A 144,179-nucleotide genomic window follows, 5' to 3' on the forward strand; every position below is an offset into this window, starting at 1 on the left:
GGCCTAATGGTTACTCCAGGAGACAGGGAGTCTGCTGGCCTGGCTCACTGGGTGACCTTGGGTGACTGACTTGCTCTAGAACCCTTACTGGAACAACTTCTCCAAAGTTCATACAGCCCCCAGCTAACTAAAGGGGTCTGATGGAGACAAATTTGTTAAAAAAATTGTTTTAGAGCAGGGCTCATAAACTGCAGCTCCTCCAGACACTCTTGCTGGTAGGTTTTTAAAAACTGAATTTTAATACCTTTAGGTAGGACTTGTACTTTCTAATTCATACAGTATCTACTATCTTGAGTTTTCACATTTCGCCTCTTGGTTTTAATGCATCCTTGGCTCCTAGTATTACAAACCGGATGCGAACTGCTTCATTTATAACTTAATTCTATCTCTTCATCAGTTGTATCAAATGTGTACTTCTAAGATTCGCCAAAGATGATTTTGCTGGCCTAACTGTAATTTGCTCTATGAAAACATTTTCTTTTTCCCTAGAAAATATGGTAAAGATTAAAGTTTGACCACCTCCTTGGGCTAATCCAAATTGTAAAGCTTTAACATTATTTGAAAACATCATTCAGGACCAAGCATTCTTTACCTTATAAACTACTTTGCTCAGAAAATTTAATGTAGGCATGGATCGTTTCACTTTGAGGAGAAAACGTCTCTTTAAATAACTATGAATTTTCAATCTGTCCTTCTGCAACTCCCAGAGACCTCCTAAGTCACTCCAGAGAAGTCAGGGCGAAGAAGCATCCCATCTCTCATAACCAAACCACCATCATGTGCGGCATAATCATGGTTAAGAGTGCAGATCCCCGTGAATATTTACACCTAGCATGGTCCTTTGTGCAAAACTCTGAGAGACAAATGGTATTTCCAGGAATAGTTTATTGATTTCCAAATGCACAGGGGCACCAAGTCCAAACATCCTGGGATAGTGGTAAATCTCTCTTACAAAATAATTTACAGCAAGAAAATGATATACTGCAACATTAACTCAAACGTGTAATTCCCTTGAAAGATTGAGTGTTCCCTTGTTTAATGTAAAGGGTGAAAGGGGAAGATGACGGAGGAGGGAATGTGACAGTGTGCAGGTAAACAGGCAGAGGACGATGGATTCGTTGGTTCTCCCCATCCATGTAGTCACTGTAGAAAGACTGGTTGCTAATACTCCCATGGAGTATAAATCTGCTGTCCCCTCAAGGTCATACCAAGCCCAGCATGGTATGACCTGGCCCTGTGGCATTTCTGTACCAGTATACCACAAGTGTTGTAATTAATTTATTTTTATTTTCCTGCTCCGGCACCTGTTCTGCTGTTTCTGGTGTGTTCTCGGGCCTTATAGCTCTTGGCATGAGATGGAGTGGGACTTGGAATGAGCTGGAGTGGGACTTCCAACACACTGTTGGGAAAGGCAGTATTAATGAGATCTAAAGTCTCCTCTGTAGGCCCTTTTTTGGTTTGTTTTTCTCAGGGCTAGGCTGAGTCCACTCATAATGAGATCGATTTGTTTTTTAAACAAGAGATTTTAGATGTGCTAGGCACATAGTAAACATGCAACTGATTTTCTTATGGAAAAGCATGTGTCGAACAGCTATTATGTGAGTGTGCCAATTTCAGGTATGGGCAAGAGAATATTGTCTAGGTGGAGGAAAGAGCTCCCTAAGCCCTACCACTCTCACCAGTTATGAATTCTTCAGCCATGCCCTCAGGCCTGACTGGAGGGTTCAGACTCTCAGGTCACCGAAATGGCTGGGTATCCAAATTTCCCATATCATTAGACATCCTGGAGTAGGGCTGGAGTGTAAATTCCTTCAGGGCTGTCACCTTGGCTCAGCTTTAGGAGCTGACAACCTTTGCTGAGGCACTGCCCTTCCTATAAGCATCTCTTGAGCAAGCACCACAGCTCCATTACATGGTGGCGCTTGTGATCAGAGCCGGCAGCAACCTCTGCGTGGTATGTAAGATAATGAGGGGACTGCTCTGCAGTTCCCTTGGTTGTTAAACTGAGAGTGCGTGTATGTGGACATATACACATCAGGTATTTGCAGGGACGTCTATATTCACTGGACTTTGAATTGCCACATCCTCACAGGGCACAGACTAGCTAGGCTTACTAGAATGTGAAGATTTCCTTTGCAGCAGCAGGCATTTTCAAATAGAGAGCAGAACACTGCTCACTTTCACTATTTCTGAGAAGTTCCACACTCCTAATGGCCTAGAAACACTTTATTTATGGGCTGCGTGCATGCTCAGCAGTGTCTGACTCTTTGAGCCTGGTCTGTAGCCTGCCAGACTCTTCTGTCCATGGGATTCTCCAGGCAAGAATACTAGAGTGGGTTGCCATTTCCTTCTCCACATCTTTTCCTCCCAGGGATCGAAGCTGCGTCTCTTGTATCTACTGCATTGGCAGGCAGGTGTTTTACCAGTTGAGCCATTGGGGGAAGCCCAGTGACTGGCCTAGATGGCTTCAACTCCCCCTTATTTATGAGGGATGGCACCAAAAAGGAAAGGCCTCCTCCCATTCCTGGGGGCAGGCTCAAGTTAGCCACATGTACTTAATGTATCTGCTAAACTGGAAGAATAAGGCTACCCTGATGCCATTTCTGGGCCCAAACTACTACCATGAAATGTCACTGTGAAAAAGAATCCTTAGAGTGGAATGGTCAGACTGTAGCAGGGGAACCCACAGCTTTTTCTGTGTTTTAGGGATACATATAAGTTAAGAAGGGAGAAGGAAATGGCAACCCACTCCAGTGTTCTTGCCTGGAGAATCCCAGGGACAGCAGAGCCTGGTGGGCTGCCGTCTATGGGGTCACCCAGAGTCGGACATGGCTGAAGCGACTTAGCAGCAGCAGCAGAGTTAGGAAGAGCCGGGTACAAAAATCTGGCTCCCGTACTTCCTAGCTGTGTAACTCAAGACAAATACCTCTTACCTACAAATCTGTATTATCATCTGAGAAAAGGGGCCTTGGTGCAGGGTCCTCAATATTTAAAATCATTTCCCTTTTTGGGGTGTCAGAGCAGAGACTCCAGGCACTTTTTGGAATTGCCCTGGATTTAATGACACCAAATCAAAGATCAGACCTCCTCTTAGCCTCGGATACCCAACCTTTTTGGAAGGCATCCAGGGATTGCTGTGAGGACCCAATTCATTCTGAAGACAGTCATTACCTGTCTCCCTTGCTGACTTCTCCATAGGGATGTCTGCAAACCCTGCAGCCAGGCAGGACACAATTTGGAGCAACTCTACTGACCTGGTAGGAGGGAGGCCTCCTCGTGCTGGGGCTTAAGGCCAAGCAGCCTGCTCCAGCTTTGGGGAAGCTGGTACCACTGCAGGAAGCATCCTAGCTCTTGTGTTGATAGATGCTGCCGGCAGGAACTCAGGAGCCTGGGCAGAAGCTGCTGTGCCATGTTTAATGCGTCCCTGGTTAAAGTTTTATCAGGTACTGAAGACAGCGGGAGCCCATAAAGCAGATCTGAAATCCTTTCTAGGTAAAAGCCAAAGTGCTTTCCTCGAGGATTATAGAGATATAATAATTTATTGAGACAGGCTGGTATGTATTTTTATATTTCCATTCATATCCATTGCATAAATGCCTGGGTTTCCCAAATACTGATTTAAAGTAACAGCTTATGATCAGTTATGGAGGAGCCAATAAGCTGTCCATTGCTAAGATAAGGCTGCCTCTTGGAGATTAAACAATGATTACTGGGAAAGACAACACAAGCTTCCAAATCCTAGAGTCTTCTTAATCTTCTGATTTTTTAAACTCTTTTTGAGAATGGCCACTGGTCTTCCTTTAAAGGTAGTTGCATTGGATGTGGCTGGGGGATGTAATTAGTGGTATGCCAAAACCTCCAGTTTTTTGTGGGCAGAAAGGTAAAGCACCGAACATGTCTCAGCCATTTGTTGGCCACCAGTTTAAGAGAAAAAATTAAAAAAAAAAAACAAAAAAAAAAACAGCCCAAACCACTCTCAGCCCCCAGTGTCCCTCATGATTTAGTGAGCTGGGGTACTCTTAACTGAGAAGCGTATATGCCTGGTAGCTTCCTGGAGTCAAAGAAACAGTCATTTCATAGCATGCACAGGATTGAACAGTGATATAAACAGGATTCCGACAGTAAGCACTATTTCTACCTCATAACCACTCTGCACACACACATCAGTTGGCCCTAAAGCTTTGTTGACAGGTGTACAGGTCACAGGCAGGCAGGCAGGAAAAGAGGAAGATCCCCCGATGCAGGCTCCTTTGGTTCTGCCTCAGAAGCACTAGGAGTCTGGGTCCTGAGTCAGCAGAAGCCCCAAGGCTCTTGGATGTATGCAGTTCCAATTGTACTTCTCAGAAGTGAACACCCAAATACCACTAACGGCAGAGGAGGGGGAACACACGGCCCACTTGCAAATAAAAGTCCTCTGCGAAGTCTCCCGTTTTATCTTTAGAGTTTATGTATATGAACGTTCTATTTCATAATGTAACTGTGTTTGTTTTATCCGAAAATAACATCATTCCCTGACTCCAAAACATTTGTTAAGTCAAAACTGCTGCTGCAGAAGATGCATGCTCTTCAGTTTACAGTTCTGTGTTCCCTAGTACATCACTGCTTACTTGGGAGTAAAAAGCTTGGCTGTAAGGAAATGTGATTCAGGAGTGGGGAGAGGCCAGAGTCCAACCACGGTGAGTCTCCGCTCACAGCGTGTAAGAGGGGAGAGGCAGGGGGTGGGAGATGATCTAGAGGTGGGGAGTGCCGGGCCGGAGGGGTCCTCCCCTGGACTGAAAGGAAGGTCTGTCTGCCAGCGGGTGGAGCTCAATTCACACACCACAGAGGGCCAAGTATCCTCCCCACTCTGCACTGAAGCCAAATCAGGCTCAGCTAGGGGAAGAGGAGCAAAACCTACAGTGCAAATTCCCATTTGTGACACACATTCCAGACTTTCATGATGTGGCGAGACCCCTAAAACCTCAGAATCCACTCAAATAATTCAGGTTCCATCAGATCCTTTACTGACTATTTTGGAAACCTAGGCAATTTGAGTTCAGAAATATTTATTTCGATTTCAACTTTTAATCAGATCTTTTTGGTCTCCCCTCTTTTTTTTTTTTTTTTTTAGAAAAAGTCATTTCCTTTCTACCTCTTCAATCTTTTTTTTTTTTCATTTGCACAGGATTGAATTATGAATCTGAAGTCCAGGATAACCTCACGTACTAAAAATATCTTTATATATTTCTAACTTTTAACTCTGTCGGTTTTCAAGCCATCCGTCTTATTTCATGAAACCACATTTTCACAGATGTATAATTGGACTTGTAGAGACTAATTACATGGGTTGATTCAGCCCTACTTTCCCCCTCATTTATTCCATGCTTCGATATGAATAAAGTGGGGGGGGCGGCATTAGCACAGAGGGAAACAAATCCTGACTGCCCTTCAAGATGATTTCAGCTCCTTCTTAACGAAGTGATACTGTCTGGGTATACACCGTTACAGGGACTGGCTTTCCTGAGGAAGTTCAAAGCAGCTGTTGAGGGAATGACCTGAGGACCCTGTAATTGCTCCTGGTGGAGCACGGGGGCACTTTTCCTTTTCCTACCACGACAAGAGAATGGGAAGCACGGTCAGTAACAGTAAAGCTGGCCATTCCTTGGAGAGCTCTGTGCCTGCTGCAGGTCTGGGAACGCATCTGGCGGAAGCATGTTGCTTGCCGGGCAGCCTCCACCGGGGTCAGAAGCCGCTGCTCACACGCCGTCACATACACGCAAGGGGAAGGGGGTGTTCCACCGGGGAGGGCGGGCCTTCATGTGCCCTAGTCTTCATCGGTGCCACTACAAAGGAAAGGAGAACCAGTGAGTTGAGACGTCACAAGACGGGAGGCCCGCCTGGCTACTGACAGCAGGCACAGGCTCTGCTGTCAGAGCCCCCTGGATGCCAGCGCTACCACTTCGGGCACTGTGGCCAGCGGCATGCTTTTGCACCTCTCCCTGTTCTGATTTCTTTATTTGACAGCAGAGATAATGATGATAATGAAATCTACTTTCTCAGGTTACTGGAGGAATAAATAAGATAATACAGGTAAAATCCCTGTGCCTAGTACACAATAGGTGAATAGCTATTTAAAGGAACAAGTGATTTGTCATAGTATTGTTTTTAGCTTGACAAAATAAATAGCTGGTAAAAATTGGGAGTCTGACTTCCCCTCAGCCTTAAAGCCAGGGCTTCCTAGGTGGCTCAGTGATAAAGAATCTGCCTGCCAATATAGGCAACCCAGGAGACGTGGGTTCAATCCCTTGGCTGGGAAGATCCCCTGGAGGAGGAAATGGGAACCCACTCCTGTGTTCTTGGTTGGATAATCCCATGGACAGAGGAGCCTGGCCGGCTACAGTCATAGGATCACAAAGAGTCAGATGCGACTGAGCACACACACAAACCTTAAAGCCACCTATTGTTAGAAGAGAAAAGCAAAGAGAAGCTATCACTCTGTACACCCAGTGGCACTTCTCACTTGGAATAAAACCAAGGTTTCAATTCATGCCACAGGCACAGTCACTGGATTCAGGTGTCACCACCTCAGAGAAGGTCCTCTATCTCAGTCAGCTCCTTGGTCACTGTCCATCTCCATCTTATTTCTTTCATAGCCCTTATCACGTCCTATAGATCATTTGTTTGCTATTTACGCTTCCCTCTACCCCCGCTAGAGCATAAAAAGAGGAGCAGTGCTGTCTATTTTATCGATGACTGTTTATCTGGCACTAGTACTGTGCTACGCATACAGAAGTGTTCAATAAATAGCTGTTTCTAAAAGGGAGTGAGAAATAAAAATGGGAAGGGAGGGAAGGAAGGTGCTGAAAGGAACAGTCATTCAAAGCTGCCTTGATCAGGGCATCTTGGGTGTTGGTGGTATGTCAGGGGCCAAAAAATGAGTTGTGAGTCTTAGAAGCACAGCTAGAAGCTTAGCTGCTCAGGGTTAGAGCCTTGCTGGCTTGGTCCTTGGAGAGAACACTGTTGATACAGATACTAGCACAAGAAAAAGGCAGGGTCAGTAAAAAGTAGCAAACTTGCCTGGTTTATCCTCCTCCACCACTTCTAGGGGTCACTATCCTGAAAATAAAGAAGGCTGAGCACCGACGAATTGATGTGTTTGAACTGGGGTGCTGGAGAAGACTCTTGAGAGTCCCTTGGATAGCAGGAGATCAAACTAGTCAATCCTAAAGGAAAGCAACCCTGAATACTGGGAGAAGTGGAAGAACTGATGCTGAAGCTGAAGCTTTAATACTGTGGCCACTGGATGTGAAGAGCTGACCCACTGGAAAAGATCCTGATGCTGGGAAAGATTGAGGGCAAGAGGAGAAGGGGGCGACAGAGTATGAAAGGGTTGGATGGCATCGTTGTCTCAATGGACATGACTCTGAGCAAACTCCGGGAAATAGTGAAAGACAGGGAAGCCTGGTGTGCAGCAGTTCATGGGGTCACGAGAGTCAGACACGACTCAGTGACTGACAACAGCAACATCCTGAAAATAATAAGAGTCAGCTTGATCAAGTGTGCTGGGGCACCAAGCTAAGTGCTCCTTGCCCATTCTTACTATTACTCCTCACAACAATCCTAGGATGCAGGGACTACTATTAATATCATTATGTTCCCCATTTGGCAAATGAGGAAAGCAAAGCTCTGAGAGATGTAAAATCCTCAGCCACAGATAAGATCTGTGTCCTTGAAACTTAGGGATTAGTTTTGGCTGGAGAAAGTCTCACAGAATCAGGCTAGGATACTTGGAAGGGAGGGAAAATCTCCTTCCTCTGGTCAAGACAGGAGTTAGGAAGAAGAAAGGCCTGGGGTGCCTTAGCTCCCAGCTATGACCTAGAAATTTGTTTTTTTAACCTCACGACGGATTATCTATGTCTATATAAAATTAGGGCTGTTTTGCATCCACTTGGGAAAGACTGTAAGGGAAAAATACTCTTGACAACAGACCTGTAGAACTGCTGCTAAGGGTGAAAGCATTTTAAGACACGGAACCTGAAATTAAGGCAAGTGTACTCTAGGAGCCAAAAGAGCCAACCCAGCAGCCTTCACTATCCAAACTCTGCCCTATTCCACTGGCCTATTGTATTCCCTCTTTCTGCCTGTTGTCCAGTCTTGGGAGGAAGGGTGCACGCTTGGAGGGGCTGGTCAGTGAACTGTCATTAAGGAGCAGTGTTTGGTGGCATCCGTCCCAAAGGGAACAAAAGGTCTTTCATGAGAGTGCCTTGGCAGAATCAAGGCACAGTTGGAACTGGCGCCATAGTCTCCCCTCTGGTATTATATCCAAAGCAAGCTCAATGTTCTTTTGTCCATTTTCCTTCAAATCTGAGAGGTCTAGCATCAGCATGTGCCCTTCTCTTAAACTGCGGCTCACTTTTTAGCATTCTTAACTTGAGATACATAGTTTAGAGGGTTCATGAACCTACTGAAATTGTATACAAGATTTTGTCTGTGTGTTCCTTGTCGGACAGAGGCCATAATCTTCATTATACTCAAAAAGGGGTCAACAACCTCCCAAAGCTAAAGTATAATGAAATTATAAATAAGTTTAAGTTCCTTTCAAGTGGCCAGGTCCCTTACTATAAGACATGCGGAGTTGACTTGGGGAAAAGATCAGAAGCCCTGACAGATAAAATCTTTTCTCATTATCCTGAAAGAAATCTGTTATGGGGCCTGAATGGTCACACTCACATCACAGTTTAAAAGCATAAGACCTTGGGATTCTGGCACCAACTCTTTTGTGACCCCATGGACTGTAGCCTTTCAGCCTCCTCTTTCCATGGGATCTCCCAGGCAAGAATTCTGGAGTGGGTTGCCATGCCCTTTTCCAGAGGATTTTCCTGATCCAGGGATTGAACCCACGTCTCCTGAATTGGCGGGCAGATTTTTTACCACTGAGCCACCAGGGAAGTCCACGTGACTGGTTAATTTCACTGTACACTCTGTATTAGTCATGGCACTAGGCACAAGAGTGAGTAAGATGAAATCACAGGATGGCCCTCATGGACTTTACAGTCCAGTAGGTGAGGGAGGGTATGGGGTGGGGCGGGATGAGGGGAAAGAGAGAGAAAAAGAGAGAGAGAGATGGGGGGTAGAAGGAGAGAAATATTTTTGTCCAGAATAGCATCTTCACATAAAGCTTCACATAATTTTCACAATTAATATCCTGGCTTTTATACGACAACAAAGAAGAAAAAAATATAACTGAATCTATAGCACAGAGCTCTGTTCACCTTGTGTGTGATCTCTCCTGGAGGGTCACACAGTATAACTGGCATGAGATATCATTTGAATGCTCCTTCTTTACTCTGCATATGAGCTGATCTGTGTTCACAGGATTTTATCTTAGTCTGTAGGAGCCTTTACTTTCTCCAAGGGAAGAAACATTGTCTTCCATCTTAGCCACTTATCATCCTCTACCCCTCACACTGGATTTATAATTAGAGGGATACTCAGAAATCTTTAAAGTGTTTGTTTAGTTACTGCTGTTTTGAGAATAAACTAAGGGTATTAGATAGCCCGTTCTGTAGTAGATACTAACCACGAGAGAAGCAGTGCTATATAATGGCTTTGAAGTCACCAAACTAAACTAGATTCAAAATCCCACTCACTCTGGCACTAACGGGCTGTGGGACTTGGGGTGAGCTGATCAACCTCTCTGGGTCTCAGTTTCCTCGAGGTAATGCTGTGTATCTTTTGGGGTTACTGTGAGAGTTCTGTATTTTATGCAGTATAAACACAATGCCGGCTTCCTTCTTCACCCTGCCTTTCTGCTCCGGAAGCAGCACCTGCCTAACTTTCCTTCCACACTGCTCTTCTAGCGTCTGAGATGCTACGCTGCAGAGCATGTGTGCTCCTGTCCCCACATGTCCTTAAAAAATCCTTAAAGTTCTGGAGTGCAACAGTCTAACCAGAGACAGACCTATGGATACTGAATAGAAAGAAGGGCTGAGCTCCCTGCTTCCGACCCTTCTGCTTGACTCGGTCATGTCTGACTCTTTGTGACCCCATGGACTATAGTCCGCCAGGCTCCTCTGTCCACGGGGCAGAGTCCGTCTCCAGGCAAGACGGGAGTGGGTTGCCAGGCCCTCCTCCAGGTTCTATTTGACAGATCTCTAGAAAAGTCAGTCCCTGAAAAACACTGGTGAGGACAGACACTGTGAATCCAGTTCACTGGCCTCAGTCGCAGACTGACCCAGTTAGAGTGTGCTGGTGTATCCAAAAGCGGAGGTTCTGAGACTAGGGCACACACGCCTCTGTGGTACCCAGTGATCTCCCAGGAGGTTATCTGCTCATGGCTAATTCAAAGGAAATCAATGTCCAGATCTGTACCTTCCATATATACTCTTTCTTAAAACCGACCTCTCCCAGAACATGCTTGTGATCTACAGGTTCTGTCTTCAGTCACTCTCACTTTTTACAATCACCGTACCTCCACCTCAGAAAAGAAATGCATATCCCTCATCCTACTGAATCTCACCATTGGACAATTTTAGAAAGCCTTGCTTCTATGAGAGCAGGGTAAGAAATAGTGAAGGATATAATCCCTTATTTTATCTGGGTAGTAAACTCCTGGCAAAGCTGTGTACCTTTATCTGTCTATCCACGGATCTAAGAATTCATATTCAGAAGTCAGACGCTTGTCATGAAATGTGTACTAATATGTTCATTTTAATTGAAAAAAAAAAGAAACCAGACTTGGATCTGACAGAAAGCAAAACTGATTTGGCTGGATGGTTTGACCATACAAATCATCTTTGCCCATGAGATTATACAGAGGATCTTGCCTATAAATTTAAAAAGCTGTATCTGTAGTGTCAAAGTTTTGACAAAAATGTATATAAAGCAACACACTATGTCAGAAACCACATCCTTTTCAACCATCTAAACTTGATGTATAATTTTAGGAGTTAAAATGGGCAAGAAGACACATGATTTTTTTCTAAATTATTTTTGGGGGTGTAAGAACAAAAAGAATAGCTAAAGGAACGGAGAATTTCTACATCGTGACTGGGTGAGTGATTTGACATTGAACACCTGCTGGGGGTAGGGGTCCAGGTGACAGAGGGCGACTAAGCAGCCCCGCCAGCAGACCGTTGTGTCTGCTCTGCCAGCGGGGTGCACCTCCCCGAGAACAGTCCCTTCGGTCTTGTTGTGCCTGTGAAGCTGAAGGCATTGTTAGAAGCAGGCCACAAGCGCCTGTCCTATTGAGCCCCTCAACACCCGCTGATAAAGTGATTATGATGGAAGAGTGTTTCCCTGCCTGACAAGCTTTTAGATAGTCCATATAGAAAGGCAGCTCAGGTTTCCAGCTTCCGTCCCCAGAGATGGACGCTTATACGAGGAAGTTAATAAATGAGGTGGATAAGTACTCTGATCTCGCAAGTTACTTTCTTTTCCTGAGAATATAATACAACTTAATTCGATTTGGCATCACTTACACTGCTGAGTCCTTGGCTATTTATTATTATTGCTGTGAAAGGATTTTTCACTCATGAAGATGGAGAAATTAAGAGGTATCAACAAGAGAGGAAAGCTAGACTCAGCTGGGATTCCAAACGATAGATGTGGGGTTCTTCACAAATGAAGCCACACAGGTACTGTATGAGGAACTAATGGGAAGTCTCCATTCACCATCTAAGGCTGCAGTGGCTCACTTCCAGTGAGTGCCTGTTCAGCTCAGCTGGGGGATGGGCCAAACACCCAGATCAGAAACACTCCTCCACAAGCCAGAGGAGAGATGCCACGCCTGTCTCCCAACACACCAGTCCCAACAGCCTGGGATGCAGGTGAGGGGGTTACTGTGCTAGAAGGAATCAGAACTCATAATTAGCTGCAGCTGTGGTTTTTCCAGTAGTCATGTATGGATGTGAGAGTTGGACTATAAAGAAAGCTGAGTGCTGAAGAATTGATGCTTTTGAACTGTGGTGTTGAAGAAGACTCTTCAGAGTCCCTTGGACTGCAGGGAGATCCAACCAGTCCATCCTAAAGGAAATCAGTCCTGAATATTCACTGGAAGGACTGATGCTGAAGCTGAAACTCCAATACTTTGGCCACCTGATGCAAAGAGCTGACTCATTGGAAAAGACCCTGATGCTGGGAAAGATTGAAGGCAGGAGGAGAAGGGGACGACAGGGGATCAGATGGTTGGATGGCATCACCGATTCAATGGACATGAGTTTGAGTAAGCTCTGGGAGTTGGTGATGGACAGGGAGGCCTGGTGTGCTGCGGTCCATGGGGTTGCAAAGAGCCAGACATGACTGAGTGACTGAACTGACTGACTGACTGTAGGACTAATACAAATTAGTTTTAAGAGATATAAATATAAATTTAAAAGAGATACAAATATAAAGCAAAATGTCCTCAGTTTATCCTGGGATGACTGAGAAATACATGAGAGGACCCCATAGTTCTAGTCCTGGCTTTGCTGTGTCACCTCATTTCCTCATCTGGTGAATTTCACCTTAATGAAATTTACAAAATTTCAAACCAGACAAAAGTGAAGCTCCTTCCTGGCTTACACACTCGCTGGGCTAATTAGCTCTCACTTGTACGTTTTTTCTCTTCCTTCCTGTGCACTACCCTCTTGCTTCATGCTTCTCCAACTCAAGCTGAAGGCTGACCTCAAGTGTTCAAGTTCTTTCACCTCTTTTTCTGGCTGGGCCCAAATGCCAGGTTGATGAACGGTAGCGCTTGCTCAAGACCTAGGGCAGACCCTAGTTCAGTAACCTCTGGTAATCTAATTCATCGTGGTTCTTGAAGTCTAAAGTGGCACCAGCCTTGTTGCATCTTTCTTCGCAAATTACAGGAAACAGGGAGAAGGGCACTTTTCTCTCTAGATCCCTTTACACTTTATCCCATTAATCTTCTCTCCTTCAATAATAACCACTGTTCGCAGATGGGTGACTTCATGTTCTAGGCACTGAGCTAAGCAATTTATATATACAATCTCACTAAACCCTGATAGTGACTTTTTCCATCCTACAGATGAAAACACTGAGGCTAAGAGCAGCTACGTGACTTGCTTGAAGTACACAGCTTGCAAATGGTAGATCTAGCCTATGAAGATTCTAGGACCCTCAGATATGAAACTGCACTAGTGTAAAAGGAGAGACATAAACCTGATCCTCTGACCCTTGGTAACCCAGATGGTAAGAGATAGCCATTTAAGAGCTCTAGGTTCCATTTTTACCTGAAAAATGAGATAGTAATTATCTACCTCTAAGGGTTGTTGTTGGAGAAGGCGATGGCACCCCACTCCAGTACTCTTGCCTGGAAAATCCCGTGGACGGAGGAGCCCAGTAAGCTGCAGTCCATGGGGTTGCTCAGAGTCAGACAGGACTGAGCTACTTCACTTTCACTTTTCACCTTCATGCATTGGAGAAGGAAATGGCAACCCACTCCAGTATTCTTGCCTGGAGAATCCCAGGGACAGGGGAGCCTGGTGGGCTGCTGTCTATGGGGTCGCACAGAGTCGGACACGACTGAAGCGACTTAGCAGCAGCAGCAGCAAGGGTTGTTGTAATGAATTGGAAGGTACATGCAAGTTCTTTTTTAAGATGAAAAATTTCTAGTTAAGGGTAGGATGACTATGGAAGGAGAAGGAAATAGACACTGGGTTTGTCTCTCAGCCCTCCCAGCTGCCTCTGCCCCTACAGACTGGGGTAGGCACCTCTGAGAGAGGCTTGGGGTTCCAGTGGCCACAGATTCACACACTGACCACAGTGCTAAGTTTGATCTCTATGTACCGTGCAACCTGTTTATCGTTTGACAGGTGGCTGCCTTTCTCACACTCCACAGAGGCTGTGTGGGTGGCGGCCCTTTTCTATGGAGGACGGACAGGCACCAGCAGGCCTGTTCAGGCAGTGCCCTTTGATAAGGAAATCCCTGAACAGAAGTACCGGGCAGGCTTCTTAGCCTGCCAGTGTTCCATCTGTTCCCAGAACTCCCTTCTGTAGGACTGAGACTTCTGCTACTGCTGCTGCTGGATTTATAATGGAATTAACCCCAACCATTTTTCTTTTAATTAAAAAGTAACTTTTTGTTTTTTGTTGATCTGTAGTTTCTGGAGCAAACAAGTACTGCTTTCGTAAAAAGGAAAAAAAAAAAAAAAAAAACCCATGGTGTTATTCACTGATGATTAACACATAGAAATATATTCATTTATACCCTTCCTGTGCATGTTAAATTGCTTCAGTCATGTCCTACTCTTTGCGGACCCCCTGGACTTTAGCCCGCCAGGCTCCTCTGTGCATGGGGTTCTCCAGGCAAGAATATGGGAATGGGTTGCCATGCCCTCCTCCAGGGCATCTTCCCGACCCAGGGATCCAACCCATATCTCTTCTGTCTCCTGCATTGGCAGGTGGGTTCTTTACCACTAGCACCGTCTGGGAAGCCCCTATACACCTCCTATGCATATGTAAAATTATATATTTCAATAGGTTCTTTCATAGTCTACTTTTCTGTTTCAACTATCAATCACGAATACTGTTCCTTATCAAGAAATATAGTTCTATAAGGTTATGATTCATGATTAAGTTGTACAGGTTTATCATACCTAATATTGGACACCAATTATTTCTACCTTTTCACTATTACCTACATACTCTGTGATCCATATTCATATTGGTGAATCTTTAGGTTCACCCTTAATTATTTCCAAAGGAAAAACTGCCTGAAGGGAAACTCCTGGGTCAAAGGGAAAATTACAAGGATGGTACAGAGGGTTCCAAAATCTAGTTTCCTTTAATATTATTATCTTACATTAGTGCATTTGTTAGAATGAATCAACAAATTTGGTATACTAGTATTAATAATTATATAAACTAGTATTAATACTTCTATAAGTATTATATAATACTTATTATATAAATATATATACTTTTATAATATTTAATATAATATTAAAGTATTGATATAAGTATTAATACTTATATAAACATATATCATGTCTATAGTTGATTCAGATCCCCTTAGCTTTTTCCCTAATGTCCTTTTTCCTGTTCCGAATTCCACTCGAGATACTACATTATATTTAGTCCTCAGGTCTCCTAAGTCTTGTTTTGGCTTTGACAGTTTCTTAGACTTTCTTGTTTTTGATGACCTTGACAGTGTTGAGAAGTGCTGAAGTGCTGGTCAGATATTTGGGAGAATGTCTCTCGTTTGGGATTTGTCTCAAGTTCTTCTCATGGTTATGGGTCTTAAGAAGGAAAATCACAGAAGTGCAGTGCTGTTCTGATCCCATCGTATCAAGGGCACGTGCTATTGATACCACATGCTGTTGATGTTGACCTTGATCACCTGGCTGAGCTAGTACTTGTTAAAGGTTTTCCACTGGAAAGTTACTCTTTTTCCCCCTTCATCTACTGTACTCTTTGGAAAGAAGTCATGATGAGCAACTACACCTAAGGAGTGAGGACTTATGCTCCCCTTGGATGAAGGCAGAGTACTGAAAATCATTTGAAGTTTTCTGAACATGAGATCTGTCTATTCTTCATTTATTTATTTATGGATTATTTGTTTACATCAGTATGGACTCACAGATACTTATTTGTACATTTGGGTTATAATCCAATGCTACTTTATTTTGTTACTCAAATTGTTCAGCTTTGGCCTTTGGGAGCTCTTGTATTAGTAATAGTCCAATCTGGTCACCTCTGACACACCCTCATGAATGTGAGGTTTGCTTTGAGGTTTTGCGGAAACACTTCCTTACTTTCCGACACTACAAACACTACAGCCTCATTCTCTAGATTTCCTGTCCCAGTCCAAGAATCAGGTATTACTCAACAAGCAAAGGATATGCGTTTGTAAAAGTATTGATCTACTATTGTCAAAATGCACTCCAGAAATCATTCTGTACTGATTTACAATCATTACTCAAATAGGAATGAGAATGCCCATCTTCCCCCCACCCTTGCCAACGTGGGGCAGTTCCAGTGTCTGTGGGAATGAGATGGTGTGTGTTTCTTCTCTCTGCAATAACTTCTAGGCTACTATTTGGTTTTCTGTTGAACTTCAAGAGGGAAATGCCATGCAGGCTGCAAGCTCTCCTTTTTCTCTGTCAATCTGTTGGTCTTCCCCAACCTCCCCTCCCTTCCACTACTGCTGGATTTCACATAACCGATGACCTCCTGTCGTGAAGGCTGAAAGGAACTCTTCCCAGAGCCTCCATTAGGCCCTGGGCAACTCCAGGGGGTGGGGTTTAGAAGCAGAAAATAGCTCAAGGGTTTACCTTCCCTGCTTCCTGCACCTTCAGGAAATCCACCTGACCCAGTTTCCTCATCTTTTCTTGGCAAGTGCATAACAGAAACCAAATCTCTCTCAAGCAGTTTCCTTCCACAGAAATCTTAAACATAAGATTTAATAAAATGCTGGACTTCAAATTTCCTGTTGCCTCAGCTGCTGTATCTTACAAGTTACCAAAGGGAGAGGAGAAAGGATCAATAAATAAATACACTCTTGACATAAATCTCTAATCTCTGTATGAATAGTAGGCTTTTTCTCCCAAATGTCCCATATTAGTTCTCAGTAGTTTTGAGTCCCAAGATGACCTTAAATTGAGGTCCGGAAGTTGTAGAAAGTTGGAAATTGGAAGCACACCAACTCTCAGAATCTACTTCTCATGTCACAGAGGGTTATGAATGTGGATTTAAGAGTTAGGAACACCTAGGTTTGAGTCACAGCTTTGCCATTTACTAGTTGTTGGATTTTGAGTTTAGTGTTCCTACCTGGAAATGGAAGACAACTTAGTACCTACCTAGAAGAGTTACTGGAAGGATCAGCTGAGGATTAATGTAGAGAGAGACTGCTGGACCTATGTAGAGAGAGCTGGGCATGGAACCTGGCATCTGGAAAGTGCCCAGGACATTGTATAGTTATAGATGAAGAAATCAAAGCTAAGAGAGGCCACAAGTTAAATAAGGCCTCTATTGAATATGAGATGAATTGAACATGAGTTTCTGGTTCCTGAACATATCATCATATTTGCAAGCCTCATTTTCTCTAAGAATGCCATTTATTAACAAGAGAGAAGAGCCAACGCCGCTCTCACACATGCATGACAGGCATCATTCTGCCACTTGAATGGGTTCAAGATTGCTTCCCAAGCTTGTTCTCTTGGTGTTTGATAATAGGCTCTTGGCTAATAACAACAGTCAACAACTATAACTTATTGAGCGCTTTATGTGCACCAGCCACTGTGCTCAAAATCTCCCTATCCCACTGAGTCCACCAGCGAGTTCTGTCCTCTCCCACTGCACTTCTATCCTGTGGTTGTCCATTCCTCTTCTCCGACGCCACCACCATCTCCTGCTTGAACTGCTGCAGTTGACTTTGGACTGGTTTTCCTATTTCTATTCTTACTTCACTACTGTTTGGTTTTCAAACTGCACTCAGAGTAATAGTTTGTAAATGCACAACAGGTCATGCCAGTGCCCACTAAAATCCATCAGCGGCTTCCTAGAGCCTGAGAATAAAGGCCCTGGTCTACATGGTTTGGCCCCTGACTACCTCTCTGACCTATTTCATGCCACTTGCCAGCCACACTAGCTCTCTCTTTGCCTCCTCAGATAAGCAGAGCTTGGTCCTGTCTAAGGCTGTGCATTTGCTGTTAGGTCTCAAAAGCTTTTCCTCTCACAGCTTGGAATGACTGGATCCTTAACACTTAGGCCTCAGCTCCAATGTCACCTGTTCTGAGACTTTCCCTGACCAAGCAATCTAGAGTAGCAACCCCACCCCTGTGCTATTACATTAGATTCTTGTGTTGTCTTCACAGCACTGATCACTACCTAAAATTGTTTTGAGATGTAAAGGTCCTTAACTATTTTGTTCCCTGCTATGTCACTGGTACCTGATAATGTGCCTGGCACCAGTGGAACTTCAACACAGTTATTCTGAGCGAATGATCAAAACAACCCCATAAAGAATTACTGTTCTAGAAACATTCCAAGTCTGCCCAGGCAAGGTGTGGGCAACTTGCTGGTCCTAGAGATACTGCCCAGGAATCTCATGGACAGCTTACTCACAGGTGAGCCCGGGATCCATTTCTTTCCTAACTCTCACTGTGATCACCAGGCACAGATAACCACCGGGGGCACCAGGTGTGGACTAAAATGCTGTGTCATAAGTGATGATTACGTTTACAAATGGCTAAGTCTTACTGGTAAAAAATGGGCATGTCTGATGGACAAGGAATGCTGTGTCACTGAGGATAAAGCAGAAGCAAGTTCATGTTCAGTCCTTCCCAAGCAAAGGTTTCTGTTCAGTTCAGTTCAGTTGCTCAGTCGTGTCCGACTCATTGTGACCCCATGAACTGCAGCACACCAGGCCTCCCTGTCCATCACCAACTCCTGGAGTCCACCCAAACCCATGTCCATTGAGTCAGTGATACCATCCAACCATCTAATCCTCTGTTGTCCCCTTCTCCTCCTGCCCTCAATCTTTCCCAGCATCAGAGTCTTTTCAAATGAGTCAGCTCTTCGCATCAGGTGGCCAAAGTATTGGAGTTTCAGCTTCAGCATCAGTCCTTCCAACGAACACCCAGGACTGATCTCCTTTAGGATGGACTGGTTGGATCCCCTTGCAGTCCAAGGGACTCTCAAGAGTCTTCTCCAGCACCACAGTTCAAAAGCACCAATTCTTCGGCTCTCAGCTTTCTTTATAGTCCAACTCTCACATCCATACATGACCACTGGAAAAACCATAGCCTTGACTAGACGAACCTTTGTTGGCGAAGTGATGTCTCTGCTTTTTAATAGGCTGTCTAGGTTGGTCATAACTTTCCTTCCAAGGAGTAAGCGTCTTTTAATTTCATGGCTGCAGTCACCATCTGCAGTGATTTTGGAGCCCAGAAAAATAAAGTCTGACACTGTTTCCACTGTTTCCCCATCTATTTCCCATGAAGTGATGGGGCCGGATACCATGATTTTAGTTTTCTGAATGTTGAGCTTTAAGCCAACTTTTTCACTCTCCTTTTTCACTTTCATCAAGAGGTTCTTTAGTTCTTCTTCACTTTCTGACATAAGGGTGGTGTCATCTGCATATCTGAGGTTATTGATATTTCTCATCTTCCTTATAAAATAGCTGCATGTTTGGCAACTTCCAGCCCTCTACAATCCAGCTGTGAGCTGACTCAAGGCAGGTCAGGATTCTAAGACTTCAACTGTTTGCCCCTCACCCTAATGGTCTATGGAGGGAGAGTCGTCCAGGCCGAGATGGAAGTAAAGGCGAGTTTATTCACTGCCCTTCTCCTTCCTGTGGATGAAATGCCAGCTGAGGTGTAGATCCAGGAGTGGGAAAGCTGGATGGTTACTGTGGTCGTAGTAACAGTATAAAAGCACACAACTAAGAATCAGAGACACGGCTTCAAACCTCATTCCAGTACGCATCAAAAGTATGACCTTGAGCAGTGGGGGAGAATGCATACATGTATATGTATGGCTCAGTCCCTTTGCTGTCCACCTGAAACTATCACAATATTGTTAACTGGCCATATCCCAAAATAAAAAGTTTAATAAAAAAATTCAATTAAGCCCTGTGATATGCCATGAAATCAGATGCAAACTTCATACTGAAATCATTTACTAATTCAATTATACTAAAATTATCAGAATTATTACATGTTTTGCTACTTTTAATAGTTTTCTTCCTATCTACATTTCAAAATTTACATAGAACATTTTAAAGACTTTTATAAACTCTGATATCAACATTTGAAAATTTTTTGTTTTAAATTTTTATTATATATTAAAAATGTTCTTGATGCTTGAAACAAATTATTTTATTAAAATATCATTTCTGAAGGAAAAGTCTTTTGAATTGTGAAAAAAAAAAGAAAAGCAGTATGACCCCGAGTGAAAGGCCTCTTTAAAGTTTCTTTGTTTGTAAAATGAGGATAATGATACCTGTAAGTACTCACTAAATGGATGCTACCATTATTTACTAATGGGCTTCTCTGGTGGCTCAGATAGTAAAGAATCCACCTGCAGTGCAGGAGACCTGGGTTCAATCCCTGGGTTAGGAAGATGCCTTGGAGAAGAGAATGGCTATCCACTTCAGTATTCTTGCCTGGGGAATTCCATGGACAGAGGAGACCGGAGGGCTACAGTCTATGGGGTCACAAAGAGTGGGATATGACTGAGTGACTAACACTTTCACTTTTCACATTATTTACTAATACCCTAACCCTAACTGTAACCCTCTGTAACAACACCACCACTCCATTTTACAGATGAAAAAAGTGAGAAGTAGAGAAATGAATGACATCCCAAGGGCAGAGCTGGAATATAACCAGGGTCTGGCCCTTGCTTTCAACCATGGACAGGGGACTCAGTGCTGAGTGAAGGCAGCTATGAGTGGGCATGTGAAGTCAGCTTGGCCACATGTATTCAGCCAGGTTACTGGTAATGCCTCAATACCAGCAGCATAGGTGGTAACCTTTGCTGACTGCTAAAGATTTTGCCAAGGCTTTGGCAGACTCAAATCCAAACCAGGTACTAGAAAACCACCCCCTGCCTCAAGGATCCCAAGAGTCTCTTTTTTAAAAAAGAAACAGCTAGACGTTTTCAGTTTTTTCAACCACTGCCAGTCTGTGACTTCCCTGTAGCAAGCCAGCTGCAAGTCAGCCATTTCCCTCTGATTCTCACCTTGGTTCTTGTGAGCTTCAGCAAACAGTCATACAAAAGGGCCCGCCCCTAAGATACCATCTCCTGGACAGAGTCTCTCTGGGTCAGACATCAGTTTCAATTTCAATTCCACTTGTCTTGAGGTGACAGGCACCCAGGTCCTATTTAATTAGGCTGCATAGAAAATATCCTTCAAGGCTTCAGCTGATTTTCACTCCACCCCACTACAGAAGAAAATCAGTGTTAAGTCGAGATAATGCCCCACTGTCTGCCTTCAGGGAACTGGTGATAAAGGTAGTCTGAGGGATGTCTGCTCGGCCTGTGCAGCCTGCAGGGGTTCAGGGATCCAGCATGCCTTTACGTGGCTGTATTGTAAATGTCAGTCTTTGTTACTTGGATTCCTTGGAGGCCGGATCTGTTTCTCATTCACTGTTTACCCCGAGCGTTCACCAACATGCCTGGCACTTACGACGAATCTGGTGATGGGTACATAGTCTCTCTCACAACCTGCCTCGGCCGAGGAGAAGGGAGTCAGCTGGTGAAGGGAGCGGTGGGGAAGGTTGACCTTCAAGCAGAAGCTAGGTGCAGCAGGAAAGCAGATTTTCCTCCTAGGATTGCTAAGATCCACCTGCTAGGAGAACGCCTACAGGAGGTGGTGTGACATGTTAGGATCGCCCACTCTGGAGGAAGACCAGAATTTCCACCCAAGCCCTTCTGAGCTGTGCAACTCTGGCAAAACAACCTCTAAGTCTTCATCTCCTTATCTGCAAAATAGGGAGCCATTCATCCATTCACTCTCTCAGGGAACAAATGTTTACTGAGTATTCACAATATATTAGGTTCTGTAACACATGATATCATGATAGTAGTGAGCGAGACTGACAAAGTCTGGTTTTCATGAAGCTTAACTTCTAGTAAAGAAAGGCAAGTAATAAGGGAGTTACACAAATTAATACTTTCGGATGGTGCAAAGTACTATGAGGACAACAGAGCAGGATTCTAAGATAGCGAATGATGGGTGCATGTGTGTTGAGGGGGCAAAAGTATCGGGGTCTACTGCTCGGAGTCGATGAGTATTAAGTGAGATAACAGATGTAAACAATCTAGCATCCTCACTAACAAGAAATGAGCACTCAACTGAAAGTCAACTGTTTTATGTTACTTTATCCTGAGGTCAGCTGCTTTTCTCTCAGCTCACAGAGGCTGAGCCCCTGATATAGGCAGGTGATGGGAAGGCAGGGTGGAATCAGATATGAGCTCAGAGTCGGGAAAAGAATGTAGCCTGTGTGTTATGAGAGAAGGAAAAAGTGGTAAATTCCACCTATAGAGTCAGCAAAGGCTATCATGTAATGTTGACAGATGGACTGGTATGATCCAGGAAGACTATGGGGCCAGAAGAAGGGCATGCCAGGTGTAGAGAACAGCTGGAAAAAACTCTTGAAGATGCAACACAGCTTGGCATGTTCAGGGAGCTGTGAGAAACTCAGAATGGCTAGAGATCAAGTGCATGAGGGCACGCCGAGAGGAGAAGCATCTCATCAGCAGCTCCTAATGCTTATCTTCATGGGTCTGAAGTCTCTCCTAAGGAGATGTGGCGGGGGCTGTGGACGGGAAAAAACAGGGGATGAGAAGTGTGGCAGAGCTCCATATGGCGTCTACCACACTGCTGGCACTCCACTCCAAAACGTGAATAAGGGCTATGTTGAAAATGTGCAGCCTGGGTTCTGTGTGACGCTCCCTCTGGCAGCACAAACAGATGTTTCGAGGAAGGGAAAACCAAACACCCAGTGGTAACTCAATATAAATCCCGTGTCGGTGGAAGGCAGGCATCGGGCTGCTCAAATAGGACTGTATCATCAGTGCAAGCCTGAGACTCAGCCTAGATGAGGAATGCAGGTGCCAGTGCATGATGCTGGGGGTCTGGAGTGAATGGACTCTTGTTCCCAAGAAGAACCAAGGACTCCCTCTTTGCCAAAGCCAGATTCACTTGTCCAAGGGTCTAAGGCCCATGGCGGGGGGCGGTGGGGGGGTACTTTCTTTAAGAGGGCTGTGTAACAGGGAAACAGGAAACTACAAGGAGGTTGTTTGTGCCAAGTTAGTAACTCAGGCACCTCTGCCAGCACGTCTTCTCTGAGATGAGCGCAGAGGAGATGTTTGTGTAAGGGCACCATTCAGACAGAGGCCTGGTTCCCTGGCTGTTTATTACTGCGTCCTATCCCTGCCCCTGCAATACACACTCTTTAGTCAGGAGTCTCCCCAGGAAATGGAGAAGAAATTAAGAACATCTCACCTCCATTCCCAATATTCCAAAAGTTTATGATACAGTCAACAGGTCTGGCCTGTAGGAATCTGCCCTTACTGGGAGGAAGGCTGCTCGAAGCTGACAGCCAAGGAAGGAGATGAACATCACGTCCAATATGCATTCAGCATCTTACCTGAGGCTCTCCCCGGACTCCAGGTCAGTGCTGTCAGAGACAGAGCATTAGTCTGGCCAGAAGAGAGGGAGGTGACCCCACACACGTGAACACACCAAGCAGGAGAGCCGAAGCACAGTGAGAAAAGAGGAACTGAACACTACACGCCTATCATCCTTTTGCCTGCCACTGCCCAGAAGGTGATGGCACCCCACTCCAGTCTTCTTGCCTGGAAAATCCCAGGGACAGAGGAGCCTGGTGGGTTGCCGTCTATGGGGTTGCACAGAGTCGGACACGACTGAAGCGACTTAGCAGCAGCAGCCCAGTCATAAGACTGAACAAAGACCACTGCTCTGACTCAAAGGGCTGCCCTAGGCATTGGAGAAATGAATAGATACCCAACATGACATTATGCAGAAAGCAGCCATTGCCTTTGTTACATGCAAAAGATCTCCACATAAGCCATTAAATCTAAAGACCTTATCAAAGTCATTTACCTTAAATCTAAGGTACTCACTCAAACTGAGCTCCCAGAGTTAAAAATCAGTAGATATTACAAGACAAGAGTAGGCCACAGGATTACCATAAGCACTTGAGCACAGATAAGTTTTTGGGTGAGTCAGCCAGAAGCTGATGGGTTGAGATGGATGGTTAAGTTTCACTGGGGAAAAAGAAGTAATACTCCTTAAAGGGCCAGGACTAGGGTATAAGTACAGGATGCTGAAGGAAGCAGATAAAGATTTTCAAATACATGTTCTGTCTTCCTCCCAGGTTTTCCTGAAGCCAGCTCTGCTGTGACACTCAAATGACATAACCCTACCACTTCAGACCTGGTTCATCCATTTTCAGAAGAACCTGTCTATGGCTCAGTCTCAACATATATCAGGTATTTTGAGACTGATTGCTGATACCTAGAAGGCAACTGTCCTCCACTGGCCCAGTCACAGCACTCAGCTAGCCAGAGCAGACAACACTCTGACCACCTGATGCAGAGAGCCAACTCACTGGAAAAGACCGTGATGCTGGGAAAGACTGAGGGCATGAGGAGAAGGGGGCGAGAGAAGATGAGATGGTTGGACGGCATCACCAATACAATGAACATGAGTTTGAGCAAACTCCAAGAGATGGTGAAGGGCAATGAAGCCTGGTGTGCTGCAGTCCATGAAGTGAAAGCCACTCAGTCAGGTCCAACTCTTTGCGACCCCACGGACTATACAGTTCATGCAATTCTCCAGGCCAGAATACTGGAGTAGATAGCCTTTCTCCTGCATTGTGGGCGGATTCTTTACCGAGTCACAAGGGAAGTCCATGAATACTGGAGTGGGTGGCCTATCCCTTCTCCAGCGGATCTTCCCAACCCAGAAATTGAACCGGGGTCTCCTGCATTGTAGGTGGATTCTTTACCAACTGAGGTACCAGGGAAGCCCAGTCCACGGGGTCTCCACTTACCACCTGGTTCCCCGGGCTCAGTTTCCTCACCTGTACAACAAGTCTGTACAACAGGCTCACATGTTCTTCATGAATCTAAGGAGCATATGGCACATGGCAAATGCTCATTAAGCAGCTGTTCTTGTCAGGAAATGGTGTGCAAGACAGTACCTGCAACTTTCCCCACTCAGCTCTGCTCCCTCCTCCTGCCTGGATCAGATGCTCTCTCAGACTCCACATTCGGAGTCCCAGTCGGAATTAAAGTTTACACAGGACAGTAAGCATATCGGTAAGCATGAGAAACTAACAAAAGTACACAGATCTCCTGCTTTCCCTACCCGCTCACCCACTCACTACTTAGAACATGCCACACAGTCCTCACCCAGCCCTGCCCAGACGGGTCGGAGGGCCAACAAAATAAATATTTCAGCTCATCACTTTGGGGAAAAGATGAGAGAATCCCTTTAGGGGTGGTTTCTAAATTAAAAATAAATTTTGCTGTGAGACAATAAGGCCACTCTTCCCTAAAAACTATTTTTATGGCTCTGGGCTAAAATATATACAAAAAAGAAAGAAAAGAATAAAAAGATGAGAATTCTGTATATAAGAGTTTAAGAAAAGTCTATGGAACTACTTGATCTATGAAAAGAGAAAGCTCTATTCCTTCTCACATGGCTTCTCCCACCTCTCTGAAGTCTGATTTCATTTCACCAGCTTTCCTGATCTCTATTACAGACATCAGGGACACAAGCTATTGTGTCATTTAAGGTATACAATGTGACGATTTGATACATGTGTATCTTGTGGAATGTTTCCCATAGTAAGGTTAGGTAACACATCCTTTGCCTCGCATAATTAGACTTTGCTATTGTTGTTATGATCTAAGTCTGATTTCTGACAGTGCTCGGAGCCCGGTGGGACAAAGGACTCTGGTGGCTACTCAGATGCCTCCTCTGGCCCATGGAGGAGGATGCGAAGACCAGTCTCTGGAAATGGCACTAGATTAACTGCAGGAACCCAGCAACAAAGGCCGGAACCACTGGTCTACAAGGAGGACAACATGATCACCCACTTAGCTCTGATTTATTTTAAATGGCATGAATAGTCGCAGGGTAACTGTAAAGGGCACTCTTGCTAGGAGTCAAAATGAGACTCTCTGATGAGCCTCTAGCACAGGAATGTGAAACACGTCTAGAGGAGGAGAGTAGAATGACTCCACGAATCTGACATAACTCCATACTAGAGGCTTTATTTTCTCGCTTTCATTCCAACTCTCCCTTCCCTCCCCTCTGGTAAAGAACAGTAATAGCATTGAAATCCACAGATAATCCTTAAATCTCTGTGGCAGCTCCAGTTCTAAACTCCTCCTTCACACTGACGGTTTTAACAGCTGTTAACGAGTCATAACAAGGCCTTCTCTTGCTCCAGCCTGGAGTATCGATATCCTTTCTCTTGCCCTACTCAAATCATACCAGCTTTCAAGTCCACGTGTTTCACGAGGCTGTGCTGACCCTCCAGCCTACATGTGTGTGTGCTCATCATATCCAGCTTTTTGCGACCCCATGGACTGCAGCCTGCCAGACTCCTGTGTCCATGGGATTGTCCAAGCAAGTATACTGGAGCAGGTTGCCATTTCCCCCTCTGGGGGATCTTCCTGACCCAGGCATCAAACACACATCTTGAGCGGCTCCCACACTGCAGGTGGATTCTTTACCACAGCGCTACCTGGGAAGCCCTACAGAGACTCCAGCCTACAGAGACTACTCATCATTCCCCCTCAGACTCTCAGGGTCTGGGTCCTGTCTGTAGGGCCCTGGGGACCTTAGCAGTTCCACAGCTCATGGTGGAGTGGTAGAAATACAGGATCCTGAGGGTGGGTAGATAAGACCAGGCAAGCTAGAAGCAGCCTAGTTAAGAGAATATGCATGAAAATTGCCATGGAGGCAAGGCACTGAAGGGGCAGAGTGGCAGCTGGAGCAGTGAACCATGTCTATAAACAGGATCATTCATTATAAAGCCCAAACTTCAGAAGGCCCACGAGGGCTAGGAAGTAGAGTACAAGGTGAAGTGTTCAGGAGGGGGCTGTGAACACGGCGGGCACTGGAAGCCTCTTTAGGCCATCTAGGCTGTGTGATTTGGGGCAAAGTGCCTGAAAAGTTCAAGAGTCACAAAGATGGGGATGAAGTACTTAATGTGAAATCCACTTCCCTGGCATTGACCCCCTCCACTACAGGTATCTCTTGTGGTGCTATTAACCTGGTAGGATGCTAGCCTGTTCCTCCTCTGGACAGCTTGCAGCCTCTCAAAGGCATATATTGTGACTTATCAGAAATCTGATGAGCAGTTTTGTGTCTAAGAGTTGTGAAATGGAGGTAAGGGCTTTGCATTTTCCCCCCATTTCCTATACCTCAATCACCTTTCCCTTGGTGAAGAGAATGGGAATTAGAAGATTAAGAAAAGTAGGAGGCAGTCTAGACCCCCAGCCAGGCGTGGGGGGAAGACCATGGGATGATGGCTGGTGGGCTCTAGTGATGGCAGGAGGCTCCTAAGGGCGCTGCACGCCTCTCACAGGGGTAACACGCACACTGCGGAAACGTGCTTCCAGCCGCACTGTGCTCCGTATCTCTGATTTCATTTTGTTTGGGGTTGGTGTTGTTTAAGAACAATGGGACCTCACCCATCCCACAATTCTCTCCTGATTATACCTCCAGACACACTGGACAGGGGGAGCCAAGGTGGGAAGGCATGAGGAGCCATGCCTCCCGCTGCCTCCCAGGTGCTCTGGGACTCATCGTCTTGCTTTGGCGGAGCAGAGTCTGGCTGCCTCCTCCAGTCCCCACTGCTTTCTCAGAGGTCAACCACAAGGTCACGTCAGCAACAAGCAGCGATTACAGGTTGCATGCCTGCTGAGAATATCCTTCCAGTGTCAAGCGACTGTTAAAAGCACTTAAGGAAATCACAAGTGGGAGGTGAGAGAATACTTTGGGGAGGGATGGGATAAGGAGGGCAGAAAGGAAAGCAGCAGCCCACCTCCTGTCTTGGAGGGAAAAACAGGCCAGAAAAAGCAAAACTGGTTCTAAAGAAGGGGCCCTCCTTTGGGAAACGCAGAACACTGCATTTTTCAACCATTTAACTGCTAAGGCCAAAACATTTCAGGGTGTCTGGGAAACCTTTTGATGATAGAATAAAATGAAATTTTAAGCAACTTTGTATTTCTTAAAAATTACTCAACGGCATGTATTATAATAGGTATTTATATAGTCTCTCATCCAATTTAGACTGCATCTTTGTGAAGAAGACATTTTGATTCCCCATTTTACAGATGTGTAAACTGACATTCAGAGAAGTCAGTGACTCGATCATGTTTGGAGTTCAAGTTTGTCTGACTGCAAAGCCAATGTTCTTCCTACCAAAAAAAAAAAAAAAAGAAATGTGAGCTGTGACTCCTTGCCAGGGCTGCCTCATTCTGACCTACCTGCTCTGAGTTACTCCTGGGTTAATCAGCTATCAGCGTGTGGTGTGGGGTCTGTAGAGCACAGTGGCCCTTCCTGGGATCCATTTAAAAGAAAAGGAAACCTATCTATCGTAAGTGGGCTAACTGAGTGTCTGATAGAAGCTTTCTTCCATCTTCTAGGTGTCAATAACCACCTAGAAGAGAAGGACTGGGTTCTGAGACAAGCAGACAATGTAACCCAGGTCACTTTCCTCTTTGAGTTTAGTATCCTCATCTGTAAAACAGGTTCAATAAAACCTTTATAATTGAGTAGCTGTGAAATCTAAATAAGACACCTTATTAGAATCCTTAATATAATATCTGGCACAAGGTAAATATTTAATGACAGCTATTATTGCAATTTGTTTTTATTTTAGATAGTTTGGGAAAAATACATAGGTTTAGCTTCAACTAGTTCCCATTCAGTAGATACTATTTATTATTGAAAAATTTTTTTTAAATCTTGAGTTTGTTTCATACCCAAGAACTATTACAAAAGAATGGCAGTGGAAGCACAGACAATTTGAGTTCAGGAAACAGAGTCATATTCTCTTGGGTGCTGGTCTTCTCCCTATCTGTTCAGTTATCTTTGTTGTTCAGTCGCTAAGTCCTGTCCGACTCTTCTGCGACCCCATGGACAGTAGTCTGCCAGTCTCCTCTATCTGTGGGATTTTTCAGGCAAGAATACTGGAGTGGGTTGTCATTTCCTTCTCCAGGGGATCTTCCAGTCCCAGGGCTCCAACCTGCACCTCCTGCACTGGCAGGTGGGTTCTTTACCACTAAGCCACCAGGGAAGCCCATCAATCATCTTAGAGCAGACTGTAAGTACAGGTACTTAGAGACTAGAAACTTATGCTATATATATACGTATACATACATATATATATATGTATGGCAGGAGCCTTGAGCACTTTAGGAGGCAAAAGAATGAATTAATGCAAATGGCTCTGCTTTTAGTTATACAGTCCCCTGAAGGCACATTTACCTGAGGAACTCTCGTAAGATGGGCAGCTCCTCGGGAGGGCAGTTTAGGCTGCTTCCCTGGCTTGCCAGCCAGCTTAGTCGAGCAGGGAGCAGTGAACTGAAGGAGAATCGGGCTGATACTGTGTCCTAGCTCCTGCTCCTCACTCTGACCCCAACAGGGGCACAAAGACCTAGATTTCTCTGTGGGTTTTACTCTCTGGTACTTCTGACTCAAGCTGGTGGTAAACTGCATCTTGCTCGAAGTCCATGGAAACCTGAAGCCACTGGTGCAGGACGCAGCTTCTATCTGCATCCTCATTCCTGCACCCCTTTCAGAAAGGCTTTCTAGGTTGACGCAAGACTAAACCCTGCCGCAGGGCAAAAGTAAACTGTGCTTTATATCACTGTCCCTGAGGAAATGGTGAACAATCTTTCTCTTACTGTTCGACTCCTTTTCTTTTCGAGGATACAGCAAGCCTTTCCAGTATTTGAATTTGCAAGAATGGAGACTTTGAGACGCAAGAGATTCAGCTCAGAGCTAGATTCATTTGTGTTTTAACTAAACCCCCAAACAGTATATTTGGTTCTACAGAACTTCCTGTAAAATAGACTTTTCAGTGTAGGACAAGTTCAAGTAGCTTTGTGGCATGAAGGGAAGAGCAATAACTTCTTTGAGTACTGCACTGGTCTTAACTGAGTTTATACTTGTAGGTAGATTTGAGGAAACCAGTTCTCTCAAGTTTGTCTTTCAGGTATTGACAGAAGAGTCAGGTGACTAATTGTATAAAAATTAAGGCTCCAGAGACTCAGAGGGAAAAGTACACCCTATGAAACAGAAAAGGATAGATATTGAAATTCCACAGCCTCATTTTTTGATAGATTTTCAGCAATAAAAATCTAGTGAGATTTCAGATTACTTAGAGACTAGAAAGAAATTTTGCCCCCCAAGCCAAATTTTAGAGTCATGCTTGCCCCTTTTTTATTAAAGGCAAAACCAAACATTTCCAGACCCCTCCCAATATTTGCATTTTGCATATGTGTATACAAACACGCACGCCCAAACCCATTACCCATTCTAAATTCAGTTTGCAACCTCTATTTCTTCTTTAATTTGCCTTGCAATCACTGAGTGGCCAATTTTTATTAACAGGCAAGTCCCGAATATCTAAAAGATTTCGCTGAAATAGGTGCGGTATAAAAACATAGGATTTTATAGAAATGTAGGATACTCGTACATTCTGTAAACCACCACATCACCTCCTTTAAAATTCCTAGAACCTCTGAATGGGGATTCACAATATTGGGCCTGACAGGTTATCTTCCAGGTACCCTTTAACTGCTGAGATCCCAAGCCTTGGAAAGGATATGTTTGGTATCAGTTCAGTTCAGTTCAGTCACTCAGTTGTGTCCGACTCTTTGCAACCCCATGAATCGCAGCACACCAGGCCTCCCTGTTCATCACCAACTCCCGGAGTTCACTCAGACTCACGTCCATCGAGTCAGTGATGCCATCCAGCCATCTCATCCTCTGTCGTCCCTTTCTCCTCCTGCCCCCACTCCCTCTCAGCATCAGAGTCTTTTCCAATGAGTCAACTCTTCGCATGAGGTGTCCAAAGTATTGGAGTTTCAGCTTTAGCATCATTCAGATATACCTAAAAACATCACCCTAAGAACCCCCTGCAGACAGCAGGCTAAATGTCTAGCACTTCTTGGTCCACAAATTGTTTCAAATATAGGGGAGGCCTGCCCCAGCCTCTCTCCATAAAGGCAACGTTCTACTACTATTGGGCATTTCAGACTCTGTGACTATTATCATCCCTCTATTTCATAGACAGACTCTCACCATAAAGATCAGGTCACATAATTAATTCCAAACTGAGCACATTCTGGTCCTTGGTGGGCCTGTCTCACTATTTACCCTCAATGTCAAAAGTCTGTGATGGTGTGTGCTGACTGATGAGATTGGCTGGTACCAAGCACATCAACCTTGCTGGCTATACACACAAGGTCAAGAAGATCTTGGGGGTACCCCCAAACTTGGACCCCTCAATCAGCGAGGCTCTCTCTCTGCCTTTCTAACAATGTCTGACTATAATTTATGCTCCCTGGGTAGGCCCTTCTATCCCTTAGGAAACCTGCCTGCATAGGTTTGCTGATGTTCACAGCACATTACTTCCAATGTGCCCTTCCAGGAAAGAGCCAGACTCCTACTTCAGGTACACAATTCATTCTGACCCAAACATCCTATCTGCTGCATGAATGCAAAAACATATGCACACACACAGGGCAGCCCTCATTTGCTCTGGAGTAATGGGAGCCTGGGCAATACTTTAAGTATTCATTTCCCAACATAAATTAGAACAGAGCATTGAAAACACCAGTGACATCTGCATGGATCCAGAATGTATTCATTATGGTTGGTGCTATTACAATGAAAGGAAATGCATTCATAACGGCAGGACATTTGACATAATGTGTTGCTGGATTCCATGTCCATAAAGCAATAATGAAGAAACAGGAGTGGGTCAAATAAATTAGGAGTAAGAGGGGCTTGGGATGAGGTGGCTTCAAGGGCTCTGGGCAATGTCAGTGAGCTGGCACATTCACTGGGTTCATAGGGAGAAAGTTATGAGAGTTTCAAGGTAGCAGAGGCAAGAAGGGCATCAGGCTGACACTCTGTAGAACTGAGGTCTGAATCCTGGCTCTGTTGTATGCTAGCTTTGTGATCCTGGGCAAGTCACGTCAATATGCCCTTCGTTATGTCCATACCTGGACTACTCATTTCTAACAAGAGGAGACAGACCTCAAGGACTGCATGAGGAGGAAAGGAGAGACCATATGTTAAGTGCTCAGCTAGAGTCTGGTGTGTAATAAGCATATGTCAACATTAGCTCTCCGTTTTCTTTTTTGTTATCACTAAATAAATGTTCAACTCTGTGATTTCAGGCACCATCTAGCTCTCCAAATCTCAGTTTCTTCTGCAAAGTGGAGCTAATAACACTGGCTCTTCCTACTGTGTGAGCTTATTACAAAGAGCAAGTGAAATGGAAAGTTTGGCAAGATACTATTGATTGGCTGAATTTAGTCATTCTCAACTCGCTCTCCCTGATGCTTTCTACTCTGGGGTGAGGAAGGGTTAAATATCTGCATACCAAGCCTGTACTGCAGTGGGGGATGGGGACACGGAGCCCAGTTCAAGCCTCTGACATAGAAGGATAAGTCGGGGGGGCTGTTTGCTGGAAAAAAGCGTTCACTTTTCTGATTAATGCAGACATGGCCCTTCTTCATGCTTGAACATGGATATGACACCCAGAGCTGCTGCCCTTTTTCAATCTTAAGGCAATGAGCATGAAGGAAAAGCCCAGGGAGTTTCAGAGGAACATGGCAGAATGGTCATCATTAGCCACTGAACCAAAGCCAGCACTCACCTCCCTCCAGACTTATTATGTGAAACAAATAAACCTCTGTTTGCTTAAGCTACTGATACCAGAGTTTTCTCTTACTCAAAGCTGAACACAATTCTGATACAATGCATTAAGTACTCTGGAGAATTAAAAGCCCTATATATAAGTACATGATCCTTCCTCTGCCAAGAACTTCATTCCCTTGGACCCATCTGGCTAATTTATCTATGTCCTTTAAACTTAGGTTTAGTAATGTCTCCTCTAGGAAGCTCTCCAAGGCCTTATGGCTTGCCTTTCTCCTGCCCTCTGGGCTTCTCAAAGCACTCCATAGCACCCGGACCAGCACACGTTCCGCTGCTTTGTAATGAGCCATCTCCTCGTCTCTTTGCTCCACCAGATGCTTTAAATGTCTCAACAACAAGGATCCCTATTTTACCCACTTAAAAAATTTCGTAGCATTTGTCATTAATACTTGGCACACAGAAATAACTCATTAAGGATTTACTGAAATACTGAACAAACCAACGAAAGAATGACCTGAAAGGACATGAGAAGTAAATGACAGCCTGTGTAGTCTCACTGTCCATCCAGATTTTTGAGATACTGCAAATAGCTTTCTAATTCCTGTTATTACTTTTGGGGTATCTGGGTTGGGACAGCCTATGTTAGGTCTAGGCAGTGATTTATTGCTTTAAGTCACTCCACTTGATCCTAGTTTGAGTTCATGACAGTCCCCTATTCCTATCTCCTAAACTATTTTTTGCTGTGTATTGACTGAGTCCATACTTACCTACAAAAAGAATTTTATTTCCTTCCTTGTGGTAACCAGGCTATCCTGGTTATCTTGTGATAACCAAAGGTATCCTGGGAATAATGCTATATAGCACCAAAATAAATGTTCACCACCACCCCACCCCCCACCCCCCCCACCCCCCACCCCCCCCACGCCCCCGCCCCGCCACCGACTAGCAGCTCGCTTCCTAGGTATCTGAGTTCTCCCTGTGTGTGACTGGGTTTCTGGGAACACCTGTCTGACTCTGCCATACCTGGGTCCTTGCCATCCTCGAACATACAACGTGAGGTCCTCAGGCTCAGTCTGCGGTATGTGGTTCTCTAGAAGGAAATACATGTAAACTCACATGTCCTCTCTTTGTGGATAAAGCCAGCTTGTCTCCATGACTTGTAGAGATCATAGCCTTCTTGAAGCCACATTACTAACCCATTGCAGAATACCAAGAAAAAGAGTAATGCCGAATAACGTAATATTATGATTCAGATTATAAATCAGAAACATGTTCCATTATGAGGCATGTTATATTTTCAAAAAGTCTAAAAGGTGAAGTGGCCTGCTGTGACGGTCACCAGCGGCCAGCCTCGAGTCTGAACTCCCGATCCCTTTGCCTCTAATGCTCACATGCCCATTTTTGCTTGGCTGGCCCCTTTGTTCAGTCAGGTTTCAGCTCAAAAGTGACCTCCTTAGCCCCTCTTTGAACACCTTATCTTTAGCAGCTTCGTCTCCCCAACCCCCTTCTATCAAGTCACCCTTTTTCATTTCCTTTCTAACACTGCTATCTGAAATTATTTTCTTCATTTAATGGTTTACTAGTTTTTTTTTGTCTATCTCTTCTCACCAGAATTATATTCCAACAGGGAAGGGATCGCACCTGTCTTGTTCATCATGTATCTTTAGTCATAAGAGCTGTGCCTGGCATAATAGAGGTGTTTAATAAACATGCGTTGAAAATGAGTAAGGAGAGAGTGGGCGTGTATTTACCCAGGAAATCCACTTTGGTGCCCTTTACTTGAGTTTCCCTTTGGGAGTGAGGATGAGGATGGGGTTGAGGGCCAAGAGGAATCCTTAGGAGGGAGAGGTCGGCTGTGGGACGCTCTGTGGAGATATGGAAAGAGCCAGAGTTCTGGTTCTGCTACTGCCCTAATTGGAACATGTCCCTTGATCTCGCTGAGCTTCAGTTTTGTCATCTGAATGGTAAACCGTTTCAGTGGATCAGTGTAACAATTAAATGAGACAGCAGTGGCAGGCAGTGAGTAAGTCTGTTCCCCTCTGCCTGGCCTTTGAGGCTGAAAAAGGAGGAAGCAGTCCAGGAGCCCTGGGAAAATTGGGAAAGTCGGCTAATGCATTCCCCCTTCTAGCAGTCACCTTAGCAACCGCAACAATCCTTCAAGGAGATAATGTCACCTTGCTGCATCACAGAGGCCAGCCCACGGGGCAGCTGTGAAGTCCTGAGGATGTTCTGAAAACACTGAGCATGAGTCTACTTCACAAGTTTATTAGAAATGCATTCCTCTCTTCTCAGCCTTACATCAACCTGCGTTAAACAGAGGCTGATGTTATTCCACAGAGGTAAGCTTATCCATCTGCTTAAAGAGCTATGGGTGCTGACTCTGCCACAGCATGTGCTTACTGTAGTCTCATCAAAATCAGACATTCAAAGCCATGAAAAATTTGTGGTCTCCAGGCCTGCTAGACACACTTCTGGTGACCTCTTCTTTGATAGATATTTACTGGCTTAAACACATTTAAATCCTTACACTCAATTTTTTCTACCTGTTCATTTGTTAATTCAACAAGCATTAACTTAGTGCCAATTGCATGTTTAACCCTAAGAGTTACCATATTCTCACAGTTATTAAATGGTAAGCACTATGCCTAACCTTTATGAGCATCAGATCATTCGATCTTCATTTCACCCCACAGGCATTAAAATTATACCCATTTTACGGACAAGAGAGTTGAAATCCAGGAGTTTACGTAAATTGCTTACATGGACAATTAATAGTGACAAGAACTTTAACCTAGGTCTTTCTGACACCAACACCAACCCCATTCTGTTTCACAATACTCTAGCAAGTAGGTCTTGAAAAGGCACTTGGTACTTCTCAGGGTCCTAGCTACTTTCATGAATTAAAAAGAAACAATGCTAGACTACTTGACCTTTCTCAGGAACTCTGTCTTACTCTTCTTTGCATTCCCAACCCCTTAAACAATAATGAGAATGTGACTACTGTTCTCAAAGATACAGTACAGCCAAATAGACAAGTGTGCATGAAACACCTTAAGAAGCAGCCCAAGACACAAACTCTATAGGGTACAAAATGTGTGTGTGACTACCACTAGGGGATGGGTTTAACTTTATAACTAAGCAACAAAATAAGGAGACTGGATGAGCCTGGGCATCAGAGATTCCAGTGCTTATAGGGGCCCCATCAATTCAGTTCAGTCGCTCAGTCATGTCCAACTCTCTGCGACCGCATGAATCGCAGCATGCCAGGCCTCCCTGTCCACCACCAACTCCCGGAGTTCACTCAGACTCACGTCCATCGAGTCGGTGATGCCATCCAGCCATTTCATCCTCTGTCGTCCCCTTCTCCTCCTGCCCCCAATTGCTCCCAGCATCAGAGTCTTTCCCAATGAGTCAACTCCCCATAGGTAACATGAATGAATGAGGCAAACAAACTGGGCCAGGCGGAGTCTGGTAAACTGCAAAGTACATACCCCTTCTAAGGAGCCAGCTGGTCAATGTCATGGGTAAATACAGACTCAGTACTGCTAAAAATTCTGGATTTTCAAAAGAAGCTGGAAAAAAACCTGCTTTTTGATGTGAAATCTTTCAACTTTTAAATGCTGGTCAGTTGGAAAAAATACTTTATGAGGCAAACAGAACGCCTTTGGGCTAGATTTGGCTGGCTGATGACCCATGAGTTTGCAGTTTGGGGATTAGGCTGCATTTCATAATCTTTTCACCATCAAGGGCCCCCATGTACCTTCCAAAGGCTTCAGAATTTGAAACTCTTTGTCTAACATACAACATTTTTGAATATTTAATTAGTTTTCTTGTGTGAATAACTGACAAATTAGGTCACCATGGGGTGAAAAAAGTTAACATAATTCTGCTCTGTTGCAGTTAAATGTAAGATTTCTCACTACAATTTTTGAAATACTGAAAATAGTTCATAGACTTTTATTTCTATCTTCATAGATCCTTTTGGGGTCTGAAGAGCCCAGGTAGAAATTAAACATGTAGACTCTTAAGATCTGGAGGCAGTAAGGCATAGTGGGGAAAATGTGGGAACTAGAGTCAAACAGAACTGGGCTGAATCCTAGCTCTTCAACTTACTAGCTGAGTGAACTTCAATAAATAATTCAGCATCTTTTACATATTTGCAAAAGGGAATAATTTGTGATCCTTGTTTTTCTCTTACCATCATCTAATTAAAAGAAGCACCCAGATAACAGCCCACTTAATACCATTACGATGATTAAAATAGTTCCAGCTCACAAATGAGCAAAGCAGAAGGCTCCCTGTCGTGAACAGGAGTCACGATGACGTGCACGCTGATGGAGGAGCAGTGCACCTGTGAGCTTCCATTATCCCTTTCATCCGAGGAACTCCAAGTGTGCGACAACAGCCCAGAGAGGTGGAAAAGCAGAAACCTGGTGTGTTTACAAGTCCTGCCGAAAACCACGCATGCCCTGCCTTAGATGAGCAGATGCCAGAGGGTCTAATCCCTCAGTAACTCATGCTGAATATCAACCAAAAAAACTATCTTTGTTGCCCCCACAAACATAATCGATTAATAACTGAACTCATCAGTATAGTGTTTTACTATTCACAAAATCATTCAACACGCGTTTATCATATGTTTCTCACAAGTGTCTAGAGTGGCTGGGGAGGTTCAAGTCAGCCTCATTTTGTGAATCAGAAAACAGATTCTAAGAGGTTGGAACTACTTTATGGCCACTAAATTAGCAAGAAATGGAAGTAACTCCATGTGACTTAAAATTCATGGTTTTTCTCATACACCCTGACCTTTAAGAGGCAACAGCAAATGAGAAACAGGGGTGCTGTTAGGAGTCACATGTTGGTTGAGTGTGCACCTTCTGTCTATCTGTGAAATGCTAAGTGTATAAGAAATGAAATTGTTCTGCAATAGATACTAGGTACAGGCACTTAAGGGCACTCTGCTGTCTAACTATAAAAAAAACTGTTAAGAAAAATTAAATTGTCATCTTTGATTACACACCAGTTTGCTTCTCTAGGGGCGCACAGCAGAATATTGTTCAATTTTTGCTTACCTTTTTCAATTCACCCTTCTGTCCTGTCCCTACCTGGGGGAAGAAAAGCCCTACAAGCCACATGACTCCTCACCCCCCAACCCTCACCCGCCTTCTACAGTAACTGACGAGACAGGCAGGACCACCTAACTCAAGGGTAGCTAATTAATAGACATGAACTGGCTAGACTTTCTCTCAAGACTGTGGTGAAGCAATGTTGAATTCTGCATCAGAAAGCTGCTATATAGCAGGGACCAGAGTGCTGCCAGGACAAGCTGAGATTATAGGGAAAGAGGAGAGACAAAGCAGACAGAAAGTCTGCTCTGTGGGGTGGAGGGTGAAGCAGGAAGGAAGAAGAAAGAGAGAAAGAAAGAGCAGAGACTGCGAGAGCAACTTTTGGTCTTAACTGTTTTCCATGCTTACGCCCACCAGGTACAGAAACACTTCCTTTGATTGGGTCCTGTGAGAAATGTACCATATCTTTTCCATATCCCACTGTGTTATCTGAACTAGTTGGGGTAGATTTCTGTTCCTTACAATCAAAGAGTCTCTGGTTAATACAATGAGAAACAGGAGCCATAGTTATAACAGAGAACAATTTTAAAAAATTGGAAACAGTTAAAAAGAAATTAAATCTCTTTCTTTTAGATGGCAGAGAAAGAGAAGAAGAGAATGAACTATTGAAACTTCAAAACTCTAAATCATGGCTCCTCAAAATATGCCAAGTTTATTTCCATATGCCTATGCTCTTTCTAAAACCAGAAGGATAAATGTTGGCAAAGCTCTCTTCTTATGAAATAGAGCACGGTGCTGACAAAGGACTTAAATAGTGATATAGTACATACTTTCCCCTCGTGCGCCACAGTTCAAAATTCCTTGTCACTACCAGCACATGAACGCACAATTACGATGCCCGTTCTCTAGTCTCTGTCAATCAACCTACTGTTGAATAGCTCAGTTCAGGCCACTGGTTCAAATGGGTCAACACCTGGGAAATCTTCCCTGATTCCCCAGGAAGAATTAGCCACCTTTTATTCCGCTTCCCACAGCACTTAGCACATCTCGCTATGTGGGTTCTTGTACCAGCGTATTATAATTCTTTGCCCATGAGCTTCATTTCTCAGTCGAACTACACGTGCTTTAAGAGTAGTGCCCGTGGCTCATTCTCTAACCCTGTTGCGCCTCACACAGTGTCTGACATACACACTGATGGAGTAATTCAAGGCTCATTAGCTTTGCCTCCTGGGAGACTTCCTAGAAACAATAATTAAGATTTTAAAAATTTTGTAAAGAATCAAGTGGGGTTACAACTATGCACGCAAATTGCGTTTAACCATTTCAACTTAATTGGCCTGTAATTTTAGTTTTTAAAAAGGTACCAAAATCATGCCAGAATTTAAACACCTGCTTGTTAAAAAGTTGTATTTCAAAACACTGGCTGTAGCGGAAGATAGGAAGGAGGTTAAAAACCTCAAACAATTAAGTACAACTCTCATCTTTGGGAACTTAGACTGCACCATTAATTTAATACTGACATTTCAAAGTAGTCATTTAACTAAAATGACCATATGAAAAGAGCACTGAATCCAGCATTTTGGGTGAAGTGGCTAAAAATATCAGGATATAAGAGGGAACCCAGTTTCCTGGAAACAAAGTTTATAGGGCAGGCAGACACTGGTTGATGGCAAGTCAGCTTTGATGCAATTCTTACGATGCACAGTAAGCCAGCACCCTCTTTCACAGCTGCATTTTCCTATGTGCAAAGCTGAGGGAGGGGACAAGAAGCCGCTACCAAGTGTGAGGTGATGCTGAAAGGGTTCTGCTGAAGACCACGCTGTCACGTGTTCACGGTATTCTCCACTTTCAAACAAGGAGAGCAGAGGCTTCAGGAGCTAAACTGTGATCAAGGTATTAGTTTTGTTAGTGGAGACCCAATTAATACAGTGCCGAGATTTCTAAAGCTACAGTAGGTGCCTCCTGCCACCTCTCCCACTAAATTAGTGAAAGTGAAAGTCGCTCAGTCATGTCCAACTCTTTGCAACCCCATGGACTATACAGTCCATGGAATTCTCTAGGCCAGAATACTGGAGTGGGTAGCCTATCCCTTCTCCAGGGGATCTTCCCAATTCAGGGATCGAACCCAGGTCTCCCACTTTACAGGCAGATTCTTTACCAACTGAGCTACCAGGGAAGACACCCCCCACCCCCCCCTGCCCCACTAAATTATTAAAGACATCTGAATTCCAGGGAAGGAGTGACTTAATTTACTTAATTAGTCATTGATGTGGAAGTTGGAACAAAGACCTATCTGCATCCAGAAGAGACAATTTCCTCCTAGTCTGCTTATTTCAATGGAGAGCAAAGAGCAAGGAAGGTCCATCCTGCCTGAACCCAGTGATTGAAGAAAGCAAAAGAGAAGAGAGAAAGACATGGCCATGCTGTCTTCTCAGGGCAGTGATTGTTAACACATTAACCCTGTGCAACTGAGAGGAGAGGTCAAATAACTGCCAGACTCTCACCAATCAGACAAGTTACTCCTCTTCCCAAGGGAGAGAGTGAGTACAGGATAAGAGAGGCTGAAGCATGCCCTTGAGAAGGAGAAGAGTGGCAGAAATGTCTGATTCTGTGGCTGTGTGGTATGTGACAGGCTGGGGCAGGGGGGATAAGGATCCTCTCAAACAGACTCCCAGGCTGACCCTGTGAAGGTGCTATCATAACATGAAATATGCTGAAGGACAGAAAGAAGCCAGGATACCAAAAGATGCTGGAGCAACACTGTCCATAAGGCTACATTAGTCCCATGGCCTCAAGGTGCTATGTGTTTCCAAGGACCCCGCTTTGGAGATGAAAAAGAAATTCTATTTCCTTTTTGGATTCAAAATGAAGCCAAGAAGAAAGAGGGCTCTAAGCAAAATCAAAGAGGAAAGGCACACAACCCAGTGGGCTGAGACAGATGCAAACTGGAGTCACTATAACACCTTCTAAGCCAACCTTCCTTCCCATGAGCACCACTCCCAGTGGTCTGTGATCTCCTAAGACAGAGACTTCAGAGTCTTAGAGCCAGAAAGGGACAGAGCTAGAGGGAACCTCAGGGGCCACATCAAACTCAGGCCTTTCATTTTATAAATGTTGAACTCAAAGCCCAGAATGGTTCAATGACCTGCCTGAGTTTACATAACTGGGTAGCGGCAGAGCAAACCTTGGAAGCCAGTGCTCCCGACTGAGCTCCGTCTTCCTCCTTTATTCTCAAATGCGGCCACTCACTAAGTTCTCGCCAGTCCCCATCCCATGTTTCCCCCACCTATTCGTTTCTCTGCATGGCCACTCTTCTAATCCAAGCCTAGAACTTCAAGCTCTTTCATCTGAATCACCGCAAAAACATTCTCATCTTGCAAGCCTTCCGGACTCTTCTCTCCCTCTGTCGCTTGACTCAAAAGTGAGCCCCTGCTTTCCTGGGGTGAGCTGCACCATTTTGCCACCGCTCTTTCCCCTTTGCCAGCCAGCCTGTCCTACACGGGGTCTGCTCTTTAGCCTTGGTCTTGGAATGAAGGAGAAGTGGGCAGAGAGCTAAAGTTGATCCACAGGGGACATGCAGTATGTCAGAGAAGTAAAGGCTTGTTGTTGCCACTGAGACTTCAGGGGCCTTTTCCATATCCCATGCACTCAGAACAGTGCCTAGCTCAGATTTGGCACTCAAAAGATTTTTTTTTTTAACTGAATGATCTCACTGATCCTCTCATTAATCTTAACTTTAGATACTGTTATCATCTCTATTTGGCAGATGAGAAAACCAAGGCCTAAGGAATGAAATAGTGGGGCTAAGGTTATATAGCTAGTAGTGATGAGGTTGGAATTCTGACCAGAACCTCTGACCCCAAAGCCTGTATTCTTTACCCAGTGCATCACATTGATTCTTTGAGCTCTTAAAGTGATAGAGTATAAAACACGCACTCAGTTTTTAATGAATGTTTTATCTTAAAGCTGTCTGATTATTTCATATATTACATCATTCCTCCGTATCCACAGGGGAATTGATTCCAGGATCTCCCTCAGATACCAAAGTCCACGATGTGCAAGTCCCTTATTTATATATAATAGTGGAGTACACACATATATCCTCCTCTGCCATTTCCGCTTAGTTGCCGGCAGAGTCCGTCCTAAAGATGTCTTTACTGACTGATGCTGGTTGATTCAGGACAAGAGTTCACTCTTTACTTCCAGTTCTCATGGAGTCAGAAGGCTGACTTGAGTACTCCTCACCTTGACTCAAGAGCTCCACAGGCAAAGACTGAATTTTAAACAACTTTCAGGCTGATGGAGATGTAACTTGTAAAGAAGTAGATCACTTCTCCTTTTTCCCAGATGTCAGCCCTGTCACTCAAAGGCAGGTAGGAAGGGAAACGCCTTCTAGAAAGATTGTTTTAAGAGAAGAAAGAGGAAACAGCCAGGCTTCAGCTGGAAAAGCAAGAGTCAGCACAAAACCCCCCTATTTAGGGAACTATCTCACAATGATACATGTGAGTTCACACCCTGCTTTTCCAGACAGCAGCCTGTGCTACTGCTGGCTCAGACAGCCACTGTTCTCCAACTTCACCATCACAAGGCACACAAGTCCGCAGCTCAAAGGGCAGCCACGGACATGAAGGCACCTCTGCAGCCCATCACTCGCCAAGGACAGGCAAAGAGCACCACCCGAGTCTCTCCACGGTCCTGACAGCACAGTTCACTCCATGCAAAGCTCTCACTGCTGCATCCCTACCCTTCTCAGAAGGCTCACACAGAGCGGACGGGGCACACGTGCAGCTTTAAATGAAAAGAGCCAAGAAACTAGCCTTGAATACTTAGATTAGAAGCCTTCTTTAGCGCAGATGCACCCAGCTGAACTTTTTTTTAAATATTTATTTACTAAATAATCTATTTATCTATCTATCTATCTTGCTGTAAGCCTACGCTGAGGATTTGCAAAGGCAGAAGAAAGAGCTGGTTAAGAATACAGACTCCACAGCCAGATGGCTTTGGTTCAAACCCTGGCTCTGAATCATTCACTGGCTATCTGACCTTGGGCAAACTATGTACTCTTTCTGTGCTTAATTGTCCTCATCTGGAAAATGGGGCCAGGAGCAGCCTCTACCCCTGTGGGGCTATCAAAAGGATTAAATGAAATCATGACACGTAACACTCTTAGAACAGCGCCTGGCCCGTGGTAAGGCCTTATATCAGTGTTTGCTATTATGGCCATGATCATTATCATCTAAGGAATAGCCAAGGGTTCACGAGTCCAAGTCAGTCATTTTCCAAGCCTGGAACGTGGCTAAGTATTGCTCGTGTATACAGTTAGCGAATAGTGTAACAGACCTGCTATGGCTTCTACTGAGATGAAGAAAAACCAAGTTCAGCTGCCACTGTTCAGAAACTCACAGGCTGTTGGAGGATAACAAAAGCAGATTTGCAAACCACGGCTGAAGGTAAATGACCTGCACGAGGTGACAGACTGACAGTATAAGCCAGTGCATCTAAGGTTTTCCTATTCCAAACCAGAGTTCTCTCCACAACTTCGAAAACAGGTTTTGCATAGCTATTTATTCAGATTAATTGTGTGCCTATCACTTTCCAGACACTGAGAGAACAGTGGTGAAAAAGACAAAGCTTTTGCCCTCATGACATTTACTTCCAGTGGGGGGAAAAATAAGTTACATATATATAATCCATTTTAACATAGTGACAAGGATAGCAGAAAGCCAAAGCAGGGAAGGAAGGTCCGAAGAGACAACATTTCATCAGAGGCTTAGAGAACGAGAGGGAATGAGCCGTGTGAAGATCTGAGGAGGAACACCCAGGCAGAAGGGAACCCAAGCATGAAGGCCCTGAAGTGAAGGACCGTCCCCTCCGTCTGAAGGACAGTGAGAGAGCTGTGTGGCTGCAGTGAGCACGGGGGGGAACAGCAGGCGTGAGGATGGTAGAACCCCCTCCTGTGTGACTTTATAGGTCCTCTTCCTCCAGGGGATTCTGAAGCAAACTCCAGACATGATATATTTCATCTTGGGGCATTCTAAATAATTAGATGACCTCCTTTGTATCCTAAGAGAACATTTCAGTATCTATGTGCAGAATGGATTGGGCGGGAGCGGGTGGGGGTGGTTACAGTGAGGGGAAAGATGAGTAAGAGTAGCCATAAGGGAATGCCAGTAGAATGCCTGCAGAGAAATTATGTGGCCTGGACCAGTATGGAGAGTGGGTGGTGGAGAGAAGTTCTTGGATGTGATGTATAGAGGAGGGTAAATCTGACAAAATTTACTGATTACTTGGATGTGGAATGTGAAGAAAAGAGAGATACTGAGTATTACTCTTAGGTTACTGGCTTGAGACATGATGATGCCATTTACTGAGAAGGAGAAGTCAAGGGTAGAACACGCTGCAGAGGGAGGAGAAAAGCAAGAGCGATGTTTTGAACAAAAGCAGCTGTGAGGGCAAAGGCACAGGACAGAGAACAAGAAGACCTCACTGCAAGTTCTGACTCCAGGCGCCTCTAGTTCTAGCTGGGCGACCCTGAGCAGATCACTTACTGTCACTGAACTTTCTCATCTGTGTAACATGGGGGTAAGCAAAACTACATCTCAGGTTTGTTTGAATAAGGAAATAAGATGTCTATGTTGTTGTTTAGTCACCAAGTCGAGTCCAACTCTTTTGTGACCCTGTGGACTGTATCCCACAAGGCTCCTTGTCTATGGAGTTTTCTGGGGCAAGAGTACTGGAGTGGGTTGCCATTTCCTTCTGCAGGGGATCTTCCCAAGCCAGGAAGCAAACCCACGTCTCCTGTTCAGCAGGCAGATTCTTTATTGCTGAGCCACCTGTGTATATCATGTAAATTGTAAAGGTGCTGAATCAAAGGTAACCTACCTGTTTCTTTTGTTACTTCTGATAAATGTCTGTTTAAATAATTCAGATATGAACCTCAGGTTATGTCTTAAATAGTATTATGAAAAGGCTTATCCTTATATCCTTTTGCTTGTTTCATGCTTATACTTCGAAGGGCATGGAGCTTCATTGACATTTCTTATTTGCATTTATTATATACTATTATTCACATATGTTGTCTCAATCATTAATACAGACAGAATGGGTGCTCTATGGCCCCTAAACGACTGATGACAAAATGAAGGACAGAGAAGTTCTATCAAAGACCTGACATCCTAGTCTCACGGCCTTCCTCTCTTTAAGTCAGGATACTGCAATCCTGGTATATAATCCACTTGGCACTAGGGCCGGGTCATACTGGGGCAATTTCTAACACACAGAATACTGAGCACCTCCATGATCACTGGTTAAAAAAAAAACAAAACACCAAACAGGACAACTCCTTAGACCTAGCATGTAACAGCTTGAAAGATACTTCTATACATATAAATTTTCTTGGTTCCCTCAACTTGTGATTAAGCCTGGCACTATCATATGACAAAGGGATGCACTCACTTTATACACTGACCTAAAACTGGAAAATGGCACTTTTCCGTATTGCACTGTATTTAGTAACGTTCCGTGTCACTGTCTGTTTCAGTCATTCGCTCAACCAGTATGTGAGAGTCTGCTCTGTACTACATGATATGCTGGGTGCTTGGGATATGTAGGAATTACAACTTTTTTATTGCTAAGAGTGAAATGAATTATGTTATTAAGACCAGAAGAACAAAAAACTGATTTATGATAGATAAGTTATTTTTGAAAGGAATCACGGACATCCAAGTCTCATTTTCATGTCAATTAAAAAAATTCCCAGTGGCCCTCTTCAGACTTTCTTTTCCCAGGAAGGTGTATCTGTTTCCATTATTTGAACCTCTGATAGCCACACTCCCATTTGTATTGGACATAAATTAATAATAGTAGAGAAATGGTTCAGAAGACCTAGTTTTTTAAAAATACAACAAGATTTCAACCTAAGAGATGTGGATTCCTACTACAACTGTCTTTCGTCTCTTATACTCTCTTTCGAGATGGCGATTCATCAGCAACAGTTCTTAACATCTAGTGGACGATGAGCCACATTCCTCCAGCTGAGGAACACTGGTGCTAAAGGGTATTTATGTGATAGGGGATAAAAGATCCTTATGGTCAAGAAGTTTGGGAATGCTGGGTGAAACAAAGTCAGTCAGTCTTACTATTCATAGGAGTGCTCAAAGCCTTTACTATGCCATGGTACTTGGGGAACTTCAAGAGCTGGGTAAACAAGTGGCATTTGCCAGACTTACTGGACCCTAGAACCCTAGTTTAAAAGACTAAGTCAACAACTCAGACAATCAGTGTTCAGTCTAATATACTTGGAAGCCCAGGATTGGGGGATTTCCATTTATAACTGCACGTGACAAGCATCTTTTTAGTAAGGTGCTGATTCTTTAAGACTGGGGAGAGTTGAACAGAGAACAGATGTATGGCTCTGAAATGGGGAGGAGAGACCAACTACTATAAGGTAAGCACCAAGCAAAAAGGGACTGTTTTGGCTTTTGATTTCCATGACAGTTTCAACATCTAGCACTGCCTGGCACATAACAGACATAGGATATAATTTATTTTAATAAATGGTAAGTGGAATGAAACCTACAGAAATAAAAAAAAGGTTATATAAATTTCAGAATGAGTGACTATGTTGTTTTTCTGTCTTCAGTGATTTCCATTTCTATATCTAGACTCCTAGACAGTGCTTAATTTATTTTCTTAGAACAAAAGACTGAGAATTATTCCAACTGCCTTTTGCATCATGACCCTGCAATAATCTAATAAGAAAGGTTACACTGCTTTTTGTAGGTGAACGCACATTAATGAGATCTCCTTGAAGTAATCCTGCTTCCATTATGCAGACAAAATTACATTTTCCAGCAAAATTATTGTGTCAGTCGAGCTCCCAAATTTTGATATTGTTTCATTTGCAAAGGCAACATCAACTTACTAGTTTGTCAAACCTCTGACAAACTGAAGGGAAGCTCATTGTTTTAAGTAGTGATTATCAATCTAAGTCTCTCTTGTATTCTATCTTTTACACATTTGCCTACTAGCCAGAAGGACTGGGCAAGTTTTAGTTCTTGTAATAGGATTTAAGAGAAGAATTAACGGCTTTCTTTAAGATGTGTTTTTAAATTACATACCATTTACATTCTTCAGTCTTTACTTGAGATTTCAGACTATAAGCTCTTTGAGGGCTATGTGGACCATGAATGCTTTGCTGAAAACTATATTCTGCACACCAAAGAACAACACCTGGAATAATGCGCTGTAGGTACTGCATGAACGTCATGTTTCTCCTTTCAGAGACTCACTGTTTTAAAGTAAAATCTTTCTCTCTCCCTTCCCCACATTTTCTCCCTCTCCCCTCCCCCCTGCCAACTCTTTATTTATTTCTCTCTCATGTCATGTATGTGCATTATACACTCTCTCTCTCCTCTCCCCTCCCCCCTGCCAACTCTTTATTTATCTCTCTCTCACGTCATGTATGTGCATTATACACATGTACTCTGGGATGTCATGTATGTGCATTATACACACGTACTCTGGGATACAGGGAGGTCTTGCTATATGCGCTACGGCGTTTTTCCCATGAAAAATACATAAAGCATGGAAGTTTGGTGAAAATCTATCTTTAGAGGAGTTTTGGACAGTTACTTTGCATTGGGCAATGTCAGCTCCTCATCCAAGCCTTAACCTGCCCTGAGCCACAGAACAAGTCTGGAAGAAATCCTGACTCACACTTAGGTCATCTGATCAGAGCCGATCTGTGACACAGGGCTAATCTGTGAACCATGAGTCTGACAGATCTCAAACCCACGACAGGACATTCTCCAGCACTGCTTATCTAGTAATTTTTATTTTGTAGCTTATCTTTATTCTACTAGAAAAAAAAATATTGTCCGTTTTATTGTAAACTGTTTGTATCTACTTAAGCCTGATTTTACTCTAGATTGGGACCATGACATCCCCACAGAGTACTATAGGTTTTACTTTAAAAACACAAATCAATAGGATAATAGGATTCAGTACATTGCTTTACTAGCTCTGTGACCTTGGGTAAAGCACTGAACATGTGTAAGTCTGATACGAGAATAAGAACAGCACCATTGTCCCAGGCTGCTGTAAGGATTACATGAGACAGATGATCCATGTGGAATGCTTAGCTCACGTTCATTATTGTGGTCTCTGGGGAGTTGACAGATGAATAGCCAGGATGATCAATGACCTTAACAAGTCCATCACCTCTGTAAAAATAAGCTACTCTCCTAGATTCCATCCACGGAAGTAGACGCTCACAGTGGGTACACCTTGTGGGTCTTGTTTTATCTCCAGGCATGAATTCCTCCTGCAGAGTTTAGATAACATTTCTGGATTGCTGCTGGTTGGGTGATGTCATTTAGGGTAGTCATTTATCTGGCCCCCTGCATTTCTTTCTTACAGCCTATATCACTTCCTTTTTCCTTATTTGGTACTTAAAGAGTCTTGATTGGCTGGGGACTCAACCCTTCATTTTCATTTATCAAAAATTCCTAACCAGAAGGGATGAGTGCTGAGTTCCAGGAGCATGCTGGGCTGGGACGTCTGTGCCTGGCCTTTTTATCTGTGCAGCTTGCTGGTAATTGCTAAGTTTTCCCTCCTGAAACAATTATCCCCCCATTTCTCTCCCCACCTCCACCCCACCCCCCAGTTAATTATCAGTTCTGGAATTAAACTGCTTGCCTCTCCTGCTGTTGTCATGGCAACAGTTGGCCTGCACCTGCCACCGGGTGAACAGTGGCTCTTTCAGAAGAGGCGATGGCAGTTGCTGGCTCCACAAAAGCCAGGGAGTAAACTAATGTTTACCTGTCTGGGGAGAGAAGTTTCTGTCCATTCCACCTTAGGCAGTTTCCTGGCAAGTTCCACCTCGACTTCGGCCTCATACAAACTGCTGTTGGCATTCAATAAAGAAAATGAAAACAACATTTTCTGATAAAAATGCCAAATCCCTGTTGGCTTGTCACCATTCCATCCATTAACTTTACTTATTGCCAGCCAAGATGTTGGAAGATACGGATCTTCCATCTCCTGAGAATGAGAGTATGTAGTGTGCAGGTTAAAAGCACAGAATTTTAAGCCTGACAGATTTGGGTTCTAATCCTTTCTAACTGTGTGACCACTGCCTAAGAACTTCTTGTAATATCAATTTCTTCATCTGTAAAAAGGGGATGGGAATAACTAAACTTAACAGAGGTTTTTTTTTTTAAAGCTTTGAAATAATATATGTAGGTCTGACTCCTATTTTAGGTACAACACATAAGCAGGTATCACTATGACAGCTGCTTAGGTGCTAATCCTGAATAGCCCTGAAAGTCAGGGCAAAGTTGGCAGCTAGGTCGGTTTTAACCGGTCCTTGTCTGAGTGGCAGTATCTTCGAAGTAGGATAATATGGTACACTGCCCCACAGCATCTGAACCGATGCATCTAGCAGCCACGGACAGCTGAGAAATGCTTCTTTGCCTACCTTCTCTGTAATTCTGTCAGCTCCTCCCTCTCTGCACTGTTCTTCTCACGCTCAGTCTCACTTTCCTTTAAATAGAATTGATAGAACCAGGGGGGGAAGGAGGCATGTACTCGCCAAGGAAACAAAACACTTTCCTGTTTTACAACCACATTACAACCTACAGGGAACAATTGGTAGTGGTACTAAGAAGTGGGGGAATGAGGCATTTATGTAAGGAAGTCTTTTTCTTTCCTAATACCCCTGCTTCTGGCTAAAGAAGTCTTTTTATTTTTATTTTTTTTTAATGAACCTACCACCACTCACAGTTAGGTCCCAGGCCCAAATAGGACAGGCACAAGAGTACTGTTCCTTGGCAAAGACGTCACCATTTAGGGTGTCCCAGTCTTAGCTCAGCCTTTGGCCACCTTCTGCATGTTCTGAAGCTCCCTCCTTGTAGTTCTAGTTTTAAAGAAACCTGCACGCAGTGACTCCAAAACTTCATACCATCTTGAAAAGAAAAAGCCCCAAACAAAAAACACACCAGCTTCTGCTCCCAGCATCTGGTACAGACACCTGCTGTGGGTTTCTGGGTAAAGAGGTGAATGCAGTTCAGCCATGCAGAGCTTACAGAAAAAGGAAGGCTCCTTGGAAGTTATTGGGGAAAGAGAATTATTCACCTCTTGCCTGCCTCTCACTGAGAGGTAGTAAGAAGATGCTAGAGACCAGCAGGTTTCTCCTAAAATGAAAAAGACACCACCAACGACATCTGGCTGCGGCTGCCAGGGGTGAGGAGGGGGCAGAACCAAGGACATCAAATTTACTTATTCTTAAAATACAGACTGGAGTTTTGTGACTCCGTAACACCTATCACTGGCATAGTGCCAGTCCAAAATGTTTATGAAGATTAAACAAGGAAGAAGAGAATTAGGCTCCAACCAGACTATTCAGCACTGGATCTAACTCAGGGATACCTGTGACATCAATTTAGGTCTTTGACTAGCTTCTAAGAAACATCTAGAGCCTTAAATCTGTTCGGAAAATGCTGGTGCTTTAGTATTCCTTATCTCCATTAATTTAGAAGGAACCAGGTATCTAGTCTCCAAATTTGGCTTTAAGTTAGAGGAAGGTGGGAGCTGTCAAAACAGGTATAAATAAGATAAAAACAAACAATTTCCTTTTACAACTATATCTCAGTTGCTTTTCTATATAAAGAAGAAACCCAAAAGGAGAATACTTTTAATGCTTCATAAACTACATGTCCTTTCAGTATAGCTTAAGATGTGCAATTTGATGGAAAAACTGAGGCACAAAAAAAGCAAACAATTTACACATAACAACTCATGAGCTATGACTAGAGGAGGAGACCCCTACGATTCAAAAGTCCATCCATTTCTTCTATGAATAGGGAGGGCATTGCTGTACTCAAGAGGCAAAGCCAACAGGAAGCGGTATAAATCATCTGGTGCCTCAAATGGCACACAAGACCCTGGACAAGGGAGACTCAGCCACCCGTTAGTCCCACCTCCTGCCTCAGGCCAGTCATGCAGTTACTCACCCTTTACCACACAGCACAAGAGTTTACATCCCTCTGAGCCTTCAGAAAGGCTGATCTCTGTGCTTGCATGGTCTTCCCACCCTGTCTGTCTAGAAAAGCTAATCCCTACACCCATCCTTCAAAGCCAGCACAAACGCTATTTTTTCTGATTCTCTATTTTGAGTTAGTTGTACCTGATTCTACATCCAACATCTTTATTGTAGAGAATCATTGTACTGTAGTGGTCAAGAGCCCGCAGTCTTAAATCAGAGTACTTGAATTTGAATACTGGCTCTTCCACTTTTCAGCTGAGTGACCTTGTTAGTGTACATACAACCTTTCTGCAACTCGGTTTTCTCATTCAGATGAGAAGTGAAGATAATGTATTAACCACTTATTAGGACTGTTGTGAGAAATTTAAAAAAAATGTTTAAAGTACTTTCTGATACATTGGAAAAGACCCTGATGCTGGGAAAGATCTCAGGCAAAAGGAGAGGGGCAGCAGAGGATGAGACGGTTGGATGGCGTCACTGATGTTACTGTTGCTCAGCTGCTAAGTCGTGTCTGACTCTCTGCAACCCCTTGGATGCAGCGCTGCAGTCAGAGTCCTCTGTCCCCCACCAAGTCCCAGAGTTGGCTCAAATTCACGTTCATTTAGTTAGTGATGCCATTCAACCATCTCATCTTCCGTCGTCCCCTTTCTCCTCCAGTCCTCAGTCTTTCCCAGCATCAACAATGTGGTTGGCATTCAATAAATGCTTTTTTATAATATAATTAATATAATATAATATTATAATTACTATATTGCCCTTACATGTGAAATTAAAATTGTTTACTTAGTTCTCTCTTTTGAACCAGACTTTGAGATCTTCAAATACAGAGCCAAAGTCTGTCTTCATCTTCATATCTCTGAGGCCTAGCATGGGGCCTGGCAACAGAGTAGACAATTGAAAATGTTTCTGAACAAACGAATGAAAAAACTCCTCTGCAATTTTACTTGCTAAAGAGATAAGGGAACAGAGCTCCTAAAAGTGACTGTTATTCTGATGAGCTCTGAGGTCAAGCATATAAACAAGGTAAGCCTGCCAAGCATCATAAGTACGCACTGGATGGGAAACCAAAGTTGATTTAGCACAAAACCACACTATGAAAAGTGACATCCAGGTCTCTTCCTCCTGGGCCTTTTTTTCTTAGCATTATGAAGCCAAAAAAAGGCAAGCTGCTCCTAGCTAGCATTCCCACTGTAAAGTAGGTAGAATAAGCTAGAGTCACCTTGGCTGAATTCTCCAGCTGTGAATGGATTCTCTGGTTATTGGCGAATACACACAAAATAAAATAGAGCTGTGGCTCTCACAGGCAAATATATGAAAATCAATTACTTTAGGAAGAAGGCCTGCTTTTATTAAAGATAGACAGTACAATGCCTTGCATGGCTTCATCCTTCATCCGGGTGAGGAGAGGATGAACAAGTCACATCAGCAGAGGAAAACTAAGTCAGCTCAGGCTCCATAAGAGGGAAATGTGACAGCAAAGACACTCTCTGTGCTGAAGACCAACTTAGATGTTAGAGCCCCACGTGAGGATAAGAGGCAATCCTGACAGTTCCACTCAATGTCCCAAGTATCAGAGCCATTTTCTTTGGCTTCCACCTAGGTCTTCTTAAATGAAGACAATGTAAATACCAAACCACAAATTTACCATCAGAGGATAAAAGATACCTAAGTCTATCACTGACTTAGTGCCCTCTTATCTCTACAAACTAAGTAATTAGGAAGAGAAATGCCAGATCTGAGGACATGCATATAGTTGTTATTTTAGGGCGTGGGGGGAAAGAGTACCTAGTATATAGAACCAAGAAAATTTTTAAAGAAACAAAATTGAGAAATGTAGAGGAAAAAACCGTACCAAATTATAGAATCTATAATCTGCTATAAGCAATTATTTTCATTTCATATTTGATATATGACTGTATTCCTACACACACTATATTCCCAAAAACTGGGGGCAGAGTAGGGCAAAGAAGGGCTAGTATTTACAGGACAATAAAACCCAGCTACACAGAGACAAAGAGGTTAGATGACTTGCCCACGGTCACTCAGTCTGTCCCCTACCAAGAACAGAAGGTGGGTCTGCTGACTCTCCCTGAGCTCCTGCTTCCTCAGAACTACTGTTTGTCGGATCACAGAATCAGCATGGTCAGATTCACACTGATCTCAGCGGGAGCTCTTTGCCTGAATAAGAGCCAGCTCTGGAGATGAAAAATTCTACAGAAATCCTCAGTATGGCTGTTACCATTTAAAATGCCATTTTCCTTTTAGTTAAAAGAAAAAAAAAATCAGAGAAAATCTCGATAGCAAATGAAAATTTAATATTGATCTTGCTACTTTATCCTCAGAACACACGGGTTTAAGGGTCCTTCCCTCTCTGACTTCCTCCCACTACACAACAGCTTTCAAGGCAGCAGAACCTATTGCCGCCTCCTCTCCTTGAATATATATTACTTCTCAGCAGGCTCCAGCAGGAGTAGAGAAGGAGCCAATCTGTGAGGGAGCAAACACAAGATCTCCCATAATAGCATAGAGAAGACAGAAAATTGCTGCCAAAAGTGTAAATTGCTTTTTTTTCCCCTTTGGCTTGGAAAAAAAAAAAAATCACTATGGGCTTTAAAGATACCCTCTTAAAAGGTGATTCCACAGTGGTTAATATCCATGTTCTACATATCAGGACTTCTGTTCCTCCACTCCCTCCAAGAATCCTTGTCATCTGTATAACTGTATCATGGATTTGAAGAGGGACTACTGAGAAGTGAGAGGCAGCTGATTCTGCAAGGTCAAAGGAAGGCTTGGTTGCTTGCTCCCAAGGGAGTCTAAAAGCACTCCTTTTACTGCTGACCCTCAGGGGGCATTGTGTGAGGATGAGATGAAGAAATAGCCCTTTACGGTCACAGAGGCTAAGGAGAGGAAAAGTAGCCTGCAGAACACAGAGGCCGTAACATTTGAACGTCAACGCAAGTAAGAACTCCCAGGTTAGAGGAATGTGATCAAAGTGATGCTCTGACAAGTGAGTGTGAATCCTCATGCCTTTCATTCAGGGTCACAGAGAGAAATGGGCTGGCCCCTGGGAGATAGTACGCATCATGGCTGAGGGCATGAGCTCTGAAACCAGACTAGATTTAAATCCTAGCTCTGCTTCTACTAGCTGTGTGATCCAGGGCAAGTTAATCTTTCTGAGTGTTCATTTCTTCTCTTTTACAAGTAGGATAGTAGCTCCATCATAAGCTTTACATGAGGATTAAAAGGGAATATATAAAAAACACTTGTGCACAGTAAAACTTTAAAAAATGGTATCTTTGATTATCATTGTTGTTAACTAGTAGGAAAAGTACACAGCAGAATTCAGAACAAGGAACAGACATGGCCAAAAGCACAAATTCTTGGCCACCTCAAATCTCACTGGCTGGAAAAGTGAAAAGAGAGAAGAAGGCAAGGAGACTCTAGCGGGAAGGAATGGAGGAAAATATAGATCTATTTCAGACAAATATGCTTCAAAAGGACAGGATATTTCCTTTGTTCCAACCACCATAGAGAGTGGTTGGAATCCATTTCTCCCTGGACTTTTGTGCAGAAAGGGGAAGGAGCTGTGTGGTAAGAATACTAGCAAAGGAGACAGGTGTGAAACTCCGAGCAGACCTGGAACACAGCGTCTCCAGATTCATGTCTCTTCCGTCCCCCATGCGGGGAGACCCACACTTCCGTCTGTCTTCCTTACACATCAAACTCTCATTTAACACCGTCAGCAATACAGAAACCTTTGGAACAAAACTCTGGCTTACTGAGATGGTAAAGTGTATATCATAAAGGTGAGAAATTTCAGATCAAAGGCAATCTGCCCTGAGGTGTTAATTGGAACAAACTGAGCCAAATGGTAGTTCAACGCAAACTGAATGGAACCAGGTAGGAATTTAAAAGGTAAAAGGAAAATTTGACTCTTTCTGCCGTACTGGAACACGCTTTTTTCAAGTGCTCATTTTACCAAATAAGTTCCAGTCCAACAGATCCCTACTGACATCCATGGCAGCTTGGCTTGAGGGAGAAAGCTTGATATCTCGGTTGCTAGTAAAGAAACTATTTGTTGTTGTTATTTAGTTGGTGTCTGACTCTTTTGCGACCCCCCATGGACTGCTGCCTGCCAGGCTCCTCTGTCCTGGAATTCTCCAGGCAAGAATTCTGGAATGGGTTGCCATTTCCTCCTTCAAGGATCTTCCAGACCCAGGGATCACACTCACATCTCCTGCATTGGCAGGTGGATTCTTTACCACTGAGCCACCAGGGAAGCCCAAAGAAACTCTAAACACTTCACCACTATCTTGTCAAAATGACAGGAAGGAATCTGCAATTAAATTCTGAAGCCAGTATCTCATACTGAACAGTATCTCTGAAGGCAGTTAATCTCTTCATAAGGTCCCTTCATAAGGTCAACATGACTCTGGCAAGTGGTCATAAAGACAAGATGAACGTGTCCATCCTAACCAGACACTCACAGAAATGCCATTTCTATATGCAGAACATGTACACTACATCGGCTGAAGGGTTTTCTTTATATTGGTCTTGCTTGAATCCTCTCTCTGGGGAAGAAAATGTCTAGGACTCTCCTTTGTCTGGATTTTAAAGAGCTAGAGCTAGTTTTGAGAGAAGAGGCGGAGTTTTTCTAAACCAAAGGTTTACAGATAATCTGATGAGTTTGTCTAAACCAAAGGTCTGTGTAAAATGGTGAAAAATTGGTCAATAACTAGAGAAGATGTTCATATAGGCTCCCATCATCATGAGCCTGGTCTAACTAGTCTCCCAGGCTCTGAAACACCTCCCATTCATTTCCCTTTCTGCATGCAGACGAGCATGCAGACGAGACTTCCAAAATGCAAATCTACTCAGGTTTAATTCATGTTTTAAATTATTTAATGCCCTCCCATTTCAAGAGGCCTGTGAGGGCCCTCGGTGAGCTGGACTCTGCTTTCTTTCCTCCACTCTTCTCTTGTCTAGAGCTATTCCCCGAGTTGCTCCCGTCCCTGGAACAGCCCTGTCTCTGCCTCTCCTCTGACTGCCTCCTCATCCTTCAGACCTCCATTTACACAAAATCTTTTCTGGCTCAGTTCAGTTCAGTTAAGTCGCTCAGTCATGTCTGACTCTCTGCCATCCCATGAATTGCAGCACACCAGGCCTCCCTGTCCATCACCAACTCCCTGAGTTCACCCAAACTCATGTCCATCGAGTTGGTGATGCCATCCAGCCATCTCATCCTCTGTCGTCCCCTTCTCCTCCTGCCCCCAATCCCTCCCAGCATCAGAGTCTTTTCCAATGAGTCAACTCTTCGCATGAGGTGGCCAAAGTACGGGAGTTTCGGCCTCAACATCAGTCCCTCCAATGAACACCCAGGACTGGTCTCCTTTAGGATGGACTGGTTGGATCTCCTTGCAGTCCAAGAGACTCTCAAGAGTCTTCTCTAACACCACAGTTCAAAAGCATCAATTCTTTGGCGCTCACCTTTCTTCACAGTCCAACTCTCACATCCATACCTGACCACTGGAAAAACCATAGCCTTGACTAGACGGACCTTTGTTGGCAAAGTAATGTCTCTGCTTTTGAATATGCTATCTAGGTTAGTCATAACTTTCCTTCCAGGGAGTAAGCGTCTTTTAATTTCATGGCTACAATCAGCATCTGCAGTGATTTTGGAGCCCCCCAAATAAAGTCTGACACTGTTTCCACTGTTTCCCCATCTATTTCCCATGAAGTGATGGGACCAGATGCCATGATCTTCATTTTCTGAATGTTGAGCTTTAAGCCAACTTTTTCCCTCTCCTCTTTCACTTTCATCAAGAGGCTCTTTAGTTCCTCTTCACTTTCTGCCATAAGGGTGGTGTCATCTGCATATCTGAGGTGACTGATATTTCTCCCGGCAATCTTGATTCCAGCTTGTGCTTCTTCCAGCCCAGCGTTTCTCATGAGGTACTCTGCATATAAGTTAAATAAGCAGGGTGACAATATACAGCCTTGATGTACTCCTTTTCCTATTTGGAACCAGTCTATTGTTCCATGTCCAGTTCTAACTGTTGCTTCCTGATCTGCATACAGATTTCTCAAGAGGCAGGTCAGGTGGTCTGGTATTCCCATCTCTTCCAGAATTTTCCACAGTTTATTGTGATACACACAGTCATAGGCTTTGGCATTGTCAATAAAGCAGAAATAGATGTTTTTCTGGAACTCTCTTGCTTTTTCGATGATCCAGTGGATGTTGGCAATTTGATCTCTGGTTCCTCTGCCTTTTCTAAAACCAGCTTGAACATCTGGAAGTTCACAGTTCACATATTGCTGAAGCCTGGCTTGGAAAATTTTGAGCATTACTTTACTAGCGTGTGAGACGAGTGCAATTGTGGCCAGTTTGAGCATTCTTTGGCATTGCCTTTCTTTGGGATTGGAATGAATACTGACCTTTTCCAGTCCTGTGGCCACTGCTGAGTTTTCCAAATTTGCTGGCATATTGAGTGCAGCACTTCCACAGCGTCGTCTTTCAGGATTTGAAATAGCTCAACTGGAATTCCATCACTCCACTAGCTTTGTTCGTAGTGATGCTTTCTAAGACCCACCTGACTTCACATTCCAGGATGTCTGGCTCTAGGTGAGTGATCACACCATCGTGATTATCTTGGTCGTGAAGATCTTTTTTGTATAGTGAGCCGCCCCTTATTCTCCAAGACTGTCTCAGGAGCCCTTCCTAAAGCAGCCTAAACTTCACTTAATCATAGCACTTCCTCCAGACTATAAGTGCCCAGTCATGTGCTTGTCTCTCCTACTAGACTCAGGACGCACAAGGCCAGGGACCATGTCTGTCTTAGTTTTCACATATGCTCAGTGTATAGCACAGTGCCTGACACACAGTAGGGTCATGAGAAAAAGAGAGTGGGAGAGAGGGCGAGAGGAAGGAAGGGAAGAAATGAACCGCAATATAAAGGGAGCCTGTTCCTGAGGATGGCTGGAGGATGGGCCTGAAGGGACCCCCTGAAGCTCTCTGGGCTTAGAGTGGGGGCTCCACTGGCCACAGAGGACAAGGAACGAGATTGAGGCTGAGAACTACAATCCCAAGGAAGGAAGCAGCAGGGAATACAGATGTGGGATAACATTTGGCACTAAGACAGGGGCTCAGGATGGGTGGAGGGAGAAAGGAAAAAGAAGGAATTGTATTTGTAAATAAGAACAAAGAAGGACCAAATCCTGGCTCCAGAAGCTCATTTAGCTTCCTTCAATGAGAGGCTTGCATTAGATGAGTGACTTTCAAACTGAGTTCTCAGGAACCCTAGGTTTGTGCACCAGCCCCTCAGGGTCTACTGTAAGGAATAGAGAAGTTTCACAAGTAGATGTGGCCCCAACTTTAACCAGACAAAAAATGCTTTGTATACACTCTACCCAAGGCCCATCTGAAAAAAAAGCTGTTTCTACTAAAACTAAAGTTTGAATAGCAGTGGCCTGGATGATCTTTCTGACAACTCCCAGCCTTAACCGTCCTGGATCCTATGTGACTGAGGGGGCCATCTGGACATTGCATTTTACTTTGTACAAATGCCCCTTGATTGTGTTCACAGCAGAGGTAGAGCATTGCCTAGAGCCTGTGCTCACTGCTGAGCAGAAAGAAGCAAAGGTAAGTAAACTAAAGTCCAGGTTCACTGAGAGGCAGAGGCAATGAAAAAATGCACTTTTAAATCTCATGTGGTGAAACAACAGCACAAAGAAGCATTTTTTTCTTCCTAAACAAAGTGTTGTACACCTATGACCTTGGGTTCACTGTATTGGTGTCTTGAGTCAGACACAAGGCTGTTATGGGTCAGAAATAAAGAATATTGGATCCAGAGTCCATTAAAAAAAAAAAAAAAAAAGGCAATCCAATTCCAATCAAGAAAGAACAATGCAAAAGTTTATCTATTCAGTCCACCTGATACCTAATTACCATTTAAATATAGTACCTACTGGTCTTAACAAGGTATTCGGAATGTGCTACAGAATAAAGCAGAGTTACTATCATTGTATACTTTAAAGCTTATCTTTATCTGAAGGTTACAGACAGGAAATAGCATAGATGGGGAGGGAGATGGGAATCTTACAAAATAAGATCTTCAAAGCCCCTGGCTTAAGATGGAGATCCCTTATCTGTGCTGTTCCTTGGCTGGTCATATTTCACGGGCCTTCAAAGGCCACAAATGTCACTCTACTTCAATTCTGAGAACACACAAACCACAGTAATGTGATCTTACCCGGGTTCTTCCTCGTCGCCCTGAAAGAAACAGAAAGAAACAACATAAGAAATCAGGATCAGTAGAGACTGATGGAGATTTTTTTGTTTTCCCTCTTCTCTCCCAATCTGAAAGCAAAGCTTATACATTTATTGCAACAGAGACAAGCTAGTCGACATCTAAGTGCTAAGACATGGGCTAATATAATCCTATGTTCAAACTGCCCAGCAGAGATGAACTAATAATTTGCCCTTGCAAGCAGAGAAGTGAATGCACAGACCTAGGAGGCCTAACTAATAGCCTTGCCTTTTATTTGTATGGCTGGCAGTATTTAGTTTTGAGCAAACTGAGAGCCCAAAATAGCAGCAGGTCTCAGGCAAAAGCTGACCAGCTCCAAAAGCATCAAGCTGTTCCCCTCAAAGGCACACTTCAGCCTCAGCCTGGCATCCTTTCCCTCCAAACATGAACACAGAAGCTCTAATAGGGAGCACACTATGTGCTCAAGGCTCTAAACTGGGGCTCGGGAAACTGGAATTCTAGTCCAAGCTCTGTTATTTATTAGGTGTGAGCCCTTGGGCAAGCCAGCTAATTACTCAGGACCTTGATCTTCTTTGTAAAAGGACAGTTCTGGCATTTGATGAGCCACACCATTCTCCAGCCAAACAATGACATTTCTCTACTTCTCATCCACTCTTTACAAAAGCAATGTGTGATGGTGATTTTTCCAGGTACTGTATTCTGTGAGCCTAACTTTATTAGTGATCACAGCAGATTTCTTTGAGCCTCTTTTTGTGACCAAACAAGATTTTTCAAATGACACTCAAGCCTTCTCCAAGGGACCTCATTTATCCTTCTGGTGACAGAGTATCTTTGATGTCCTCCTCTTTAGTCATACAGTCAATAGAGACTGTATCTCTTGGTTGGAGATAACTCCCCAGGAACTTTTTTGATTAATGGATAGATTGACTGATTGATCTTATAGGTATAAAGGAGAATGAGCTCTGGAGTCAGACACTTGGTCCAAATCTTCACTCCATTACTTGCTTGCTGTCCTACCCTGGTCAAATTATTTTGCCTTTCTTAACTTCAATTTTCTAATTAGTAACATAGGGGTAAAAATTGTCTTTATAATATAGGGTAAGCATGAAATTAAATGAAATAATGTGTACAAATGTCAAACACAGTGCCTAACACACAGAATGCATGTAATAAAGGTTATTATCAACATCACTAAGGATTCAGTGTGATTCATTAGGAAGCTCGTACCTCAGGGCACTGAAGAAAACAGACAAAAAACCCATCCTGATCGATCCTTCTAGGAGCTCCCATTCCGGAGCAGGGGAACTAGATAGAAAGTGAACTACGCCTAAATGTCTTAACGGGTGCTACCAAAGACATACACGGAATGTTCGAAGAGTCAGAAGAGAAGTGATAAACACAGCCTCTCCCAGAGAAGGGGGAGAAGGCTCCACGGAGAACGTGGCATTTATACCGCCCCTTGGGGAATAAGAAGGTCTTCCCCAGGTTGAGAACAGAAGATAAACAGGGAGGGCACTGGAATAGCAAGAGCAAAGCCACCGCGGTTTATAAAATGCAGGTTTAAGGAACTTTGAGTTCTGTGAAACTAGAGAACGGGGCTGTGTATGTGCGAGTCTTGGGCAGGAGACTCGGGGGTGGCAGTGGTGTGGGTGGGCTGGGGGGCTGGGAATGCATCAGAGGTGACGGGACACTGCCAGCGCGCAAGCCTCTCAAGGACACCTGCGGTCAGAAAGGTGATTCTGAACAGATTGTGCATGGAGGTTGGATACAAAAAGGCATTTTTAGAAGACTGTTAAGAATCTGCACTCTTGCTGAGGGTGCTAATCATCTAATGAGAACTGGGGCAAGTGGCGGAAGGAGGGTACAGGGGTGGTGGAAACCTTCGCTTGTGGTTTGTTTGACTGGCATGTCTTATGGGAACTGTAATCTAGTGAAAAAAATCCATATAATTTAAATTTAATATGAGCTACATAACTATCAATGACATACTTAAACCTCAACACAATTTTCCAACTATCTTCGGGTGTTAAAACATAATTATCTAGGAGAACTGTAAGGAAAAAAGTATCCAGACTTCCTTCCATGATTCAGAGGAAGTCTTCACAATCACCCATCTTGATATAATGGTCAAGAGATAGGCTTTCTAAGTTAGAGAAACGTGGCTTTGAATTCTGGTTCGTCAACTCCAACAGTGAAGCTTTTGACAGTTTACTTAACTTTTCCAAGGTTCAGTTTCCTCATCTGCACATGGAAATCCTAATTCTTACCTCAAGGGGTGGCTACATGGATTCATTAAATGAGAAAATGTGTATAAAACATTAAGCAAGTGTCTAGTGTAAGTGCTCAACAAATGGTGGTCATTATTGTACTTCTCCGAAATGTTATTGGATAACATTTCTAGGGATAGTGGGAAAGAACAGAGAAGATGGGCTTTGCTTTCATTCATCCATTTCTGCTGCCTATAGCTAGGTGATTGTTTTTAACAAAACAAAAATCACTATCACAAAGCACAGGAAAAACAGGGTGAGAGTCTCACTTTTGAAGAAATGAATAGATGAACGCAAGAACAAATGCACACACATATAAGGCAATTCTGAACAGGTCAGCAGACGTTCAGAGGATTAGTAATCTTGCTAGTAAAAGGTGAGCCCACTCTCTTCCCACTACCTGAAATGCCCACTCTAGTGTTCTTGCCTGGAGAATCCCAGGGACAGGGGAGCCTGGTGGGCTGCAGTCCATGGGGTCGCTAAGAGTTGGACACGACTGAGCGACTTCACTTTCACTTTTCACTTCCATGCATTGGAGAAGGAAATAGCAACCCACTCCAGTGTTCTTGCCTGGAGAATCCCAGGGATGGGGGAGCCTGGTGGGCTGCCGTCTATGGGGTCGCACAGAGTCAGACATGACTGAAGGGCCTTAGCAGCAGCAGCAGTGTTCTGAGAGTTAGTTCCCATCCTTAAAGGTCAAGCCTCACTCGGAAAGTTTTCTTCAATAGTGGTACAAATGAACTTATTTACAGAACAGAAAAAGACTCACAGACATAGAAAACAAACTTACGGTTGCCAAATGGTAAAGGGGTGGGGAGGCATAAATTAGAAGTTTGGAATTAACAGATGCATACTTGCATACATGCTAAGTGGCTTCAGTAGTGTCTGAGTCTTTGCGACCTATGGACCACAGCCTGCCCAGGCTTCGCTTTCCAAGGGATTTGCCAGGCAAGAATACCGGAGTGGGTTGTCATTTCCTACTCTAGGAACAGATATATACTATTATATATAAAATAGATAAAAAATAAGGATTGACTGTATAGCACAGGAAACTGTATTGAATATCTTATAATAATGTATAATGGAAAAGAATCTGGAAAAGAATATATATATATAAACATATATGTGTGTATATATATCAAAGTGATTCAGTTATATAAATATATCATACTTATATATATAAATTTGATATATTTATATAACTGAATCACTTTGACATACACCTGAAACATAACATTGTAAACTACACTTCAGTTTAAAAATGGTATAAAAAAAGGATTCTACATTCAACTTTCTTCAAATGTTATCCTCCTCACTTAAAAAGAGACTGAAACTGGACCTTGTAAGTGAAACAGTATGAGTATGGTTTGGAAATAGCACATTCCACTCCAAAGAGCAAACTCAAACTCTCAAAGAAAAGGCCTTAAGTTGGAATCAAATAAAATATACTGGCTATATATTTTGCTGGCTATATATTATACTGGCAAATAATTTTCTGGCTTTAGAATAATCTTTATGAAAAAAAGCAAATAGCACTTGGGCAGGTAGGACACCTAGACATTGTTTTTATCAGCTTTATTGAGGTATAATTTTTAATACTATAAAATTAACTGCTTTAAGTTTATATTAATAACTTTAAATTTAGAGTTAAGCAACTATTACTACAAAATTGCTTAAAAACTCTACATACATACACACAAGCACACACGACATGAAATTATCTTTTTCCTTCTTAACTTCCTTAAAAGCACAGTTTTAAGCTAAAATTATAGGTCTTGCAGTGTTTATTACATACATAAATTATATACATATGACAACTATAAAATAAAGGATATGGAAAGAGGGTCAGTTGACCTATATAGTTTCAAGCTCTCTACACTTTATGTGAAGCGGTTTAAAATTAATTTTAAGTAAACTGAAAATTTAAGGATACATACTATAATCCTTACAGAAACCACTAAAAAACAATGCAAAATAATAGAGCTAGAAGGCCAATGGATATATTATAATGGGATTCAAGGAAATGTTTCAAAATCCAAAAGAAAGCAAGGAAAGACAATGAGAAGAACAAAAACAGAAAACAAATCGTACAATGCAGACCTAAATTTAACCATATTAATAATAACATCAAATGTTAATGGACATTACACTTCAGCTAAAACATAGAGATTACCAGAATGGATAAATGACTAAGACCCAGCTACATGTTGTCTATGAGAGACATTAAGTTAACAATATAGACAGATTGAAAGCAAATGAATGGAAAGAGATAAACCACAAAAACAGTAAGCATAACACTAAACTGGTTTTACTAACATTAGATAAAATAGATATCAAGACAGAGCATTAACAGAGAAAAAGGGAATGTTCATAACGATTAAAGGACTGGTTCATCAGGAAGATACAACGATCATAAATATGTGTTTGCTTAGTGACAGAGCTTCAAAATATCTGAAGAACAGTTGACAGAATTAAAGAAATAGATAATCCCTCATCATACTTGAAATGTAACATCCCTCTCTCAGCAATAGATTGAGTTTGACATAAAAATCAGTAAAAACATAAATTTTCTGAACTCCTAATTGCTATTTAAAGAACACCACACTTCAAACTACAGAATATATATTCTTTTTAGGTGTGCATATGCATTCAACAAGAAAGACCATATGACTGGTCATAAAACAAGCCTCAATAAGTGTTAGATGATTGAAATCATTCAGAATAGGTTCTCTGTTGACAATGAAACTAAACTAGAAATAACAAGGTATGTAGGAAAATACCCTATATTTAGAAACTAAACAATATCCTCCCAAATAATCAATGAACAAAAAGAAGAAAGCACATGGTAAATGAAAAAATATTTCAAACTGAATGATAAAGAAACCACAACATAACCAAGTTGTATGATTCAACAGTGATGAGAGGAAAATGTATTGCTCTAAAAATTTACATAAAAGAAGAAAGTAGTAAAATCCACAATCTACTTAGACAGAAAAAAGAATAAGGTAAACTCAAAATAAGTAGGAAAAAAGCAGATGCAAGTAAAATAGAAAACAAAGAGTAAAATTAGCAAATCCAAAAGTCAGTTCTTTAAAAAGACTAAAAAAATAATAAAATATAAGTTAGACTGATTAAGGATAAAAGGAAAATCACAAATTATCAGTATCAGAAATGAAAGATGGATTACTATTCTAGAGACTGCTGCTGCTGCTGCTGCTGCTAAGTCACTTCAGTTGTGTCCGACTCTGTTCGACCCCAAAGACGGCAGCCCACTAGGCTCCTCTGTCCCTAGAGACTATAGACAATTAAAAAATATAAGAAAATATATGAACAACTTTATACTAAAAGCTAAAACAACTTAGGTGAAAATGACAAATTTCTTGAAAATTACAACCAATTTTAACATTTCAAATCAATGTAAGATGAAAAATTTTGACTAGGTCTACATCAAAGAAATTGAATTGGCTATCAGAAACCTTCACATAAAGAAACTCTACGACAGATGGTTTTGCTTATAAATTCTACCAAATATTTAAGGAAGAAATAACACCAATCTTACAAAAACTCTTCCAGAAAATAGATGAGGAGGAAATAACTTCTCAGGTTGTTTTCTGAGGCCAGCACTATCCTAATACCAAAGCCTGACAATGACATTATAAAAATATAAACTTACAAATGAATATCCATCTCTGAAGGGGGCTTCCCTGGTGGCTCAGACAGTAAAGAATCTGCCTGCAATGCAGGAGATCCAGGTCCAATCCTTGGGTCAGGAAGATCCCATGGAGAAAGGAATGGCTACCCACTCCAGTATTCTTGCCTAGAGAATTCCATGGGCAGAGGAGCCTGGTGGGCTACAGTCCATGGGTTTACAAAGAGTTGGACATGACTGAGAGACTAACACTTTCACCTCACATCTCTCTCTGAACACAGACATAAAACTCTTTAACAAAATATTAATGAATTGAACTCAGATAATACATAATGAGCAGGTGGGAGTTTATCTCAGGAATGCAAGGTTTAGTATTGCAATGCAAGATTCAACATTGTAAAATTAACCAAAGTAATCAGCCATCACACCAGAATGGAAGAGATTCACTTAATAATTTCAGTGGATATAAAAAAAATATCTTACTTCTAATCATGTTCATCTGAATTATTGTTTCCATGTCTAATGTCATTTCTCTTTGATTTCAACATGTTTTCTTTGTCCTAAGTTTTTGGAAGTTTGATTTTGATGAGTCTAGGTATGGATTTCTTAGGTTTATCTCACTTGGGTTCATCTGGTTTCTTAAATATCTGGGTTTATATTTTTTCAACCAAATTTTAGAAATTCCTTTTCCTCCTCTTGCTGGACAAGTGACATATATGTCAGAGCTTTCTTTATTGTCCCACAGATCTCTGAGATTCAATTCAATTATTTTTCAATCTTTTTTCTTGTTTGTTCAGATTGAGTGCCCATTGATGTGTCTTAAATTCACTGATTCTTTCCTGTCATTTCCTATTTGCCATTGAGCCAGTCTAGTGAATTTTTCATGTCTGTCATTGTATTTTTCAGCTTTAAACTTTCATTTGGTCCTTCTTTATATCTTGTATTAATATTTCTTTCCTGAGATTTTAAAATATTTTTCATTTGTTTCCAGCATTTGTTACTGCTTATTGAGACATTTTTTTTTTTTTTTTTTTATCTTGGCCTTGGCGCGGGCCTTGCCGCCTTGCTTGCCACGACCAGACATGACAGCGACACCCACTAACAATTGCTCCCGCCAAACGCCCGACAAACTCCTTATTGAGACATTTTTATAATAGTGACTTTAAAATTCTAGTCTGATAATCCCTAGTACTGTGTCTTCCTGGTGTGGCCATCTCCTGATTTTTTTCTCATTAGAATTGAGATTTCTTTGGTTCTTGGTATAATGAGTACTATGGACTATATCCTAAACATTATAAGATCCGGTTACTAATTATATCTTCTATTCTAGAAGACTGTCAACCTGTTTAGGTTCAGAACACATTTCCTAGATCACTTTTATGGCTTATAGTTCACATGTCATTTGAGTTTATTAAACTTCTGCAGTGCCATTCTGGTCGCTTCTTTCAGATGACAGAGCTCCAGTCTAGTCTCTGTCAGTGCTAGCTCAGGAGGAGGAGGGGAACCAGTTCATCACTACCAAGTAAAAGGGGAAGGTATGATTCCACCCTCTGAGTCAGCTGGGGAGGGGCATTGCCTAGTTAATGCAGGGTGAGAGGGAGACGTTAAATCTCCAACTACAGTCCCCACATGGAAGGGACGATATGAAAATGAAAGTGTTAGTCACTCAATTGAGACCCCATGGAGTATAGCCTGCCAGGCTTCTCTGTCCATGGAATTCTCCAGGCAAGAACACTGGAGTGGGTAGCCATTCCTTTCTCCAGAGGATCTTCCCGACCTAGGGATTGAACCCAGGTCTCCTGCATTGCAGGTGGATTCTTTACCATTTGAGCCACCAGAGAACCCCACAGGGGATAGTTTGCTATTTCCTTCCTATTATTGCAAAGGAGTGGTAGAAGTCAGAGTTCTACCTTCAGGCTCCATAGGAGGTAGGCATTACTTAATTACTGTGAGGGATAGATACAAACTTTTACCTAAAGACTCCATGGAGAAAAAATGACACCCCGTTACTTTGGGTGAGGGTGTAAAATAGGGTGTCCCTCACTGGCTCCACTACTGTGGTATCAGTTGGGGCTGGGAAAGGATGCAGCTTTTTTCATGGTGCCTTCCACAACAGGAAGACACAGTATTAGGGATTATCAGATCAGAATTTTAAAGTCACTATTATAAACACCATGCCCATTCATCCAGAATAGGCAGAAATGATTAAAGGGTTTCTCTTCAGTTGAACTGCCCTTTACCAAGTCCTTTGGCTAGAGAGCAGGTTTTCTCTTGCAGATGTTCTTTTTGTCTGTGCTCACTAGTATTTCTAGCTTGCAGAACACCCAGGCCAGGATACATAGGAAGCAAGAACCCTGCCTCTGTTCCCCTCAAGGAAATCATTGTGGTGTGGCTCCTCATATCCCAAGATCCCTGGTCAGTCTGCCATCTTTTCTCCACTTTTGAGAATCTTCTGGTAGGTGACTCAGAATTTTGTCTAGGAATTTCTGCTGTGATTGGTGGGAATGAGTGCAATGAAAATGCATTTACTCCATCTTGTTCGGAACCAGACGTGCAATTTGTTTTTAAATGCGAACAAGAACTGAGGATAGAAGGTTGGAAAGATGGCTATATACATAAAATGAATCGAGTGCAGTAAACTGTTAATGGCAGAATCCTGGTGCAAGTATATGGGTGTTATCTATAAAATTCTTTCAACTTTGCTATGTATAGCAAATGTTATGAAATTTTTCATAATAAAGGGTTGGGTAAGATTTTCTGATCAAAATAAAAATTCAGGAAAATTTTAAAAACCTATACAATGCAAAGAGAAGAAATAATTCCTCTGTTGAGTGAAAGAGAGGTACTGGAAATCTGCTCTGATCAGTAAGTTACCACATTAGCTGGAATGAGTGGCTATTAGAGAATAACAGCTTTGTGTAAATGCTTTAGCCAGATGTATGCTACTTCTCATTTTTAATAGCTTACTATGTCCATTGCCTGGTCCTTAGGGCTTGTCATCTTTGCACCCCTAAGAGCCATTCCATCGGAGTTAACAAGCATAGTGAAACTGAGCTACTCAAGTAGTTAAAGGACAATTAATGTTGGCGAGGGGCTAAATTCTTTATTTGAAATGAAAATAAAAGAGAGGGCGATTTCTTCAAAATTGAATCTTTATTTCTGAAAAAAAAAAAATAATCTACACACAGAATAAATGTGAAGGGTCCAATCTGAGCTGCAACTGGGGACAGAGTTATGTCAATGATCTCTTAAGGCTGAACCTTTTGTTTGTTTGGACTTTGGACACAAAGTCCACTCCATTATTAAAGAAAAATTTTAAATAAATTTACTTAAAAATAAATTTATTATTATTTATAATTAATTTTTAAAAAGACACACAGTGAGCATTTCCACAGAGTAAAGGGTCTTAGGAATGCAAAGCGGTCCAGGACACTGATTCTCCTTATTCTTCCCACAGATATAAACAGGACATTTGGCAGCTGGTAGGAAAAAGCACAGCACGGGAACAGGATGGACTGAATCCTGGCTCTTTTCTGCTAACTAAATGACACCCGGTCAGTGTCTACAGTTCTTGGCATCTCAACAGCCCATCTGTAAAATGGATACAATGAACACTGAAATAAGGATTAAATGAAATGATAAATATAACATGCTCTCTCACCTATCTAGAATTGTATTTAGGTACACACTTTGTTAATTCTGGGGAGGATGAAATGAAAAGAACAAGTGCTCCTCTCTTCTGTTCACACACTGATGAAAATTAATCAAGAACTCTAGATGAGTGAAACAATGGTCTCTTACGTTTCCCGTCAGGACGACACCAGCAGTACCCGCCTCCTAGATGTACCCTGGCTGCTTTAATGGCTGCATTATTCTGTGGCTGGGCTCTCCTGGGCCAAGGCAAAAATTATACGTTAAGGCTGAGCTCACTGAGTTAGCAGGTATACTAGAAAGTTCACGGGACTCTCCTAGGTGTTCTTCTAGAAAGGCCTGCCCTAAACCTACTTGGCATAAGCTTAACCAGAATTTTCAACATAATGGTATGAAACCTCATCAACAGTGGCCTCTCTCCAGTGGCTGAAATATAAGTTTTACACGTGGGCTTCCCCAGCTGGCGCTAGTGGTAAAGAATCCACATGCCAATGCAGGGGTTGCAAGAGATGTGGGTTCAGTCCCTGGGTCTGGAAGATCCCCTGGAGTAGGAAATGGCAGCCCACTCTAGTATTCTTGCCTGGAAAGTTCCATGGACAGAGGAGCCTGGCAGGATATAGTCCACAAGGTCGCAAAGAGTCAGATGCAACTGAGCACATGCATTTAAAAGAGTGGCCACCTTAATTTTTTTTTTTTTTAACAATAGATTCTAAATGCCTGAATATGTTGTTTGGTAAAATGTCTTAAGATTCTTTCATTATTGTTACAAAATAACAATGAATGTAGTGACTAAAACTGTCACTTAACATTTACCTTGAGTCTTTCACTGCTATCTTTGATCCTCACAATGCCTGAGCCCACATGCCCCTCAATCCAACAGTCACGCCCCCAATTTATGCAATTAGCTTCATAAAAAGACCAGCTGGAGACACCTTTCACTATTCACAAAATGAGTCCAGTCTTTTATTTTGGCCTGCTTTATGCTCACTTCCTGACATTCTCATTCAGCCCAGTTCTCATCCCCATGGTGACTTTATCTATAGGCTCATTTAATCACTGGGAATCTGTCAATTGTCCTCTTCTCTGGCTCTGATTTCTGGCTTCCCTCATTACCTGGGAACAGTATCTGCCCCATTGACTACACTCCTTTAAGGCACAGTGGACACATATTTTGCTAGGCCTAGTTTTGGAGTGCGCCGGAGAAGGCAATGGCACCCCACTCCGGTACTCTTGCCTGGAGAATCCCATGGATGGAGGAGCCTGATGGGCTGCAGTCCATTGGGTCGCTAAGAGTCGGACACGACGGAGCGACTTCACTTTCACTTTTCACTTCCATGCATTGGAGAAGGAAATGGCAACCCACTCCAGTGTTCTTGCCTGGAGAATCCCAGGGACAGGGGAGCCTGGTGTGCTGCCGTCCATGGGGTCGCACAGAGTCGGACACGACTGAAGTGACTTAGCAGCAGCAGTAGTTTTTGAGTGCAGGCCCGAGCAGCCAACATCTCCAAACTGGTTTATACACCAGTCTAAACACTTATGTCCTATTGAAGCTTTCAATCCATTCATGTTTAGGGACTAAAATGGGGGAATTTCCATAATTAACAAATAGGGCAGTCAGTTTCTGCCTATTTTTCATGCTACTGGTTTATTATAGGCATTCTCCTTTACCTCCGCCTTTGGCTCAGCTGATTCATTAGAGGTATCAAGTTGTTCCTTGGCTTGGGCCATCTGAGTCATCAATCTATCCATATGGGACTGGATGTCAGCCAGTATCTCAGTCACATGAGCTGTGGCCATTGCTTCCTGGATGTCCACTAAATGAAGGGCCTTCTGCTCCTCATCCGCAATCACTTTTTGAACTTTCTTAAATTCTTGCTGTATAAACATCTTCATCTGGTCCCGGGTTACCTACAGAACAGAGACAAGTCAGAATGCGTTGGACATGCAAAGAAATGGGAGAGTAGGGCTATTATTCTAAATGCTAGGTAGCCCTGGCCAAAACACAAACCGTGGGTCCTATCCGATCCCGAAGTTTTGGGAATATCCTCTGAACTATGTTTCTCAGATATTGTTGATGAATTTCCTGCTACTCTTTCTGCTTTTTTCATTCTTTAGGAAGTGACTCCTTGTCCTTCCTTTTTACTTTTTTGTTTTCATATCATTAATACATAATTACTTCTTAAAAATTTAATAGGTACTGTTCTTGTTGTTTAGTTGCTCAGTCGTGTCTGACTCTTTGTGACTCCGTGGACTGCAGCCATTCCAGCTCCTCTGTCCATGGGATTTTCCAGCAGGAATACTGGAGTGGGATGCCATTTCCTTCTCTAGGGCATCTTCCCCACCCCAGGCCTGAATCCATGTCTCCTATATTGCAGACAGATTCTTTGTGTATATTAAAAGAGAGAGAGAGAAATTCTTCTCTCTCTTTCCCAATACCATTTTCCTCCTCAGTGGGTAATTACTGTTAACAGTCTGCTGCTACTGCTAAGTCACTTCAGTCGTGTCCAACTCGGTGCGACCCCATAGACGGCGGCCCACCAGGCTCTCCCGTCTCTGGGATTCTCCAAGCAAGAACACTGGAGTGGGTTGCCATTTCCTTCTCCAATGCATGAAAGTGAAAAGTGAAAGTGAAGTCACTGAGTTGTGTCCAACTCTCAGCGACCCCATGGACTGCAGCTCACCAGGCTCCTCCGTCCATGGGATCTTCCAGGCAAGAGTACTGGAGTGGGGTGCCATTTCCTTCTCCAGTTAACAGTCTATACATGCCTTTCTGGTCATTATGTGTGTGTGTGTGTGTATATACATACACACACATATACAGGCATACCTTGGAGACACACAGGTTCTGCTCTAGACCACCACAGTAAAGTGAATATTACAATAAAAAGTCACACATATTTTTTGGTTTCCCAGTACATATAAAAGTTATATTTATACTACACTGTAGTCTATTAAGTATGCAAGAGCATTATGTTTACAAAAATAATATATATATACTTTAATTTAAAAATACTTCATTGCTAAAAAATGCTAACCATCATTTGAGCCTTCAGCAAGTCATAAACTTTTTATAATGGTAACATCAAGATCACTGATCAAAGATCACAACATAATAGACACAATAATGAAAAAGTTTGATATGCTACAAGAATTACCACAACGTGAACACAGGGACAGAAAGTGAGCATATGCTGTTGGGAAAAGAGTACTGCTCAACGCAGGGCTGCTACAAGCCTTCAACTTGTAAGACACGGTGTCTGCAAAGCACAATGAAGTGAACCGCAGTAAAACAAAGTATACTGTACACATACAGACAATTACGTTGCTTTTATGTAAATGGATCATGGTGAACATATGGTTCTGTGTCTTGATTTCCTACTTAAAAAGTTAGTATATACAGAACAACTTCATTCATTGTATTATTTTTAATGTCTGTATGATATGGGTATATATAGATATGGACATCTATATAGAGAGAGATAAAAGAATAAATATATCCATTAAATATTTCCCTTCTTAATAGAAATACAAGATATTTCCAAACTTTTGCTTTTATGAACAGGAGAGCAATGAACATCAATGGCCATACCTCTTAATATTTGCATATGAATTTCTTTAGAAACCTTTGGAAACACTGAATCAATTTAGATATATATTCTAAAACTATTGACTGATACTACCAAAATGTCCTCCAAAAATATGCACCAATTACATTCCCACAGTGTGTGAAGTATGCATTTTCCTACACTTCCCCCAAGAGTGGATAATATCAAGTCTCTAAATTTTTACTCTCTGATGAGTGAAATATATTATTGTTTTAGTTTGCAACAACTGTGTAGAATAAATAAAATATAACTCCGCTGCATTTGGCTAGGGCATAAGGCAAAGAAAATGAGAAACTACCAAATCTGAACTTCTAAATACCATATCTTGCCAGCAACTACACCTATTGATGTGTCTTCATAACCATGTTTATTTTATGAGTATTTTTAAACAACTATGCATATTGAGTAGCTGAGGTAGGAAACAGGGAAGAGGCAGAACAGTAGACAAAAGTACAAAAACCAATAGAGAATTTTAAAGCTGAAAGAGAAAGTAGCGTCATCTAAGTGAACCCCTGTCTTTCACAGATAAGGAAACAGACCCAGCTGTAATCTTGTAGGAGCCACTGAGTTCTCCAATCTTCTCGCTCCCAGTCTGGTGCTCTGTTCACTATAACAGTCTGTCAGAAGGGAAGTCAAACTGGGAAAACCTAAAAAGGAGACTGGGAGAGAAAAAGACTAAAGGAGAGGAAGATGAGGCCATTTTCTATTAGCCTCTTAAAAACTGAAATAGGCTTGATATTTTAAGCAGCTTTTGTAACACTGCCATAAAAACGTCAATGCAAAATAAGGCCTGCAGGACACATATCCATATCCACGGCAAGTGACGTAAGCCCTCATGAATTCACATACTCTTTGCAGGTACTCTCCCAGTGCTAAAGAAAAGGGGAGAAGGAGTGTTAAATGTTATTAATGTCCCTCCAAGTTCTTTATCAGATTGAGAACTGTGATGTGTTTATTTATATAATTCCTTTTTATTTTTAGTGTATATATTTCAAGGGTGTTATGCTTTATGGTAATCATTTATCAGTGAATCTGGATCCCTACCCTTGAAATAAATTTAGTCTTATAAGACCTCTCTTTAGAGACTAAATCTTTAACTAAGGCATAAACTTTTTAAATTCCTAAGAAAAGCTCTTCCAAGTGACTAAAAATGGAGAGCATAATAAAAACTGACTTGTAACCTACAGAGAAGGCTCTTGAGAGTCCCTTGGACTGCAAAGAGATTCAACCAGTCCATCCTAAAGGAGACCAGTCCTGGGTGTTCATTGGAGGGACTGATGTTGAGGCTGAAACTCCAATACTTTGGCTACCTCATGCGAAGAGTTGACTCATTGGAAAAGACCCTGATGCTGGGAAGGATTGGGGGCAGGAGGAGAAGGGGACGACAGAGGGTGAGATGGCTGGATGGCATCACTGACTCGATGCACATGAGTTTGGGTGAACTCCAGGAGTTGGTGATGGACAGGGAGGCCTGGCGTGCTGTGATTCATGAGGTCGCAAAGAGTCGGACACGACTGAGCGACTGAACCGAAATGAACTGAGCGACTCGACTGAACTGAACTGAACTGAACCTACCTCACTAGACATCACATACACATGTGATATGAAGTTAAGAAGCTGACATCACAGTCAGGAAAGGTGGGGACTACATTGCAGTAGGTGAATAAATCATGGTTTTTAAAATTTAAATTATCTCTTTTCCTTTACTTTACATAGGTTTTTCAACCTTTATTTTATGCAATTAATTTTTATAGAGATTAGGCCAAATATTTGAAGGCAGAATACTTTATCAAACCTTTATGCCTTCTTCTCACTCTGATTCTCTACTAATCAACAATAGGTATTCTCCAGCCTAGTTGAAAATGGCAAGAACAAACTTCTGGGTCATGGCATGCGTTTAAATCTAGAGCCCAAAGGAGAGACTCCCTGGGGGATTAGGCCACTGGTAGGTTAACAGGTTGAGTACTCTGGAGAAAGGACCCCTATCAATGGCAGAAACGAAACAGCTTTCAAAACGTCCTTTCAGGTTTCATCACCCCATCATCAAAACCATCCTGCTATAAACTTCACAATTCTCCAGGAGCAACCTGCCCTTCACGTCAGCACTGATAGCTGGGGGCCACTGACATCATTTCTAGTAGGCTTCCTAGAATTTAGGTAGCCTCTATCCTACAGCTTCCCAAAGATGACAGTGATGGTCTCATACTCTTGACTATACTACACGCAAGTTATGTCAAAAGAGAAAGTTCTTCATAAGCAAAGAAGAGAGAAGGCCGGATGTATCACAGAATGATAAGACTGGTGATGCAGAAGTTTCCTTCTTATAGAATCTACTAGTAATGGTCACACCTTTTTAAAGCCACAGAACTTCCCTTGCCCCAAACAAAGTCTTAATGTAGAACCCCAAAGTGTAATAGAGCCCAAAGTAAAACCACTCTGGTTAAAAGAAAAACCTCCCCTTCCTCCCTGAAGTGCTTCCGGGGGCACTGCAGGTGCTCTCCAGGAAAATCGCACCTGAGTAACTTGGGTCCCCTGCACAAATGAAACCATAAGAAGAGTTTGCTCTCTTTGGTCAACTGATTGGTCCCTAAGTTGTTAAAACTTTAAAGCTCTAGGTTATACGCAAGTTGATATATCTTTCTTATCGGTGTATTCGGTGAAAAAAAAAATAGCATTTTCTAAAATTACTTGAACACAGCATTGTAATATCAAAGAATAAGTGGCTTATTTGTGAATGGTCAGAACTAACTAGTAAACATCTGATTGCTCTTACTAGAGCTGAGTCCAACTTTCTGGTGAGGGAAAAAAAAAGCCCCAGAGAGGTACAGTCACAAAGTATGGTTTAGAAACCAACTTTCCTCTGGTCTAGCTCTGGGGTACCTTCTGCTGTAACATGTTGCCTCCAAGGATCCCTTTCTGCCTGCTTCAAGTTCTTCATATTTATTTCCTCTTAATTGAGATATTTCTGCTGTTAACAGGTTGCTTCTGTTATTATCCCCACTAGGACATTATTTCCCCAAAGTGAATCTTGGGATGAAAGATGTACATTTGAAGAGTTAAGTCTCATCCCATGGTACTTTCTATATGCTCTTATAGTTAACATTTCTAAGCCAGACCAGACCCAAGAGGTATGCAGACTGGCATTTTATATATACATAATGAAACACATAAAACCCTGAATTAAGAGCTTGTACTTGGAAACACTACCATTGAATGGGTTTGACATGAACTGGAAGTCATTAACTCCTCATTAGCTATAAAACCAAGGTTTTATTTACTTTTTATTATAGGAGATTATAAAAACAACAAGCATACTAGCTAGAAAGCATGATGGCTTAAGAAAGATTTGTTCCAGAAAAGTGTTGCTGAGATGAACTGAGAAAGATGGAACAGGGTCAGGAACAGGAAGCTACACAAAAGCAACACATCTGAGTCTATCCTGATTGAAGCTTCCAGAAATACTTGCTCTATTAGTCAAATCTCCTGCAAATAACTTTAAAGCAGCCCATTCCAAAAAGAAAAAAAGGTTTCAGTGGAACTTTTTCAATGCTGTAATCTGTCCTCACTCCCAAAACACAGTACCCTCTCAGTATGCCAGTGTCCACGGAAAGTACCAGGTAGGGAATCTCAAAATTAAGGCTGCCAGTATAGCCTGTGGATTATTCTGGCATTTTTGCCTCAAGAGAGCTCCTTGCAAACCTCTGCCAAGCTCCAGTGAGGGCAGACAAGGGAAGAGCTTCATCAGCAGGCAGGACAGAGTCCTTTTCAGTGGATGCCTGGATCTCCCATCTCCTGTGTCTTTTGTGTATGAGGGGAATAACCAATATTTATGAAAAAAAACAACTGTCCATTCCTAAGGCTTGGAAAGTTATCTAACAGAAGCTTCCCTTGTGGCTCAGACAGTAAAGAATCTGCCTGCAATGTAGGAGACCCGTGTTCAATCTCTGGGTTGGGAAGATTCCCTGCAGAAGGGAATGGCTACCCACTCTAGTACTCATGCCTGGAGAATTTCATGGACAGAGGGGCCTGGCAGGCTACAGTCCATGATGTGGCAAAGAGCTGGACACGACTGAGTGACTAACACTTTCACTACACTTTTAGAAGCATAGCAGATAAGAACTATGAAAAAAAAAAAAAAAACTCAAAACTATGAACCACATTCTACTACCAACGTTCTGAGAGATGACAGAAATTTTCCTGACAATGGTTAGAAGCCTGGATTGCTTGGATTTCACAATGGGTTATTGAGAAGAATAGTGAAAAGGTTATTAAAATGAACATTTAATCTCCTCCCAAACCATTTTTCTCATCATTGGAAGCCTCTAGACAAAAGTAGTCGTTAGTGTCTTCTTTACCTTCTTTCCTCACTTTGTTAAGAGTACCATGTGATCGCTACCTCAGCTAGCACTTAGTTATTTCAAGTATCCACTCAATGAAGTAATAATGATATTTACTGTTCCAGTTATTATTTGTATTATAAAGACTAGAATAAACATGGCTTCCCTGGTGGCTCAGCGGTAAAGAATCTGCCTGCCAATGTAGGAGATGCAGGTTCGATTCCTGGGTTGAGACCATCTCCTGGAGAAGGAAATTGCAACCCACTCCAGGACTGGGTGGGTTGCAATCCTTGAAAATTCTGTGGATAGAGGAGACTGGCAGGCTACAGTTTGCAGGGTTGCAGAGTCGGATATAACTGAGTGACTAACACACACCAGGATTCTTGCTTGGGAAATTCCATGCACAGAAGAGCTTGGCGGGCATGAGGTCACAGTCAGATGCAACTTGGCAACTAACCAACAACAGCAAAACAAACACATCAAAATGTCGGAGAGTGGTTACGTCTGAACGTGAACGTGAACATGAAGTCACTCAGTCGTGTCCGACTCTTTGCGACCCCGTGGACTGTAGCCTACCAGGCTCCTCTGTCCATGGGATTTTCCAGGCAATAGTACTGGAGTGGATTGCCATTTCCTTCTCCAAGGGATCTTCCCAACCCAGGGATCGAACCCGGGTCTCCCGCATCGTAGACAGACGCTTTACCATCTGAGCCACCAGGTTATGTCTGAGTGCTGGAATAAAGAGTTCTTTTCTTTTCTTTTTTTTTACTTTTAAGTTCAAATTTTCTACAATAATGTGTAATAATTTTTCTTTAAGAGTAATTTTTAAAAAGAAATAAGGCTCAAAGAAAGTTAAGTCTTCAATAAGACATTAACAAATCAAACCCAAAAATGTATAAAAGGAATTATATACCATGACTTAGAGGGATTTACCCAGGTATGCAAGGCTGGTTCAACATCTGAAAATCAGTTCATCTAATCTATAGTCAACAGGCTAAAGAAGAAAAATCACATGACCATATCAATAGATACAAAAAAAGCACTTGAAAAGATCTAATATCCATGTATGATAAAAACTCTCAGCAGACTAGAAATAGGGAAGAACTTTCTCAACTTCATAAAAAAGTGTACCAAAAAAATCTACAGTTAATGTCATACTGTGTGGTGAGAAATGGATTTTTCCAGCTAAGATCAAGAACAAGACAAGGACGTTTTATCTTACTTCTCCTTTTCAAAAGACAAAAGGAAATAAAAGGTTTACAGGTTGAGAAGGCAGAAATAAAGCAGCCTCTGTTCACAACTGACATGATTATTTATGCAGAAAATCTGAAAGAATCATCAAAAAAAAGTTCCCCAACTAATAGGCAGTTATAACAACGCTGCCAGACATAAAGCTAATATATAAAAGTCAATTAATTTCCTATCTATACCACCAATGAACATGGAATTTGAATTTAAAAACACAATACCATTTAAATTAGCACCCCAAAAATGAAAGACTTAGGTATAAATCTAACAAAACATGTACAAAATCTGTATAAGGAAATCTATAATGAAAGAAATTAAAAGAGAAAATAATAAATGTAAAGACAGTCCGTGTTCATAGACAGGAAGACTAAAAATTGTCAGGGCCTAATTAGCTGATTCAGAGAAGGCAATGGCACCCCACTCCAGTACTCTCGCCTGGAAAATCCCATGGAAAGAGGAGCCTGGTGGGCTGCCGTCCATGGGGTCGCTAAGAGTCGGACACGACTGAGCGACTTCACTTTCACTTTTTACTTTCATGCATTGGAGAAGGAAATGGCAACCCACTCCAGTGTTCTTGCCTGGAGAATCCCAGGGACAGAGGAGCCTGTTGGGCTGCCATCTAAGGGGTTGCACAGAGTCGGACACGACTGACACGACTTAGCAGCAGCAGCAGCAATTAGCTGATTCAGTGAGTGATCTGAAGTGTGAAGTCACTGACTTTTGAGAAATACCAGGCACATCAATGACATATAGACATCACCACAATACAGTGGAAAGATATCTGCTTTAAGACCTTGTGTAACTACAGCAACACAAACCCTCACTACACTGCTCTTATGGCAGAGTAGGAGACGGAGTTAGGAGCAAGGCCGGGTGACTCAGACGGCATGTCTAATGTTGGCCTGCTTTCTGTCACTGGACATTCTCTTGCCCCTTAATCTGTGACAAAGACAGGGTCTTATGAATCATAATAATGAAGATGTTAAGAGGGACCACGTGCAAGCAGTGTTCCAAGTGCCATCTCAGACGTGTTTCTGATTTAATCCTCAGGGAGGCGATAATACTTTCATTTTACGGGCAGGGGACATTGAAGCCCCACTGACGAAGTCACTGGTCTGGTGTTACACAGCAGGTAAGCTATGGAGCAAAGATTCCCCACAGGTCAGCCTGATCTAGGTCATCACACTGAAAACCACTCTATCTAGTAACCTCCTTCCTCTGAGAACTAGGATGAGACTACTGGAAAGCAACGTGACACAGAAGACAGCACTTGCGATGGGAAATCAGCGGCCGGGATGGCATTCAGGTCTGTCTTTAAGAACTAACCAGCTGCGTGACTTTGGATAAGTCAGGGAATCTCTCAGGGCCTCAGGCTCCTGAGCTATTAAAAGTGAAAAGCTAAACTCAGTCTCCCTTTTATCTCTAAAATGATAGAGCTGCACAAATGTTACACTCTTGGAACTAATTCACTAATCCAGATTTGCCTCTAATCACATTTGTTGCTAAAACAAGAGGGGGCATCAGAGGAGTAGGAATCTGACCTAGACGTTGTTAGCCTGATACAGTCAAATTGAGAAGTAAAGAGGAATGCAGAATAACCCTTTTCCTATGGCAAAGCTGCCCTCTCAAGAGATCATCCTCTCTCCTACCTTTAATCACCAAGCTTATTTAGAAAGTCACATAAAACTTGCTTCCGGGTCTCCTCCAGCAGTGACGACTCTACTGGTTGCTGACTCCCTCTGCTCTCACGACTGACCTCTCTGTACCATATGCCACTGCTGATAGCCCTCAGTGTTTAATTTCTCTTCTCCCATGGTTTCTGCGACCTGGACTTCCCTGGCTTTATGTTTATCAGCTTCATCCCCACAAACTACACATACTCTCCAGACGACTGTGACTGAGGAAACTACAAGGGTTCTTCAACCTTGGCACAACTTACATCTCTTGTTGGTATTCGCTGTGGGGGGAAATGAACTGTGCGTTGTAAAATATGAAGCAGCACCCTTGGCCTCTGTGCAGTAGATGATACATTGCTCCCTATCCCCAATTAATGCAAACAAGAGTCTTCAGACGTTGTGAAATGTCCTCTGGAGGCAATACTGCTTTCTCTCCATCACTTCCTCCTTATCAGTTTCATCTCATCTTTGCAGTTTAACTACCACCTCAATGGAGATGGCTCCAAAGCCTGGGTTTTCTCTCTACATCTTCAGTCTCACAATTCCTTTTGATGTGTATCTCTACCTGGATACTTTCCTATTACTTAAAGCATCAAGCATCAAACGGAATCCTTGTCCTCCTCATCGTCACTGCTACCCTTTTGAGCACTTACATATTAGGCACTAATCTAAGCACTTTACATGCTGTTTCAATTAATCATCACAGTGATATCATGAGGTAGCAATTCTTATTATTCAGTTTTACAGATGAAGAAACTGAGGTTGAGTAGGGGTAAGAAAGTGCCCAAATTCACACACGGAGCAGGTGGCAAATCTGGAGCTTGAACTCACATAGTTTGATTGCGTCTATCTTCTAAACACAGCATTATTCTTTCATATCTTCCATTCAAACCCTGTCTGTTCCCTTCTCCCCATTAACAATATCAAAGTTTAGGCAGTCACCCAGGCTTTCAACTCTGGAGTCAGGTTTTATTTTTTCCACTAGATAACAGGTGGACTTAATATCTGGAGAAAAAATTTATGACATCTTTGCTTAGGGTCTGGCACATAATGGCAGTCACTATCTTCTGACCAAGTGTCAGAAGCCATCCCACACCTGTCTCTCCACCACAGGCTGGCTGAAGAAGCCTGCCACTACACAAAGGAATCCCCTTTCTTGCACCCTCTCCCATTACTCCCCACTAAATAACTATACCCACTCTCTAGACTCAAACACTCCATTTAAGCTCCACCTACCCCCATCCCCACCTAGACTCACCTACATTAAACTAGCCCCACTCTCACTTGCACCACTGATTCTCTGAAACAAAATTCTAAGTCACAAAGGGCTTCTGAGTGATTTGAAGAAACTCTTTAGGATTCCAATCCTACCTCCAACCTGTTTTCAGCCAGCTTTTTCTCCTTTCTCATTTCCACTTGGCCCAGAATCCTTGGCTTTCTAAGTGAAAGAAAGTGAAAGTGAAGTCGCTCAGTCATGTCTGACTCTTTGCGACCCCATGGACTGTAGCCTACCAGGCTCCTCCCTCCATGGGATTCTCCAGGCAAGAGTCCTGGAGTGGGGTGCCACTGCCTTCTCCAGGGGATCTTCCTGACCCAGAGATCGAACCCGGGTCTCCTGCATTCCAGGCAGACACTTCAACCTCTGAGCCAGCAGGGAAGCCCAATCTTGACTTCAAATCCCACCTTAACCCTTTCAGACTTGGTAACTACATATGTCCTTCAAGCTCTCCTTCTTGGGTGTCTAGACCTTAGATTTGCCTTACATAGTCTTCAGCTAGGCTTGTGTCTTTGACTTGCAGAATCACATTCTCGTGGACAGGAGCCCCATATTTCAGCTAGAATACTCCAGCCTTCCTCTATTTCTGCTAGAGTGCTTCTTCCTGAGATTATAAATTTGGGTACTTGAGCCTAAGTACTCTATTGTTCTTTATCAGCTTCACGTATAAGACCCAGCAATAGGCTTCTTCTGAATATCCTCCCTTTCGTGGTTTTTCCTGAACATACATAAACACACATGTACATGAGCGCACACATACACAGAATGTTAGAGACTCAGGACTATGTTTTCTAGAGGCTTGGTGCTGGAAAGATCCTAATAAACACCCGAATCTGCTAATCAGCTGTGACAGGGACAGCAACTGTGAGCTCTAGTCACCTGTGAGACACAGTTACCGCAGCCGGACAAGCAGCCTGACATGAGAGACAGAGAGCTAACCACTGCGGTTACGGCGTCAGTGCAAGTACTCTCTCCTCCCAGGACTGCTTGCTCATGCTGTCGGCTGCTGTGAATTTCGTGCCACGAGAACTTGACATGGAACCTGGTGTCATGGCACTGAACTGGATGCACCAGAGAACAATTCAAGAGGGATGCCGGGCTCTCTCTCAATGGTACTGCTGCTTGCTCTTAAGATGCTTCTCTCTGCCTGACTCCAGGGTGGCAACAGAGAAAGCAATCATGAGCTTCTGAGCAATGCTTGGCTTGAGTGGACAGAAAAAAATTCTGGGTGCCCCCTGTAGAAATGTGAAAGTAGAAGAATGGGTCCCCAGAGACCTGTAACAAACATGAATATGAGTGAGAGCATCTACTCCGCCTTGTTTTTAGCTTTATTTCTACCTTAACATATACAGAAACCAGACAGACGGCTTCTGCCTCAGGAGTCATTGTTTAGGAAGTGGGAGGTAGGAACTGACCCTGAAAGTTTCAGGAGCAACTAAACAGAAATTATACTATTTTTAAACCTCTTAGACTTAAATATACAAAGAAAGTCTATTTTATCTGTTGAAGATGAAAGCAATTTCAAAACAAGACCCACCCATCACCTCCATTCTGGTTCTCTACCCAAACATCTTTCCTGCAAAGACATGCATGGCTATCTGCATACCATAGAGACCACCAAACCAACACAACCCGAGCTACCAGGAATCCTCAGGAAAGGACACTGAGATGCAGGGCTCATGTTTTCTGGGCCTTCTTTGCTACAGAGGGTCAGAATGGTAAAGCTGGTGGAGTCTGTGGGGATAGAGACAGCTTTTAGTGTTGACCCTGCTAACTCTGTGCTTCTGAAGCTCAGAAAGGGGTAAGTTTTTTCATTTGTAAAATAGGGCTAGTAATATGGCTCTCATAGACATTTCTGTGACGTTTATACAAAATAATACATGGGAAGAACTTAGTACTTTCTGGGAACCCAGACGTATCAGCAGAACTGTTCTGCTGGCCCCGGTAACAGTAACTGTGATCATTTAGGGGCTTCCTGCATAGCTCAAATGGTAAAGAATCCCCTTGCAATGTCAGAGACCTGCGTTCAATCCCTGGGTTGGGAAGATCCCCTGGAAAAGGGCATGGAACCCACTCCTGTATTCTTACCTGGAGAATCCCATGGACAGAGGAGCCTGGTGGCAACATTTATCGTGGGTTTTTCCTTTGGTACCCACTGAGCTCTCACAGATACACACCTCCAGTCAGTTCTCCCAGAGAAAGAGAGCCCATACCCTCGGGAGTAGATTCTAATTTCCCAAAGGAACCCGGGAAGGACTTCCTCACAGACCCTAAGCACTGAAGAGGACGGAGTCAAGCCAGAGGTTCCTTGCCTCAGTTTCAGGAGATGGTCAAATTGTCACGGAGCCTTTTCTAGTTTGTTAAGATTAGATACAATCTACTTCCATGACATAGACGCAAAGCACAGAAAGCGCAGGAAGGACAGGTCATACTCCGCTCCTCAGCACCTACACAGAGTCTGAAGGAAGAGTCAGCTCCTCAACGTCACAGCTTGCCTCTATCATATTTGCTCTCTTTGGCTGACTGAAACCCTACTACACCTCCTCAAGGAGCTAACAATCTGCTAACCTAAGAACCACAGGCCCTGTTAAATAACTACAGTTTCGAAAATTCTTTTCAGGCCGCCAAAAGCCATGAAACAAATCTTCCTCCATTATTTCTTATCTGCCTCTCAAAAGTTTCTGTTTTCAGGGTACTCATTAATAAAAAGATAGTTATGATTAGTCTCAGTTCAGTTCAGTCAGTCAGTCGTGTCCAGCTCTTTGGACCCTATGGACTGTAGCATGCCAGGCCTCCCTGTTCATCACCAACTGAGTTTACTCAAGCATCACCAACGGAGTTTACTCAAACTCATGTCCATTGAGTCGGTGATGTCATCCAACCATCTCATCCTCTGTCGTCCCCTTCTCCTCCTTCCCTCAATCTTTCCCAACATCAGGGTCTTTTCAAATGAGTCAGCTCTTTGCATCAGGTGGCCAAAGTATTGGAGTTTCAGCTTCAGCATCAGTCCTTCCAATGAACATTCAGGATTAATTTCCTTTAGGATGGACTGGTTGGATCTCTTTACAGTCCAAGGGACTCTGAATAGTCTTCTCCAACACCACAGTTCAAAAGCATCAACTGTTTGGCACTCAGCTTTCTTCACAGTCCAACTCTCACATCCATACATGACCACAGGAAAAACCATAGCCTTGACTAGAAGAAACTTTGTTGGCAAAGCAATGTCTCTGCTTTTGAATATGCTATCTAGGTTGGTCATAACTTTCCTTCTAAGGAGTAAGCATCTTTTTATTTCATGGCTGCAGTCACCATCTGCAGTGATTTTGGAGCCCCCAAAAATAAAGTCTGCCACTGTTTCCACTGTTTCTCCAACTATTTGCCAAAAAACGATGGGACCGCATGCCATAATCTTTGTTTTCTGAATGTTGAGCTTTAAGCCAACTTTTTCCCTCTCCTCTTTCACTTTGATAAAGAGGCTCTTTAGTTCTTCTTTGCTTTCTGCCATAAGGGTGGTGTCATCTGCATATCTGAGGTTATCGATATTTCTCCCAGCAATCTTGATTCCAGCTTGTGCTTCTTCCAGCCCAGTGTTTCTCATGATGTACTCTGCATGTAAGTTAAATAAACATGGTGACAATATACAGCCTTGATGTACTCCTTTTCCTATTTGGAACCAGTCTGTTGTCCCATGTCCCATTCTAACTGCTGCTTCTTGACCTGCATACAGATTTCTCAAGAAGCAGGTCAGGTGGTCTGGTATTCCCTTCTCTTTCAGAGTTTTCCACAGTTTATTGTGATCCACACAGTCAAGGGCTTTGGCATAGTCAATAAAGCAGAAATAAATGTTTTCCTGGAACTTGGTTTTTCGATGTTCCAGTACATGCTGGCAATTTGATTTCTGGTTGCTCTGCCTTTTCTAAAACCAGCTTGAACATCTGGAAGTTCATGGTTCACATATTGCTGAAGCCTGGCTTGGAGAATTTTGAGCATTACTTTACTAGCGTGTGAGATGAGTGCAATTGTGCGGTAGTTTGAGCATTCTTTGGCATTGCCTTTCTTTGGGATTGGAATGAAAACTGACCTTTTCCAGTCCTTTGGGCACTGCCGAGTTTTCCAAATTTGCTGGCATATTGAGTGCAGCACTTTCACAGCATCATATTTTAGGATTCGAAAGAGCTCAACTGGAATTCCATCACCTCCACTAGCTTTGTTCTTAGTGATGCTTTTTAAGGTCCACTTGACTTCACATTCCAGGATGTCTGGCTCTAGGTCAGTGATCACACCATCGTGATTATCTGGGTCGTGAAGATCTTTTTTGTACAGTTCTTCTGTGTATTCTTGCCATCTCTTCTTAATATCCTCTGCTTCTGTTAGGTCCATATCATTTCTGTCCTTTATTGAGCCCATCTTTGCATGAAATATTCCCTTGGTATCTCTGATTTTCTTGAAGAGATCTCTAGTCTTTCCCATTCTATTGTTTTCCTCTATTTCTTTGCACTGATCACTGAGGAAGGCTTTCTTATCTCTCCTTGCTATTCTTTGGAACTCTGGATTCAAATGGGTGTATCTTTCCTTTTCTCCTTTGCTTTTTGTTTCTCTTCTTTTCACAGCTATTTGTAAGGCCTCCCCAGACAGCCATTTTGCTTTGTTGCATTTCTTTTTCTTGGGGATGGTTTTGCTCCCTGTCTCCTGTACAATGTCACAAACACCCTCTTCCAAAAACACAAGAGAAGACTCTACACATGGACATCACCAGATGGTCAACACCGAAATCAGACTGATTATATTCCTTGCAGCCAAAGATGGAAAAGCTCTATACAGTGCAAAAACAAGACCGGCAGCTAACTGTGGCTCAGATCCTGAACTCCTTATTGCCAAATTCAGAGTTAAATTGAAGAAAGTAGGGAAAACCACTAGACCATTCAGAAATGACCTAAATCGAATCCTTAATGATTATAGAGTAGAAGTGAGAAATAGATTTAAGGGACTAGATCTGATAGAGTTCCTGATGAACTATGATTAGTTTCACTTTATAATTAAACTGAAGGTCAGTCAAATCAAATGAGGGAGGTAATTAAGTTCCAGTGCTTGAATAAAATCATCCTGTTCCAATGTCTGTGCTCTTTTGCCATAAAAGTAAAGGAAAGCATGGCACAGTTGATTTAACTTTTCCCCTAAAAGTCTGAACAAACGCAGACTGTATTTGTATACTATTCCCAACCCATCTTCTATAAGTAAAAAGTTAATGCTGCTGCCGCCGCTGCTGCTAAGTCTCTTCAGTCGTGTCCGACTCTGTTTGACCCCAGAGACAGCAGCCCACCAGGCTCTGCCGTTCCTGGGATTCTCCAGGCAAGAACACTGGGGTGGGTTGCCATTTCCTTCTCCAATGCATGAAAGTGAAAACCTCCTATAATTAATACTAATTCTGTATAGCAATCACACAAAGGCAATTGATTGCCATCCCCAGCCCTTGGACAAGTCATTAAACCTCTTACATATTTGCTTCTTCAATTGTAAAATGGAGATTATAATGTGTATTTAATCTGATTGATTTGGGAATTAAGGTGATATCATAGAATCTGTTTCACCTACTAAAGAAGTAAAACAAAAGCCATTCAACCATGGGATGGTCATCAGCTACATCGTGGGGTTGAATGGCAGTTCTCCACATAACTACAGAGACTCAGAGACTTGATGGATTTTGCCCTTTGCCTAAATGCAAGTCTCAACCAGGGGAGAGGCCGGTTTTCAAATTTTACATTCAAGTATACATACAAGCATCTATGGGGCTTCCTCACTGGCTCAGCAGTAAAGAATCTGCCTGCAATGCCGGAGATGCAGGTTCGATCCCTGGGTGAACTAAAAGAAAAGGGGAGGGAGGGGGACAGGAAAGGAAGAGGCCCTTAAATAAAACTCTGGGTGGTTTTTTACCACTAGTATCACAGTAAAGTTTTATATCTAGATACCCAGGCTCCTAAATTAAATGTCAAATACAATCCTGCACTGGAAACGTGAAGTGTGGCTGCTGTGGGGGAGTCGTGACGGCTCCATTGCCTGCTTCTCGTTGGCCACGCGCCTTTTAAGTTCTGGCAGAGAGTATATTATCAAGGGTCCTGTCAGTGCAGAGGAGCTGGAGCAGTGGGGAGAAGGATATCACGAAGTGTTAATTTTATTAAGCCATTTAAAGCTCAATCCCTTTGATTTCCAACAATGCTCCAGCCCACCAGGCGGCTCAGAGACCACGTCCACCTAGTTTTAAAATACCTGGAGTCGATTTGTACGGTGCTTCAGTTAGGAGCTCGGGTGCTCCGTGAGAAAGAGAACAGTCAAAAGGTAAAGCAGAAGGGGAAGCGGAAGTAGGAAGGGAACCAGTATGTCAGTGGTATTTACTTTAAAGTGGGGTATATTTCCTAGTATGTCTCAAATGCCACACTTGATTTCTTTTGTGGCTCTTAATTTCCTTATTTTTATTTTAATTTGGCACCAGATAGTTATGCTAACTAGAGTTTGCTTCATAACAATAAACATAATTGCTTCTGTGCATTGATTTCTTATTTCTACTGGGAATCTATGGACAAACAGTCGCATACTCTCCAGGCAGATATGTTTGCCTCGACTTGAATGGGCAATAGACACGGAGTCAACAACCAGCAAGGTCGCCCTGCAAAGCCCAGAGTCAGCCAGCCAGGCAACAACACCTAGGGGTCTCAACTCAATTTATTTAACTCAATTTATTTGCATGTCATTATCACTCCAAGAGGTAGCAATGGCCCTTTGAAACCTGCAATGTGTAAGTGTCACTAATCCCGGGAAGTGTTAATTGCTATAAGTGCAGAATCCAGTTAGTTATAGAACAGGTGGCTTATTTTTCTCCACCAGTATCAGAAGGTCTCCTAAACTCTTGGAGGGGTTGAGGGAGGAATCTACACCCACCATGAACCCTTGCCTTTCTGCTGGAAACAGTCATGGTTCTCAGACTAGGAGACAGCTAACAGCAGCCACCATTTACAGGATGTTGTCCTGTGCGTTTTAAATGTATTACCTCATTTAATTTTCCTAACAACCCTATGAAGTATGTACTATTATCCTCTATTTTGCAGCTGAAAAAACAAAACAAAAAAAAACCCTGAGAAATGGGGAGGTTAAACACAGGATCTGCTCAAGACTGCAGTTATCAGGGCATCTGTCCCAGGGAGCTTTTAGTAACTATAAAGTGCTGCCTCCCATAACAGAGGCTAACGTTAGACCTCTGACCTTCACTCCTGCTGGAAGAGGAAAGGGGAAAGAAAAAGACTATTCACCGATGACATTTCAAGGGAAGGGCTGAAAAAAAAGTGACTCAGACAATAATCTCTCAACAGCTTTACTGAGATAGAATTCACATGTCATATAATTCAGTGCTTTTTAGTACATTCACAGAATTGTGTGATCATTACTACAATCAATTTTAGAACATTAGCAATCACTGTCTCCCCATTCCTCCATCTCCCTCAGCCCCAAGCAACAAGTCTATTTTTCTTCTCTAAAAATGTGCCTATTCTGGACATTTCATATAAATGGAATCATGCAATCGTGCAATATTTGGCCTTTTGTGAATGACTTTCACTCCACATGTTTCCAAGGATTATCCTTGTTGCAGCATATGTCAGGACTTGATTTCTTTTTACTGCCAAATAGTACTCCACTGTATGGATATACCACATTTCACTCACCCATGCATTGGTTGGGTTGTTTTCACATTCTGGACAGTGTGAATAATGTTGCTATGAACACTGGTGTGCAGTTTTGGTGTGGATGTATGTTTTCATCTCTCTGGGGTTTATATCCTAGAATGGAATTGCTGGATAACACAGCAACTCTTAAGTTTAAACTTTTGAGTAATTGCCAGATCATTTTCCAAAGTGACTATACCATTTTATATCCCCCTAGAAAGCTCAGTTGGTGAAGAATCCACCTGCAATGCAGGAGACTCTCGTTCGATTCCTGGGTCGGGAAGATCCACTGGAGAAGGGATAGGCTACCCACTCCAGTATTCTTGGGCTTCCTTTGTGGCTCAGCTGGTAAAGAATCTGCCTGCAATGCGGAAGGACCTGGGTTCCATCCCTGGGTTGGGAAGAGCCCCTGGAGAAGGGAAAGGCTACCCACTGCAGTATTCTGGCCTGGAGAATTCCATGGACTGTATAGTCCATGGGGTCGCAAAGAGTCGGACACAACTGAGCAACTTTCACTTTCAAGAAAGTTATGAGGATTCTAATTTTTCCACATCCTTGTCAAATGGACAAAACTTCTCTTTATTGGAAAACTACAGAGCTGTAGTCCTAAAAGCTGTCAACTTTCTCTCACTCTGCTGTAACTGCCTGGGTGACCTTGGACAAGAACCTTTATTCCCCTGGCATCTCAGTGTTCTCATCTACAGAGTGGAGGGACTGGAGCCAATGGCCTTGGACATCCCACTGTGCTCTGCATTTATTCATTCAGTCCCATGATGGGAGACATCCTGACAGTGGTGAGACAGATAATGCAAAACAGGTAGCTTGGAGCTGACTACACAACTGTGTATCTGACTTTGTACTAACTCAGTTTCCATTGTGCCTGAATAATCTTAGACTGTGACTATCATGCTTGCCTCAAAAAAACAAATAAACTCACAGAATCTGCTTACACTATTAGGGAGAAAACAGAAATGCCTTATTAGGTAAAGTTTCCATTTGGCAATAAAGGCAGACTGGCATTCAGGACTTGAGCTTTTGAAACTGGGGTTCAAAGACAGAAGTGAATTCAAACGATAAAATATATGTATTTATAAGGAATAATGTCAGGAGATAAAAGCAGGATACAAACTATGTATGTATGTGTGTGTGTATACAGTCATATAGTTTTACATATATATAAACACACACACACAAAGAATTCTAACAGGTATATATACCATTGTGTCTTGAACGGTGCTGTGGGCAACCCTCTGCTGAAGTTGGGCTGAAGGTCCCTGTCTGGTTCGGAGTCAGCCCTCCATATACGGGAGCCCTCCATACCCGCCGTTCTGGGTTCTGTGTGCACAAATCCAACCAACTGCAGACTGTGTAGAACTATAGTATTTACTACTGAAAAAAAAATCCTTAAATAAGTGGAACCTCGCAGTTCGAATCATGTTGCTCAGAGGTCAATTGTATATAGAATAATAGGACTATTCTGTCTAAAAGGCCAAGCACCACAATATTAACCAGCTTTTTCACTGGTATGTTTCAAAGTTGACGGTATGCATCAGGCTGCATACTAGAAAAGCAGAACTGTGAACTACCAAATTAGATGTTCTGAGTGAGGCTCAAGAATCCTCAATTTTAGAAAAAAGTACTGAAAGCTTACAAACCACTGCAGGCAGCAGCAGATTGGCAGGCTTTTCCCCTTTTTCATTATAGTTGTCTGTACTTTCCATATTTTTCTACGAAGAACATGTATTACTTTTATAACTGGCGGATGAAAAAAGGGGAAACTGTTTTGTTTTTATAAAGGCAGGGAGTTGGTGAAAGATGGCAAAGAGCTTGCTTCTCTTTTTTTCATTGCCCCAGTGTCTACATGTGATGAAAAGAGGTCACATTTGCTTCTGGGTCATTTCTATGCCTCAGAGCCCAGACTGGACCTGAGAAAGCACTGGTATGTTTCCTAAAAGAAGGGTGAGAGGGAAAGAAGGTAAAAGAAGGGTGTGAGGGAAAAATAGTGAAGAGTCACATTGCTAGACAGGCTACGTGTATAAATATCAACTCATCCATGGGGTCAACAATAGTATGAGGTATGTAACATGAAACAGGATGAATCTGAAGTTAATTTTAAGCTCTATTCCCATCACTTACTAGCAAGCTACTTGACGCCTCTGAGTCTTAGATTGCATATCCATAAAACAGGGCAGATAATAATATTTCTTTTCATATGGTTGTTGTAATAGATAATGCATATCTATTATTATAGGGTTTCCCAGGTGGCTCAGTGGTAAAAGAATCCACCTACCAATGCAGGAGACATGGGTTCAATTCCTGGGTCTGGAAGCTCTTCTGGAGAAGGGAATGGCAACCCAGACCAGTATTCTTGCCTGGAAAATCCCACGGTTGTGGAGCCTGGTAGGCTATAGTTCATGGGGTCATAAAGAGCTGGGCATGACTGAGCATGCACAAGAAGAAGAAAATCTATTACTATGTGCCAGGTGCCATGCTCGTAGGGCTTGAGGATACAGAGATAAACACAATTCATGTCTTCCAAGATTACTATTTACAATTTTTTTATTTAAAGTGAAGAACTAGGTCAATAATTCTAATAACCCTCCAACCAAAGAAACACTTTTGAATGAACCAATTTAATAACTGGGGCATCTTAATTATTTGCTTCAGATGATTGATTAAATACTGCCTCATTGAATACTTCTATCTTGTGGCAGGACAAGAACTGGCATAAGGCCTGGCTTGACCCAGGTGATAACAAGACACTAAGAATTCAAGTTTGGTTTGGCTTCTATCCACTACCATTTGTACATGCAAAACCTATCATTTTAATAATAGTCTGATTAGCACTGGTGTGAAGGTCTGGGGTATGTTCTATGTCAATGACATCAGCTATTAAAAAGTACCATAAAGTCCTCTTTCAATTATAAAATGCTCTGTAAATGCTAAATAAAACAAGAAAACAATCCTCAGTTCTATTTAATTTCACGTTGCTAGATAATTCTTTGGTTTCACACTTCAGTAAGAATACCTTTAGAGATCAGAGAAAAAAGGAAAAGAACCTGATTGTATTCTAAACAGTTTTAGTATGATTAGATCCCATGTTTAATCCCACTCCAGTCAGAGAGAACAATGTGAGCCACTTGGCTCGAGTTTAAGATGCTTTTTTGAGGATAACTTCTTAACAAATTAGTATAAATTCTAGATACACAAACATGGTTTAACTGTTTAACTGTTTGTTTCAAGCACACCAGCTCTAGGAAGCAGTCAGTGGTGCATCTTCTATGGAAAGAAAAGTAATCAATGTATAATGGAGAAAATGGCTATCATTAACTGCATGATGAGAGGTTGGTTACACTGATCTTAGCATGTTATACTTTTGATTCAATGCTTTCTGGGAGACTGAGCAGAGGGAAGGAAAGGAAGGGAATCGATGTGTTTTTTAAGTCTCAGGTTTCCCCTGGGTAAACTATGAAAGATGATTACACAGTCACTACAAAGCAAAGCTGTGAAGAACTCATGTGCTTTAAATTTCCTAAAAATCCAGCCTGGACACACACACATACAAACCCCTAATTAACTACATCTTTTAGTTTCCCAAAAGTCTAGAATAAATATAAGAAATCTAGAGACCAAAATCCTGCTTTGTGCAACAGATGTTTCTGAAAAGTTTGGCTGCAAAAAAATGTTTGCAAACTGGATCATGTCAAATACATGAGGATTACTTAATAGACCACTTTCAATTAAACATAATAAAGATTGCTATTAAAAATAATTTCTTTCCACTGTACACAAGTTCTGGATCCCTGGAGGTCTGTCCCTTTAAAACTAGGCTCACCCCAGCAACACGCAGACACACAACCTCATGTAGACCTGTGCCTTATTTACCAGCCGGTGCTCTTTCCCATCCTCAGGCTCAATCCTAGTAGCTGGAATTTGATATCTCTTGCTGTTCCTCTGGTCTTGGAACTCAGCCCACTCCTAGACCATGACGCTTTGATCATCCTCCTCATTCCTGACCAGAACTCCTTTCCCTTTATTTGGCTTTGTTGCTTCCCTGTTGGACATAACTGTTTAAAGGAACCCTGTCCTCTCAGGGAGCCTGGGCTGATGACTCAGCTCACCTCCCTTCCCCTCGCTTACTCCTCTGCTGCCTCAGCTCAGTTTGTTTTCTAAGCCTGGACTTTTACGTATTTCATTTTTTTAAAGGTTGAAATCATTTGGACTTATTTACAAGGGCTCTTCTGGCTATTTGCAGAAAAGAATGAGAAAAACCAAAACACAAGAGGGCAGGAAAATAACAAAGATCCAACACAGTTTCTAGTCCCCCCAGACTCACTGAATCAGAAACTCTGGGATGGGTGCAGTATGCTATATTTTAATAAGTCCTCCAAGTGATTTTCATGCACACTAAAGTTTAAGAACCATTGCTCTGAAGAAAAGAGGGTATCTGACGAATATTTTGGACAAAATGAGGCATCTCATTTAGAAGTCTATATTACTGACACTGAAGAATGTTTTAGACATTCTGTGTCTTAAGCTACAGCTATGGTATAATTTTTGTAAAATATCCTAGAAACGTTTATTTCCATATGAAAAAAGGTCTAGAAGGTTACATAGCAAAATGTTAACAGTGGTTAACTTGAGGGAAATTCATTTTAATTTCCTTTATGAATATTTATATTTTTAATCTATAAGCATATATTATTTTATAATTTTTTTAAAAAAAAGGTTAATCTAGGCATCTTCCACTTCTCTCTGGCAAAACTGAGATGTAAAAATTAACTCAGTCCCCAGCAGACCTCAGTGTCTGGACTAATCAAGTTTTGTGAGGCTTTAGGGAATTCCTGAGGAAGTGAGGCAGAGAGAGTGCTCAGTGCTCCATGACTCAATCAGTGCTTCTATGTAAAGCTGCTACACCCGGAAATGACAGGTCCCAAAGCCTGAGAGATTTTGCCCTTCTTAAATAGGCCAACATAAGAAAGGGGTGGTAGGGTTAGGAAGGAAGACAGAACAGACTAAAAATGCACGAATTCTTTTGGAAGACACCAGTTTATTTCTGGGAAAATTTTCTTTGTTGCAGAAATTATGTATTTAAGTGTCCCATTTTTCATCCCCTCTTTGTAATCTGACAGTCATTCTGCAATGACATTGGTCCTTCTTCGAGCTGGCTCCAGGTAAAAAATGGCACACACATATGCTGGACAAGAAAGGGGCTTGACAATAAAACAGACTGGTGGAAAATCAGCCAGGATGAGACAAAGAGAAGATGAAAGAAAGGTGCGTGTGTATAAATATCCTCACGATCAAGCGAGGTCCTAACAGATATCCTTTAGCTTATGATGCACCGTGGGAAAATCCTGAGGCTTGCATGGGTTGCTCACAGGGGACTACTCAGTCCTTCCACGTCTGGCAAGTTTCCCGTCAGATGCACTATATGCATTCATAAAGCATCCCAAAGCACTTCACCTGTATTGTCCTCAGGCACAGGAGCCACTCAGTGCAATCGGTACACATCCTCCTGCTCTTCACTGCCTCTAAGCATGTGGGTGTGGCAGAAAGAGGAAATACATGTTTCCTTTAGGATAGCTGTTGTCCCAGAAATCAGAGAAACTTGGTAAAAAAAAAAAAAAAAAAAAAAGCTTTCTGCTATCTTTAATAATTAATTGGTTCACTTTCACTAAAGGAAAACTACTTTAATGTAAGTAGTTTTGAGGGGGTCTTTCTACTTTGAGCTACCAAAATCGACAAAAGTTACTCCTTTTTTTTTTTTGGTATCAAGATGCTCTGGAACCCTAGCTACACCAGAAGGCAAGAGGTGTTACTGATGTCCCAAGAACTTTCAATGCTGTATAAAACGAAAATTATTTTGTAGACGGGTAACTGCAGCCACCTTTTGAAGAGCCTGTCGTTGTCTGTGGCTCTGGCTCATACAGTGTTTCCCAATAGAAAATGGAAGCATAATGTGATTATATAGGAGAACAGAGATGAAACCCAGTGTTTGCAGCATAATAAAAAAGAAAACAAACACTGGAATCAGATTTTGAATCTCAGCTCTAAATTACACTCTACTTGGAGCTAATGGCCCTCTCTCTCTGAACCTCAGTGTTCTTATCAATAAAATGGGAATAAAAGCTAATGTACAAGGTTACTGCAATGATCACAAGTGTGTAAGAGGAGAGCGAGAATGAAGCGTTGGTGCTTCATGGCACAGTTGCAGTTTGGGATGATGGATAAAGTTCTGGAGATGGAGAGTAGTGATGCTGCATAGCAAAGTGAACGTACTTAAGGCCATGGAACTGAACACTCCAAAATGGTTAAAGTGGTCAATTTCATTTTGTATATTTTACCACAATTTTTAAAAAAGGTATGTAAAGATCCTAGCACAGTGCCTGGCTCTTAGCAGGTGCTCAGGAAATGCTAGTCTAATTCCTCTTATAAAATTTTTTAATTAAAAAAATGACAATACACAAAGTCAAATAAAATCATGCTCCTTTCTCTCTTAAATTGTGAGAGGCTCTGACTCTCAGGCAAAGCCAGCTGGCACCAGTACCGGGAGCACCACAGCGAGCGTCTGGGTAGGAGAAGGGAGGCTGCATGAATCATAATCCCTCAGGCATGTTCAGTTCCCCGTCCACCCCCAAACCCTGGTATGGCACCTCCCAGAACACCAATCCTAGAGCACCCCCAACATCTCGCAAAGAAAGCTGGGAAGCTTAAACCATTTCCCAGACCAGACTCCAGGTCATGAGGACAAAGGCATTCACTGTGGCAGCTGGCTCCTGTAAGCGGGAGGGTGACAAGACGCTAGTACTGAACACCAACTGCATAGGCCTGAGCTTATTCCAGTCCCCAGCATTAAGCTGATTGTATCTCTGATGCCTGTGGCTGGATTTAATGGACACAGGGACCAGTAGTCTCAAAGGCCCAGTAAAGGAAGATTAAAAATGCACTTGTCTGCAGTTCAGAGAAAACAATTAATGATTATGTGTTGTAAGTCATAAAATAGAGAAGGGGAAAAATAGATGACTTATCTCTAGGCACATTAGAACACTACTTTTGATGGGCAGGCTTAATTAATCTTGATGCAATGTTCAGACAGACTGTCATTAACATCCCTCGAATTTAGCCCAAGAAGAATGAAATACTTGGGGTACCAATATCCAATTAAATCCAAAACAATACTTACTTTAGGGTCTGAGCTCTTGAACTTTAACCTTTCCACCAACTCTATCATAGCCGCCTTCAGTCCGCCTGAGTCTTTGCTCTAGAAGAAAGGAAAGTCAGGGGTCATTAGACAGCACTTCGTTACTCTCTAGAACACAAACAGTATTTCCCGGGACAATGAAACGGAAGGCATTTTTCTCCCTTCCTATCAGCAAGAAGACTAAACAACTAAGGAAAGCTGTGTTGCCCCTTTTCTCTTCTCTATGGACAAAGACGGTTGGGACATAAATTGCCCAGTGACCTGAGAGAACAATTGGAATGAAAATTAAACACAATTTGTATAGGGTGACTCACTGCTTCATCTCAGGCTCAACTGTGCCATTATTCACTGAGGGCCAAAGCTTTGCAAGAGATTTCTATCCAAGATGTCTATTTTATGACCAAGTGATTTTGATTTTAAACTTCTAGATCACAAATATAGATGTATGCAATACTAATTATTCTTACAAAAATAAAAACAAACAAAAAAAATGCCCCAAGATTTAACTGGAAATGGCATTTCAGGGCGCTGGTTGAACACAGGTATTTGAGTCAGACATAAAACGTTTCAAATCTGGGGTCTACGTTAACTAGTTAACTAACCTCAGGCAGGTTACTGACTGTCAAAACCTCCTCCCTTTTCAACAAAATGAAGATTATAACAAGGGTTATTTTGAAGCTTAATTGAAATGGTGTTTGTAAAGGCATGAGCATAATATGTGGCACATTGAGGGCTCAATCAATGTCCCCTATTATTACTGTTGTTGTTACTGCATTATAATGATTTAGACTAGCACAGTCCAATAGAAATATAAGGCAAAAATGCAAGGCACATATATAAGTTTCCGAGTAGTCAAAAAAACAAAAGGAAATTACTTTGAATACATTTTACTTAACTCAGTATACCCACAATATTGTCACTGCAACATGCAGTTTCAACATGAGGTATTTTATACGTTTTTTTTCCATACCAGAGCTTTGGAATCTAGTGTGTATTTCCTACAGCCCAATGCAATTTGGACTTACCAAGTTTCAAGTCCTCTGAAGCCACGTACAGCTAGTGATCGCTGCACTGGTTAGCACAGAGCGAAAGCACAGACTAAAGCTACAGTGCCTGGATTCAAGTCCCAAATCTACCACTAGATCTGCGTGACCTCAGGCAAATCACACAGCCTCCCAGGGCCTCAATTTCTTTATCTATAATATGAAGCTAATAACAGTACCCACTTCAGAGGGCTATAGTAAGGTACAACAAGCTCACATACATCAAGGTACTTGGAACAGGGCCTGGCATGTGGCAAAGACAATAGATGTATAAGACATGTTTACTATTATTATCTGTCTCCCTCACAATATTTAAAACTCCTTAAAGGTAATAACTACATCTTTTCTCTGTATCTGCGTCCAGCATCAAGGCGTTTTAAAAAGTATGCTGAACAAATGAATGAATGAATGAATGAATATGCAATCTTAAGATACAAATGCCTTAATAATAATACGTGTGTGCAGCACTAGATGAAAAGTCACATGAATTAGTTTGTTTTCTTATCTCAGCTTCTCGGGGATAGGACAGGATCTTTACCCTCATTTCACCAGTGATGGAAAGGAGGTATGAGAAAAATCAAGTTATTTTTATGGGTAAGGGACAAAAACAAGTGTAATATAATCAAACATGACAAACATCTGTTCTTCAAAATTGGCCTCAGACTCAGTGATATTTTCCCAATTTGGGAGGAAAATTCCAGTTTCTCCAAAACAGGGCATACTTAGTAAGTCTCCATCATATAGATTAAAATAGACTAAAGCCTAAATCCTTTTCACTCCCTCTACCCTCCATTCTCTCCCAAGTCTACAGTAAAAATCTGATGTAACCTAAGATGGATGTCTGCTTTAGATGTGCTCTCCAGACACAGCTGACATTCCCACCCTAACTGTGGTTCTAAGTTTTAGTTTGTATTTTCAAGATGATGACATCACTTCCCAAGTTTCATCGCCAATTTAAATCTTTAATCTCTGGTCTCACAGCAGACAGGTGGGAAAGGGAATCTGGAGGTCACATACCAGGAAGTGCGTGAGACCCAAAGTACCTAAAGAAGGGTTAAATTGCCAGACACAATCCTGCTTTTATGAGACGATCAGACAATAACGCCTGTCTGGTGATATCATTCCTCTAACCTGCTTCTCATGGGCTGAACAAGCAGGTCACTTGTCCCTGGAAAGCTCTCTTCCCCCACATCCCAGCTGCCAGCACCCATTTTAAGCTCTTCAGCAAGAGCCCTGATATATTATGACTTCCCCACCGCCCTGCCTCCCCCCACAGCTCTAGAGAACAGAAAGGAATGCACTAAACTGTGTCTTAAAACATTCAGAAGAGAAACAGGATGACGACGGAATCCCTAAGAAGCAGACAGCCTGCTTGCCGGCAGATGTGCCTTGTGAGGGGAGATAAGGGAACCCTTAGCCTTCTTTCATAAAAATCCAGTGGGTCAGCAGAATCCTTCTTCCTAGCAACAGCAGCACTGCCTACCAGGCGAGTGACAGAGGAGAGGCAGAGACCCTTCCTTCAGGAAATTCACCCAGACCACTCCCCACCCCGCTTTCTTTGAGAATATTCTCAAAGATAATTGGGGTGTATATGGAGCCAGCCTCTAAGTGAGTGGTGGAAAAAAAACCGTCCCTAATGGCTTAAAAAAAAAAAAACTACCCTCCCCCCCAAATAAGCAGTTGGGAGACTCTCCTCTGACAGCTGCAGGGCTGTCAGAGTGAAAATGGACTACCCTGGCCCCAAAGCCACTGCCTTTCTTTTTTCACACACCCTGGTCCCTTCCTGCACCTCAACAAGCCTTGTACACAGACGCTCAGGCTAGTACACCCAAGTTCTGGGAACATCTCTTTCAGTCACCCTGGGCCACACCTGGAACATAAGAATGCATGTATCAGGGGTGGGGTCTAATGGTTTGATTCATCTTTTGGAAGATGGGCTCAGAAAAAGCCTCTGCAGGCCCTGAGAACAGGGTCAGGACATTTCATTAGATAATTCTTGGATTCTGGATACTTGGGAGAGTGGTCTAGAATGGGGCGGGGGGTGGTGGTGGTGGTGTAGTCACTAAGTCGTGTCCGACTCTTGCGACCCCATGGACTGTGGCCTGCCAGGCTCCTTTGTCCATGAGATTCTCCAGGCGAGAATACTGGACTGGGGTGCCATTTACTTCTCCTCTAGAAGGGGGCAGGCATGGGCAAAGGAAGGGCCCTCTAAAGCACAGGGCAGGGGCACAGGTTGTCTATGCCTAAGGTGGTATTTGAGTATGAGTGTCTCCAAAGCATTGATTGGGTGGTATTGTGTTTTAATAGTTTGCTGAGGGCACTCATCAGTCAAAAGATAACTGGAATAGGTCATACTTACATACTTCCCTACTGTGGTGGAATGGAAGAGGTACCTCTGAAACTTGTGTTCTGAGAAGTCAGAAGAATTCTAACTGTGGACACATGTGGATCCATAAATGGCCAGGTTCTACTACGTCAGTCCTTGGGGCAAGCACTGTGATGGTGATGAAGTGAGTGTCTCCTGATGGTGTTCTTCCTCACCTCCTTCCCACACGTGAGCCTATCCTTGTCTATGAACCTCTTTCCTCCCCCAAGAAGAGTGTAGATTAAAACAAGACAAGTGCTCTGTTGTGACACCCACCCCTCAAATTACAGAGCTGGTCAGTAGCAAAATCAGGATCAAAAAGATCCAAATGACAAAGATTTGTAACATATACAAGAGAAAAGGCTGGAACACATGGGAAAATACATAAGGGATTCCTATAAATAAGAAAAAGCCAAATAAGCACAAAAGAAATCCCAACACAGGATATGAACATAATAGAAATGTGAAATGGCTAATACACATATGAAAAGATGTTAAAAGATGCTCAAACTTACTTGTAATTTTGATATCATTTCTTATCCATCATACTTATCCAAATCAAAAAAAGTTTTGATTTGATAACACCAAGTGATGAGAGACTTTGGGGAGGTTGGGAATTTTCATATGTCGCTGACATAACAAAGCTACTTTGAAATCACATGCCAAGCAAGTCCATTTTTCACCTTCTTCCCTTGAGAAACACTAACATGTGTCAAGGAGGTATGCCCCAAAATAATTATTGCAGCACTGTTTTTAATAGTAAAAACCTGGAAATAGCCTAAGCATCCATCAATTGTGGGTGGCTAAATAAACTATGGAATTACAAATGAGGTCTGATATGGCAAATAAAAAGAATGAAGTAGACCGGTATGTACATGGCAATGCACAATGCTGAATTTTGAAAAGCTTGCCAAACAAGGCATACTATATCGCTTATTTAAAGAAATATAAACCTATTCTATGGGTTACATATGTATGTAAAAGATTAGAAAAGCAATGACTTGGGGCGACTGGTAGTGGGAATAGTGGTAGGAAGAGTCTTAGACTTACTTAAATGTATTCCTATTGTCTAATTAGGATTTAATACACAAAAGGCGGGGGGGAGCGGAAGACCGACCCAGAGTTTCTGCTTCTGGTGTCTCTCTCCTTAAATTTGCCTATGTATAAACACCAGGGCACTGTTCCCTTTGCAGCAAACATGAACCAAAGTATAAGAGAAGATTCTCCACCTAGGACTCATGTATCGATTTCAGGGAGTTTGAAACCCCCAACCTATACACAAGATTTAGAAAGTACATGCACTATTCTGTGAAAAGGGACTGGCACATTCCTCAAAGTTCCCCCAAAGTTTAATTTTCCTAGTGTAAAGGGCACTGCATAAAGAGAAGGGAGAACCAGGCTTCATTCCTACTAATTGCTATGTGAGCTTTTATATCTCAGAGTTTCTGTTTCTCAACTTGTAAATGAGGAAAAGGGGCCAAATCAGAACCTACAAATTCACAGGTCACAGCCTTTGTTTTGTTTTTAGTGTTGTCCCACACCAGCATGCTAGGAATTTTAAATTAATCGCCAACACTTAAAAACCAGGAGATATGCCATATGCTAGCTTCTTCGGAAAATCTGAAAGGTCTGACTGTACTGGGCTCCCCTTCCACCCAGCAGCAACTGGCGGAAGCTGAGTAGCAACTACCACTTCAGGCAAGGCAAGCTCCCTTCAGGACGCCACAGTTACTCTGGATGGCTTCTCATTTATATTACCTTCCTGTTCCCTGTAGACATCTGAAGTTGCCACCCTTAGCAGCAACTCAGAGCTTTTTACCTCTAAGGGTTTTTGTATTTGAACACCAAGAATGGTGGCATGTCTTTCCTCCAAGGGATTCAGAATACCTCATAAATACATGTACATCCAAAACAGAGAAATAATATAGTTCATTCTAATGTAAACATTCTTTGAAAAATGGGCAAGAGGTAGAAACAAAGGTGGAATATGGCAGGTAAAGGGGGCGTCAGAACAGGAAGTGTTTCTTGACAACCAGTCTCTATACTTTCAGAGGAGTCAGTCTAGTCTAACGCCTGTTACCACCTGGGGACCAAAAGAACAGTCACGTGTCAGCAGAAATGTAAAAACAACTTAGTATCTTAAATGAAAATGAAATGAAATCAAGTCGCTCAGTCATGTCCGACTCTTTGCGATCCCATGGACTGTAGCCCACCAGGCTCCTTGGTCCATGGGATTTTCCAGGCATGAATACTGGAGTGGGTTGCCATTTCCTGCCACTTCCTTCTCAGTATCTTAAACTGGCTCCTAAATACTGAATTCTGTATTACAAAGTATCAGAAGATGCTGGGTTGCAAAAGAATATTGGCTGCCTGTTTGTTGTTGTTGTTGTTTTTTCTTTTCTATCCCAGTGGCCTTGCATTGGTACCATGCTTTCAAAAAGGAAAAAAAAAAAATCAATCCAACTTTCTATCATTTTCACAAAAAGTTTTTTGGGGGAGAAATAATGGAAAAGGATTGGGAGATAGAATGTATAAGAAGTCCTCCTAAGGAATCCAACCATAAAGCAAAGTCCTGACAAAATGAAATTAAACCGATTTTAGTATCATCACACCATGTCCAAAAATTCTTTTCCAAGTTCTTCACATGACTTGATTTTCCAACTCCAAATCCACTCCTTTGTTAGCAACCTTTACACAGTTGCTCAGATGCAAAATCATTTTTTGGGTCTAAGAAAACCTATCACCAAGTCTTTTCAGACCTAACTCTAAAACCTAGGCCAAGTTCAATTACTCTTTACCATCTCTACTACTCCCTGCTTGTCTGAGGTCCGAGAAGCAATACCGCTCCCCTCACCTACCCTACAGTCCCTTCTCCGCACAGGCAACAGAGTGAAATTTAAAATATAAAAGGATATATATGACTTCCATTCCTCATACACATGAAGTCAGAGTCTATCATTCACAAGTTATACCCCACCAGGTTCACGCAGGCCCAAAGGATGGACAGGAGGACAGTGGGGGTGCCTATAATGGCTTTCCCCAACTTGTCCCCATTTCTTACTGGAAAGAAAACGGAGGCTATTTTCTAAGCAGAAAGAAAAGGGTGTACTGCCCCTGCCTCCTCTCTGCTTCTATAAAAATTTCCCACAGTTCAGAATGTAAAACAGAATTTAAAGAGGACAACCAGCAAGACTTGTGAACCTAAAATTAGACATACCAGCTGTGTTTTGGTTAGCTAGTGCATAAGGCACCAGCAGGACACTGCAATATACAGGAGCCTCTCCTCTGAAGACAGGTTTTTCACCAGCCTTTCTACCCACCAGAATAGAGCAGGCAGAAGGAGCAGAAGGAGAGGGGGCTGACCAGTTTCCACCCAAAGAAACTTGGTGTCCGAACTTCTGTCAGACTAACTGGTCTGGAATTGAACTCAGAATAGAACCATAGATGGCTCTGTAGGTGTAGCAAGAGTCACTAATGGCTGAGGGATTATTATATTCCAGGCACTGTGCTAAGATCTTTACGTGTATTATTTGGTTTTCAGTACAGCCCTAAAAGGAGAAATAATTATTGTGGCCATGTTACAAATGATGAAACCAAGATTCAGAAAGAGAGGATGAATTCTCCAGCATGACACAGGTAACAAGTAGCAGAGCCACGATTCAAATCCATGGAGGGCAAAGCCAATTAAGGCAAGACAGCCTGGTCCTTCATATTCATTCTCCCATTTCTCCTTAGTAAGACACTCCAGTTTTAGCTGGACACACCATGGCCTGAAAAAAAGACTGCTTCCTAGCACCCCCTCTTGCAACTAGATAATGCCATGGGGCTGAACTCTGACCACTGAAATATAAACAGCAATGTGTGCAACTTCTGGAAGGTTCTCTTAAAGGGTTCTCTTCCCTTCTTCACGTTCCTGTGCCTGCCATCCTGGAATTCAGATGTATTGGCTGGACCTCCAGTAGTCATCTCGGTCTGTGACAAGGACTATACCCTGCGGATGCCATAACAGAGGTAGAGACAGCCTAGATTCCTAGTAAGTTCATGATTCCTCCATACCAGCTTTAGACAGCCTGCTGCTGCTGCTAAGTCGCCTCAGTTGTGTCTAACTGTGTGTGACCCCATAGGCGGCAGCCCATCAGGCTCCCCCGTCCCTGGGATTCTCCAGGCAAGAACACTGGAGTGGGTTGCCATTTCCTTCTCCAATGCATGAAAGTGAAAAGTGAAAGTGAAGTCGCTCAGTCGTGTCCGACTCTTCGCGACCCCATGGACTGCAGCCTACCAGGCTCCTCTGTCCATAGGATTTTCCAGGCAAGAGTACTGGAGTGGGATGCCATCGCTTTCTCCGTTAGACAGCCTATTTCCTTACATACAAGAGATAAACATCCATCTTGTTTGAGCTGTCATTATTTTGGAGTTTTCCACATTACTTCACTATTTTAGATGCAGTTGAACTTACTATAAACATTGATGTGGTAAATCCCTATGCAATAGTCTCTTTCCTTGATGCCCTGTGATTATTAGAGATTATTATACTTCATATCATACATTTACAGAACATATCATGTATATCTACTCCCCAGCAGGCACTGTGCTAGGTGCAGGGAACAGAAAGATGACATACAGTCCTAATCCTAGAAGAATTCATAACATAGGACACAGACGTGTTGGGAAGAAATAATAGTGAAATAACAGGCTGTTGCTATGGGAACACCGAGGCCAACCGCCCAGCACTTGAGTGGTACCTACCCAGTACAAGCACATCAAATACCCAGCTCAAATACCGCATCCTCTAAGAAAGCCTTCCTGATTACGTCTCCAGCTGAAATTCACTTCTCTTTTCTCTGAGCCCCAGTGCGTGCATTCTAAGTTGTTCCAGTTGTGTCCGACCTTTGCGACCATGTGGACTGTGGTCTGTCGGGCTCCTCTGTCCACGGCATTCTCCAGGCGAGAATACTGAGCCCCCGTGACATACTATTTGTACCTCCTTTCTAATATTTACACACAAATAGGCGTGTGAAAAAGAATATGAGCTTTCCGATGTCAGGAATCTTTCTTTTTCTCGGTATCTGTCACGTGGTTCACCCTAAGTGCTCCAAAACTCACACAAATAAAATCAGCTTAAAAACACCAGGTTTTGACAATAAAGCTAACTATATGCTCTAGTCTGGATATATTTTCTCTAATATTCTATTGAAGTTAAAAGCAGATTACTCTATCTGATCAAAAACTAGCTAAATACATCTGAACTGAGCTTAATTTATAAATACATGTTCAACAGGAACAATTTAGCATAACACAATGCACATCAGGGTCATTGTCCATATAGTTATTTGCCATAAATTATGGATTTACCACAGTGTATTTGGAAGCTTTTGCTTGCTTGGTTTTATTTTTTTCATTCTTGATTAATTTCTGATATCTGTAAAGGGCATCAATATTGATTTTTTTTTATCCTGGTATCATGTTGGCTTGACCCCTAGCATAGTCACTCACACACACACACACACACACACAGGCAAGATTCTCATCTCTACCCCACATATCTGGACTAAAGTATTTGCTTCACCCCTTCTTTGTGCTGCCTCCTCTTCCGAGAGGTCATGAGCATCTGTGCTCCTTCCTGCCACATGACAGGTTTAGCCTCTGGCTCTGGATATTCAAACACACAACAGAAACAAGAGTGTGAAGCTGAGCCAATTATCCCAGACTGAACTGTAACTTCAAGCGGAAGACACACCAACACCAACAGATCTCTAGCTTCTCAACTGTGGGTCAGATGCATGGGAAGAGAAAAGGTGGATGTTATCAGTGGACAGACAGGGCAACCTCCATTTGTGGGCTGTGTCAAGAAAAGGTGACACCACAGGCACATAGTCCTTTATCCCCAGCGTGGCTTAAGAATTACATACCTACTACATCAGCAAACTTACCCTGAAAAGTAATCACCTGATAGCACAATATGTCTATTAATCCATTCTGCTGCTGCTGCTGCTGCTAAGTTGCTTCAGTCGTGTCTAACTCTGTGTGACCCCATAGACAGCAGCCCACCAGGCTCCCCCGTCCATGGGATTTTCCAGGCAAGAACACTGGAGTGGGTTGCCACTTCCTTCTTCAATGCATGAAAGTGAAAAGTGAAAGTGAAGTCGCTCAGTTGTGTCTGACTCTTTGCCATCCCATGGACTGCAGCCCACCAGGCTCTTCCGTCCATGGGATTTTCCAGGCCAGAGTACTGGAGTGGGGTGCCATTGCCTTCTCCAAATCCATTCTATTCTGATTGAAAGATTGGGGCAGAGAAAAAGAGGGCACTTCCTGGGAGAGAGTGCGAACAAAGTCTGGACTGTTTCTCACAAGAGTCCCCTTGACACTATGTACCCTTAATTCCATGGTCTTCCTTCTACAAACCAGTAACTCCAGTCTAACTATGAGATGAAGAGGTGACAAATCCCCAAAGAAAGACATTCTACAAAATACCTAACCATTCCCAAAGATTTTTATTTTAGGCTGGGGTGAGGCCAATCATAGCTATTTTCTAAAGAATCCCACTCCACAGGTGATTCCAAAATGTGGCAACAAGGTGAGAAACACACTGTCTTGTTAACCTACTTCCTACTCCTCTTTCATTCCATAATGGCCTTTTCGCTGTCCTTCCAATACCCCAAGGTCACCTCTACCTTTTTTCTTCTTAGATTATAAGTGTAATTTTAATAATAAAGATTGGGGGAAGAGTCATACCCTTAACAAAATTTGATGGCTTTTCCCCTGCACTTAACCCTGCAGAAGCCCTCTAGGCTCCTCTAATGAAGTTCCACCCACCGTGAGTGCTGAATCCCCTTTCACCTTAGTCTTAGCTTTTGTCTTCTTGTGTCTTATTCTATACAAATAAATGGTTTCCCAGGTGGTGCAGTGGTAAAGAATCCACCTGCCAATGCAGAAGATGCAAGAAACGTTGGTTCTATCCCTGGGTCAGGAAGATCCCTGGAGAAGAAAATGGCAACCCACTCCAGTATTCTTGCCTGGAAATGCCATGGACAGAGGAGCCTGGCAGGCTACAGTTCATGGGGTTGCAAAGAGTCAGACACAACTTGAGCACACACATACAAACAAATGACACTGAGTGAAGGACTGTGTAGCCAGTGCTTTATGGTTTTATTAGAAGATACCCCAAATCCAGTCAGGAATAAAACTATAAATAGGGACATTACAGCAGAAATTCAACCCTTTGCCTCCCTACCAGAGCTGCTTCTTAGGAGCTGACCGCACGGGCAGAGCCACCGGCCGTCAGGAGACGCAGCAGTGGCACACCCCGCCTCCAGCCCCTCCAGCCCCAGCTGTTCTGAGCATGCACCCCAATCCTCCCAGCCACCTGCTACCAGTGTGCCCTCCCTGAGCTACCCCCTGCAGTTGTTCCCACTTAACCAAATATTCTGCCCTCCTAATATCCATCCAAGTTAAAGACACATCCAAGGACAAAGGGAGTGGCTTCAAAACCTTTGGATCTGTCCATAGCAAAGCAATGTTAAAAACCCCACAGATGCTTATAAGTACTTGCTGGAGTCTGTCAATCACTTCTCCCTTTGCCATTTTATAAGACTCCACCTTTTCTTCGGGTGATCTTAGAATGAACTAGACAAGTGCATTTCAAACCACAGAACTTAACCCACTAGTGTGCAATGAAATCAATTTATTGGGAGAATCTTCAGGTTTTTTTTTGGACAGAAAAGAAGAGAAACAGAGCAGAATATATCATATGCAGTAAGGTTAACAGTGTTCCATTTGTGTCAGTTAAATGTGTATGTGTGTGTGTGTGTGTGTAAACTAGACCACAATGTAAACTATATTTCCCCTACTGTAAGTTATGTTAAAAATAATTTTTTAACTTGCTGGTCTAGAGTTCTGAATATATGTAATTGCACTTACATTGTTCAACCAAAACAATTCATTAACTATAGCTATGAATGCAAATTCCCATGGCAACATAATTTTCATATGAAAATATCCATGAACCAGATCAAGCTCCTTTGTTAAGACTCCATGACCTATTTTCACAATAAGAAACTATGGTCACAGTAAGAGAAACCTGCGTATCTGAGATGAGATGTTCTGAGCCAGATGAGAGGTCATAATATGGACTGTGTAACTGTATTTCTATGATAAAGCTGGAGCACAGGCTCCATACAAGTTTGGGCCCATAGAATCCTTTGGAGACCAAATCCTCTGGAGCCAAACTGAAATACAGTACAGGAGGAAAGGCAGGACTTTAAAGGTCATTTCAGAGATTAAGGGTTAAACTCATCCCTTCGAGGTGTTTGCCTTAGTCCTTCTGGCTTAGCCTTCAGGTTGCCTCTGCCTAGATCCCCTCTTGCTCTACCATCTCCCTGGTTTTCTGGCCATTCTGGCGTGCCAACTCTTAAGTTTGCTTTACTCTAGCCCTTGGCAACAATTTGATCTTCTACTGCCAACATAAGCCACTCACGGTCCAGTCTGGCATTGAGATCTCAAAACATATATTGTTTAAATTCCTCTTAACTCTAAACTTATACATTTAGCAAGACTCCTCCTATAATAGTAACAAAGACAACAGCTAACATTTAAAGAGCACTTACAATGTGTTTGGAGAAGGCAACGCACTCCAGTACTCTTGCCTGGAAAATCCCATGGACGGAGGAGCCTGGAAGGCTGCAGTCCATGGGGTTGCTGAGGGTCGGACACGACTGAGCGTCTTCACTTACACTTTTCCCTTTCATGCATTGGAGAAGGAAATGGCAACCCACTCCGGTGTTCTTGCCTGGAGAATCCCAGGGACGGGGGAGCCTGGTGGGCTGCTGTCTCTGGGGTCGCACAGAGTCGGACATGACTGAAGCGACTTGGCAGCAACAATGTGTTAAGCATTGTTAAAGTTGTTAAGCATTGTTAAAGTTTTATCACAAACTAGATTATTTTACTCTCACAAAACACTATTTCTTAACTTTATACCCATTTTAGAGATATAAAAACACAGCCAACTGTTAAGTAACTTGTCCAGGGTCTAAAAGCCAATGGCAGAACTAGGATACTTCTGTCCCTCTCTAAACCCATAATGTTGTTTCATTTTTCCTTTGTATCACTTACTACATGCTTATGTGCCCATTTGTTCTATTTTCTTCCAATATAATGTATGCTCCAGCAGAAGTAGACTTTTTCCATCTTGCTATGTTTCCAACGCTTAGAAAGTACTCGCCCTTGGCTGATGCTCAGTAAATATTTGGTGAAAGAATAAGTGCAGTATAACAAAGATTCTCTTCTCTAGCCATTATCACGCCAAAACACTTTTACTATTCTAAGAGACCTACTCTCTTGTCAATAGGTAAATGTACACTGTCTTCAAAAGATATGAAACCAGACGTGAAATGAAACTAATTAATGCTGCAATCAAGCTCTGACCAAGTTCAAATTTTTACTAGGTAGAAATGATCAGCCCCTCTTCCTAGCTGCCTTTCAGAGCAAATGGTATGCCCTTTGTGAGGGGGGAAAATATGACTCTAGTATCTAGAGTTCTTTTAAACAGAGTGTCTAACATTGAATGAAAAATGATGAGAGATGAAGAATCATGAAAATATGGCAAATAATCAAGAATCAGACCCCAAAAGATAAAGAGAAATGGATCTTTTTTTAAAAAAAAAGAGCCAAATAGGTGCCCTAGAGTTGAAAAACAATACCATAAATTAAGAATTTAATGTCTGCATCTCCTTTCCTGCCCTGGATATAGAACCATCATACCATCTTTATAGATTCCAGGAGGTTTAAAAGGGAAGGAACATATGTATACCTATGGCTGATTCATGTTGACGTATGGCAGAAACCATCACAATATTATAAAGTGATTATCCTCCAATTAAAAATGATTTTTTTAAAAAAGCTAAAAAAAATTAATGACTGACACTCATTGGAATACTTTCAGCTGAAATAGTTAAGTAAATAAATAAATAGGGAGGTCTATGGAGTGATTTCCAAGACATACTACTAAGTTAAAGAAAGCAAAACATAAAAGAGAATTTCTATTGCTCCAGAACCCACAATTCAAGTTTCACCATGAGAAAAACATCAGACAAATCCAAACTGAGGGACAGTCTACCAAATACCTGACTGGCACTCCTCAAAACTATCATGATCAAAAACAAAAAACTACAATGTGGCCAGAGGACCCTGGCACTGAGGTCATCAGAGAAAAAACTGGTGAAATTCTAATAAGGTTTAGTAGTACTGTTCCAATGTTAACACAAGCAGAGTATAAGAAACAGTTCTATTGATCTGAGTACATTTACTGATCACAAGAAACTGGGATGTGCACTTGATTATAGGCAGAAAGTGATGTTGGGGGAGGGGGATGCCACTTCAAGAGCACATGAACCGAGAACTTTCAGAGGTTCAAGCTGGTTTAGGAAAGGCAGAGGAACCACAGATCAAATTGCAAACATCCGTTGGATCATAGATAAAGCAAAAGAGTTCCAGAAAAACATCTACTTCTGTTTCACTGACTACGCTAAAGCCTTTGACTATGTGGATCACAACAAACTGTGGAAAATTCTGAGAGATGGGAATACCAGACCACCTGACCTGCCTCCTGTGAAACCTGTATGCAGGTCAAGAAGCAACAGTTAGAACCAGACATGGGACAATAGACTGGTTCCAAATTGGGAAAGGAGTACGTCAAGGCTGTATATTGTCACCACGCTTAACTTACATGCAGGGTATATCATGCAAAATGCCAAGCTGAATGAAGCACAAGTTGGAAGCAAGATTGCCGGGAGAAATATCAGTAACCTCAGATATGCAGGAGACACTACCCTTATGGCAGAAAGGGAAGAGGAACTAAAGAGCCTCTTGATGAAGGCAAAAGAGGAGAGTTAAAAAGCTGGTTTAAAACTCAACATTCAAAACATGAAGATCATGGCATCTGGTCCCATCACTTCATGAGAGATAGATGGGGAAACAGTGATAGATTTTATTTTCTTGGGCACCAAAATCACTGCAGATAGTGACTGCAGTGAAGCCTTGCGTACTGCAGTCCATGGGGTCGCAGAGTCGGACAGAACTGAGTGACGGAAGGAAAACAATACAGGGGTCCTAAACAAGTGTACACTTAGGTCTTAGCAGAAGCAAACTCAAAGCCTCTTTTGAAGAATCCAGCTTCATGCCAACGCTTGGGAAATACCCCAAAATAATTTTTTAAAGGTAATGAAAAGTTACTCAAATATAACAAGCACAAAAGGAAATTATGAAACCTGAAAACCACCACCAAAAACAATAGCTAGCAGAGAGAGATCTACAAAGTCTTCACATACTGGAAATATCAGTGACAGACTATAAATCAACATGCTTACTATTCTTAAAGGAATAAAGCGGATAGCAACAGTATGAAAAAAAGATAACAAGAGGATATGATTCATAAATCTATACTAGCATATTTGAAAATGTAAACAAAATGGACCAACTTCTAGGAAAATGTAACTTATCGAAATTAACTCAAAGGAAAATAGACAACCTACATAGGCATATAACCATCAAATAAATTGAATCCATAGTCAAAAATACCATAAAAGAATAACAAAATAAATTCTTTCTCTCTCTCATTTCAGATGCAAATGGCTTTCCTGGTCAGTTTTATCAATCATTCTAGGAAGAAATATTCCAATCTTATACAAACACTTCCAGAGGATTAAAACAGGAAGAAAATATATGAGAAGCAATACATCCTGACTCATACTACGAAGCCAACATAACCTTGATAGCAAAATCTCAAGAGGACATTACAAGAAAGGAAATTTACAAGCCAATTTCTCTCATAAATATAAATGAAAACTCCTACATAAATTATTAATAAGTTAAATTCAAAAACATAAGGACACTTCATCAAAACCAAGTTGAGTTTACCTCAGAAACGGTAGATTGTTTTAACTGAAAAATATTATAATAAAAAGGATGAAAATAAGACTATATATATGTACACACCTGTATTTGCAAAAAGAAACACTTGAACAATAAGTGAAAAAACTAATAAAAGCAGTTACCAAAGGTGAAAAAGAGGTTTTTGAGACATATGAACATAATACTGATTTTCAAATCACTTAGTATATCAATTAATGCAATTCATCACATCAGCACAGCAGAAGAGTAAAATCACATGAACATGCGACAGATGCAGAAAAAGCATTTGATAAAATTCAATATCCATTCAGTACTAAGGAAAAGCCCTTAAACTTGGACTAGAAGGGAAATTTTCCTAATCTGATGCAATATATCTGTGGGAAAAAAGTTATACTACACTTGTGAAATGTTATGAATTATCCCTCAATTAAGAACAAGGCAAAAATACCTACCATCAGTTTTATTCAACATTATATTTGGCGGGCCTATCCACAGCATCAGGGCAAGGAGGAAAAAAAAAACAAGCATAAGGACTGAAAAGAAACAAAAACTGTCCCTCTTGAAAATAATATGATAATGTGTGTAGAATACATTTACAGGTTTACTATTAAAATCATAAGACACTTTAAATGAAAATCAGTATATAAAAGTTAATCATATTCCTATATACAATTAGGGGGAAAATTAAAAACATTTTTTACAATACTATAAAACTGTAAGTACCCATGAATAAACTTCCCAGTAATGTATAAGATCTCCAAGAAAAAAAAAATTATAAAACTTTATTGTGAGGCAATGTAAAAGACCTAAAAAAATGGATCAGATGACTTCATTTTGTAATGGCATTAATTCTCCTTGTATCAGTTTATAATTTCAATACAATACAAAAAAAAAGTCTTGCCGACTCTTTTTATTTTTAATATAGGACTTTGTGGTATGATTCTAAGAAATGCAAAAGGTCAAGACTGGTTAAGACACTCTTTGAGAAGAACCAAGTGGACAGACTTGCTCTACCAGATATTAAGACATGTTACTAACTTATGGTAACTAAGAAAACATGTTGCTCATGCAGGAATATACTAACAGATCAATGGTACAAAACAGAAGTGCCAAGAAACACACCGCACACATACAGGCATTTGATAGATGACTGGTGGCACAGCAGATCAGTACAGAAAGGAAAGGCTTTTCGATAAATGCTGCTAGAGCAACTGGCTATCTGTCCAGGGTGAAAAGTGAAGTTGAGCCGCCACCTCCACTACCCAAAGAATCAATACTAAGTGGAACAAGACACAAAAAGAACTAATGATAAAGGAAGTTACTGATAAAGTTTATCAACTTAAAATGAAGAACTTCTCTGTTCAAGGCACAATTTTTTAAAAAATGAAAAGAAAAAGAGAGTAGAAGATATTTGTAATCCATAAAACAAAGAAGTCAGTTATATATATGTGTGTGGGTGTGTATATAAATTCCTGTAAATTAATGAGAAAAAGACAACCCATATGAAAAATGAGCAAAACACCTGAATGAGTAGTTTGCAAAAAAAAGAAAAACACAAAGGACATTCAAAATAGCTTTAAATTTTAAACAAGAAGAAACCATGACATATCCATATGACCGACGAAAGTTAAAAATTCTGTAATAGCAAGTATTGGTGAAGATACTGAGAAAAAGGAACTCTCTTACACTCTTCATGGGAATGCAAATTGGTACAATTTTGGAAAACAGTTGGCAACATCTAATATTATTGAAGATATGCATAGTGTGTGACCCAACAATCACACTCCTAGGTTGATATTCCATTTAAATGTATGTAGATGTGCAGCAGGAGATATATACAAGAATGCTTGTATCAACACTATTTACAATAATCAGAAGCTCCAGAATTTGGAAATCAGATATTCATCCTTGACAGAACAGGTAACTTGTGCATTATTTATAAAATGGAATTCTACACAACAATGAATATGAACAGTCACCCACTGGATGAATCTCACAAACACAATGTTGAAAGAATGAAGCAAATTCCAAAAGAATGCATGATAACAATACAAGAGCAGTATCAACTGTGTCAAGTTCAAATAAGTTTAGAAATGCATAAATGTGGTAAAAGTATAAAGATAAGCAAGGAAATTACCACCACAAAAGTCAGGATAATGGCTACCTAAGGGAAAGGGAGATGGCTGTAACTGGAAAATTATAAAAAGGGCATTGGGCTTCAATAGTGCTACTAATAATCTATTTCTTCATCTAGGTGGAAGTTCCAACAGTATTTGCTTTACAGTTGTGAGACTGTGCATGTTTTTATACACTTGGTGCATTTTACAATTTTAAAAAAGAGGGAAAATCCTAATATAGCAGATATCCTTACCAAAGTATTTGCTATCCCAGTGGCAGCAACTGCAAGGTTGCTTAGAGAAACAAAAGATGTTACAATGACAATAAGCTAATGAACTAATCACCTAATGAACTGATCACTCACTTTCCTGCCTGGTTAACTCCAGATGTCTCTCTCACTGATTGTAAGCATCCACAGTATAAATAAAAGGCAAATCATCTTCAAATTCATTCATTCAACAAATATTTATTAATATTTATAATATTTCCATACACTGTTCCAGGACACCAGCACGGTTCAAGATAAATAAAGGCCCTGCCCTCCTGCAAAAGATACAGGACAGGGAAACCCCACTCCCAGACGAATTTTGCCTTCACTCTCTGATTCTCTTTTCCAAACAAGCATCAAAGATGAAGAATTAAACCGGACCTCAGGAACACACATAAAGTTATCATCAAAACCTAACCTTAGGGAGTCTCTTCACTACGGAGGAACCACATACGTCGGTTCTCTGGCTAAACTATGGTTTGCTACGTTTTCAAGTAGGCAAAATGACTGCCTTATCAAGAACCTTAAGTCAAGGCACTAGTCTCAACAATGGAGATGCTGTGGGAACTGGCTTAAATGGAGTCAAAATCCCAAGGAACGGCATCCAAAGACCAGAGGCTTGTCATTTTCCAGACACTGTACCCTAGACTTTGCGTATACATTTATTTTTCTCAGGTCAGAGTCCAGAACTTCCATCTGATTCTCAAAAGAGTTCAATCACAAAGGGGCCATTAAGCACTGCTCCCAGCAAGTTGAACAGGCCAGCTTTCTAGGAACATGGTGAATGTGAATATGGCTACAGGAAGGCCACGTGAGTTGAAACCCACGTGTCCTGACCTCTGAGGCTATGCTCCGAATGACTAATACTTACTCTTAGTTCCTCGAAGGCTTCATCGAGGGTGGAGAGGTGGTGGCCATGGTGAGCCCCAATGACTGGGCAGAGCACACAGATGAGCTGCTTGTCTTCCTGGCAATAGGTACTCAAATCAAGCCCATGGTCCGGACACTTCCTCTTGGCCACTCTCTCTGCTTCCATTTCTATTTCGGGGTCAAACTCGCTTTCTGCCTCCGTTTCTCCCTCGGCCTCAGATTCCCCTTCTTCCTGGTTGTCCTCCTCGGCTTCGCTCTCTTGCTCGTCCTCCATTTCTTCCTCACTGTCTTCCTCGCTCTCGTCCTCGCTCTCTTCCTCTGTCTCGCTCTCTTCCTCGGGCTCACTGTCTTCCTCGGACTCGATCCCTTCCCCCGCCTCGTTTTCTAGGGCTTTCTCATTCTCCACCGGGGCCTCGACTGCTTCCTCCCCGGCCCCATCCCCGCGGGCTCCCGGGGTCCAGGCCTGGGCAGCGCAGTGAACGTACTCGGCCAGATGGTGTCTGGGGAACTTCTGCCCGTGCGCCTCCGCGTGGTGGCGGCAGTAGCAGAAGCCGCATTCTCGGCACACTTCCTCGGCCCCCGGAGCCTCGTCGGGCTCGCACTCATCACACGTGCCGTCGTGCGGCAGCTCCTCGAAGGCCGCACCCCCTCCGGAGGCCATGTGGAGGCTCTGCCTCGGCCCGGGCTTCTGGGCTACCGATCTCGCCGTCTAGCCTCGGAGCGGCCTCCACCCCAGGCCGGGCCCGTCCCAGGGACTGGCCGCGCTGTGTCCCGCAGCCTCGGGGCCGCTGCTGCCTGCTCCCGGTAGCCCGCGTCCGGCGGAGGAGCGAAGGGCCTCCCCGCCGGCTCGGCAGCTCGGCGTCCGCTGCGCTTCCTCCCGCGGTTGGGGCACTTCCGGCGCGGCCTCCCCGCGCCCCCGTCGGCCCCCGCGCCGCGCCGCCCGCTCGGCCTCCCGCTGCCCCCGACGAGATCGCTGAGCCGCGGGACCTCCGCGCCGCCCCGGTTCCACTTTGCCTCCCGCCTCCCCCCAATCAGGCGGCCTCCTTTCACTTCCTGAGTCACTTAAAGTGGCGATGGTCCTTTTCTGCGTTTCCCGCGGGGGCTCAGCATCCCCGCAAGGAGGGGAAAGATGGAAGAGGTGTCCAGTTCACTCTGCTCACTCTGGAGGCGGGAATTGCGCCCCCCCCCCCACCCCATCCACCCCGGCCTCCTCCACTCGCTCTCTGGAGTTGTCAATCTGACTTTTCCAGGTCACTAGGCAGGTGTACAGGTGCATTTCAACCTCCTTCCTTCGAATTTGTTGCTGACCGTCTCAGCCCCCGCTGCTGCCTGTTCTGCAACGTGCCAGAACAGTGTTGTTTACCAGACTGAACCTGACCCCTTGGGATTTCCAGGGGGAAAGGTTGTGTTTGTTCCTCTAGGCTCAGGGAATCGGAGTCAGAATGAGCAAACAGACATTTTCGATCTAAAGCAATACTATGCTTTGTCTATTTGCAAAGTCTATTTGCATTCTTGCTCTCTTAGGGGCTCCGAAACTCTAGAATGGTAGCCTCTGTGCCTTTTTTTGAGAGCTTGCCTTGGGTTTGGCTGAGATGTCAGTGAAAATAGGTAGGGAGAGACAGTATTAGTCGAGTGAGAGTTCTAGTATGCAGTCATTATCCTTTATGTAAGGAGGCCATCTGGATTCAGACTGGTTCCTGGAGAAAGAACGAGGATTGTTATTTATTAACCAATACTAAAGAGCCAGGAATTGAACTGGATCTTTTTTGGCTCTTTAAAAGCCAAGTTGGGAAAAGCCACTGCCCAAGGACCCACAAATCCTGGTACTACAACTCACTAGCTTTGCAACTATGGAGAAGTTAATTGATCATTCTCTTTTCCACTTAAAATAAATAAATATATATATATATATGCAAAGTGGAAATAATAATAATACCTACTCTTAGGCCTATTTCGTGGATGAAATGTAAAGGTACCTGCCTTGTAGAAGTATTCACTATATTTTAACTGTTATTGGCACAAATTATAATTAGTGCACATAATGACCCTTAACACATTTTGGCTGGCTGCTGTTTTAAGCAACTCCCCACCTCTACCTCATACATATGTCTCTCCATTCATAGAAGAGCTTTTGGTTTGTTTATTTGGGAATGGAAATGGACACTTTGATCTAGTCCAGGGAGAAACTGAGATATAGTTGAGAAGAAGGAAGGGAACTGGGATCGTGTCTGTTTTTTATTGATTCACTTAGATACATTTGAGCTAGGATTTCTAGATGATCTTCACAAAAATGCCAGGGGATTGGGGGGGATATAAAAATCATTTAAAATAATTTTTAATACCTGTACCTATGCTGCTGCTACTGCTGCTAAGTCGCTTCAGTCATGTCTGACTCTGTGCGACCCCATAGACTGCAGCCCACCAGGCTCCCCAGTCCCTGGGATTCTCCAGGCAAGAACACTAGAGTGGGTTACCATTTCCTTCTCTAATGCGTGAAAGTGAAAAGTGAAAGTGAAGTCGCTCAGTCCTGTCCAACTGTTTATGACCCCATGGACTGCAGCCTACCAGGCTCCTCCACCCATGGGATTTTCTAGGCAAGAGTACTGGAGGGGGTTGCCATTGCCTTCTCCACCTGTATCTATGATGTATGCTTTATTTCTGTGCAGCTTTTGTCAGAGATTTTATTTTGAAAAAAATCTTTTGTTTTATTAACCTCAAAGCAATTCTAGGGAATTGCTTTGAGGAATCCAAAGGTTCGTTTTGTTCCAATTCCATACACATTTCTATTTTTTTTGCAGTTCATTTCTCTAGAAATTATGCCTTTTGTTGTCATTATTTGCCTTCCCAGGTGGCACAATGGTAAAGAATTCGCCTGCCAATGCAGGAGAGGTGGGTTTGATCCCTGGGTTGGGAAGATCTCCTGGAGAAGTGCATGGCAACCCACTCCAGTATTCTTGCCTGCAGAATTCCATGGACAGAGGAGCCTGGCAGGCTACAGACCATGGGGTCACAAAGAGCTGGACAGGACTGTGCACGCATGCTCACTGTTATTATTGTCATTATTGTTTGTTCTTAATTTTGTTTGACAGAAAGTTAAAGAATCATATAATTCAGTATCTGACACTTGACAAGCCTTTTTGGAGTCCTCTGTGGTGAGAGGGTCTTAGAGACAGAAGTTAATGGAAATGTTAAAAAGGGACTTTATAAAATTCTGGAGATGGAATATGGCAGACTCACAAGATGGACCATCTGTATCCCTCTGCACAGAAATCAGAATGGTCTGATTCCACAGGAACTGGAAACTTTGGGAGTATGTAGAGACAGAAACGTATAATAATCCACAAACTATAATCCATTACTGCATAAAAATACCTCAAAATGTAGCAGCTTAAAATAATGAACAATTATTACTTCACTTATTCCTGAGCCAGGATCATAGGAGTGGCTTAACTGAGTGGTTCAACTCAGGGTATCTCAAGAGATTTCAGCGAAATGTTGGCTGGGGCTGTAGTCATTTGAAGACTTGACTAGAAGTGTAGGATTTGCTTCCGAGTTGGCTCCTTCACATGGCTGTTGTCAGGAACCCTTGCCATTTTCTGTTGGGTTGCTTGAATGCCTTCATGATATGGCAGGTAAATTCTCCCAAAGCAAACAATCCAAGAGGGGACAAAGTGAAAGATACAGTGTCTTTTTTTTTTTTTTCTTTTCTTTTTTTGGCTCCACTACATGCTTGCAGGATATTAGTTCCCCAACCAGGGATGGAACCATGCCCGCTGCATTGGGAGCATAGTCTTAACCACTGGAACTCCAGGGAAGTGCCTGCAATGTCTTATATTGTCTAAATTCAGACATGAATTTAATGTCTAAAATCATTTCCAACATAGCCTATTAGTTATGGAGAGGACTATTTGTGCAGGTCATGAATATCAAGAGGTGGCAATCAGGGGCATCTTTAAGGCGGGATATCATATTCTGTCCTTTGTCGCCTACTGATTTATGTCTCTCTTAAATATGAACTGAACTGAACTAAATGCAAAATATGTTCACTTCCTCCCAAGTTGCCCCAAACTCTTAACTCATTATATCATCAGCTCAAAGTCCAGAATCTTACCATCTGAAACAGGCCCAGAAGTGGAAGAGGTTCCTAGGTGTGTGTGTGTGTGTGTGTGTGCTCTGAGCGACTAATACACACAAATACACACACACACACACACACACACACACACACACCCTGTAGGAACCTCATCCACTCCTGGACCTGTTTTAAATGATAAGATTCTGGACTATGGACCCTGAAGTTCTAACAACAGGAAGCAGACTGACAAACACACACATGCAAATATGAGTTTCTTTTCAAAGAAAGGGTAACTCAGAGAGTAGAATCAAAAGCCCAAGGGGTATAAAGTGAAAAGCCATGGAGAATCATTCCCAGGCAGAAGTAGGATTGAGCCCTAATCAGGGCACTTCTAACACGTGTCCAGAAGGATTTTTAGGACTGTTCTGGAACTCCAACTCTTCTGTGCCTCCTATCTTTTCTTCTTTTTGAACAGGAGTGTCTGTACCAATTATCTGAAGCTTGTCCGCCATTGTATGTTGGGAGGCATGGGGCTTCCTGGGTTCAAACAGAAAAGAAACTGCCTGAAATGTGGGATACCCTAGGTTGGGAAGATCCCTGTAGAAGGGCATGGCAACCCACCCCAGTAGTCTTGCCTGGAGATTCCATGGACAGAGGAGTCTGCCAGGGTGTAGTCCATGGGGTTGCAGAGAGTTGAACCCAACTGAGTGACTTAGCACTCACTCACTCATCCCGTGCTTAAGTCCTCAGTAAGTCTGCTGGTTAAAATATAATTCTCCACTTTTAGGCTGTGAGTCAGTCTCCAGCTGAAATTAACTTCTCTTTTCTCTGAGCCCCCGTGCGTGCGTTCTAAGTTGCTTCAGTCATGTCCAATTCTCTGAGACCCCATGGACTACCCCTGGCAGGCTCCTCTGTCCGTGAAATTCTCCAGGCAAGACTACTGGAGTGGGTTGCCATGCCCTTCTCCAGAGATCTTCCCAACCTAGGGTCTCCCACATTTCAGGCAGATTCTTTTCTGGTTGAACCCAGGAAGCCCCAGGGGTAGGGTCCTGTATACAACTCCTCCTTCTCACCTGAATGCCTCCCAACATACAATGGCGGACAAGCTTCAGATAGTTGGTACAGACACTCCTGTTCAAAAAGAAGAAAAGATAGGAGGCACAGAAGAGTTGGAGTTCCAGAACAGTCCTAAAAATCCTTCTAGACACGTGTTAGAAGTGCCCTGATTAGGGCTCAATCCTACTTCTGCCTGGGAATGATTCTCCATGGCTTTGACTTTACCCCTCGGGCTCTTGATTCTACTCTCTGAGTTACCCTTTCTCTTCTATGAAGAGATACTCATGTTTGCAGCTGTGTAGTTTGTCAGTCTGCTTCCTGTCGGTAGAACTTCATGGTCCAAAGTCTCCTTTTCATTTTGTAGTATCTCTGTCCCATTTACTCCATGTGGGCAGTGTTTTGGCCAGTATCATTCATTTAAAAAGTTTGTGAGTTTCCTGTGAATCTAACTCGGGGTCCATTCCATTGGACAAAAGTCATACTGCAGATCTCTGAGGTAAGCTCTTCTCTACTCTGGAGGCTCATTCTGCTGAAACTGCTGAGGTACAACACTCATAAGTTTCTTTAAAGCCCTATTGTTTGTCTGAATAATTCTCTGAATCACTGCTATAGATCTTTTTGAGGTCTGAACAAACGGTTTTACAGCCACACTCTCACCTTCATCATCTGATGATGTTTTCCTTGCAACACCCTAGAGTTTATTTTTAACTGGAAGTCATTTCTTCATTTTAGTATTATTTGCCATCCAAAGAAGACAGGAATTTTCAAATCTAGCAAGCCCTGGGTCCTTTTTTAAATTAGTTTTTTATATTATCTTTTTCTTCCCACATTTTGCTATAATCGGGAAGAAGACTTCAGTCAACACCTTCAACACTTTACCTGGAAATGTACTTAACTAGAATACCCGATTAATTAGGCAAATTTTCCACTTTCCACATTATTGCAGGTGACAGTGTTGCTAAGTTCTTGCCACTACATAACAAAGACCCTCTTTCTCCAGTTTCCAGTAACATTTTCCTCATTTCCCCTTAAGCCTTTATCTACAGCTTTTTCAAAACCCATCAGGGGAATTCCCTGGTGGTCCAGTGGTTAAGACTCTGTGCTTTCATTGTAAGGAGGTTGGGATTGATCCCTGATGGAAGAACTAAGATTTTGCATGCCTGTGGTGCGGCCAAAAAAAAAAAAAAAGGCAGGATTCTCATAACAGTTTCTTCAAGTTTCTTCAGGCTTTTACCATACTCTCCTCCAAGTCCTTCTGTTACAAAATCCTAGCTCACTTTGCTCACAAGATAACCAGTGAATCTGAGACAAGGTTTTGGGACTACCAAGCGACTTTATTTGGGAGCTGGCTGACAGAGAAGATGGCAGGGTAACACCTCAAAATAACCATCTTGTTGGGGCCTGATTGCCAGGTTCTTTTATGGATTAGAGATAGGGGGAGGTGAGGAAACAAAGTGAAAAGACTATTCAATCTTGGCAAACCTCCCCTGGCATGGCGAGCTTCAACCAGGGGAACGTGTTAGTTTTACTTCCTTACAGTCCTTCACAGGTAGGTGGCTCAGGTTATCTCCCTGGGGCAAGCCATTGTGTATGCCTACAGTCGCAAAAGCAGCAAGATGAGGGTTAAAATCACAGAAGCAGATCCAGCATAAATTCAAAACTAACCCTTCTTGGTTATAATTCCAGCTTTCCCTCTATCTAATTCCAAACGCAGTCCAACATTTTAGTTTATGGTTTTGTTATGGAGTGAGCATGTGAGTGAGTCCCTCAGTCATGTCCAACTCCTTTCGACTCCACAGACTGTAGCCCACCAGGCTCCTCTGTCCATGGAATTCTCCAGACTGAAATACTGGAGTGGGAAGCCATTCCTTTCTCCAGGGGATCTTTCTAACCAGGGATCAAACCCCGTCTCCCGCATTGCAGGCAGATTCTTTACTGTCAAAGCTGTTGCAGGAAGAGGGACCCCTTCCAAGGCCTGAAATTGGGCTCTTGTCTAATTCGGGAATGAATTGTCCGAGGAGACACATGTGCTGACAAAGCAAGAGATTTTATTGGGAAAGGGCACCCGGGTGGAGAGCAGTAGGGTAAGGGAATCCAGGAGAACAGCTCTGCCATGTGGCTCGCAGTCTCGGGTTTTATGGTGATGGGATTAGTTTCCGGGTGGTCTTTGGCCAGTCATTCTAATTCAGAGTCTTTCCTGGTGGTGCACGCATCGCTCAGCCAAGATGGATGCTAGCAAGAGGGATTCTGGGAAGTGGACGGACACGCGATGTCTCCTTTAGACCTTTCCCGAACTCTTCTGGTTGGTGATGGCTTATTGGTTCTGTATTCCTTATCAGGATCTCCTGTCATAAAACAACTCATGCAAATAGTTACTATGGTGCCTGGCCAGGGTGAGCGGTTACAATCAGTGTGCTTCCCCTAACAAAGCCACCAGGGAAGTCCAAGAATATTGGAGTGGGTAGCCTATCCCTTCTCCAGCCAATCTTGCAGACCCAGGAATCAAACTGGGGTCTCCTGCATGGCAGGTGGATTCTTTATTATTACTTATATAATAATAAAATATATATTAGTTGTCTATTGGCTCAGACCATGAAGACCCCCTGGAGAAAGAAATGGTAACCCATTCCAGTATTCTTGCCTGGAGAATCCCATGGACAGAGGAATCTGGTGGGCTACAGTCCATGGAATCGCAAAGAGCTGGACAAAACTGACTGACTAACACTTTCACTTTCACTACATAATATACTATTCCAAAACTTTGGGTCATCCTGGGGGTACCACACTTGGCACTGGCATTGTCTTCTTGTTTCAATTAGCAACACCGATAAGGTACCTCCAAGATCCTCAGCAGGCAGTACATGTGGAGAGTGGAAAAAAGAACAGAACAGTTTGCATTTGAGACCATTCATGTGGGACTTTTAAAAATATATGATGTGTTCCTAAAATACACAAGAATCTCCTAATTATGTAGGTGATAGCTCTTAACTTATTAGACATTTGAACCTAAACACATAAGGAAGCCTAGGTTCAGAGAGGTAAAGAGGCTTGTTACATGTTACCCAGCCATAAGGTAGCTAAATTGGGATTCAAACTCAGATCTACCTGACTCCATCTTACAACATTCACTGGTGTTATGAATAGGTGATACCTCCACCCCCAATTGCCTAACCGCTTCCTAGTAAACTTACCTGTCTTTACCTTTCAACTCTGAAATCAATTTCTCTCTCTTTCATGTCTTCCAAAGAGACAATCTGGGTTTAGTAAGATTCATAGCATAGTACATTTAATTTCAGAAAAGTCTCTAGAAGTTGAAAAGAGAACAGGGTGGAATTTCTAAGTCCACTGCTTTAGGAAAGGTATTTGCACCCCTCAGCCTATCCCATTCTCATGTAATTACATTGTCACTTTAGTGACTGATTTCATTCCCCTTCCCCAAGCTCCTGAGAGGACCTAAATCTCATCTCATGCTGTTATCATATTCAGTTCAGTTCAGTTCAGTTGCTCAGTCCTGTCCGACTCTTTGCGATCCCATGAATCGCAGCACGCCAGGCCTCCCTGTCCATCACCAACTCCTGGAGTCCACCCAAACACATGTGCATTGAGTCAATGATGCCATCCAACCATCTCATCTTCTGTCGTCCCCTACTCCTCCTGCCCTCAATCTTTCCCAACATCAGGGTCTTTTCAAATGAGTCAGTTCTTTGCATCAGGTGGCCAAAGTATTGGAGTTTCAGCTTCAACATCAGTTCTTCCAATGAACACCCATGACTGATCTCCTTTTGGATAGACTGGTTGGATCTCCTTGCAAGCCAAGGGACTCTCAAGAGTCTTCTCCAACACCACAGTTCAAAAGCATCAATTCTTCAGCGCTCAGCCTTCTTTATAGTCCAACTCTCACATCCATGCATGACCACTGGAAAAACCATAGCCTTGACTAGAAGGACCTTTGCTGACAAAGTGATGTCTCTGCTTTTTAATATGCTGTCTAGGTTGGTCATAACTTTCCTTCCAAGGAGTAAGTGTCTTTTATTTCATGGCTACAATCACCATCTGCAGTGATTTTGGAGCCCAGAAAAATAAATTCTGACACTGTTTTCACTATTTCCCCATCTATTTGCCATGAAGTGATGGCACCAGATGCCATAATCTTAGTTTTCTGAATATTGAGCTTTAAGCCAACTTTTTCACTCTCCTCTTTCACTTTCATCAAGAGGCCCTTTAGTTCTTCTTCACTTTCTGCCATAAGGGTGGTATCATTTGCATACCTGAGGTTATTGATATTTCTCCCAGCAACTTGATTTCAGCTTGTGCTTCCTCCAGCCCAGCATTTTTCATGATGTACTCGGTATATAAGTTAAATAAGCAGGGTGACAATATACAGCCTTGACATACTCCTTTTTCTATTTAGCCAACATCTTATTAAAGTGAGTGCAGTGAAATATGATATCCCAATCCTGCCAAAAGAGCAAGAATGAAGTCTGTACTGCTGGGCCTGACTCTCATAGGCCTCAGAAGCCTATGGAGACGGATACCAGAATGATTCCTTGGCCCAAAATTTTCCTGAACAAGTTCATTTTACCCAATTCTCATATGTATACCCAAGTGGTTCCCTGCTTCTTAATATTGTAATTCTCCAAATACCTCCATCCCTTCAAAAATAAGTATTTGCAAAGATAGCCCCAGGTAAGCTCTGATTAAGATATTTTAATTATACTCCCATGTGGTCCACTGGAGAAGGGAATGGCAAACCACTTCAGTATTCTTGCCTTGAGAACCCCATGAACAGTATGAAAAGGCAAAATGATAGGATACTGAAAGAGAAACTCCCCAGGTCATTAGATGCCAAATATGCTACTGGAGATCAGTGGAGAAATAACTCCAGAAAGAACGAAGGGATGGAGCCAAAGCAAAAACAATACCCAGCTGTGGATGTGACTGATGATAGAAGCAAGGTCCGATGCTGTAAAGAGCAGTATTGCATAGGAACCTGGAATGTCAGGTCCATGAATCAAGGCAAATTGGAAGTGGTCAAACAAGAGATGGCAAGAGTGAACGTCGACATTCTAGGAATCAGCAAACTAAAATGGACTGAAATGGGTGAATTTATCTCAGATGACCATTATATCTACTACTGCAGACAGGAATCCCTCAGAAGAAATGGAGTAGCCATCATGGTCAACAAAAGAGTCTGAAATGCAGTACTTGCATGCAATCTCAAAAACGACAGAATGATCTCTGTTCGTTTCCAAGGCAAACCATTCAATATCACAGTAATCCAAGTCTATGCCCCAACCAGTAATGCTGAAGAGGCTGAAGTTGAACGGTTCTATGAAGACCTACAAGACCTTTTAGAACTAACACCCAAAAAAGATGTCCTTTTCATTCTAGGGGACTGGAATGCAAAAGTAGGAAGTCAAGAAACACCTGGAGGAACAGGCAAATTTGGCCTTGGAATACAGAATGAAGCAGGGCAAAGACTAATAGAGTTTTGTCAAGAAAATGCACTGGTCATAGCAAACACCCTCTTCCAAAAACACAAGAGAAGACTCTACACATGGACATCACCAGATGGTCAACACCGAAATCAGATTGATTATATTTTTTTGCAGCCAAAGATGGAGAAGCTCTATACAGTCAACAAAAACAAGACCGAGAGCTGACTGTGGCTCAGATCATGAACTCCTTATTGCCAAATTCAGACTTAAATTGAAGAAAGTAGGGAAAACCACTAGATCATTCAGGTATGACCTAAATCAAATCCCTTATGATTATACAGTGGACATGAGAATAGATTTAAGGGCCAAGATCTGTTAGAGTTCCTGATGAACTATGGAATGAGGTTCGTGACATTGTACAGGACACAGGGATCAAGACCATCCCCATGGAAAAGAAATGCAAAAAAAGCAAAATGGCTGTCTGGGCAGGCCTTACAAATAGCTGTGAAAAGAAGAGAAGTGAAAAGTAAAGGAGAAAAGGTAAATATAAGCATCTGAATGCAGAGTTCCAAAGAATAGCAAGACGAGATAAGAAAGCCTTCTTCAGCGATCAATGCAAAGAAATAGAGGAAAACAACAGAATGGGAAAGAGCTCTTCAAGAAAATTAGAGACACCGAGGGAACATTTCAGGCAAAGATGGGCTTGATAAAGGACAGAAATGGTATGGACCTAACAGAAGCAGAAGATATTAAGAAGAGATGGCAAGAATACACAGAAGAACTGTACAAAAAAGATCTTCACAACCCCGATAATCACGATGGTGTGATCACTGATCTAGAGCCAGACATCCTGGAATGTGAAGTCAAGTGGGCCTTAGGACGCATTACTACGAACAAAGCTAGTGGAGGTGATGGAATTCCAGTTGAGCTCTTTCAAATCCTGAAAGATGATGCTGTGAAAGTGCTGCATGCAATATGGCAGCAAATTTGGAAAACTCAGCAGTGGCCACAGGACTGGAAAAGGTCAGTTTTCATTCCAATCCCAAAGAAAGGCAATGCCAAAGAATGCTCAAACTACTGCACAATTGCACTCATCTCACATGCTAGTAAAGTAATGCTCAAAATTCTCAATATTCTTCAGCAATATGTGAACCGTGAACTTCCAGATGTTCAAGCTGGTTTTAGAAAAGGCAGAGGAACCAGAGATCAAATTGCTAACATCCAGTGGATCATGGAAAAAGCAAGAGAGTTCCAGAAAAACATCTATTTCTGCTTTATTGACTATGCCAAAGCCTTTGACTGTGTGGATCACAATCAACTGTGGAAAATTCTTCAAGAGATGGGAATATCAGACCACTTGACCTGCCTCTTGAGAAACCTATATGCAGGTCAGGAAGCAACAGTTAGAACTGAACATGGAACAACAGACTGGCTCCAAATAGGAAAAGGTGTACGTCAAGGCTGTATATCGTCACCCTGCTTATTTAACTTATATGCAGAGTACATCATGAGAAACGCTGGACCGGAAGAAACACAAGCTGGAATCAAGATTGCCAGGAGAAATTTCAGTAACCTCAGATATGCAGATGACACCACCCTTATGGCAGAAAGTGAAGAGGAACTCAAAAGCTTCTTGATGAAAGTGAAAGTGGAGAGTGAAAAAGTTGGCTTAAAGCTCAACATTCAGAAAACGAAGATCATGGTATCCAGTCCCATCACTTCATGGGAAGTAGATGGGGAAACAGTGGAAACAGTGTCAGACTTTATTTTGGGGGGCTCCAAAATCACTGCAGATGGTGATTACAGCCATGAAATTAAAAGATGCTTACTCCTTGGAAGGAAAGTTATGACCAACCTAGATAGCATATTGAAAAGCAGAGACATTACTTTGCCAACAAAGGTCCATCTAGTCAAGACTATGGTTTTTCCTGTGGTCATGTATGGATGTGAGAGTTGGAGTGTGAGGAAAGCTGAGCGCCAAAGAATTGATGCTTTTGAACTGTGGTGTTGGAGAAGACTCTTGAGAGTCCCTTGGACTGCAAGGAGATCCAACCAGTCCATTCTGAAGGAGATCAGCCCTGGGATTTCTTTGGAAGGAATGATGCTAAAGCTGAAACTCCAGTACTTTGGCCAACTCATGCGAAGAGTTAACTCATTGGAAAAGACTCTGATGCTGAGAGGGATTGGGGGCAGGAGGAGAAGGGGACGACAGAGGATGAGATGGCTGGATGGCATCACTGACTCGATGGACGTGAGTCTGAGTGAACTCCGGGAGTTGGTGATGGACAGGGAGGCCTGGCGTGCTGCGATTCATGGGGTCGCAAAGAGTCGGACACGACTGAGCGACTGAACTGAACTGAACTGAGTATGTTACTTACTAAATAGTGTTAAGTAATTCCTATAACCACAACAGATATTAGAAATATCTCATTTTCATAACCATTATTTCATTCACCCCAAGAATACAAAAAAACCAAAATCCCACTGATACTTCTTTCAGTTTTCTTCAGATACCTTCAACAAAGCCCTCGCTAGTGGAGCCCTTGCCTCGGGGTGAACAGTATGGAAACTAATCCCAAAAGAGTTATTAAAAAAAAAAAAATCCAGTCAATTGTGTGTTAATTTCTGACTTCCTTCATAGTCTCCAGGCCATCTCCCAGATCCCTGAGTAATACTAATTCTTTTTGGCAAAATTATGTTTTTCAAACTTTTGGAAATGCTTTCTTAGGGGTGGTCTTGGCGTTAATCTGAGTGGGCTGTAGGGAATGAGGGCAGAGACTTAATCATCTATAAAAATCAGTACTCTTTGGGAGTAACAAAAATCCCTAAATTTGCCTTCCATTATCCAGTTGGAAAAGCGTCACCTGTGGACAGGAACTAATTAAATACTGTGTGTATTAGCAGGTAGAGCACTGCCCTTGTAAATCAGGAATTATAAGACAGAATTGCCCTGAGGCTTGCTCTCTCCATTTACTTGTTTATTTTGGAGTGTAGATAGGCTAGTTAATCATGCTACTGAGATCATAACCTGTCTTTAGTTCTTCTAATACATCTTTGTTATTTTATTGCATTTGATTTAATTTTATTTTTCCTTTATCTCCATACCCCATTCCCATTACTTCAACTTTTTTTCCACAGAATCTCTAACATATTTAATAAAAGTTCATGAATACACATTTTTAAAGTATTTTATTGTTTTGTTTATTTGTATGTTAAACTTTACATGTATGATGCTCAAGAAAGTTTTCTGTTTCTTTCATTTTCTCACTGAATGTTGTGATTGGTAAAATCTTGGATATCTACTCCTTGATATTTGGTTATTCTCTTAATTTCTAATTTTTGTCAATCTTATGGATATAAAGTGATAACTCATTGCAGCAGTATATTTACATTTCTTGGGTTACTAATAAAGATAAATAGCTCTTTATAAGCTTGTTATGTAATGTCAAAATAAAACAATTCAGTAACAAGTTTGATATCCTTTATTCAAGGGAAAACAGTCCATAACCAGTGGACCACTCTTCTGAGAGATTTTGGGCAAGAGTGAGTTTTACAGAGTGTTAGAAGTGGCAATGTGGAAACGGCATGACTGACTGGTGTTGCATATCTGATCTTATATTTCAAAAGATCAAGGAACAAGGAAGTAACTCTACAGTCCAGAATTGGCTTGGCGTCTGGAGTTGGCTGACTGGATACATTCTGTTTCTGGTCAAGTGGAACATTTTCAGGAACAGGAAATTTAGGTTTGCTGATGAGTGAGTGTTAGTCACTCAGTCGTGTCCAACTCTGCAATCCTATGGACTGTAGCCAACCAAGTTCCTCTGTCCATGGGATTCTCCAGGCAAGAATACTGGAGTGGGTTGCCATTCCCTTCTCCAGGGGATCTTCCCGACCCAGGGATCAAACCCTAGTCTCCTGCATTGCAGACAGATTCTTAACTATCTGAGCCACCAGGGAATATGACAACTCAAACAGGAGCAGCTCTATCTTGAACCTAGAAACGTATTTCAATAGTGAATACCCCAATTTTACCGTTTGCCTATTTTTGAGTTCTTTGCCATTTTCCTACCATTTTGAAATCTTTTCTTGTGCTTTCTAGTTATTAACCCTGGTCAGTTTTAAAGTAAATATCTTCTCCCAGTCTGTTACATGTTCAAGAACATTGTATATAGTAATGTTGTTTTGAATGGAAATCTTATGTTTTGATGTAGTCAAATCCATCCTTCTTAAGTCCTGCTCCACTTCAAGATGATACTATCTTAACTCCAACATCTTCTTTTATCTTTATGATTTTACTTTTCACAAAAAGCTCCAACTGAAGATCACTTTTGTGTGCAGTTTGAGGTATAGATCCAAATTTATTTTTTTTTCTGTAGCATAAGACAGTTTTCTCAATATCCTAAGTCAATTATAATCCTACTCATGAATGAAGAAATTTATATTATGGAAGATACCATGATGAAATGACTGGTGAAGTGACTTCCTTTCCTTAAGTAGGCTTCCTAAAATGGTACCTTTTCAAAGAAAAGTTTTAAGGTAGCACATTGCCATAGTCCTTATTCAGACTGTGATGATGAGACATTAGAGGAGTAGAATTGGCTGGAAGAAGAGGTTTGAGTTTAGTGGAAAAAAACAGATAAACCACAGGGCAACTGACGTCAAAAGTGGGAGGGCTATCCTGAAAAGTCTTCAGGAAGCTTCTTCTGATAAGGGTGAAAGGAGGGGTGAAACCAGGCAGTTTCAGACTGGGCCGTTCACTCATTCAGTACGTTTTGATCGCTTTCCATGGCCAGGCACTCTTCTAGACTCTGTAGATGCAACCACAAGCAAGACTGATGGGATTGCTGCTGCCAGTGCACTTGTATTTCTAGCACGGGTTGACATTTCTGCTCTCCCCTCTACACCGCCACCAAATAATTCTTCCAACTATTTAAGATATAAATAAATTGAATAAGATATAAAGCAAATTAAATAAGATATACTGATCTCATGAACATCCATCAGTAGATTTCTACTGGCCACTGCAGTCCTGGCATGCGATACCCCAGGTCTTCCCTGATTAGACCACATACCTACATTTACAACTTCATCCCTTAGCTACTCCCCTACCTCTATAGGCTGATCCCCAATAAAACAAACCATTACGCGTGCTAAACCTCAGGTAATCCCAGACATTACAGCAATCCCATTGTTTTCTCATGAGAGGACCACTCAAAAAAGCTCTGATGACCAACTTGAATGCACAAATGTTTGGGGATACAGCTGAAAAATTTGTAATGTCTACTTACTATGTTTAGCATTAACGTAAATGTGTCAAATTAAATATTACTGAAATGTCAATAAAATAGAAATATTGATTCCTTTGTCTCTCAAATTTTGTGAAATATTTAATTCTAACTCTACATTGACAGCTCTGACAACAGTGTCTGTTTCACCATCACTACAGCCAATTTTGAGTCACAGAATGCAGATTTTCAGAATATATCATCTTTTTAGCTCTGTATGTTGTTTGTACACAGAACTTTTTGAAACCGAGTGATGTGCCACTGGAATCTTTATCACAAGCCACACACATTCATACTCCTTTGTCTCCAATGGGTGACATTTCAATAAGTCTCCAATAAACATTTCAAAAAGTCTCCAATGGGTGTATATATGTATTCTTCATTATGCAGCTATGTGCTGTTTTTAAAATGGTCTTTAAAAGGCCAATTCATGATGACATACCCAGACAATTTTGAAGACATATTCAAATTGTGATGCTGGAGAAGACTGATGAAACCAGTCAATCGTAAAAGAAATTAACTCTGAATATTCATTGGAAGGACTGGTGCTGAAGCTGAAGCCCCAATACTTTGGCCACCTGATGCTAAGAGCCGACTCATTGGAGAAGACCCTGATGCTGGGAAAGATTGAGGGCAGGAGGAGAAGGGGACGACAGAGGACGAGATGGTTGGAGGGCATTGTTGACTCAATGGACATGAGTTTGAGCAAGCTCCAGGAGATGGTGAAGGACAAGGAAGGTTGGTGTGCTATCGTCCATGGGGTCACAAAGAGTCAAACGTGACTGACCGATGGAACAACAACAACATCCCGGGCAAAAAAATAGTACTAAATATACTTTAAATCTTCCCTCCTTCTCTCTCTCCCCCAATGTCATCTTCCCCAAATGGTAATTCATTTTATTTAAAATAAAGTAACCATCAGGGATGTAATGTACAGCGTAAGGAATATAGTCAATAATATTGTAAGACCTTTGTATGGTGACAGATGGTAACTAGACTTATAGTGGTGATCATTTCATACTGTGTAAAAATATTGAATCACTATGTTGTGTACTTGAAACTAATGTAATATTACCAGTCAATTATACTTCAATAAAATAAAATGGTAAAATAAAGTAAACAGGCGATCACTTCATAAAACAATAGACTTTGGAATAAAGAAAATATGACACTTTTCTGAAAAATAAGTTTGGGGGAGATTTTTGCCTTACACTTGCCCGTAGGAAGGATTGGTTACTATGGTTCCCAAACCCTGCCATGCTTTCCATACTGCCATGGCTTTGCCGTTGCTTTCCCTCTGTAATGCACTGCCCCGTCTCTCACGTCAGCTTCTGCCTGCCCCTGTACCCAACAGTGCCTCTGTGACTGTGTTTCAGCATCAGAAAGCTGTTACCTATTTCTGCCACCATGTAGTGGACTCTTTGAGGTCAGGGGCTGTGTCTGAGGACCCTGGGGTCCTTAGCACATTTTGTAGCATCCAGTGCCTTGTTCTCTTCCATGAAACAAACCTGAAGTGGTTGACTGGGAGTGAATGGTTGAGGAGGTCATCATACGATTTATCATCCCAACCAGAACACCTTGTTTGGATGTGAAGTGAAGCACTATTGACAATTATGCCAGGACACTAGGCGTGGACCAGAACTGTTCTTGGTAAACCGAGTCATCCTAATAAGATGACCGGGGAGGTGACTTTGGGTTTCTAGTTTGAAAATAGTAGATCAGTATTTGACCCTTCATTTGTCCAACTTCCTTTCTGCTTATGCCTTCTTTCCCATTCCTCTTCCTTATTTTCTTTCTTCTGCTCAGCAAGACGCATACAAACTTGCTGAACCAACATGCTGCACTCTCATCCTTCACTTCACAAGGTTATTTAAGGATAAGAGCCCATGAATCCTGAGAGGAGTGTACAGTGTGTTGGGGTAGGGTGGGAAGTGCCTTAAATATAGTTCTTGTGAAGTTAACCCTCAAGATTTTTTTCTTTCTTTCCTTAAGTCCTAGTGACTCCGAGTATGCTCTCAACAAGGTTAAGGTCTTAAATGAGCCAAACCTGTCTTCTCTGCCTTCGTCCTGAAATCCCCAATGAACTGAAGGCACCTTTAAAATATGAAAGGCAGATTTGGGCTGAATGGAATCACTGCATCCTGCAAGATAGAAAAACTTGATTTGTTGGGAAAATGCCCTTGTGAGTCAGTGGAAGCTGTGTACCGTGATGATTAAAAGAGCAAGAATTTTAGAATCAGACATATCTAGATTTGAATTCTGACTCCATCACTTACTTAGCTGGGTGACTGTGAGCACATTACTTAACCTCTTTAACCTCATTTATCTTATTTGTAAAATAAGGGGTTGCACCAGACCTACTTTAGAGGCTCACTGTGAGAATTAGATGAGATAATGCATTTAGCACTATGCCATGCACATAATAAATACTCAGTGCAAGCTATTACATTGTATACACATCAACTAAAGTTGCAAAAGCACTCATTATGTCTGTATATAAACAGTTATGTCAGATTTGATGATCAGAGCAGTAGGTTGAGAATGCAGAAATCTGAGTTCTTACCATACCTCTGTGCCTGTTGAGCTATGTGGCTCTGAGTAAATCATTTAACTTTAGTTTTTCAGACTTCTCTGTGAAATGAGTGAACTGAAGATGATTTCTGTTTTAATTACCTATTACTCTGTCAAGTGCGTGCGTGCATGCAAAGTGCATGCACAACTTCAGTCATGTCCAATTTTTTGCCACACTATGGACTCTAGTCCTCCAGGCTTCTGTGTCCATGGGATTCTCCAGGCAAGAATACTGAAGTGGGTTGTCATGCCCTTGTGCAGGAGGTCTTCCCAACCCAGGGATGGAACCCATATCTCTTACCTCTCCTGCATTGGAAGGCAGGTTCTTTACCGCTAGCGTCACCTGGGAAGTCCTTGCTCTGTCTCACACCATCCCAAAACATAATGGCTTAAACCAATAATGATTCATGCCTTTCCTGGTGGCATCGATGGTAAAGAATCTTCCTGCAATGTGGGAGACCTGGGTTCAATCCCTGGATTGGGAAGATCCCTGGAGGAGGGCTTGACAGCCCACTCTACTGTTCTTGCCTGGAGAATCCCATGGACCGAGGAACTTGGCGAGCTACAGTCCGTAGAGTCACAAAGAGTCAGACATGACTGAGCAACTAAGCACACAAATTGCTCAGGATCTTGGGAATTCTCTGGGCTCAGCTGGGTGGTTCTTCTGCTCTGTGCAATGTTAGCTGGAGTTGCCCATCCAGTTGCTTTCAGCCGGGTGCTCAGCTGGGGCCAAAATATTCCCGAATATTCTCATGTGGTTGGCAGCTGTATTTGTCAGCTTCAGTTCTCAAGTCAACTCATTCTCCAGTGCTGTTCTCTCTCTACAGGGCCCTTCCAGCAGGATCCCTATGTCCTATTTACTGGGCAACTGGCTTCTAAGAGGGAAAAAAATAAAAGCTTCAAACTTTCTTAGGTCAGAGGTCAGTGTTAGTGCCATTATAGAACGTTTGTCAGAGAAACAGGCCAGCCAAAATTAAGGATAGGGGAAGAGACTTTACCTCCTGAAGATTTTCAAGTGAAAGTCACTCAGTCACATCCAACTCTTTGCAACCCCATGAACTATACAGTTCACGGAATTCTCCAGGCCAGAATACTGGAGTGGGTAGCCGTTCCCTTCTCTAGAGGATCTTCCCAATCCAGGGATTGAAATCAGGTCTCCCACATTGCAGGCAGATTCTTTACTGTCTGAGCCACCAGAGAAGCCCAAGAATACTGGAATGAGTTGCCTATCCCTTCTCCAGAAGATCTTCCCAACCCGGGAATTGAACTGGGGTCTCCTGCATTGCAGGCAGGTTCTTTACCAACTGAGTTACCAGGGAAAATTTTCAAAGTCACATTATAAAAGAAGGAGCAGGATGAAAGGGATTATTGTGACTATTTTTCAAAGCAATCACTTCAATCCCCATGTTCCATGCTAATTTTGACTGTCCACATTGAAACCTAAAGCTCAGAGGCAATCCAGTTTCTTGGTTTGGTTTATGGACTCTCTGAATTTCCCAGTGAGTTCCTAGTATGCGCCAGAATTTAAAACCTACCCTGCTCTCAGTTTAGCCCCAGTACAAATCCAGTGTTTTTGCTATCCAATATCTTCTCAGCTTCCTTCTGATAATCGAATGCCCCAATTTCCCTCCAGGAAACTGGTGCAGACACAGTTGGTTACAACCCAGTGGCCACTCCCCATTCTTCCCTACCACTAGAACCCTTTTCTAGTTATTTAGATGTTAGTGTCCTTAGTCCAAGAAGATGAGCTTTCTTAGAGATAAACACGTGACTCAGTGCTGGCTGATGAGACATCAAGGCGTCTCCTGAGGGGCCTTGCGGAAAAGATTTTCTTTCTTAAACAAAAGAAAGAGACTCATAAGAAGAAAGCCCTGTCCATTCCTTCCTACTTTAGGATTTTATTATGTGGAACCAGCTGTGGAAGCCACCTTGTGATCATGAAGGGCAAACGCCAAGGATCATAGAGAAGCACTCAGACCCTTGACATTATTAAACTTCAGATTTATCCAAGCTGGAACTCCCTACCCAGTATTTCTTGTAAAGACCCTATAAATAAGAGTCTGTTCGCTACAGTCAAAATTATCCCTCTCCGACTCTTGTGAATCTATATGGTCTAGTGATGCCCACACCACCGCTGAGTCCAGAAAGGAACACATAACCCATAACTAAGCAATCAGAATGTGCATTCATCTGACCACAGTTACTTCAGAGATGGGCCAGGGACTCTGGCATAACCCATGCAGTTTTCCCTGGGACTTTAGGAAAGAGGAATTCACTCTTTTCTTGTTGGACTTAAATGCAGACAGGAAATAGCAGCTAGAGTTACTGTAGCTGTTTTGTTACCATCTCACCGACTTGAAGCGTCAACTCAAGGAGGTAGATTCAAGAGAAAAAAGGGAAAATTGATTCTTGGTAAGATCATTCGAGTCCAGGATCCAGAAGCCCCAATCCTGCATTTTTCAGTTTATTTGACCCACTCTTTTTGGAATAAGCTGTCCTGATGAGACTTTTGTCATTTGCAAGAAGAAGACTCCCACCTGCGGACGTGCAGCTAATCATTATGAAACTACCCATCAAGCTACCACTTTGACTGGAGGGCACTATTTAGTCTTCAACTTCTGTTCTTTATCCAAGCTTATCCACTGCTATAGATATATTTTCAGCACCTGCACTTATATTGTCTAGCCATTAAGAGTAAGACCTTGGGACTATGCTTGGCCTTGGATTCAAACCCAACTCTGCTATGGATTAGATCTTGACTTTGGGCAGATCTTTCGAACTTCTGTATTCTTTAGCTTTGGCATGTTTAAAATTAGAACTATAATGGTTCCTGCCTCCTAGGGTTATCGTGAGGACAAAAGCAGAAAAATGTATGCAAAATGCTTAGTCAGCATAATGCCTGGCCCATGCTGCTGCTGCTGCTGCTGCTAAGTCACTTCAGTGCAACTTTTTTAATGAAAAACCTAACCTAGTAGGGTAGGGCAGAGTAATGACTCCATGAAGATAAAAATCTCCCAAACCTTCAGTTTACTTCAGTCACTCAGTCGTGTCCAACTCTTCGCGACCCCATGAATCGCAGCACGCCAGGCCTCCCTGTCCATCACCAACTCCCAGAATTCACTCAAACTCACGTCCATTGAGTCAGTGATGCCATCCAGCCATCTCATCCTCTGTCGTCCCCTTCTCCTCCTGCCCCCAATCCCTCCCAGCATCAGAGTCTTTTCCAATGAGTTAACTCTTCACATGAGTTGGCCAAAGTACTGGAGTTTCAGCTTTAGCATCATTCCTTCCAAAGAACACCCAGGACTGATCTCCTTCAGGATGGACTGGTTGGATCTCCTTGCAGTCCAAGGGACTCTCAAGAGTCTTCTCCAACACCACAGTTCAAAAGCATCAATTCTTTGGCGCTCAGCTTTCTTCACACTCCAACTCTCACATCCATACATGACCACAGGAAAAACCACAGCCTTGACTAGATGACCCTCTGTTGGCAAAGTAATGTCTCTGCTTTTCAATATGCTATCTAGGTTGGTCATAACTTTTCTTCCAAGGAGTAAGCGTCTTTTAACTTCATGGCTGCAGTCACCATCTGCAGTGATTTTGGAGCCCAAAAAGATAAAGTCTGACACTATTTCACTGTTTCCCCATCTATTTGCCATGGAGTGATGGGACCACACGCCATGATCTTCGTTTTCTGAATGTTGAGCTTTAAGACAACTTTTTCACTCTCTCACTTTCATCAAGAGGCTTTTGAGTTCCTCTTCACTTTCTGCCATAAGGGTGGTGTCATCTGCATATCTGAGGTTATTGATATTTCTCTCGGCAATCTTGATTCCAGCTTGTGTTTCTTCCAGCCCAGCGTTTCTCATGATGTACTCTGCATATAAGTTAAATAAGCAAACGTTAGAACCTGTGAATATACTATGTTTCATGGTAAAGGGGAATTAAGATTGCATAAGGAACTGAGGTTGCTAATCAGCTGTCTTTACAATAGAAAGATTAACCTAGATTATCCAGGTGGGTCCAATGTCCAAGTGTTCTTATTTTTTTTTTTAGTTTTTCACTTTTTTATTTTTTTTAATTATGAAAATATAACATATTCATAAGAGATTTGGAAAATACAGAACAAAGTTACATGAAGTTCCACTATATATTATAATTATCTTTTAAGTAGATAAGATTTTAGACAGGAGTTTCAATATCAAACTCTCAAAAATTAATAGAATGAATATACAGAAATATAGAATGATACAGTAGACCTGAAAAGCACCACGAACCAAGTTAAACAAATTAAGATTTATACAATTTTCATACAACATTAGGACATAAATTCTATTCAAGTTCCCATAGACTGTAATCTTGAAGACATTGAAAAATATCCAGGGACATAAAACAAGGTGCAAACCTTTCATGGTCTAAATGCATTGAAATCATACAGAGTCTGTTCTCTTATCCCTTATCTCTTATTGAATTCTGCTAGAAATCAATATCAAAAGATATTTGAAAATAATCCATATATTTTCAGGTGCAATGTGACATTTACCAAGAGAGATCTTTGACTTAGCCATTGAAAGCCTCAATAAAGTTAGAAGACTGGAGAAACACAGAGGGCAATTACAGAGAAGATAATAAGTGAGAAATTAATGTCAAAATGAGAAATTAAGATCAAAGTACTCTAAAAGCCCCATATATTTGGAAATCAAATGACCACTTTTAAATGATGGGTGTGTCTAAGAAGTCATAACAAGGAAAACTAGAAAATATTTGTAAAAATGAAAAGAGAATTTACCAGAATTTGTTGCATGCAGATGAAGCTGCTCAATGCAACTAAATACAATATGGAACCTTGAATAAGGTATGAAAACAAATAATGGACACTGGCATAAAATTTTGTGAAATTTGAACAAAATCTGTACCACAAAGCTTCTTAAAAATAGAAGAGGGAGGCAGAGGAATTAGTCAAAGTGATGTGATGTGAGAAGGACTCAATCTGCCATTTCTGGCTTTGAAGATGGAGAAAAAAGGCTATGAGCCAAGGGATGTGGGCAGGCTCTAAAAGCTGGAAAAGGCAAGGAAGCAAGCCTTCTCCTGGAATCTTCAGAAAGAAATGCAGCTTCGTTGACACCTTGACTTTAGCCAGGAGACCTTCTACAAAGCTTTTCCTCTATATTGTCTTGTAATTGCTACCAGGGACTCAGCAATTAATGAGAAAGTCATGGCTCTACCCTTATGGAGCTTATGGGGGGTGGTGCATATTCTGTGGGGTAAATGGAAGTGTTTGTTGCTCAGTTCTGTCCAGCTCTTTGCCAACCCATGGACTGTATGCCAACCCACAGACTCCTATGTCCATGGGATTCTTTAGGCAAGAATACTGGAGTGGATAGCCATTCCCTTCTCCACGGATCCTCCTCACCAAGGGATTGAACCTGAGTCTCTTGCATTGCAGACAGATTCTCTACCATCTGAACCACCAGGGATGCCCATATTCTGTGGTATCCAGGGTTTTATTGAGATCCTATTTGGTAACAAGCATGGGATTTACCACTAAGAATTAGGAGATGTGAGTCAAGGCAATTACCTGGAACAGAGACTTCTAGAGAGGGAAAGTAGCAGTGGAGCAGGGATTGTTAATTAGAATAAGGACTGAGACAGTAGATGTTTGGAAGTCCATCTAGGATGGAAGTCTTAAGGTGAGACTGGTCTGGCTCCTCTGTGTGGGTGCTCAGGGAAGAGAGAAACATCAGTTTTGGTAGGAGGAAGCTATGAGAGGGGACGGGAGACAGGTAACCCATGCTTTCTATGCGCCAAGCACCGATGACATCAAACCTCACCTCAACCTTCTAAGAGATGTTATTAGACCCCTTTCATAGAGGAGAAAATCAAGGCTCATAGAAATTAAGTATTAATTAAATTAAGAAATTTAATTACAGTAAGTTAAAGTGTAATTAAGAAATTTTACCAATAAGTAAATGGTGAAAAGGAATTTTTAAAAATTAATTAGCTTTATTTTTGTTGCCAATAAAGAACCACACAGCCTCTCTGTTTCTGCACAGTGTTCGCTTAGCTGTTTCAGTGTTCTCTGCACACTGTGTACTTCTCATTGTAAATTAGTCGGTAGCCAGAACTGTTTGGGCTTATTTACTCAGAACAGAGCACCAGAAAGCTTAATGCTTAGGACTCTATTTTATCAAATCTTAGATACCATCTATTGGAATATGCATCATCATTTCATAAAGCGTGAAGAAAGAAAACATGCTGGGAGTTGTTCAGATTCCCTGATGGAGAGATGTCAAAATATGGGAAAATGTGTATCTTGGGAGTCCCCGTAGAATGAAAAAAAAATTTTTTTATGATGATGTTGATGAAGTGTCAAATTCCAGTTTGCTAATCCACCTCCAGTCTTACCCATGATTTAGGTTTCTTATGTTTTAGCTCAGCTTGTTTTAAAATGTCTTTAGTAAATTCCCTTTGGATAATTCTTTTGCAAGACTTTCATTTTTCAAAATGTGGTACTATTAAGTAGTAGCTCCATAAACATTAATAATGAACTTGGGCTTCCCAGGTGGCTCAGTGGGTAAAGAATCTGCCTGCAATGCAGGAGATGTAGTTCTATCCCTGGGTTGGGAAGATCCCCTAGAGAAGGAAATGGCAACCTACTCTAGTACTCTTGCCTGGAGAATCCCATGGATGGAGGAGCCTGGTGGGCTACAGTCCATGGGGTCGCAAAGGGTAAGACACGAGTGAAGCGGCTTAGCATGGCACACGATTTATGTGCTAGACATTGTGCAAAGTGCATTTACACGCACTACCCTTTTTAATTTCACATAATCTTCTTACAAACAATTAGATTTTTATTATTGCCATTTTCAGACAAGACAGTCGAGGCTCATAGAAGTTTAGTACCTTGTCCAAGGACACCCAGCTAGCAAATGCCAGAGATGAGACTCGAGTCTCTGACTTCAGTGCTTGCTTTTTTAAGGGCTGTTTTTCATGTAAGCAAAAAGGTTGGAGGGAGCCTCTCTTTTCCTTTATAAAAAACTCTTGAACCATAACCTGTTGCATCATATAATTAATGCCTGCTTCTCCTCAGTCTTTCTGAGCTTACCCAGTTAGACCTCCAAGAAGTGCTTTTACCTCCCAGTACTCATTTGTTCTTGTTCTCTCAGAAATCAGTCTCCAGAATTTTAATCATTCTTGGCTCACTTCTCTGACAACCTTACCAAAGACATGTGCTGGAACTGGCAGTCAGAAAAGTGCCCTGAAAACTTAAACACACACACACACACACACACAAACTTTTACAGTGTATCTGATCTACACAGGAAATTAGAAAACACCACATACTTAACTGGAAAAATACTTGAAATGAAATGAAAAGTGAGGTTTACTGTTATTTAAATTTTGATTAAAAAATGTTTATCCTTTATCTAAGGCTCGGGGACACTGGAAATGAAGAAGCTGGAAGCTTGCTTTATAGAACTTTAATGATCTTCTCTTATTATGTTTTATTACTGTTTCCTAAGCCTGTGGTCAAATACAATAGCTTTATTAAAGCTGTGATTCAGTTAGAAAGGGGAATGAATTTTTCTGCCACAGGAGCACTGGTGAAAGATGAGAGAAGAGGTTAGGGCCATTGGGGGAAAGAAAACTTCACAAGGAAACTGCTTACACCACCAGTCTATTCTTCCCTCTAGGAGACAGCCTTCCTGAATGCACAGCTTAGCAGCCTGGGGGTACTTAGCTTCTAGTCCATTAGAGGAAGGGAAACAAAACAAAACAGAAAGGAGGCTGGAGTTACTGTTTGGACAGGAGATAAGGCTGCTTGTGTTCTGTGTAAAGTTCTGACCAATGCTTCATGGCCTGTGATCAACACTCTCATATTTAACATTCACTATGGTCCAGGCACTCCACTATGTTCGTGTCTTTGTTAAATCATCTAATCCCTTCAAACCTAGGCAGTATATTAAAAATCAGAGCTATCACTTTACCGACAAAGGTCCGTGTAGTTAAAGCTATGGTTTTTCCAGTAGTCATGTATGGATGTGAGAGTTGGACCATAAAGAAGACTGAGTGCTGAAAAATTGATGCTTTTGAATTGGGATGATGGAGAAGACTCTTGAGAGTCCCTTGGAAAGCAAGGAGATCAAACAAGTCAATCCTAAAGGAAATCGGTCCAGAATATTCATTGGAAGGACTGATGCTGATGCTGAAACTCCAATACTTTGGCCACATGATACGAAGAGTCGACCTTTGGAAAAGACCCTGATACTGAGAAAGACTGAGGGCAGGAGGAGAAGAGGGTGACAGAGGATGAGGTGGTTGGACGGCATCATGGACTCAATGGACATGAGTTTGAGCAAACTCTGGGAGATAGTGAAAGACAGTGAAACCTGGAGTGTTGCAGTCCATGGGGTCGCAAAGAGCTGGACACGACTTAGGGACTAAACAACAACTAATCTCCTCAACAGCCTCATAAGGTGGATACTATTATCATTTGCATTTTATAAGGGAGAAAAGAGGCCAAGAGAGTAACGTACCTAAGTTCACATGATAAGGGGTGTAGCCAGGACCTGATCAGATATTTTAACTCAAGTCCAGACATGTACTAGGCTGTGATATAACAGGACAGTGTTAAATACCCACCTGCTTTTGCCAGAAGCCATGCACCCTGGCTAAGCGCGGCCGAGAGGAGCTACCCCACGTCCGAGGTCAGGGGCAGCGGTCAGAGGCAGCGGCCGAGAGTGCCAGACTGTGACGGCGCAGGAACGGCTGAGAGGAGCTAACCCACGTCCGAGGTCAGGGGGGGCGGCCTAGAGGAGATACCCAGCGTCCGAGGTCAGGGGCGGCGACGAGAGGAGTTACCCCGCGTCCCAGGTCAGGGGCGGCGACGAGAGGAGTTACCCCGCGTCCCAGGTCAGGGGCGGCAGCCGGGAGGAGATACCCCACGCCCGATGCCAGGGGCGGTGGCTGGGAGGACCAACCCCACGCCGTGGCTGCGCGGGCACAGGAGGGCCTGGAGGAGCTATCCCACGTTGAAGGTCAGGAGGGGCAGCGGTGAGGAGATACCCCTCGTCCAAGGTAAGGAGCATTGGCTGTACTTTGCTGGAGCAGCAGTGAAGAGATACTCCACGCCCAAGGTAAGAGAAACCCAAGTAAGACGGTGGGTGTTGCAAGAAGGCATCAGAAGGCAGACACACTGAAACCATACTCACAGAAAACTAGTCAATCTAATCACACTAGGACCACAGCCTTGTCTAACTCAATGAAACTAAGCCATGCCTGTCGGGCAACCCAAGATGGGCGGGTCATGGTGGAGAGATCTGACAGAATGTGGTCCACTGGAGAAGGGAATGGCAAACCACTTCAGTATTCTTGCCCTGAGAACCCCATGAACAGTATGAAAAGGCAAAATGATAGGACACTGAAAGAGAAACTCCCCAGGTCAGTAGGTGCCCAATATGCTACTGGAGATCAGTGGAGAAATAACTCCAGAAAGAATGAAGGGATGGAGCCAAAGCAAAAACAATACCCAGCTGTGGATGTGACTGGTGATAGAAGGTCTGATGCTGTAAAGAGCAATATTGCATAGGAACCTGGAATGTCAGGTCCATGAATCAAGGCAAATTGGAAGTGGTCAAACAAGAGATGGCAAGAGTGAATGTCGACATTCTAGGAATCAGTGAACTGAAATGGACTGGAATGGGTGAATTTAACTCAGATGACCATTATATCTACTACTGCGGGCAGGAATTCCTCAGAAAAAATGGAGTAGCCATTATGGTCAACAAAACAGTCCGAAATACAGTACTTAGATGCAATCTCAAAAATGACAGAATGATCTCTGTTCGTTTCCAAGGCAACCCATTCAATATCACAGTAATCCAAGTCTATGCCCCAACCAGTAACGCTGAAGAAGCTGAAGTTGAACAGTTCTATGAAGACCTACAAGACCTTTTAGAACTAACACCCAAAAAAGATGTCCTTTTCATTCTAGGGGACTGGAATGCAAAAGTAGGAAGTCAAGAAACACCTGGAGTAACAGGCAAATTTGGCCTTGGAATACGGAATGAAGCAGGGCAAAGACTAATAGAGTTTTGCCAAGAAATGCACTGGTCATAGCAAACACTCTCTTCCAACAACACAAGAGAAGACTATACATGGACATCACCAGATGTCAACACTGAAATCAGATTGATTATATTCTTTGCAGCCAAAGATGGAGAAGCTCTATACAGGCAGCAAAAACAAGACCAGGAGCTGACTGTGGCTCAGACCATGAACTGCTTATTGCCAAATTCAGACTGAAATTGAAGAAAGTAGGGAAAACCACTAGACCATTCGGGTATGACCTAAATCAAATCCCTTATGATTATACAGTGGAAGTGAGAAATAGATTTAAGGGCCTAGATCTGATAGATAGAGTGCCTGATGAGCTATGGAATGAGGTTCGTGACATTGTACAGGAGACAGGGTTCAAGACCATCTCCATGGAAAAGAAATGCAAAAAAGCAAAATGGCTGTCTGAGGAGGCCTTACAAATAGCTGTGAAAAGAAGAGAAGTGAAAAGCAAAGGAGAAAGATATAAACATCTGAATGCAGAGTTCCAAAGACTAGCAAGACGAGATAAGAAAGCCTTCTTCAGCGATCAATGCAAAGAAATAGAGGAAAACAACAGAATGGGAAAGACTAGAGATCTCTTCAAGAAAATCAGAGATACCAAAGGAACATTTCATGCAAAGATGGGCTCGATAAAGGACAGAAACGGTATGGACCTAACAGAAGCAGAAGATATTAAGAGGAGATGGCAAGAATACACAGAAGAACTGTACAAAAAAGATCTTCACAACCCTGATAATCACGATGGTGTGATCACTGACCTAGAGCCAGACATCCTGGAATGTGAAGTCAAGTGGGCCTTAGAAAGCATCACTATGAACAAAGCTAGTGGAGGTGATAGAATTCCAGTTGAGCTATTCCAAATCCTGAAAGATGATGCTATGAAAGTGCTGCACTCAACATGCCAGCAAATTTGGAAAACTCAGCAGGGGCCACAGGACTGGAAAAGGTCAGTTTTCATTCCAATCCCAAAGAAAGGCAATGCCAAAGAATGCTCAAACTACTGCACAATTGCACTCATCTCACATGCTAGTAAAGTAATGCTCAAAATTCTCCAAGCCAGGCTTCAGCAATATATGAACCGTGAACTTCCTGATGTTCAAGCTGCTTTAGAAAAGGCAGAGGAACCAGAGACCAAATTGCCAACATCCACTGGATCATCGAAAAAGCAAGAGAGTTCCAGAAAAACATCTATTTCTGCTTTATTGACTATGCCAAAGCCTTTGACTGTGTGGATCGCAATAAACTGTGGAAAATTCTTCAAGAGATGGGAATACCAGACCACCTGATCTGCCTCTTGAGAAATTTGTATGCAGGTTAGGAAGTAACAGTTAGAACTGGACATGGAACAACAGACTGGTTCCAAATAGGAAAAGGTGTACGTCAAGGCTGTATATTGTCACCCTGTTTATTTAACTTATATGCAGAGTACATCATGAGAAACGCTGGACTGGAAGAAACACAAGCTGGAATCAAGATTGCCAGGAGAAATATCAATAACCTCAGATATGCAGATGACACCACCCTTATGGCAGAAAGTGAAGAGGAACTCAAAAGCCTCTTGATGAAGGTGAAAGTGGAGAGTGAAAAAGTTGGCTTAAAGCTCAACATTCAGAAAATGAAGATCATGGCATCCGGTCCCGTCACTTCATGGGAAATAGATGGGGAAACAGTGGAAACAGTGTCAGACTTAATTTTT

At 42.4% G+C, this 144,179-nt stretch overlaps 1 protein-coding gene across 5 annotated transcripts; it reads right to left on the reverse strand.

Moving 5' to 3' along the window:
• Positions 1-865: 865 nt before the first annotated feature.
• TRIM44 (tripartite motif containing 44) lies at positions 866-114,860 on the reverse strand. Of its 5 annotated transcripts, XM_027562660.1 has the most exons (6): positions 113,941-114,856; positions 95,354-95,431; positions 69,982-70,221; positions 58,729-58,748; positions 33,392-33,458; positions 866-5,822 (listed from the first exon to the last, which is right to left on the reverse strand). In XM_027562660.1, the coding sequence occupies exons 1-5, from the start codon at positions 114,598-114,600 to the stop codon at positions 33,437-33,439; spliced, it is 1,020 nt and encodes a 339-aa protein (XP_027418461.1). In that variant the 5' UTR covers positions 114,601-114,856; the 3' UTR covers positions 866-5,822; positions 33,392-33,436. The 5 variants fall into 5 exon arrangements, with proteins under 5 accessions (XP_027418461.1, XP_027418462.1, XP_027418460.1 ...); XM_027562661.1 differs by lacking the exon at positions 33,392-33,458 and having other exon boundaries at positions 113,941-114,855; XM_027562659.1 differs by lacking the exons at positions 866-5,822; positions 33,392-33,458 and adding an exon at positions 48,181-48,340 and having other exon boundaries at positions 113,941-114,858.
• Between the last annotated feature and the right edge of the window lie 29,319 nt (positions 114,861-144,179).

This window comes from Bos indicus x Bos taurus, chromosome 15, assembly GCF_003369695.1.
Source record: "Bos indicus x Bos taurus breed Angus x Brahman F1 hybrid chromosome 15, Bos_hybrid_MaternalHap_v2.0, whole genome shotgun sequence".
In the NCBI taxonomy this organism is placed as follows: domain Eukaryota; kingdom Metazoa; phylum Chordata; class Mammalia; order Artiodactyla; family Bovidae; genus Bos; species Bos indicus x Bos taurus.

Bases quoted from the DNA above. Each gene is read 5' to 3' on its own strand.
- TRIM44 (XM_027562659.1), bottom strand. From the start codon at position 114,600: ATGGCCTCCGGAGGGGGTGCGGCCTTCGAGGAGCTGCCGCACGACGGC. The intron at 95,432-113,940 runs GTAAGTATTAGT...CCTTTCTTCTAG, and splicing joins AAGCCTTCGAGGAACTAAGA to AGCAAAGACTCAGGCGGACT. The intron at 70,222-95,353 runs GTAAGTATTGTT...TCTGTTCTGTAG, and splicing joins TCAAGAGCTCAGACCCTAAA to GTAACCCGGGACCAGATGAA.